This window comes from Labrus mixtus, chromosome 4, assembly GCF_963584025.1.
Source record: "Labrus mixtus chromosome 4, fLabMix1.1, whole genome shotgun sequence".
NCBI lineage: Eukaryota > Metazoa > Chordata > Actinopteri > Labriformes > Labridae > Labrus > Labrus mixtus.
In genome coordinates this window covers 3,746,558-3,868,453 of record NC_083615.1, presented here as the reverse complement: position 1 = coordinate 3,868,453, position 121,896 = coordinate 3,746,558, and the positions used below count along the sequence as shown (strand labels likewise).

The 121,896-nt window shown below is 40.8% G+C and overlaps 5 protein-coding genes across 9 annotated transcripts in view; 2 read left to right on the top strand and 3 right to left on the bottom strand.

Annotated features, from left to right (window-relative positions):
• Nucleotides 1-384: 384 nt before the first annotated feature.
• Nucleotides 385-44,170, bottom strand: sema4ba (sema domain, immunoglobulin domain (Ig), transmembrane domain (TM) and short cytoplasmic domain, (semaphorin) 4Ba). The gene is made up of 15 exons (XM_061035216.1): nt 43,960-44,170; nt 26,883-27,280; nt 12,475-12,635; nt 12,215-12,277; nt 10,819-10,917; nt 10,179-10,290; nt 9,855-9,971; nt 9,505-9,662; nt 5,899-6,080; nt 4,523-4,673; nt 4,113-4,323; nt 3,889-4,004; nt 3,311-3,468; nt 3,099-3,190; nt 385-2,687 (listed from the first exon to the last, which is right to left on the bottom strand). The coding sequence occupies exons 2-15, from the start codon at nt 26,998-27,000 to the stop codon at nt 1,912-1,914; spliced, it is 2,514 nt and encodes an 837-aa protein (XP_060891199.1). The 5' UTR covers nt 27,001-27,280; nt 43,960-44,170; the 3' UTR covers nt 385-1,911.
• A 43,818-nt stretch (nt 44,171-87,988) lies between these two features.
• znf710a (zinc finger protein 710a) lies at nt 87,989-94,577 on the top strand. 2 transcript variants are annotated; one of them, XM_061035208.1, is made up of 5 exons: nt 87,989-88,108; nt 90,085-91,569; nt 92,354-92,545; nt 92,640-92,814; nt 93,251-94,577. In XM_061035208.1, exons 1-5 carry the CDS (start codon nt 88,064-88,066, stop codon nt 93,418-93,420), a joined length of 2,067 nt encoding a protein of 688 aa, XP_060891191.1. In that variant the 5' UTR covers nt 87,989-88,063; the 3' UTR covers nt 93,421-94,577. The 2 variants fall into 2 exon arrangements, with proteins under 2 accessions (XP_060891191.1, XP_060891190.1); XM_061035207.1 differs by having other exon boundaries at nt 90,085-91,599.
• A 526-nt stretch (nt 94,578-95,103) lies between these two features.
• The window catches only part of LOC132972409 (isocitrate dehydrogenase [NADP], mitochondrial), a 375,783-nt gene continuing 348,990 nt past the window's right edge, over nt 95,104-121,896 (bottom strand). For 2 of the 3 annotated variants that reach the window (XM_061035212.1, XM_061035213.1), the window contains exons 2-12: nt 107,340-107,460; nt 102,106-102,197; nt 101,304-101,469; nt 100,862-101,022; nt 100,635-100,778; nt 98,880-99,016; nt 98,516-98,667; nt 98,248-98,360; nt 97,889-97,986; nt 97,712-97,804; nt 95,104-95,522 (exon numbers count right to left, since the gene is read on the bottom strand). In XM_061035212.1, coding sequence (XP_060891195.1) covers nt 95,438-95,522; nt 97,712-97,804; nt 97,889-97,986; nt 98,248-98,360; nt 98,516-98,667; nt 98,880-99,016; nt 100,635-100,778; nt 100,862-101,022; nt 101,304-101,469; nt 102,106-102,197; nt 107,340-107,454 — 1,356 coding nt within the window. In that variant the 5' untranslated portion in view covers nt 107,455-107,460 and the 3' untranslated portion in view covers nt 95,104-95,437. Of the gene's footprint in view, nt 95,523-97,711; nt 97,805-97,888; nt 97,987-98,247; nt 98,361-98,515; nt 98,668-98,879; nt 99,017-100,634; nt 100,779-100,861; nt 101,023-101,303; nt 101,470-102,105; nt 102,198-107,339; nt 107,489-121,896 lie in introns of all 3 variants that reach the window. The other variant, XM_061035211.1, reaches the window with a different exon arrangement.
• Nucleotides 109,827-118,851, top strand: LOC132972410 (retinol dehydrogenase 13-like). 2 transcript variants are annotated; one of them, XM_061035215.1, is made up of 7 exons: nt 109,827-109,910; nt 114,405-114,545; nt 115,145-115,336; nt 115,454-115,615; nt 115,746-115,862; nt 116,013-116,217; nt 118,348-118,851. In XM_061035215.1, the coding sequence occupies exons 2-7, from the start codon at nt 114,434-114,436 to the stop codon at nt 118,448-118,450; spliced, it is 891 nt and encodes a 296-aa protein (XP_060891198.1). In that variant the 5' UTR covers nt 109,827-109,910; nt 114,405-114,433; the 3' UTR covers nt 118,451-118,851. The 2 variants fall into 2 exon arrangements, with proteins under 2 accessions (XP_060891198.1, XP_060891197.1); XM_061035214.1 differs by lacking the exon at nt 109,827-109,910 and adding an exon at nt 112,279-112,785.
• The window catches only part of ankrd34c (ankyrin repeat domain 34C), a 2,834-nt gene continuing 429 nt past the window's right edge, over nt 119,492-121,896 (bottom strand). The window contains exon 2 of the mRNA XM_061035209.1: nt 119,492-121,329. Within this exon, the coding sequence (XP_060891192.1) occupies nt 119,677-121,281 (1,605 nt within the window). The 5' untranslated portion in view covers nt 121,282-121,329 and the 3' untranslated portion in view covers nt 119,492-119,676. The remainder of the gene's footprint in view (nt 121,330-121,896) is intronic.

Genomic DNA, 121,896 nt, shown 5'->3' with positions numbered 1-121,896 from the left:
AATCTCATCCCTGACAGATGTTGAAGCCACCGTAACAAAAGATCAAATAAAACCCCCTCATGAAGCCATACAGTACAATCTTGACAGTATTCAACGACGTGTGTTCCACGTTTTCACTCTCGTGTCTGAGCGCGAGCCGTCCTCCTGTCTCACCTGAAGTGTAGTGTTCGACTCCACAGCACGACTACCTGGTGGGTTTAACAATCCCAAGAGGCACATCTCTTGATTATTATTATTATTATTGTTTCAGAAGGCATTATTCATTTACCTCAAGGCAGATTTGTTATCAAACCCAGAACCTGCATTATACTAAGGCTTTTCAGCATCATGTGCAAATCGAATGCATTCTGAGTCAAAGCGAGTACTCCTTCCTGCTTTTTGTTGTTGTGAGATTTGAATTTTGAAGGCTGCACAGCCAAACTGAAATAAGACTTCCATAGTAATGACAAAATGCTTTAAAGTTACTCTTAACATCTGACTCATGAATCGCTTGGATTTGATGGTTTTATTATTTCTGGAACATGAGATGGTTAATCAAGATGATGTTTAATAATGGGGATGACAGTGATTATTATTGCCTTTTACAGTTGCCTTTAAGATCATTTAAGTAAGCAGAGGGCATTTCTGCCATACTTTAGCTCTCACCAGTTCATGTGTTTATCAAAGTTGATGCTATATAGATGTTTGTTAGGCTATTTATGTCAAATAATGAGTAGGTGCAGTGTTCAAATGTTGATTATACTTTCCTCTGAAAATGTTGCAATGAAAAATGTCTTTGTATCGTTCTCGCTAAAACACCAGGAAATGGCTAGAACCTCTTGCATACTTAGAGTTAGTGCGATGAAAACAAAGAGTGTGTGTGTGTGTTTATGTGTGTGTTTATGTGTGTGTAAGCTAACTCAGTCTCGAGGAGAGGATGTCTTGGTGTTTGCCTCCACTTCACATTGTTTGCTTTGCATAGACTGCCTATCTCAAGATAATACCTGGAATGAGATTTTTTCCTTTATAACATTTATAACAGAAAACCTTGCAGAAAGTCAAGTCTTTCTACCAGCTCATAATACCAATACTAAAAAAAAAAACTGTTTTCATATCTAACTACATAGGTTTTTTTTTGGTGTGTGTAGTGATTTAAGTGGTAAGAGTTTCTACAACATGTCCACTGAGGTGATTACTTATATGTGTGTTCTTCACCTAATGCTCTTTTGCTCTGTATTATTTCTCGGTTGAAGTGTTATATTTAACAATAAGTATATCTGTGAATGCACACAGGCTCTCTAAAAATCTATGTCATGACATTTTTTTTTCCCCCCGTCCTTCCTGCCACTGGATTGTTTTGTATATTTTGGTGTGAGTGTTTACTTTGCTACAGAACAAGTACATAGTGCATAGCCTCAGCGATAGGGTAGGGCTCTTACCATATGATAGAAGGGGAATAACACGGCAAACACTGCATCAGCTGTTAGTTAGAAACAAGCTTGAATCTCACTCTGGGCTTTCAAAGCAACTGCCAGTAGATTTTATTTGATGGACGGACTTGGTTGGCAAATGCTTTGAAATCCCATCACTGAATCATGGTCAGGCCACCTACAACCCTACGCTTGATACATTCCTGTGAGCTGTGTGGAAAAAAAAAAGTTTGAAGGCAAACTGGAACTTCTTCAGTGTGCGTTCGAATGCACTCAGTAAGAGGGAGTGAGAGGACAAGTAATAAGAAATGTACATGGACCACAGGGATAGAACAAAAAAAAAAAGTGCAAAATCTGTGTAATGAAATATCTCTCCACAAAGAGCCTGGTGCTCCTCAGGGTGCTCCTCAGGGTCCCCTCGTTTTTTGTGTCTTTCTCATCAAGTGCACCCTTTCCTTTCAGTTTTGAAAATGAGTCGCTCCACATTACATGAAGTCATGTCTCAAACTATCGAGTCTTTAATCTCAGAGCCCAGTCTGACTCGTGGCCGCGGGCACGTGGGAGAGATCTCCACGCGGCTCTCTTTCAAGTTCAGAGGCCTCTTCTCCGATTCCGAGAAGCTCTTGCTGTTTTCCGGCGACGAGCACTCGTGCGGCGGCGTGCTGCAGATGTAGTTGTCGTTAAGGGTCTGGTACCCTTTGTGGTCCGAGGCCGACGTTGTGACCGCGCTGCCGTTCAGCGGCAAGTTCTCGGCGGGTTTCCCCACGACTATCCTGGGCTTCTTCTGCTGCATGTTCGGGCACTCTCCCTCCTTGAGTATGGACTTCATGTGGTCGCGGTGCCTGTAGACCACGAACAGCGAGAAGACGAGCAGGGAGAACGCCAAGAGGGCGCACACCACTATCAGCTCGTTCCAGTAGGTCTTTGTGTTGATCTGCGGTGAGCGCGCCTTCCCCGGCAGGATGATGAACTCCTCCTGGGAGACGTGCGGCGCGTGCGAGCGGCCCGTCAGGGTGGTGCTCTCCTGCTTGGCCTCGCCCCTCACGCAGTAGTTTGCCAGCAGCTGCTTGAAGCCTTCCTCCACCGACCAGCACTCGTAGCTCTCTTGCCTGTCAGCCTGAGCCACGACCACTAGCCCCCCCTCTGGGCTGGGGTAGTGGAAGTGACCTGCGCTCTCGCTGAACTGCCACTTCCTCTCGGCCAGATTAGAGCGCAGCTTGCAAGGCAGCACTTTGAACGTGTTGGCCGGGATGATAATCACCTGGCATGAAGACGGTCCTGTGAGAAGGCAGAGCAGAGGCATAGATGCATGTCAGGTTTCTGCATTTAATAATCTGTAGCACCATCTCAAGTTCAGTATTCAGAATAATAATACATTTTTTTAAAGATTTTTTGGGGGGGCTTTTTGTGCCTTTATTGGAGAGATAGGACAGTGGACAGAGATGGGAGAGAGAGTAGGGATTGACATGCGACAAAAGGAACCACAGGTCGGATTCAAACCCGGGCTGACCGCGTTGAGGACTATAGCCTCCATATATGGGATGCGTGCACTAACCACTGCGCCACCAGCGCCCCACAAGAATATATTTCTGATCAAGATTTGAACTGGGATGCAAAGCATGCTTAAACCAAACACAGAGCTGCTTTGGAAATCTACCACAGCCAACAGAAGAGGAGGAGGTCACTTACGTGTAGGTGGAGGTTTAGCAAACCGTGGGCTTGGCACTGTCTTGTTGCAAATAGCCGATGTGTCTGCCTCGTCAACATCCTGCTGCCAGGCACTGAAACACAATTTTGAAATGCTCTTACCATCTGTGGTTTACATCTTTTAGGAATGTTTTTTTTTTTTTTTTTTTTTTACTTAAACTGTGTGTAGATGAATCGACAAGAGGGATGCATACTTGCTAGAAGCAGCCTGTCTGACATCCACACACTGCCTCCCATTCCAGGCACAGTACGGATCCCTGGAGAGGACGCACTCCCCGCAGCTCTGATAGTTGGTGCAGTTAGCTACTGGGACATCAACCAGCTCAGAGAAAGAGGAAACATAAAGCCGGCCCTGTGGAGGAGAGATGGCAGAAGCGGGGGGGGGGGGGGACAGGAAGACAATTCCCCAAATACAGTTAGAGTTACATGATTCACCGGGAATATTGTCTGTCTGATCCTGATCTAAAAACTGCAAACTTAGCCTTTCTGATAACTGTTATTAGTATTTATTCTGGCCCAAAAGTACAACAGAAAAAAGCTACAGTCCCAACTGTTTAAACCCAGCTGTTTGCAGATCCCCTGAGAGAGACAGTTGGATGTAATTATCTCATTGAACATGAGCTCTGCTTTAGGCTCTGACTCTTCACGGCTCATGGAATCTCTAAACTGCCAATAAATGAGTTTACTCAGCTTGTCATTAGATCACATCATGAGAGTAGACTCTGTAAAACAAGTTGGGCATGTTTCCTCGCTCTGTACACTCCGCCCGTACCTTTTCAGTGTCCAGCTCGATGTGCTGCACCGGTTGGGAATTGCTGAAGAGAACCATCTCCTCGATGATGTGCATCTTGTTCTTCACGTTTATCGCTTTATGAATCCTGCCATCGTCTACAAGACAGAAAATATGACCTGAATTAGATCAAACTAAAAACACAGGATGATTGAAAAGGGTTTTTTGATGCAGGCGTCCATGATTGATTGTTAGAGTAGATGTACCTGTGCCGATGAAGAGCACGTGGTATGCCTTCTTTGCAGCCTTGACTCGATGGACGGCTATCTGCGTGTATCGGACGTTACGTTTCAGCAGGAGAGGCTGGCTGCGGATGACGCTGTCCATCAGGAAGTGGTCTTTGACAAAGTTCAGCACCTTGTCGGGCATGTGCAGCGAGGACGAGATGCCCTGTTCCCTCAGTGCGTTTGTGATGCACTGTGGAGGGGGATATGTTTCCTCACATTAGATGATGACATCAACTGTTGCAGCAAAGCACTTTTAATATTTCATGTCTTTGATTATTATTTTTTTTCCCCAGAATAAGATATCTGAATCTCCTGCATGCATCGATGACATGACAGACATGCAGAGTACTGACATCTCCAGCAGAGGGCAGCAGGAGGGTACTACTCACCACTCCAGGTCGAGGCTCTGGCACCGGGTGGTTGTAGGTATACCACTGTTGAGTCTCTCTGTTGACCTCACGGTATCGCCCGCTGAATGCCTTTTCCACCTGGTCCATAGTAAAGGAACAAACTGCAGAGCTTCCTGAAGCACCTTTATACCTGATGAGACAAAAATGAAGCTTCCTCTCAATACTAATGAATCATCTTTTTCATCATGATCTTAGAGCCTTTCAAGAGAGGAGAACACTTTCTACTCAAAGTTTAAAAAACACTGTATGGAGAGTGGCTTCTTTTTTTAAATGACTGCTCATATTGAACAGCACAATAGAAGCAGCTTCAATACAACATACTCCTCATTTCTCCCATTCATGATCAATGTGTTTGGATATGGTCCCTGTGAATGAACATAATAAAATGAAATATCAGATGAGCTAGAATCCCCTCCTAAAAGAACCCCTCTTTCTTCATGACCCTTTAAAGTCTTTATATGTGATTTTTCACACTTAAATATAATAGAAATCAAGTATCTCCTCTGAAAATAACTCTGTGAGTCATGACTGTCTACAATGGGTGTAACACCCGAGTCCCACTGTCTGTGATGTTTTCAGAGTTTTCAGAGTCCTATCTTCAGTTTGTTTACATCGCCCGGACGGCCGGCTGACTCCTCCCCTCGCGTATAAAAGTTGTTTAATTGAGGGACTAGAGAAAAGAAGAATAACATACTGTACTCACTGCTTAACTGTGTTTCTAGATCACGCTCATTTCAGGTAAATTTACATGCAGTGTGAAGATAGCTAGCATTAGCATGCTAACACAACAATGCGCCGCGAGTTGTTTTGGTTTCATGCTGGTGCTCAAGGGCGACATCTGCTGGATCCAAAAAATATCATTTATATCGCATATAAAGCCTTTAAGTATTGAGAGAAAACTTTTTTTTTATTCAAATGAAACTTTTTTATAATATAGATCCCAAATCTTGGTTTAAATAATGATTTAAAACATTCACTAACATGGCTAGGTTTGTATTTTTGGTGGAGAACACTGATTTCCTTTTGTTTTATTCTATTTTATAGCCAGAAGTAGTCCACTTTAATGATATATAGAAAATAAATTCTAATCACCCGTTCAAAAACACATCAAGTATGTAACTGCACATGTGTAACTGCTGATCAACCTTCATTCATTAACTAAAAATGACCACAATACTAAAAGGACCGTGGTGTCCTTGAAGGCAGCTTCTGTAGAGCCTCACATGCATTTTGTATAAAATAACAAAGAGACACTTCTAATACTCGTGTTCTCCATTTACTCAACACATGTGAAGGTCTCACTATACAAGATGAGTTGATGTGCAAATCAAAGCAGAGGGAAGTCTTGTCCTCACCACTGAGACGTGAAGACTCCATAAAACACGGTGTGTTCCCACCCCTCTGGGCTGGGTGTCAGCACGAACATGTCCTGGATTATGTTAAAAGGGAAGCCATCGTCAGGCAGAGAGCACAAGAGTTGAGCCTTTAGGAAGGTCGTAAATTTCTTCTGCAGAACCCTCTCTCCTCCGACGTCGCCCTGCAACACAAGACATTGTAGGGGTTTAGAGCGGTGGTTCCGTGTGCGGCCAGTAGAGGGTGCAAGAATATCAGTCTGACACCTGTGAGAGGGGAGGATGTTGAAAATGCATCTGGGCAAAAAAAAAAAGATTTGATGGGATCTGACAGGCTTGTAAAAAGCATGAAATAATGATGTACATCACGTGGTATGTTGCCATAGCATAGATACATAGAGTAGAATACAGTAACATACTGTATGATTAAGTGTTATTGGGAAAATAATGCCGAGTAGGCATTTATCAATACTGAAATATATAAGATATATCAACAGTTTACCATGAGGCAGCAGATTTTATGCTGTGAAAACAACATCGATCACCTCAGCTGGCTTGAACTACAAAACACTTTGAAGCTTTATGAAGTGAAATATTTTTAAATGAAACAGAAAAAAAGAGTTTAACGATTAATTGGGCGGCAGTAGCTCAGTCTGTAGGGACCTGGGTTGGGGAATCGGAGGGTCTCTGGTTCAAGTCCCAGCACGGACCAAGTCCGGAAATTGGCCTGGTAGCTGGAGAGGTGCCAGTCCACTTCCTGAGCACTGCCGAGGTGCTCCCCTCACTCTGAGACCTCTCCATTAATGCATGTCCATAGGATCCTGTTTGTGCATGTTTGTGTATTTCAGCCTATGTTTGTGTAGCATGTTCATTAAACAGAGTGTAAAAACTGAATTTCCCCTCGCGGGATTAATAAAGTATAAATTATATTATTATTAATTGTGCTGTGATGTGTCTCCTTTGGAACAAGCCTTGAAAATGATAACTGACAACGGGCCTCCTTGACAATGGAGAGACTAATTTGGCTTAAAAGATTGTACTAAAGGATATATCTGTGGTAAATGGAGAGAAACAACATCTTTAATGCAAGTCACAATTTGTGATGAATGCAAAACAGTCCAAAGAGAGTTCAGAAAGGTGACTGCAGATGATTTCCATGACACAAACTAAGAAACCAGAATATTCAAAGGGAGGATGATATGCTGAACCACCTACAGTGTCTCACAGTGTACAGCCTCAGGTCATGGTTACATTTTCTACTATTACCCCTCACTGGTATAGATCTACCAAGATGAAAGTTGCCTCTTAGAGGAATAAGTCGTTTTCAAAACGTAAAATGCAGAAAAGAGAAAGACTAACTGATGTGAACTACCCGATACCCCCAGCTTCATCAATCTTCAATTGAGTCCACTTTAGTGTTCACATTAATCAAAAGAAAATGGCAGCACTCGATGGAAAGGGAAATGACACATGACCAACGCCGAGCTTCTGAAGCAATTACTTATTGTACTAACAATGAGCAACATGCAGCGTGTTCTCCAGTCCCTCCGAGCTAAACCTACTTTTATAATTTAATGCCACTCTGTGCTTAAACTGCCTTCTGAATAATTGAAGCAAATGCACACTGTTCATTAATCTTTTGTAAAAAGCCTCTCTTGTTAAAAAAAAAACAAAACATGGCAGGAAGGCAATGGTGGCTTCTTTCCGGGAAACGGAGCAGTTCTGCAAAATGGAAACATGCGTTTGTTTTGCTCTGCTTGTTTTCCTGCAAAACGTTTGTTTATCATTCCGTAGTTAGCCTTGTGTACTAAACACCTGAATAAACAAACAACAGCGCTAACGCTAACATTACAAGTCAAACAAGGGACAAGAGAGAGAGAGAGAGAGAGAGAGAGGGAGGATTGAAACTAAGAACGTATTTGAACAGGGATCACTGTATTGTGTTATCTAAACAAACTGACACCATATATCCTCTGAGCATTTAAATAACGTTTTAAAGCTTCATCGTGTTCACTGTGGGTGGGAGGCACACTCCCATAAAGTGACACATTATTACTCATTTCCTTAATGGGTCATCTGTCTGAGGATATTTTGAACTCGGTGCATATTTCAACCCAATGTGTGAAAACCCTCTGAGTCAGGTCTTTCATAACTCTCTGTTCACTTGACTGATTTTTTCCTCAGCTGGATCTGTGGAAAAAAAAACTGAGTGGATCATTTCATGACACTTCGGCCGATATAAACCCTGTGGGCAGTGTCTGACTTCTGCATGCCTGTGATTCACAGCTGGAACACTGTAGGTGGAGTCCTGCCTGTGTGTGACAGCGGGAGGACTGTCAGACAAACACCTGAGGCCTCATGTGGAAAAGGCTGCAGCTTCTCACAAAATTGGGAAAGTACTTACTGACTTACTGTCTCCTCCCACTGGAAAACTATGCAAATTACATAAATATGCCACATGCTGGGCCAAAAAATGCTGGAAAAGGAACGAAAAAAGAGGAATTTCACTGACTGCGAATTCTGAGCTGCTTGTTACTGATGTGGAGGCCAGAAAACACATTTTATTAGGTGTTCCTTTCTCGGGGATTGGACGCTGGAGGATCTGAGGGTAACGTCTCCAAAGCAGCTGATTGTGGCGCATCTGGCGAGTTTCAGAACTTTGTGATTTGGCAATGTCAAATGACAAGAGTTTGCCGGGAAGGCCCCGCACATTTTCACATCAGGCTGATTTTTTTATACATCCTGACACAGCGTTTAATGGAGAAGAAAATAAAGAACATAAAGGCTCTCCATGTATACCTGTGACGTTGTGATCAAAATACTAAATAAAATAAAAAAAGTTAAACTCACCAAGACAAACAAAGTCTAAGCAGTCATCAAATGGCAGCAATTGATTTGTGTGTAATGTTGCAATGTCTGTTCGTCTGTCCTTACTGTGCTGTTCTTTCTGTTTTTTAACAACTCATACAGTGTCTTTGAGTTTTTGAAAAGCGCTTACAAATAAAATGTATTATTATTATTATTATTATTAATAACTCTACATATTGTTTAACGTGTGCCAGTAAGTGTTTTGTTATGAACACAATTGTTTTCACTCATAAAGCAGCTGTTTGATCAGTAGCACAGGTTTGTGATGTACTGACATTTTAGGAACTAATAAAACCCCTGATGTATGGTATGTAGAAAATAAACTGCATTTGAGTTTAAAGCCTTGAGTTTAAGAATGTCAGCAGGTGATGGATACAAAGTTTCTCTGCGTGGATGTTTTGCCAAAGTCCTACAGGCCACTGAGTTCTGTCTGAACAAAAATATTTGGTGAAACGTGATAAGAATTGAGGGAGGAGAGAATCTGGAGGAAAAAGAATCAAACAGAGGGAAACATGCAAGAGGAATGTTTTTCTGTAACAAGAGAAGAACCTGCGTCACGGCACGGAAAGACTGAGCTCTTCATGTCTTATTAGAGCTGTGAGGAGCTGAAGACTGCAGATACTGAATGTCCACAATAACACAGAAACAGAGCGTTTGATAGATTTCTGTAGTAAAAATAAGAGAGTGTCAGGGATGGTTGCTGAAGTGGGGGAAAAAGAACTGCCTTCAAGCATCACTCACCTTACACACGCGAGCAATGCGTGACACAATGGTGTTGTCGAAGAAATCAAACTCCTTTCCTGCTTCACTGAAGAAGAAGTAAATCTTATCGTCGTCGCCCACGAGGTTGCCCTTGGGCAGGCTCTCCTGTATGTAGGCAGAGCCAACAAAGGCCGGGTCTGAGAGGAGGACAACGAGAACAAAACAGGTTATAAAACTCAGTCATCCAGGAACAAAGATGTCCCTTTTACTGCCAACATCTACACGCTTAACTCTGACAGACTGCAGGTCAACACTTTGCATCAACATCATCTCTGATCATCTCAAATGATGGACTTCAAAACACTGATTTCTGGTCAAGCTTGCTGTACCTTGGAGCCAGTTGAGTGAGTTTTCTGTTTTCAGAGCAGTCCCTTGGCTGAGACTCTTGTAGATGATTGGTTCATTTCCTTGGAAATTACTGACTGTACCAGCATACAGCTCTCCATCTGCAATACAATGAAGACCAGTTTAATCACAGAGGTAACCAAGAGGGGGAAAAAGCAACTTCTGTGTCCTCCAGTCTAATGAAATCCAGATGTTATGTCTTCATTTTGTCTCCACATCCACCACATTTTACCTTTACTCAAATCACCAGTAAGGATTCAAACAAAGCTTCAATTTATGGGCCGCTATAGGGTGTTCTGCGACCTTACCAGCCATGATGGCGGTCGACTTATACTCGGGGTTGAACGGGCAGCGGCTTCGTCCGTCCTCTGTTACAATCTCGCCGGAGTCGCTCTTGACGAGGGAGAAGTCGGCAGTGTTCTGGAGGGGGGAGACACAAACACACATCAACATGTCGCCGTCGAGACACACACAGATGTAACCTGCTCTGACAGTGGCCGCTGTCTGTGTGTCCCACAGTGAGAAGGTGGTCAGTGAGTGTCTGGGTGAAGTTGAAGCGCAGGTCAGCCCTGTGTGTTTGTAATGGTTCTAAAAGGCTGTAAAAAAGATTTGTAGGGGGAAGAATTGAAAAGTGGGTCGATTCTTATGTAATCTTATAACATGCATTAAATATTTTGGATCCATTTCCCTGAGGCACGGGAGGTAATAAAATAATGCAACATTCAGTATATTGTATCTAGCTCGGCCTGGGCCTCAGCCAGCCGTACATGTTGAGCTGAGAGGCAGGAAGCAGCAGCAGATTGGAGATGCTCTCCCACTAGAATCTAAAAAAAGTGCATATGGAGCCTAGAGTTCTGCATCAGGGGTAATCAACTTCATTTAGATAAAAGCAATAAATGAATTGAACATGTGTCACAGCAGATGTGACTGCTTTATGTAAACACTCACTATGTAAGCACAGGTGGGGCTGAAGGCGTATGTTCCACAAACATACAGATGAGTGCTGTTCAGCGGCAGTAAAATCTTTATGTAATTGAAGCAGTCCGTCTGTCAGAGAAACAGAAGAAATTTGGTTTAGAAAGGTAGTCAAATCAGTAGATCTACAAACAAACAGAAACATATCCAATTTGTACTAAACAATTCTCAGATTTTTTCCCACATATTTGTTTTGTTTCCTGTGTCAAGATCAAGAACCAAACCTCCAGTGTTGTAAAATGAAGCCAATGCAGAAGGGCAGAAAACTGCAGTTCCTCAAATGTCCACTTGAGGCTGGATCCAAAAGCCCCATATAAACCCCATATTAAAACATCATCTTAGACAGCAGAAATTAATATGTCTACAGCTGGCTACAAAAAAGATTTATGTATCATTAGTTAATGTCTTTATCTGCACAAACTGTACAGGGGATTTATGTTTTTATTACTTTGATTTTATGAAGGATGAGTTATGCATTGTTAAGGATGTAACTGATCTGACAACAATCGGCTTAAGGCCGCCTCAGCTCGAGCTCTTTACCTGTCGTTAGGTTGACCGAAAGTTTGATAGAGTCAGCATTTCCAATATGGCGACCGCCATGAATGGGATTCCAGTGTTTCCCCTACTATTTCCCCCCCACAACAGCCCCCCACCCCCCTTGAAGGTCAAGTAAAGTTTAGTTATATATTTTTTGTGCCTTTATTGTCGGGATATGATAGTGGATACAGTCAGAAATCAGGGAAAGAAGTCATTTAAGGATACCTTTCCGATAGAAAAGGACAGCTGTCATTAAAAGTAACACATGAACACCAAGATTCCTTCAAGTGTTTGTGTCGGTGTGTGTGTGTGTCCACCCCCCCAAAGCTGTAAACCTAGGGGAAACACTGGATTCCAAACATCCCTTCAAGAACCAATGGAGGATTTGTCTGTCTTTATAGAAAGTGCAAGGTCAAGATAAAGAACTTTTCATGAGTTTAAAACATTTTTTACAGAACAGATTTTCAGCCATCTTTTCACCCTCAGCATTTCTGGAATCTTTTTAAATGTTTAAAACAAACAGATCCTCATTGTCAGGTGTTCCTCTTGACCTCTCGATAATCATAACGTCACTTTGTTCTTGGCCTAAGTTTACCCTTTAAAAGTGAAAGAGAGCATTGACAAAAGAAAGAGTGTCACTGATTAAGTTTGTTTGAAAGGAATGGAAAAACCCACTGATGGAATGGAAAGTTACAGCTTGAGAGGGTTTTGCTTTTGGTTTGTGTTTGTGCAACGATATGACTAAACAGGGAAACCTGCAGTAATAAAGTAAATAAAGTTTGAGCCATTTGGATTAAAGCTATCTGAGCTTTTACACCAGCGGTTCACTCGCCTGCAGGTCTTTGCCTTTGAAACTGCACTCGTCTCTCTTCATCTTTGGAGTTTCCCATGTGAGCTGCAGGAGAGAAACACTGTCAGACTGATACTAGAGGAGTAGCACAGGGAGAATGGTTATTTTCAATATTGGACTTTTGGGATTGTATTAAACGTATAGTCATATTCTTATTGCACCTCTGGGGTGCAGTTTGAACTACATGAATACTGACACAGTGTACTGTTAATGAAACTGCAGTTTACACACTCAGCTCTTACATTTCTTTGTAGCTTGACTGCACTGATATCGCTCAGGTTGAGAGCAAAGAGAATCTCCCGAGCGCCGATGTAAAGCATGTTGTCTTCTTTACTGAGGAGGAGGGACGTATAGTTCAAGACCCCGCTGACTGAGAAACTTCTGGTGGTCCTCTCCTTTGCATCTAGACAGAAACAGACAGAAGAGAGGAGATAATTCATGACTCAATATCAAGAGGACATCATAAAGTACACTGTGATGGCTAAAAGCTCAGGCACTTTAATATGCAAATGGAAGCATTTTGAAGAGGCTTTAGCTCAGGTAATCAAACTTGATGCACACCACACATATTCTGTACATTTTCTGTCTTAATTAAACACATTAGCATAATGTGTCATTCCAGGAAAGCCTCGCGGAGTCAGCTTGTTTCTCATGACAACTGCACAGCCCAGAAACATTTTTCTGTTTTTTAAATTAGATTTCATCAAAAGAAATACAGAGAAAAACAACCTCACGTAGTCTTAAATAATATTTCAATTACTGCCGAACCACCACACAGGAGAGAGCTGACAGAAGTCTGGGAAAATGAGGTCGATAACATGTAACACAAGTCTCTGCCAGACTCAAAGTTGGGAACTTCATTTTCAGCATTTTAGGGCATTTTCCCACCTACATATTGTTTTGCTCTGGTCAGAATCATGGACCAATTTATTACATGGTTATTATCTGTTTACACATGGGACATTTACAAGCGGACCAAAATATGTGATACGCAAGGAAATGCTCTCTAATTGGTTGGAATTCCCTTGAGGTAAAATTCCAGGAATTAGAGCCACAGCATATCCACATGGTAAGAATGACATTAGCTACAAGCTATGTCAGTCGTTGACACAGTCAGGTGGAATTGGCCCAGGTATACATACACCAGAATAGGCAGGCACCTTTTCTCTACTCATGCTCTCATTGGCTAATACAGTCTGGAAGGTTGTAACTGGCCAAACAAGGTGTCGTCCAAAGGTCAGAGTCCATTAAGATACAACAAAAAATGTAGCTGCCTTTTGGTTGGATCTTAATCGAATAATTGTATTCAAGAACATGACACATTAAAAAAAAAAAAACAGTGGGATATTGGGAACGGTGGCAAATATAATTAAATCTGTGGATATATGGATGTGATGTGTTTGGATTAAATCTTTCAATGGATTTGGATTGTAGGGACCATTGCCAAAGCAGCTGGAGCGTTGTTTGGTGGGCTGACAGATGAGTAGATTGTGGCTACTGAAGTGGTTGGATCTTGGAATACTTTACATGGTTGGAATCACAGGAATCATAGCTTTCTAGGGATGTCACGCATGAGCAATATTTAGAGTTACGGGTACGGTTGTTTGGTCTGCACCGAGGTTTGATAAGCAGCTTTCATGCCAGCACAAACGAACTTGGCAAACGGACTGGAGTTCGTTTTGAGGTTTGGTGCGGAAGAGCCCTTAGTACACTTGGTATTTATAACCAAGATCAGAACAATTTATCTGACTACCAATGCTGCAATTGGACATCAGCTTTGAAGGACAACATACAGTAGCTACAGGAGTGTACAACTGCACCTTTTTTAATTCTGCAAGCTCGTCATACCGTAAGTGACAGGAAGAGAAAAAGCCCTCATATTCCCCCACCTCCTGACTGTAAACAAGGGTTAAGTCATCAGCTCTCCTAATCACTGCTTTGAAGGCCCTCATGTGTATCTCAGACCTGCAGCATGCTGAAGTCTTTCACCACTCTCCCCGGTTTAAAAAAAAAAAAACGTTCCTTAATTGCACGCCAGCATAAACAGAAGCAGGGAGCTGATGGAAACCTGACGTGACTAAAAGCTCTCAAACAGGACCTTTGCTCCCTGTGATGTGATGAGTGAGGGAAACAATAACAGACCAAGGAACTACAGTCATTTTGATTGAGGGAGGTCCTCCATAATGAGAATTAAGAGAAATGTTGGCTAAATGTTTGGACTCTGACGACGGTATGAAAATGAGTGGAGAGCAGACTGAACAAGCTTCAAGGCCCTGCCTAGAGTTCATATTTTCCCCCGGACTCTCCTCTTGGATCAACATCCTCCCTCTGAAAAAATTTGAAATAACATAACATACTGGATTCGTTCCACTGTGATCATAATCTTTTAATTGAAGAATACATTTCAGATAACAACTAATAAAACAAATTCAATCAGGGCTAGGTTTTTTTACTTGAATTATAAATCACTTTCTGGGACAGAGGACTTTAATGGTGAAAACATTTAACCTCATTAAGTAATCGACAAAGTGTGACTGGTCTGTATATTATTATTAAAGTATTCTTTCTTTCATTTTCACATAAATATGTGTTAGTGCCACTGAAATATGTGATCTAGGTCAGCTTGCTTTTGAAGGGGGGGGAGTGGCTGTTGGTAGAAAATATAGTAATTCAATTAAATCAATGAAGAAATAAATTCCAAAATGTAGGGTGGGAAACCTGGGGCGTATTCATAAAGCTTGTACCATGAGCTGTGTTCTCAAAGAATCATAAGAAAATTCTTAGAATCATGACGAGAGAAAAAAAACCCTCCTCCATCACCCGCTAACAATGCAAAATAACTTTCCCTTTTGTAAGAGAGGTTCCACTTTCTAGACCTCACAGGCCTTTGTTTCATACTGGATTAAAACCACTGTTGCTGGTGGTAATAATTACACTTGAGGCACATCCTGGGTATAAAAAAACAACTCCAAGCCAGAAACGGTGAGGTGTCACTGTGCACACTGTGTGGTACATGCCCTGTAGTACGTGTGACCTGGTATAACCTCACCTCAGTGGGAAGGGACAGAAGGGCGAACGACATCCTCTCCCTCAGGAAAAACAACACGTTAATAGCAGTCCGTCACCGTGGCAACACAGAGCCGTATTGTAGTTAAATCTGTCTGTAAAACCACAAGAGGCTCTGCTCTACGTACTGTACGTGGACCCATGGGGATGCTCTCTCTTTCCTAGTCACCGTGATTTCAGCATAAAACACAGTGCTGCTACAGTTACCCCGAACCCCCCCCCCCCACCCCCCCAACCCTCAATTTCCTCCCCACAGAGCCTTTAGGCAAGTTTAACAGCGATCTACAGAGAGGGAAAGAGAAAGGCCAAACCTGGAATCAAAACAAAAGCTTGGAGGGATTTTCACAGAGGAGTATATCTACTCAGTTATTCTCTGGAGTCAGATCACCACTGTCATTGTCAGCGACCACAGCTGACAAAGAAAAACAAAAGTAAGTGCCTCTATAATTGAGTATCATTAAAGAGATCCAGGAGGGATTGTGACCGCACAAAGAATTCCATTCACAATTTTTAGGAAAACATTGATCAACTTTCAGCATAATCCCTTTTGGTTAACATGCCATACTCCAGGGCGCCGATAGCCTAGCGGTTATGACGCCATCCCCATGTACAGAGGCAACAGTCCTCAGAGCAGCTGAGCCGTGGGTTCGACTTAATTCAACCTCTGACGCATGGCATCCTCCACTCTCTACTCGCAGCACTTCCTGTCTCTCGTCAGCTGTTCTATCTAATAATAATTTAAAATAAAAAAAGGTTAAAACATGCCATATTCTTCTGAGGTGTTGGTCATTGTGTGACAATGTATGTAACATTGAGTTTTCCCATTCAATCTCTAAATAAGAGCATCAAAGAATAAATACAATAGTCTTAAAATGACAGGTTCAAAATGTCTCTGCACTGCTCAAATATCATTTCTATGTATGAGTTTTTTGGCATCTTGTGTAATTTTATTTTTCTTTAAAGCCTGAAATTTTCACTTAAAAGAACAAGGGAGATTTTGACCAAAGCAGAGTTCATTTCATTCTCAAGTTGGAATGAAGATATTTGTTGAAACACTCCCTTATGGTATCACAAAGAAATGGCTGACACAAGAACGGGACAAGAAATATGTCCAGAAAACACCAGGATGTCAAACTGTTGAAGTTGAAATGGTGACAGGATTAGTGTACTCTAGTGATATGTTGGATTGAACCAATTACCAAATTCTTACCAGTTGACCATTGACCCTCAGTGGGTCATTTATCCCTCTTCCAGGTGTTCTTTAAGATAAGCAGCACAACAGTCCTGGAGCCACAAAAACCCAGATAGAAAAAACTGATGGAGGTCAAACATCGTGCAGCCGTGCTTAAATGCCATCACAGGCTATTGGGTGTACCTTACTTGAACTTTTCTGACACCACAGTCTCTTAGAAAATCCCCTCGATTGTTGTCTGTCTGTCTGAGGTTGACTCCTGAGGGGGCCGTTTAATGACAATGCAGCCCCAGAAATGTTGTGGTGCACATCAGGAGGGAAACAGTCAGGGGGGAAAGTTAAGAACTCGGACCTGCTCCAGAAACTGATACAAGGTAGTCCAACTGCCAGCAGAATTTTACATTAAAGCGACACTATGCAGCTTAAACTTCTTAAAATAGAAGTTTCAAAGGTTCATTTAATAGCACAATAACTTTGAGCATGGAGAGTGGCGTCGCTACCGTGTCAACACTGCGGCCCGATTGCCTTGTTTACTGCAGTATGTGACTTTGGCAGCGGGCTGAGGTCATCTTGTGAGAAAGTGCCGACGGCTTTATGGCACCAGTTCGTACACCACCTGTAGTTATAAAAAAATAAGCCAGTTACTGTATTACTGTTTGATACAATGGCTGAGGCTAAGAGCAGGAAGATGGTGACGGATGATGCTAGATAGATAGAAACTTTATTGATCCCAAGAGAAATGACTGAAGAGAGAGTGACCGAACAAGAAGCAGAGAGTGTACTGCAGATATTATTCAGAGCAGACTTTGACATAACGTTAGGCTGTGTACTGTTGTCTGATGTTTTGCAGCTTTACCAGAAGTTGTCTCTTTCCTTGTCGATCTTCAAGTTAGCTTTCTACTATTGGAACCTTTAAAAACCCTAATCTAGCATTACCCTCTCCAATGTAGCCAAATTAAGCCACCGCACATGGTTACCATGGCAACAGTCGAATATGCAAACACATACTCCACATGCATAAACCGTTTGCAAACAATGGCCTGAAGACGCTTGCAGAGTCGTATTTGCGCAAAATCCAGTAATATTACTGAACCTCGTCAGTCAGTCAACATGGTTGTTTGGCTGCTCACGAGGTCATCGCACAATCTGCTTGTAAACAAACGCATGTCGTCTAAGTGGGGTTAGGCGTAACAGCTTCATGTGTCTCACGGCAGTTGCAGTTGCACTCAGACACCTTAGGAGGGCGCCAAAGCCCACCAAACCAAATTCCTACATATTGTTGCTTTAAGCAAAAAAAAAACCCATAAAAAACATCTTGCCTTTCATGTGAGCCGAACCATCAGTAAGCTTTGTATCGGAGAACAGATGGTCACTTCTTTTAAGGTTATGATTAGGGTACCACATGAGCCTTGTGACCGTACAGACTGTGAGTTCTGTTTCTTTTCTTTCAAGATTTCTACTCGTGAACTTAAAAATAATTTTCCAAACAAGTAACCCCTTTAGTAAAATTTAGAGTAACAACCATCCAAATGATCAAATGACATCAGGACAAAAGACAAATTGAAGGGAAAACCTAATAAGTAAATGAGATCAGACATCACCTGAACTCAACGCTCAAATCATCTGTAATCATCTTCAGTTTGTGAGTTTTGTTCAGTGATGGGCAGCAGTGATGCTTCAAGTTGCAGTTACCTGTTCTGCTACACCTCTCCCTAGCCGGGTGGTCGTCTTGTTGTTTTTTTTATAGCTTTTCAGTATTTTATTCCTTTTACTAATCAACAAGTTCTGTAGTGAACACAAAAAGCCACATTTTCCAAAACATTTCTGAAAACTCAGGCACAGCAGACATTTCTCGTTCAAATGTATCTCAGTTAAGGATCAGTATATGTGACGTTATCTAAATGGACCTGCATGTTTTGGGGACTACTAAATCTTTGGCTGATGATGGTGGCAGCTCTCCTTAAAAAAAAAAATACAATAACCTACGTTGCTTTGGATAAAAGCGTCTGAGAAAGTGAAATATAAGAATTGTAGAATTGTGTATGATTGAGTTTACTTTGGGAAAGAGAGGAACTGATCTCGGAACCGAAGAGGCCAACCTCAACAAGTTTAAGGTTTCAAGTGAATCAAAAAAAAGAAACGTTTTAAGGGGCAAACTTCTCAACCCCAAGAAGTTGTCTGAAGACATCCAACATCATTTTGAGACCGAACATTCATGTGATTCCGGACTCAAGAATTACATCGCACCCAGAAGGCTAACCAAAAGAAAAGCAGGTTGAAGGCCCTTCTGGTGAAGACCTCTTCTTTTAAACAGTTTATGGCACAGAGCACAAACAAGCTTCTCCTTCTCCACTTTGCTGTCTCTGCTTGACTAACAATTAAATCAGGTTAGAGGTCAAACAGGCAGCATGACCCTTCAAAACACTACACAAAGAGGGTACCAGCAGGCAGTATAGGGGATGACTTTACATCTCCATGTGTCACCACAACCAGACCTCTGATCCAGAGAGAGAGAGCACTGCTCTTCCATGACCCTTTCCAGGAGTCTCACACAACAGCACACACAGACGTTCTGACTCTGGCAGCTGTAAGCAATACAAGATCATTGCCATTATTATGTAATTAAAAGTAATTTCTGCAAATGACACTGCTAATGGATCGAAACACCCGCCCCAGACTGCCATGCTAATCCATTTAGAAATTAATTATATTGGGCTTAAAGGAATCCTACATTTTTACAGCTGATTTCCTGATGGTTGAAAAAGTGGAGGGATAATTAAAAGCTGAGAACTCTCCCTCTAGAGAGGAACTGCAGAGTAATTTGTCCTTTGGTGACAGAGATCTAAGAACTTTCTTTTGTAGGGCAGCTATAACAGGCTGATTCAATCAGTGCCCTCCCCCTATGAGGGGGGGGGGCTGCCTTTTTCTGCTCTTACAGCTGTTTCTTTCAGGAGATCACAGAATTGCACACCTCATTTAAAGCATGCGTTCTTGTTAAACCTCTAAAGAACTACATGAAAACATTGACGCAAACATACACGTTGCACATCAATGGCTACTACAACTACTTTACATCGAATTCCTCATTCAACTAGATCAGAGTCTGTTTTTGAAGTGATCTGTCCATGCAAACATGAAGCATAGAAACATGTCTGCATAAGACACACCTTCCAACTTTAATGTCAAGATGACAGATCTTAAAGTTGTATCTGTATCAGTGCAAGTTCATCAGTATAAGACCAGGAAAAACTTGCTGTATCTCTGTATTGAGATCAGGAGAAAATCACACACTCATAATGGGTCGATCTAAAGGTCCGTCAGATGCCCCATTTCAAATCATGTGACCAAAAACATTACAGCAGGGATGATATGCCTTTATCCTGATTCGATTGTATCTCGATTCTTGGGTTCTTTTTCTTACTGGCTATTGTAACGGCAACACTGTCCCTGATAGGTTGTAATGCATGGCTGTAAAGCTTGAGAGGGGGCGGGCCTTCCTGCCTGGTCGTATACGGCCAAAGCCCTGGACGAGCTATAGTCCCGGGGTTTGTGTTTGCCCGTGACGCTATCAAGCACTCAGCTGCAAACATCCAGGCGATGTGCTCCCACAAATTGACTTTCACTGTGATAATCATCTGACAAGCATCTGTTTTCTTTGTTACCTAGGCGATGAGTCACACCCCGTATGATTGGTCGCCTGGAGCAGCACCATTCTGCACCTTGCTTAACAGCAAAGCGCAGCTGAGATGTTGGAGTATTAGCACCCAGAGGGGGGGTAAATAAAAACAAAGCAAACGCTGTATTTATTCACGTTCAGCCACCAAACAACACTTTTCAAAAGGAGAATTATCTGAGAATACATAAAGATGTATCTGTTGTGTTTTCTCAATCAGTGCTCGGAATTCACTGATGCAGACCTAACCAAATGTTTTAGAAATGCCCATATGGTCAACGTCCATAACTTACGTCAAGCTGTAAAATGTAAAGTGACAACAATGCCCCAATAACTTAAAAAACAAAAACTAGAGGACATATTCAAATGAAAAAAAAAGAAACATTTTCTCTGAAGTACTTTAGGTTTCCAGACAAGAAAAATAATGAAAAAAACAGGGAAAGTTAATATATTGAATGAATCTAAAGCTAAGAATAATACATTTACAACTAAAATTAAAATAGTCGTTCTAGTTTAAAGTCTTTATCTGTGATTTTTCACACTTAAATGTAATAGAAATCAAGTATATCCTCTGAAAATAACTCTGTGAGTCATGACTGTCTACAATGGGTGTAACACCCGAGTCCCACTGTCTGTGATGTTTTCAGAGTTTTCAGAGTCCTATCTTCAGTTTGTTTACATCGCCGGGACGGCCAGCTGACTCCTCCCCTCGTGTATAAAAGTTGTTTAATTGAGGGACTAGAGAAAAGAAGAATAACATACTGTACTCACTGCTTAACTGTGTTTCTAGATCACGCTCATTTCAGGTAAATTTACATGCAGTGTGAAGATACGAGCACAATAAAGATCGCTAGCATTAGCATGCTAACACAACAATGCGCCGCGAGTTGTTTTGGTTTCATGCTGGTGCTCAAGGGCGACATCTGCTGGATCAAAAAAAAAATCACATTTTAAGGGGAAAATAAATTTAAAAAAAATCAATGAATACATATAAACTTAAGGATGTGTATTAATCTTTTCATACATCTGAAAACAAGTTTGATTTCTGTTCCCAGCTCATAAAAGTCGACAGTTTTGAGATAAACTGTGCTAGGAAAACACGTTTCATTTAGGAGTAGTATCTATGAGTCACTGTCATAACAGTATAAGTGGGATTTCTATCATCTGAATTAAAAGAAACGCCTTAGTCCGGTGTTTTGCACAAGCACAGACAAAAGGTAATTTTTTTTACATCCAGACAGAATGTATCAAATGAGACAACAGAGAGGGGAAAGGTAACATCAATCCCAGATGTCAGAGGTGGGGAACTGTGATTCAACTGTTGGAAGAAGAGGGAGGACGAGAGACAACACTCTTTAAATTAAAGGCCAAAGACAGAAATAATGAAGAACTTCAGGCAGGCAGGCAGCAGGGAAAACGTCTTTTTCTTTTTGTCTCTTCATCAGCACACTTTACTTGTTCAAGGGTTCAAACAGACGAAAGCTTGTTAATCCAATTGCTTACAGAAGAGTGATTAGGAAGGACCCTCTGCCTACATTGAGGCCCCCGGCCGCTGTGTGACAGGAGGCTGGATCGCCAACGTGAATCCCACTGGGTCAGAGCCAGAGCGAGCACCCACTGTTTGTCACATTGTGCGTTGACATCAGGACAGAAAACAGACCACCCTGGCGAGCTGACTGAATTATCCCCCCCAAGTCATTTTAAACCACCTATTAAGAGCTGCTGCTGCTGAACGGGTAATTGTTTGCGAGAGCAGACGTGGAAAGCTGAAGGACAAGAGACCCGAAAGCATCTGGACTGCATTAAAACAACAGGGGAACAGGGTCAATTCACCGGGACATTCATTAGGCAAGCTGTGAACCTGCTGTTTGCATTGGTAACGTGCGGGGCTGCATCTTGTTAGCAGGATATTGTCCCCGCAGCACCACGCCGATGCTGAGATTAGTGGCAATCTTGAGCACAGTTTTCAGGAAGCAGAGGCTGGAAAGTCTTATTGTTAATGCTTCAGATGCTCTCAATGCCGGGGATGGAAGCGCCTCACGTCTTTCACACAGCGGGGACGGAGCAATAAAAAAGGCTTTGGTGGTGCAATTCATTTGGAGACAGGAGCTAATGCATCTGTTAACATTTAAATAAAACAACCCTATTTGAAATCTATTAAAACTGCAGTTTGTAAGCTCTGAGGAATTCTTTTCCCATGACTAAAAAAAAAAAAAGGGGTTGACAGGGCGATCTGTTTGGTCAGGGAGCAAGAAAAAAAGCTGACCCCAGATTAACCACAATAATGTAAAGCAGCTGCTGGTTCATCAGGAACCCACCATGACCTCTTCCTCTGAACAGTGCTGGAGCATCAAGAACACAGAGCGTATACGGGGTCGTGACAAGTTTCTGATTGTACAGCAGAACTCTGACCTGAGCAGCCTGACTGCATGCTGAGTGTTTTCTCTACGAGCAGAGACGATATATATATAGAGTAAGATGAGGTTGATTTAGAATCTGCTCTGTGATTGATTCGACAAAGTAGGTGTCATAAACATCAGTTTAAATCATGATCGATGATCTGTCCTCCGGCTTGAAAACAGTCTGAGAGATGGACACTGGTCAGTCGCACACGTGATGCCCAACTGAGAACACAACCCAAAATATAGATTAAAAACACAACAACCTGTTGGATTCATTTGATGTCGGTTGAGTAACAATTACAGGAGATGCTAACAGGCTAACACAGCTTTGTGGATCATTTGTATTCTACATAATAACAGTCTAGAACTGAAGTGGTTAATGATAAAACAAGTATGTTATGAAAATGCAAATGTAAAAAAAAAAACAACGTTATTTATAAAGCAGTCTTGGCTGATGCATTCATAAGCAATTCAAAGCATCTGTTAAGTAATAGATTTAATATAGTGTGTGTGTGTGACTGGTTGATTTGTATTTTGCTGTTGCCATCTGCCCAGGGACAACAGATGGAAATTAGCTAGCTAGGTAAATCTGGTACAAAGCATCTCTTCACTTCTGAGACTGTTTTTTTTTTTTTTGTACACTGTCCCTGATTCAAATAAACGATTAAATTAAATTATATTAAATAAGTATAGAAAGGCAGCTAAATAAGATCCAGAGATTTTTTTTGGTATGTTTCGTTAAAAAAGGATTTCAACTATTCATCAAGGTTCACGATTGTTATTATAATACATCAGGCTTTTCCATTATTATTTATTGAGTCAGGGTCACTGATATTTTTAATCCTTTAGAATTAATTAAATAATCAAAACAAAAAAGTCATAAATAGAATTCTTGTCACTGTAACTTTCCACATTGTTGTAGAATCAAAGCCGTAAACCGGTGATCTGCTGCTGTGTATTTAGGCGTCCATGCTGCTATGATATGCTGTTCAGCTATGTGGCAACCAGCACTAATGCAAAGCTGTTATCTCACTTGACAATGCTGTCATTTTGAATCCCTTCAGAGTGCTTGATTGGACTTCCAGACATGACAGCTTATGAATAATTAAAAAGGGTTTGCTCTGAGTGTGGCTCGGCCCCTTAGCAAAAAAATGAAAGCATGACTTTTCCCCTCCGTGTGATTTCTAACAGGGCTGAACAGGCAAGGCCAGGCAACATAAACAGCTTATAGGTGTGCCTTTAAAAAGTGTTCCAGGCACACGAAGCCATCCAGTATGGTTTGTGTTAAAGCCGGGGAACAAAAGCAGAGAGAGAAAAGCAGATGCAGGCTCGACTCCCTGAACCCATGATCCGCCTTGATAGGCGCATAATGAGAACCAGAAGAGAGTTCACACTATAACACATACAAATCCCCATTCATTATTCATGGTAGATAAGCCTCTTCATGAAGTCATAGGCGGGGACCAGGGGACAGAGAGGGCATGAAAAAGGAGGGGGAGCATGCCAAGTTATATGTAGCTCTGGACTGCCTACCCTACTGAAGTCGAGGCATGCAAACTGTCAAGCTAGTCGACATCCAGTTAGGACAGAGGTGACCAGAAACCATGACCAGACCAGGCAGTGTCTGCTGTATAAAGTTCAGGCCCGCAGCTCTGCCTTCTGTTTTGATACTGTAAACACAATGTGACAAAGCCCCTTCTGCAGGAGGCTGGAAAATGTCAGTGTAGCAGAACCAGAAAACACCACAGCAAGACAAACTCTATTAGCGCGCCCTGCTAACCCTCATCAGGCACAAGACGTTTGTTTTTTGGGCTTATATTAAAAACTAAAACGCAAAAAAATGGGTCTGTTACAGACTGATTTTGTGCTAAGTGTGTCAGGGAGTACAGTCTAACCTTCTGCAAAGCCGATTTCAAAGTCAAGAGGATCACACCTTAACTGTGTCAAGTAATGACTCCTTGTTGAGTTTTTATGGCGGATCATAACTACCTGTGTTGTAAAAAGCTGTGATACGTCCTGCATGACCCTGATAGAGAAAGGTCAGAGACGGAGAAGACAACCTTCTTTGTTTTGGCTTTGGGAAACTGAATCCACATCACATGCATACAGTCTCTCTCTCTTTTTATTTTATTCTTTTATTTTTTCTGCTCACTCTTCTTTTCTGTCGTAGAAAACAGAAATATTTATCCATGCCTGTATGATGCACTTATATGTAGATCTTCTACACAAACCATATACAAATGTATATATGCTCATTCTGACAGTTTATGTTGTTTTCCTTCAAAACTATCAAATAAAAAGTATATAAAACAAACATACATACAGTCTGGTCTTCTAGGTGTTTGTAACTTTGCATGTCTTATGACGTTTAACATTGGCAGCATGCCCTGGAAGTAAATCCTACCATCCAACTGGGAGAAGTGAGAACGTGAGACATGTTTTCAGCGAGTGACTGATGATGTGTGCCGAAGCCGTCAGGGTCGAGCTGTGAGCTTTGTTGGTGCTGACAGGTGAGAGAGATTACCTGTCGGTAGAGGTCCGACATCGGGGCGAGGTACACGCTCAGACAGGAAAGATGGCTGACCCTACTTGAAAGCTCTCGCCTGGCTCAAAAGTTAGCCCCAAACTTGGAAGTTGTCTCCATTGTCTGACAGGGATTTGTCAATAAAATGTTCTCCGACATTAAGACGTTAATGATGCCTGAACGTGAGTCACTAACCGCGGTTTAGTCATTAAACGCCTGCATTGATCTCGCAATTCATCATTTTGTTTAATTTCCCATGGCACTGCAACATCGGCTATATCTAGCGTGTCATCCCAAGTGCACCCTTTAAAAACTCCATGTATGGAGGCTGTGGTCCCCCAAGCGGGCGGCCCAGGTTCAAATCTGACCTGTGGCTTCTTTCCCGCATGTCATTCCCTACTCTCTCTCTCTCCCTTATTTCCGACTTTATCCACTGTCCTATCGCTCTCCAATAAAGGCATAAAATGCCCAAAAACAAATCTTTAAAACGATATCAGATAAAATAGTAGTGGCCATGGCACAGATAAGGAGGGAAACATTGTAAAATCCTGATGCACACAGACACCGTGTGAAAAGGCAAGCACAATGTCAACATCGTGTTAAACGTATTATAAGAGTGAGATATGGCGAGTGCAAGCTGACTGAAAAACACATTATATAACAGTAATAACTGTCAGTGCAGTGAGACGGTGTAAGTCGCAGCACAATAGGCTTGTTCATTTTGTAATTATGTCTGACCTGTAGGTACTCGACAGAGCCACCCTTCATGGAGCTGCCATTCACCGCGTGGATTTACATGGATTTGAAATCATTATGCTGTCGACAAACACCATTTCACCCCGTCCAAATCCCTTTAGCTCTCACAAAAGGACACACACATGAAGTGTATTGATATTCACTTAACATGCAGAGTTAATAAACAGGGAGACAACTGGAGTTTGCTAAACCAGTCAGGCAGGATAGAGAGATGGAAAAGTCTTGTAAACTCTTGTTGTTATATTTGAGCACAACTAAGCAGTTTGACAAATCACAGTTCCTGTTTATGTTTACCGTCTGTAATAAATAAGTTCTCTGATTAGACGGTTGTACTCTGAACAGCTGTTCGCTTGCAACAGAGATACAACACATCAGGAGGAATTCAAAGTCCAGCTTTATTTTTTTACCCTTCCAACCTCCAACCTGTACAGCATGGGTTAACTGGAAGGAGCTTTTTTTCTAAATTGGCACATCTGCCAATAGCAGGCAACACATACTGAGAACCATCAGTACAAAGATGTTTTATGTGCTTCAAGTTGTGAAAAAGGTCACAGTGTGCTATGTTTAAAGCACTTAAACAACATGATTATCAAGGGTTAAAGACAGTAGTTTGGATAATATTAAGCTCAGTTTATTATATTTTGTATTTGAAGTTATGCTGTGTATTTTATTACTTAGCAACCGTCACTTAGGGATCATCGCCTAATAATAAACCTTGAAATAGTTGCTTGTGACCTCGTGCATAATATACATATAAGGTTGTGTTTTTAGTGAGGACAGTATCGAGTATTGATAGTTTACAAAGAACAGCTGTTAATATATAATACATCCAACAAAGCCCAAAAGGGGAGCACCAAAGTGGACACCATCTTTTCTTTTCAAACAAAGACCAGCCCAATAAGTCTACTACCTTGCACTTAAGCATCCTGGTGATGTAATCATGTGATCAAGTGATGAGCTCCATGTGACATCATTTCAGAGAAATATCACAAAAAAATACTTTTGCTGGTAATTTAAAAAAAATTGGTCAAACTTACTGTAGGGGAATGAGAGGCGTGGAGTGACATCGTTTTCCGTGAAGGCCGTATGAAGGCAGCAGACGAGCAGGATAACGTAGGCCGGGAGATGGAGCCAAGCCATACTCATTGTCCACATGCCTCCCCTAGGGACCGCCAGCCCAACTTGCAGTATTTGCCTTTCAGGATTTAAGGGAATTCATGTAGGGCGCCTCTTTTTAAAGCCTTTGTTTATTTTTTCCTTCTTGTCCATGCAGTTCCAGGCTCGTCGGATGGCAGGGCCTTTTTGCTCTCCTTCAGGCCTGCAGAAGACCACGCTGGTTGGAAATGACGGCTGAGTGACCTCAGCAGCACAGGACAGGAAGCCTCCACCAGTCAGCCTCCATGCATACACGACAGCGCAGGGCTTCAACTGTGATCTGCAAAGATGAAGGATCAACATTTAGTTTGGTGCTTTTTCAAACAATGCAAAATATATTCTGTATGCTGATTATAGTTTAACACTGTTCAATGGTACAATTTCAGACGTGTAAATTGATAGAACGTATTTAAGAGCTTATTTTTTTTTTATGATGTCCTTCATTGTTTGTACATATTACTTTCTTTTCTTCAGATTCAGATTTTTTATTGTCCCACAAGGGGAAATCTGCGTTGCAACAGGAGCACACAGAAGACAAGAAACACAAGGACACAGCAAAATACACAACAAAATATAAAACCAAATAAAAACAGCGCAATAAAATCAAGAAATTTCTTCTCTTTTTTTCTTTTCACATGTCCGAAATAAACTTCAAACTCACAATATAAGCAGCATCTTTTACAGCTGCAAGGCTTACACAAAATGTATACAACATGTATTTTCTTGTCATTGACAGTCTGCTGACAGATTTAACTTGACAAAATAAAAAATATGCACGAGACCCAAATGATGAAATCAAGTTCTACAAACTAAAGTTGACCTTTGCCCTCAACACTACATAACTGAGATTGCACAATACTGTTCATAGCTTTCGTTTTCATTCAGAGGTGTTGGGAGTCACACATATGCAGTGACGATTAGCAGGATACTACACAAATGAGCTTTACACAAAGCTCAGGTCAGGTGAATTTGATAGTATCAAATACTGACGAACAACCTTGTGCTTCAAAAGCCTTTATCTCCACATCTGAACAGCTCGTACCTGCTCTACTGTGCTCGGCGCAGGGGAAGAAAAAAGAAGGGAGAGACTTCTTGGAAGGCTTTGTTGGTGACACCCAGTTAACTGCTCATATTACAGGAATGACAGGACTTTCTGCCCCACTGTTTTTCCCTCGGTTGAACCCTGCTTTAATTACTGAGTGTTGAGAAACAGTGTTTATACATTTCAACCACTGATCATTTCAAATGTTTTGATTCCCACAGGTTGCAGAACGATTTTGGTTTTGCCTACTCTTAGTTATGAGAAGGATGTTTTTTTTTTAGGTAAAAGTGTATGAAGCCAAAGGAGATTGGTTACATTTTTGCATACAAGGAGGCCTGCTGTTTCCTCCTCTCATCAAAACTGATCCCTGCAATGCCAGGTGTTGACACTTGTTGCTAACTCTTTATCCACAACGCCTCAAAAACCCCTGAAAAAAACATCCATACAAATAATGAATTAACTTCTGAATAAAGATATTTTAAAAAAGGACTGGTACTGAGAGAGATTATTAAATTACATGATTATTATTATTCAACAGGAGAGCGTATGGATCAAAATCTTTCAGTTCATTCACCTCTTGCAGTTTGTCCAGAATTGTAAAAGTTGAAAAGGAAGTATAATCAATGATGTCTGGACATTAAAAAAATCTAACATACAGGCATCATTACAAAAGCAGATGAGGTTTTGAGAAACATCTGCTTTCAAAAGCTGCAGGCTGGGTCTCTATCTGACTCTTTTTTTTTTCTTTCTTGGGTGGTGCCCCCTTGCCAGCAGCTTCCCCCGATGTCAGTGGACTGTAACATGTAACGGACATCATTAGTGTCCTTTGTGTGGAACGGTTTCAAAAGTGAGACACCACTTGACCGAGAACCAGCGAAAGCTATAACATTAATTCTGGGGGTTTGTGTGACAAGTCAGAAAAAAAAAAAGGAGGCCCACATGCATCGAGATGAATCCGACTGAGGTGCGTGGAGAGAGCTCGACTCAGTGTGAGTGAGAGAACAAGGACTCCTCTGACAGCGCAGACATCTATATGCAGCCCTGCACTTCACTGCTCCTCTCTGCATGATGCATAAACTGAATCATCCCTTTCACTCCCTACACAGACGTGACAGTGTGCTCTGGCTGTGGATGATACTCTCCCGTCTCTCTCGTCTGTGATCTTCCTCTTAAATCTTCCCCCGATACACTCCCTCCAGCCACATATCTAGTTTGACACAATCATTGCACACGTCAAACTCTTAACACAAATTATGAGACACTGATGGTCAAAAGCATACATTTGGTTTTATTGTGTAGGCTTAAGCCTTCAACAGGACTTAGTCATCACTTTGAAGTTATTATAAATGCATTTATTTCTCTGTTGAATAGTTCACAACTTAACAGTTAAACATCGTCATGATGTGAAATATGACTCTACACATTTATTTATGAGTTCAACAGTTGTCTCCAACCAGAGAGCTTGATTGGACAAGAGGCATTAAACGAGCGCTGATAAAGCGTTTAATAGTGGTGGGGCTATGACGCCTATAGAAGAACAGGTGTATGAAAGTAACATCACACTGCAGGACTTGCTGTTACTCTGAATTTAAGGACGACATAAAAACTACAAATCCCACTGTTGCATCCACCAAAGTGCTCTGTGGATGGAAAGTATAGCAGCAACTTGAGTTTTACGAGAACGTCAAATGGACTGAAGAGACAGCACACAATGTGTACGACGAGTCTGAATAGCAGTCTGAGTTTCCGCTGGTCCTGGGTCAGAAAACAGTCCTAAAGCAACATTTTTTTTTTAAACAGACAAAGCATGTTTATTTCAAACTAAAACAATAGGTACTCAACATAAGCATATCCCTCTGTTGATTTTCTTTTTTCCCCCCTGGCATGTCATTTTCTGTTCATGTTTACTGTATAATTGGAAACAAATTACAGATATTTATTTTGTGAGCACGGTTTTCTCCAAATAATGAGCGATTGATAGCTGTGCTGATATTCAGTATAACACTGATTATGCTTGATACTGCAAAAGTATGTTTTCCACCCAGAAATTGTGTAGTGTGCGCCGAGTAGTTTTCTGAGTCCATGAGCATAACAGTCTGTGTCGAACAGCATCACCCCCCCATCAGTCAGAGGATTAGGTGAGCCTTCACGTGGCCCGAGAGGGACCCGCTTACAACCCTTAAAACAGCTGTTAGAACAACAGGCATGTAACCGAGGGCAACCCAGAAGAATGAAATCTGAGTGTCTCTTACCTGGATTCCAACTACGGGACAGTAAGTGAGGATGACAAATTAGGATTTCCAAAATGAAGAGGGAATGATTTGAAACTTCAAAATCGTGTGCTTCTGGGTAAAAAGTCGAGTTGTCACTATCTGACTGACAGTACAGAGAGGTATTTATCCACTAGAGCGACTAGCCCATCATTCATATAAGTAATTAGCAACAAAATTGAAAGCCATTTAAAGTGCATAAAAGGTGTGAGAGGAAATTGAATAAAGCTCTCCTGGGAGTAGGGAGGAACTTCCACACCACAAAAGATCTAATTCATTCACACACACATTATGGTGTGGAGATTAACGCTCCCATAAAAAAAAAGGCACCTCCTTCGAAATAAAAGTGATAAGTCCAACTAAGTTATACTGACTACGTAAAGCTTTCTTGTAATTCTCTCCACAGTAAAATCTTTCAGAGCACAGTCAGTGTCTTTAAAAGGAGAAAACAAGTTTTATATTTAACCAAACAGGAAATTCCCAGCCAGAAATTCCAGGCCAGTCATTTCCAGTAATATAAATCATGGTGAACACTATAACTATCTCTATATATCACTGAATGGGGCAAAGACCATCCAATGACAGCACTGCTTGTAAGATAGTGAGTATTATAAATAGCAGCAGCGCATATACTGCTGAAACAGGTGGCACCAACATTAGCATTGACATCTGAGAAGAATGGGAGGGGTCAAGGCTTCCTGGATTTCACACACAGCCTGTTGACTGGAAAGGTGTTGATGGATAAATACGACCTCTTGGCATGCCTGTCACCTCCTGTGGCCACCTGTATACACACACACACACACACACACACACACACACACACACACAGGCCAACTACATCCCAACAATCGGACAACCCATGTCACATGCTCCCAGATGTGGCCTTCAACCTGTGACCAACCTTCCTCCCCCCACACACACCTCCACATCGCTAAAGGACTCTCAGATGTGTGAAGGAGCAAGCACATATGTTCAAAGTGGCTGTTCATCAGGAGAGTGGTGGTGTGGGAGTGCAGCGTCGACAAAGCTCTGCACCCGTCTTTCTGCCTCCCGTTCTTATCTCTTGACCACTCATCACATTTTGAGATTTCTATCTCATGTGTAAGACTTTACAGGAACTGTAGTAGAGGTCAGGTACGAGTGACAAATCCAAATTACAGGAAACTGCTTTGTTCACACGTCATTTTCCCATTACAGGAGTGGAAGCTAATCACACACACTTTAGACAGCAGCACCTTTTTTAACCTTTGGCATCACACGCTGGATTGGAGGCTCAATTGCTGATAAAATTACGAAATGCTGTGATCAAGGTTGAATGTCATAAAAATGAAGGAAATGTCACAAATGATCATTATCCTTTATGGATGCATAAATGCCCTTTTTTAAAGTGTTATTCAATACAAGAGTGAAAGTTTTAATGGACATAATTTTGTATGATAACCCATTGTTAGCATGAAACCACTTTGTCAACTAATCTACTGTCTACTAATGTCTTTTCAGTTGCTTATCAATCAGGATGTGTTGACATCATTACTGATTGACAGAGTCCTTGAGTTTTTTTATTTTTTTACTTACAACCTGAAAAACAACCCTTGAACAACATTGGAGTTTACCACCATGAGTGTGATGTCAGAGGAAAATGGCAACTGTGAATATGGTGAAACACTGGACGCACCAATCCCTCTGTATTCTGTAGCCAAGTCATTGCAAATGCTAAAGCGAAAGATGGTTGCATCATCAATTACTGCACAATTACCCCAAATGTGGCAACAATGTGTTTTGGCTCTAATGCTTCTCTTTTTCATCTGTCACATGGTTTCATTTCTAATAATAATAATAATTGATCCGATTCCTTTATTAATCCCGCGAGGGGAAATTCAGTTTTACAGTTACAGTTTTTGTTTAATGAACATGCTACACAAACATACGTCGAAATACACACACACATGCACAAACAGGATCCCATGGACATGCATTAATATAGCAGTTTTTGGGGATCGGTGCCTTGCTCAAGGGCACCTCGGCAGTGCACAGGAAGTGGACCTCTCCAGCTACCAGACCAATTTCCAGACTTGGTCCCTACAGACTGAGCTACTGCCGCCCCAGTTTGAAGTTAGGTTCAGTAAATCTTCCCTTCTACATACAGTACTTAACTGCTAGATCATATGGGCAACTTATGTTTCCTATAGCAACCCATCTACTGACTAAAAAAGTCCACAGCATTCAAACATTTCTAACCTCCTGTCGTCGTCCCCCCTGCAGGACCAACCATCGGTCCTGGGGGGACAGGGCCTTTTCCATTGCCACTCACTCCCAAAAAACCACAAGAGACTCCCCCTCACTCACCACCTTAATGAAATCCCTAAAAACTCACCTCTTCAACCTCGCCTATAACCATTTTCAAACTCAATTCTCATCCTTCTTTTACATGATTTCTTTGTTGTATTGTTTTCCCTGTTTTGTTGTTATTCTTTGTTAAGCGTCTTTCAGTACTTAGAAAAGCGCTATAAAAAAATCAAATGCATTATTATTTTTGTTATTATGTAATGACGCACACAGTTTTGTGATTAGAAAAAACCCCCCACTGATTTAGTAGCTCGTAGCAGGGACTTCAGAAAAGTACAAATTGATTCACAAATAGCTAAGCTGAGGCAACCCGATAGTGTTCCCCATTCAATAGAAATTCAGAAGTCTGTATTTCTAATGAGGTGACTCAAGCCAGAGCAGAAATTCCCTCTCTTTCCTGCCCGACCCATTTTTAAACCCAATCCTTAGACCCAGCTAAGAATAATTAATGGCTCATTTCTCCCTGAGTGAACCATACAGCAGTAATTATGACCATATGCTGTTCCAAAGACTTTTAATTGCCTTATTAAAATGGTATTTAACTTTTGAACAGAGATAGGGGACGTTTTGAACTTCAGGTTCAGGGGAGTTGTATTCATCAGGCCTGCTTCTCCTCTGGAGATTGTGACACATGGTCAGAGGTTGAGAATTTTATCACAACAGCTGACTCCTTCGAACATCCCCAATTTGAAGCCGAGAATGTATTGATAGATAACGGTAATATATGGCTGTGAAAGTGGATGAGCATATTTCATCATCTCTGTCTTTGAAACCCATACAAGGGCCTAAATCAACCCCCGTTTCAGGAGTGAAAATATTTGAAATGATATTCCATTTCATTCCATTTCCCCTCTGCGCAAATTTCCATAGCAGATGTGGAAGCCAGCAGAAGCAGCTTGCTGATGAAATGTTAAGTAGCGGAGCCGGGTCTGATGATAGGGCCTGCTTTAACTATCAAGGCCAAAGTGGGTAAAAGAAGAGCAGAAAGGTCTATGTGGCAATACACAAAAGTAAGTTCACGCAAAAGGGCATAGGACCTAAAGTAGAAGCAGAGACATTTTTATTTGATTTCTGAAGGTGTAATAAGAATTTCTAGCCAACTCATGACATTCTCGTATGAAGATAGAAATGACCTAACTAATCTTACCTGAGCTTAAAGTTTTAAATCTCCCTGCCAAATCCTTACAACAATTCTTGTGCTGTCATTAAAGGGATACTTCACCCATTTGCATTAATCTTTGTATCATTAGAAACCTGGTAGTATTTTTTAATGGTCGTTCATCCCGCCCTCATTTTCCCCTGAGATGGGAAATCTTTGTATTTTTAAGTCTGAAAAGGAGCTTCCAGTGACGCAAAATGGCGATTTTTGCGTCACTGGAAGCTGTTACGGTTAGCGTGGTGAAACTACAACGCTAGTTCCTCAAATTTTCGACCACTGAAGCTACAGACCAATCACAGATCAGTGGGTGGGAACTCACTCCCAGAATCTAAACTTAGCGTCCGCCATATTGCTTGGAAGCTATGCTAACAGGCTCTATGGAGAAAGCTGATGATGGCGAAAAAATATAAATATAGCGGCGAGATGGCTGCTGCCGACAGGCCGGTCTTGTGTTTTGGTGCTGGCCGCCGGGCGCTGGCCGCCGCAAGCCCTGCTGCCCCCGGGAGCATGTTAAGTATTCAAGGATGAGGAAATAGTTGTGTCTTCTCCCACTGCATTCGTTTCAGTTTTCAACAATCGAGTGTTTGCTGAGCTACTGGCCTTTTTCTTTTCTCTAGATTCAACAGTTTGGCAGATGTCACATTTCTGGCTTAGGATATTAGGATCACCTACATACTGTATTTGAAGGTGTCCGTGTACTGTAAGTATCGAAAGTTCAATCATTTCATACACCTTCTACGCCTCAGTGCTATGATGGAAACATATTTAACAATGAGTAGGTGGAATTCTTTAAAAAAAAAAAAAAAAGAGTTCAATACAATCTCTGGTAAATTTAACAACGCTCCAGTCTAACGTCCACATTCTGGTCTACAAATACTTCTAAGCACAGTGTATGCATTCTTTATAAAGCCTGGCTGTCCTTCTACTGTAAGCATTAGTCATAACAAAGCAATGGCTTGTAGAGTCATACACAGTAGTCCACTTGATAGTAAATTGTGTAACAGTTTGGAGTGGACCAGCCAAAAAGAAATGTGACCATATGCAGTCCAGTCTACTAAAAGCAGCTAATTCATCAAGCACTTTTTTTTTTATGAGCGATATAAAAACACAGTATGAGATTTGTTCACTCCACTCCACTGTTTTTTTAAGATATGGAGGCCTGTGTTTTTTTAAGAGGGGTCCTGGCAGCTAACAGACACAGGTGAGAAGCTGTTTGAGCCTTGGCTGCTGTAAGTAGGTCAGGCATGCTGAAGCACTCACTTCTATACTCAATATCGTCTCCTTGTTTGCCACATAATCATGTCAGCATTTTAGTGGAGAGTTAAATAGGCCCCTATAGAGCGGGCGGCTGAACGGCATCCACCAGAGACCTTTACTTAGCCTACTAGATTTGTCATAATAGATAATACACAGTCACAGTGTGTGTTCCTGTTTGATTTCTCTTTAAACTCAAATGATAAGATAGTTATAAGAGAATGTACTATAAAGGATATTACCTCTCTTGTAGGTATGAAATGATCAGAGCACAGAATTCAAGAGCAGACGATGTGAAGATCCAGCTCTGTCTTGAGGGTAATTAATCTACAACGTAAATTACTGCCTTAACGTTTGCCGAGCATGTAAATTCATGGACTATTTAAACATCAACCAAGCATTGAAATATCTATCCCCATTTGAAATTGATTAGGCTGGTGTGGAATCCATGAAAGGCTGTAAACAAAGCAGCATGGCTCTTCTCCCTTGATGTCCGCAGCAAGAAGCTGCACGCATTCCAGTAGCTTAGAAGCTTAAGACAGAAGCTCAGGCTACAGGCCAATGGGCAAAGAGCTGAGCACATCCATCACTGTGTGAGGCCGATAAAAGGCTCAGAACGTCCGCTCGTCCACATGTCCATCAAAATCACAATCCACTGACCCGCCCTGAACACAACTCAAAGGGTTTCATCGGTCTACGGAGCACTCTGACTACAACCCACTAGATCAAACTTTTAGGTTTGTGTTTTTAACAAGTCTAGCAAGAGAACACCGGTGCCTTAAAAATATATGGATCAATCCTTGATATCGAAATGTCTAGCTCTTGAATAGTTCAAACTTGCACCTACCAACATCCATATTAACTAGCAAGTAGTTGACTTCTTTACAGCTGACTCATTGCTCCTTAAATCTTTGGACATCACAACAAGTTCAGGACAGGTACTCAACCTTTGACCCAGGTAAAAGTCAGACAACCTTGTCAAGGATTACAATCTTGCCTTGATTGATCTCATCCACAGTGACTGATGCTGCTTCCGCTTAGAGAGTTATTTAAAAATGTCTGATTTCACAGCTGTAAAAACGTTTCCTATTGGGACTGATAAATCCTAAAAACAAGGAAAAAAGCAGAAGGTACTTTTCAAAGTTACAGCCTGCTCTGATCGTCCTTATAGTGTATTAAAAGGACCAAACAGACTGTTTCTGTGAGGACACACTCAACAACAGAACGCACAGGGTGCCACTCTCTCTCGCTCTCTCTCTTTCTCTGTCTCTCTCGCTCCCGTTAGCTCACCCACAGACAGTCTGGCTAACTCCCTCTGTTATAAATATACACCATTAATAATCCATACAAATAATCAAAAAGAGAGGACGTTCTTAAACAGAATAATCATCTCTGTGTTGTGAACACTGACGCATTGGTCAACACCATCCATAGAGTTCTTGCAATCTCAAAGCAGCGTGCTTTACGCAAGTGTGTCAATGAAGATATTAAAAGTCAGCGAGGGAATAAAAGCTGTGTCAGTATCGTAAATGCTCAAGTATTTGGTGCCTTTCGACAGTGTGATGTAAAGTAGTCTGGAAGCCTTATTTTAGAAATGGAGGTGCTTGACTGATTCAAGGAATCGTTTCAGCCCTATGAAGCACAAGTCAAACTTTAATTTGACCTTTTTATTCTGCAAATAGACCACATTAGAATATATTTGTGGGGGGGAGGCTCCCCCTTTTATGTGGGGTCTGAGAGTGGGGCAGCTGCCCCCCACATGCGATGACCTCACTTAGCAAAGATCAATAGAGAGCTGCACATTCCTCGCTCCAAGTCCACGGGAGTAACTTAGGCCTTGGTATCTCAGTCATCCGAGCCATCTTGTGAGTCCTTTAGCGTCCTGATATTTGGAGTAAATTCCAATCATTGACATTCAACATCCAAGACGACCAGATTTGACCTTCAAGGGCAACACATGTGGTAAACAATACATGAGGAGATGAACTCCTGTCACTCAAGAGTATCACGCTTTAGGCCATGCTAATTCAGGCACTCGAGGGCAAATTTGTCAAGTCAGCATTTTTCAGTATTTCAGGTCTTATTTGTAAAATATTTAAACTTTACATTTCCCCCCCCCCCGTGCCCTTTTCCACTTTCCCCATCAACAGCACTGTACACAGCCGAGCATGCAGCAAAAATTTTGGGGCCCACATTGAACTCCAGGCTGGATGATTAAATGGCTGACTGACTCTTCAATTTAACCAGACAAGCATAATAAGGGGATTAGCAACCTATCAGATGACAGAGTTCAGTGTGCTTGGCTGCAGGTATACAGGCAGATATCCTATTTCACGTGATTTGCTAATGACTGTGCAGTTTAAATTAATGAGTCCTTTCTATTTTAGTTATTAGTCATATGTTTGGAAATAAATAAAAAAAGACTTGAAAGGTAGAAAAATGAAACAAAGTTCAGGACTTTCTTTGTAAGAGGTTGCTCCTTAAACGAGGGTTATAATGTTTAAGGCTTCAAAAGGAGCCTTGAACTTCTTGCCCCTTTGTTGGCAGTGAAAAAAAAGAAAAAAAACTACGTAGATTGCGTGTGAGATGCAATCAGAGCCTTGACACGTCTGCACAGCACCCAGACCCCCATGGCTGGATACGTGTAGGTGGAAGCTGATGTCATGGAGAGATGGAGTTGAAATGATCTCTTACTAGAAAGCTGAGCCTCTTCATTCAGCGACATCAAGAGCACATAGCACGCCCGCAGAAAACTTCACCTACTTTCACAAACGCAAGAGAAAAGACCAATCAAGGATGTTGCAAGAACTGTTTGACTCTCATTTTCTACAGAACAGTTTACTGAGAAAAAGTGAGCAAGTGGTTAGGGGGAAGCAACTGAGTCACGCTAACAAACATCGATGTTCTTACAGTGAGGTGGAGCAGGATGTGATTAACATATTATTTATAAACTATAAGATGTAAGGTCAGTGACATGACACTTGAGCTGGGACAGAATCGATGGACTTGCTTTGCTTGTAACACAAACAAACATGGAAGATTACAAGGAGTCACACTGTCGACTGTTTATCGCTACAAACAGGAGATCTCAATACATCTCTGTTTCACAAGGACGGCTTGTTGCAGAAGATAATAAACTAATACATTGTCCTTATTGAGAGTGTCTAAATAAAGAGATTTCTGGGTATTTCTTCAAAGGATCAGTAAAATGACTCTTCAACTGTTTAGTTGTGTATTCAGAAATGTCAAAAAGACAGATTCTCTTTGCTATTGAATTGCTTGTATTCCCCCCTCTGTTACCTAAACCCAGTACCATTCACTGACCACAGCAGAAGTCATTAGGGGAGGGGAGGGGGGGACGGGGGACGAGGGGGGAAGCAGGAAAAGTCACAGTTCTGTGAGCTTAAACTGCACCTGCATTCTGAACATTTTCATCCTCTCCAGATGTCTAGAGGCCTCGCTATAGACCCAGCGCCAGCACATCTATTACTGTCTCCTCGACTGGCCCCGACTCCAGTGGATAACTGCCAGAAAGAAAGCAGAGATTCAGAGGGGATCGGAGCCCTGCAGCCACTCGCGCTGCGCAAGAAAAAGTGCTGAAGGAGGGCCAAGAAGACGGCTTGTGTGCTGTGTCTTAATATATCACATCTTCACTCCGTTCTGATGAATTATTCACACGGCGCTTTCTACAGTGCCTCTTCACCTAAAAACATCTGCCCTGCCAACCCGTCTGCCAGCTCTCCGGCTTTCTCTCCGTCTCTTGCCACAGGAAGCTTTTAGTCTGCTGCTGTCCTGCGGGTCTCGGTTTACGTTTAACCCCCTTCCTCGATCTCTGTTTCCATCTCTTGGACTGGAGGAATACGATTCTGTTACCATGTCAAAGATCTGTCTGTAGATGATTCTAAAAAAGAAAAACAGGATCTTTTTTTGCTACTGTGCAAATGTCGGTGTTATCGTAGCTGGTCTGATCTCTATAGGAGTAGAAATAACAACTTCCTGTCTCATGAAGACCACTAGAAAAGTCAGCAATCTTTAATGCAATCAAGGGCTTTTTTCTTTCTGCATTCACACCACCAACAGGAACTCTGATGAGGCATTAAACTTGCAGGCGGTTGGTATAGCAACGCAACATACAACAGCATGATAGAGGACGGCTTTGAGAGCGAGCCAGCACTATTTGCATCAAAGTTTACATAGGAATAACTGTGCGACAGAGGAGTTCAAACTGTCTTTTCAACCAGTATAGGCCTCAAATATGTTATAATTGTAGTGTACAGTAAAAAATATTACAACAACTTGTTTACAGTGGGGCAATTAAACGCCTGTGATCAGAGTAACGGCAGGAATGTCTGAAGGGTCAGTGGCACCATTAGCAGAGTAAAGGGCACAACCTGGAATGCTCAGAGATATCAAATCACAGCAGTGTGGGGGTGGGGGGGGGAGGGACAGGCTGCTAAACAGGGCTCAGTTAGAGGCTGATTCACATTAATCAGGACTCGTCTCGAAGTCATGTCAAGGAAACACACGGTACATGTCCGACCGCTAACAAACAACCTGATGCATGTTTCTCTGTACGTGACACCCATGTGGTCGTCCTTCAGGTCCGAGGTCAAACGTACACATAGCCCGAGAGGATTCAAATAGAACTGTATTATTAAACATCCAAGAGGAACAGGTGTCTGTTGGAGGGCGACGATGATCAGAACACACCCTGAAAAGATTACGATTCTCACACAAGCCCATGAAAAGCTGTAACACATGTAAAACCTAATCGACATGTTTTCCTGAGAACTCTTTTACATGCGTGAGTAGAGTTAATATAAGATACTAAAAAAAGACAAGCTCAAGCCCAAGAGGTCTTCATGTTTGTGATTTGTTTTCTGCATATTTGTTATGGGTTAAAAGTCAGATCTAAGTTTTTTTTTTTTTTGTTCCTGACAGACAGGACCAAACACAGCGTCCTGGCCGTGTTCCATGTCTTCAGTCATTTCCCACATCGTGGCACAGTGCTGGACTGGGAATAAACAGAGGAGCCCGCTGTGCTCCCAGAATGCATGTTTGCAGAGTTCCCATCAGTGAGTACACAGTAATAGGACTCCCTGAAGGCCTGTATTTAACCTTTAGGTTACAAGTGGCTGGCCACTCCACAGGCCGACCCCTTCCCCTAAACTCAGCGATTAACCCTTTCTCGCTCATTTTTAGTTCAGCACAAATAGAAACAAGAGATAAAAGTCGGATAGAAATCGAAACATTTTAACATCATGCGACGCAAATTAAAGATTGACGAAGTCATCTGCTCATTCCAACGTTTAAAATGAACTTTGAATCATTTTAGACCAAGAAAACATTGACAAAAAAAATCTGAAATTTCAAGAAAACTGGCCAAACTGCTGATGAAGACCACGTGATCGGATCAAAAGCTCCAAGACAAGACCTCATGTCAGATACGTTTAACTGACATGACTCAGTCCGACAAGCAAAACAAAGAGAAATAAAGCAGAAGCCACGATAAACGACCTTCTCCAAACCACATACTAGAGAGAGAGATTTCTTATCTGAATCCCACAAATTAACTTAAAGGCAACTAAACAAGATTTCCTTAAAAAAACTAGAATACTTGAAATGCAAACCCTCTGAGTCTGTATCGTTTAGCCGTGCTGCAGAGTAATCAGAAGAGACACTGCTGGAAGCATGGCTCTCGTCTCGAAAAGGAAACGCGATTGTTGGCTCGGGTTTAAAAACATACCTCGAGTTCTGTTAGAAATATTAATCTGGGCTAAAAACGTTTGATCCAAATCAGAGCCTGTGATATCAAACAGACTTTGTTTTAAGAATACTGTGTTTGTTTAATTGGACTGAAATCTAAAGGATTTAGAACCATATAGAGAAAAAATAACAGAAAATGAAAATGTTCTCTCACTCACACGAAACCCAAATGACAGTGAGAGAGTCAACCTGTCTATATAAACAGATGAAGGAGGAGGATCAGAGTTGGCCTAATGCTGGGAAAATGCCCTTTGGATATGCTGACAGAACGGAAACATGTGCATTGGGGCCGGCATGGGGGATTAAGCTGTGATAAAAAAAAAAAGTACAATTTCTTTTTTCATTGTCTCTTCTCTTGTAAAGTGCAACAGGTTGTTCACAGAGCAGCTTCATTTTATCCTTCTGCTTATTTTCCTTTCAGTATATGCAGAGCTTTAGCAAATGACTGCACCAGCGACACTGCGCAGCCCTGATGATCACCACACAAACTATATTTGAGTCTAAAAGTCTGGATTGGGAGGGATTGATGGTACAGGCACCGCGCTTTACCAACACGCCAAAGCTTTTCTGACAGCGTCATACAGACACTTCATTGTGAGGGCCGCCGGCATCCAGAATGCAACTGCCAGCTGTTTTCTTTGTGGATCAACCCCGAAAGAAAACAGCAGGCCAAGGTCAGCTCAGACTGGCTCCCCCCCCCCGCAGCAGACCGATGAACATCCAAATGCGAGGCCAGAAAACAAAAAGCATCTCAACTGAGGTGGATAATATTCCGCCTACTGGATAGTTGTGGAATAACTCAACCATCTTCAAAACGTTGGGTGATTGTTCATGAGGGTCTGTGTCTGCAGGCGGGGTTTCCATCCACTGGCTGTTATGCACATTTTCACTATACGTCGATTAAGTTGTTTTTACCCTTGAACAAGTGAATCAATTAAAGCAAAATGCAAAAAAAAAAAAAAGTGGAATGGAAAAGTCATGACGCATATGAGCTAAACAACAGCGTCATAAGAAACCCTCCGATTAATGCAGAGCAATAAGGAACACTTTAACATTCCTGAATTCAGACAATGTATGAAAGCATGAGTTTTACTCTTTGATGTTCTTATTTTAATTACACTATGATGATGTCCCCTGAAGCAGGTTTAATGGGACCTGACTGTAGAAATGTAGCACCAGGGGCTGTGAGCACATTAACTCCTAAAAGTTGCATAACAGAAGGAGCAGATGGAAACCTGCTTTTTTCTGACATTCTGCTCTGGTAGACCGAGCTGTTGTGAAGGAACCCTTAACTTAAGGGACAGCTTGGTGTTGGTTGTTGGTCTCTCTCATGTCCAGCTGAACTGTTTGATGGACTGACTTCTACGAGGCATGCAAAGCTTCTCTTGATGACATCCTGTACGGTGACAATGACGCTGATTTTCCACTTAGGAAACTAAGAGTAACAACTTCCTTTTCCAAAATAAGGGACTACACACAGTACAAGCAGGATTTCATGATTCCACCTGCAATATGCTGGTAAAGTTATGAAAGTGGCCGGTCAACTTTAGTTAGACACAACAGATGACTTCATATTCATGATTTGTGTGATTTTGGGAGTCCAAACACTTCTGTGTCAGTGTTCTGACAGATGTTGACATTTTGGAGAAGTTTGTGTCCTGCCAAGTGGTAGGGCTGTGTGTCAAAACATACAATTATACGCTGGTTATGATTCAATATAAAACAATACAAGCTTTTTTTTACATTAAATGTTAGAAAAACTGTTAAAGTGGAAAGAGCGCCACCACGCGTTATATATTTTCCCATCCCATTACAACACTGCCTATGACGTCGAAAATCAAAGCTCTACGTCCACTTGCTATATCAGTGAACAGATTGACATGTAAACTAATCAAAAAAATGAACACTGTGATCAAATTTTCATTTTATTTTTAACGAGAGAGGATGAGATATTATGTCACCAAGCAAAAAAATGTCAGTCCTCAAATGTGTCTGAGAGTGACTTTATAGGGATATTAACACCAAACCTTCCACTGGTGTAAAATAAAGTGAATTGTTTCGGTTTCAGTCTGTTTCATAGCCAGATTCCAAAAACTCTATCGACACAGTGTAAGGCAGCTTGAGAGCTTTTCGAGTAAGAGATGCTTGACTGTGCACCTTCAAACATAAGCAAAAACCTCACATTAACCCCTGATTAACTTTTGACAGACTTTTTGAATTCCACTACATTATGTATCACCCACACTGCTAACACTCACTCGCATTGTGCTTCCAGCAGCGTGTGGGCGGGAGATTTAACTTTCACACAGTTAACACCTGATGCTTCTCTGTGCTGAAGCTCAAGCATCTCATCATGAACCTCAAAGTAGCATCACAACAAAAAACAGTCCCTCAAACATCCACATGCGGCAGAATCAGTGTTAATACTGAAGTTACTGCTCTCACTAATAAACTTCCAGATGATGTGTGTGTGTGTGTGTGTGTGTGTGTGTGTGTGCACTGGCTGCCACATTCACTTATCTGGGGGAAAGAGGCCCCCACTCACACTCCCACTCCCAGTCACAGGATCAGATGAGCCTATAAGCTTAAAGAGTCCGAGCTGTCTTTTTTTCTCTTCTGCATTACTACAAACACACAAGCCAGCAAGTCTATAAATAGAACTAAAATAATTCAAATATGACCACACACACACACACAGGTAAAAAGCTGTGTTTTCAAAGGAAATCTGCCAAGACCAACATCTCTTAATTGAAGGGTTCTGACACAAACACCCACAAATACACGCACACACACACACAGAGAAGTTCAGACTGGGTTTTAAATGACCCCCTTGCCCTGCTATCACCTTGCGATAAAGACCTACTGGAGAGGGAGGAGGGCTGCTGAGTCTCGGCTCACACCCACTTATCCTTTTAAAGACAGAAACTAACAAGGAACCCCACGCAGACTTAAAGCCATAAAACGCTTTATAACCCTCTAACAGGGGAATGACAGGTTATACTGGCATCATTTCAATAGGTAACCAGACCTGCAAGCGTACTCACATCAATGATTCATGAAGCCACGGCGCCACACAGTTAATGAACAGAAGGATGGTCTCTAATAACAGCACTACTTACACACTCTCTGTCCCAGGAAATGAAAAGCTTCCGTTAAATGAGATGGAAAAGCTCCCCCCTAGGTGGGAAAAGATAAGAGTGATTCCCTCCTCCAGGAAGTGTCAGAAAGAAAGATCCAAAAGAAAACGACGGTTTAAAAAGTTGTAGCACAAGACGACAGGTTTGAGCCGGCAGGTCCACACTCTCCCTCTCCCTGACACAGTGTCGTACTACAGGCTGCCTACAACCACTCAGCAAGCGGAGCTCCTCCTATCACACGCTGTCAGAGGGGGAGAGAGAGGGAGGGAGGGAGGGAGGGAGGGAGAGGGAGTGGGAGGGAGTTAGAGAGGGAGAGCGGCATACAGCACGATCTTGACTTTTTTCTGACTTTTACCAAGTTTTTTTAGCAGCAAAACTGCAACATGATAAACAGTCCAATGATGGATTTTTTTGTTGTTGCAGTGAACACAAGATGATCAGGGCTTTTGAATCTATGTTTCTATATGTTTTTATTATTATTATTATTTAGGTTGTTCTACTCAATAAGGAGATTATTTTGTCCTTCCCTCACACTTCAATGAGAATTGGTTGGTTTAAATGTCTGAAAACAAATTTAAAAAAAAGCTCATATTTTCCAGGTCACATGACCTCTGACTTTCTTCGTTCAGCCAACTCATGCCAAAAGAAGAAGCAAAAACTCATGCTAAAGTGATAAAAGTTCAAATAGTCAATCAATATGCTATATGACATGGCTGAATATTTGCGGGGACCAAATGATACAACTTTCTTATCAAACAGGCTCTGAGCTCCCCTGGGAGTTAAGTTTTCCTTGCTCTACACTGCAGATGTTTGACTCTCTGCCAGCTGCTCGCTACCATATAAAGACTGACTTTAATGATCGTAATTACCAGTAACTACTGTACTTCAGGCTACAGCAAATCAACCACATCTCTGTGCCCTACATCATGTTAATCTAAGAAATGTGTGTGTGTGTTTTGCTCAAGGAAGAAGTTTACAACTCGTTCATTTGTGCCACTTTAAACTCTACATTTCTTTGTAAACAGCTTAAAATCTGCAATAAAAGGTAGCAAATGTTACAGTTTGTATTTTGTATGTCCTGCTAATTTTACCTTGTAAACTACAATTATGCACAGTACAGAGCAGATTTCAGCTATACTCCAAAAATGTTTCTGAAAGCTGTTTTTATTTGTAAGTTTCTTCTTTATGTTTTTTCTTTATTTTGAACTGAATCCATAAAATCATAGACACAATAACCTGCAGTATCTACTGTAACAGTTTCTTTACTTCAGGCTCCACAAAGGCCACATAAAGAAAACACTCATGAGTAGAGATGTGAAGGCAAGCCACAAAGTAGTTCTAATTCTAAAAAAGAAAACTCCCAACCCGGACAAGGACGCAGTTTTCAGGCCATGACACTGAAAATACAACAGGAGTGATGCAACAGTGTCTCCAAGGAGCTGCTTCATGGTATGTAAAGAGGACACGCTGCTTGAATGAACCACAGGCTAACTCTTGATTTTTGAGCATAGCTTTGACTTCCAAGAACCCGAATAATAAACTCTCCAGCTTGTTCTGTGTTACATGTTGATTTCATTAAAGAGAGGGAAGTAGATGTGCATGTAGATTATTTTATGCTAAGTTATTGTGTGTTTGCGGAAACAGATTTGTAAAAAAAAAAAAAAAAAAAGTCAAGTGTTGCCGAATAACTTCACAAGGCTTTTCCAAAAATATTTCCAGTGTAAATAGCGAGAGGTGGAAGACAGCGGGGTGCTGAGACAGGGACGCCGGTTTCCAAAATAGCAGATGCTAATTATACACTATAGGGCAACTGCTAAGGAGGGAGACGGGTTGCCAAGTTTGAGGTGTTGGGATTCTGAAAGCCGGCTCGGTGTGTAGCTGTGCAGAGTCAAGATTCCAGGCGGTCACCTGAGACGTATTTAGGCCACAGCAAGGATACACTGGATGTCTCATTTACAGCTTGTGTCAGTTTGAAATGCTGCTCTCATTGGACCAGGAACACACCTCTTGTTGAGTGGGACCACCTGTCACTGCCATGCAGACAACCTTATGTAAACAACCACAGAACATAAAGAACCCTTGAGCAGACACACGTGCCCCAGAGCAGTCAAACACACGGTGGATTCTCAACGATTGTAACCCTGTTTTTCTTCTTTTTTTTTTAAATGTTACTTTTGGGCTTTAGCTGTCTATGTTTGAGAGAACATGACAGGTGACAGAGTAAGAAATCAAAAAGAGAGAATGGGGAATGACATGCAGGACAACCCGGGCCGTCCGCTTCAATACTACATCCTCCGTACATGGGGCGCCCGACCTGACCGCTAGGCCAACCGGCACTCTGATTGTAACCCTGTTTGTGTGGCTGCTCTCAAATGTTGCTTTTTATTGCCTCCATTATCTGTGTTTTTAAAAAAGTCATGCAGCACCAAATAAAAATTCAATAACTGATATTTTGTAAGTGTTGGTTGGACAGTAAGAGCTATTCAAAGATGGAGGGTTTTGAATCATTAAATAAAAAACAGATTCATCACAAATTTACTTGGTTGGGTCCTAAATTAGTACTAGTAACTAAATGAGTTACTGCTCGCATCAAATTTAAAACTCTGCTGCTCGCTTACAAAACAGCGACAGAAACGTCTCCTCCTTACTTTAACTCTCTGATCCAGGTCTACACTCCCTCCCGCCCACTACGCTCTGCCAATGAAAGGCGTCTGATCCAACCTTCACAACAGGGTCCTAAGACGCTGACTAGACTCTTCTCCTCTGTCGCCCCCCGGTGGTGGAAAGAACTTCCAAACTCCATGTGATCTGCAGAGTCCCTCTGCACCTTTAAGAAAAAGCTAAAGACCCAGCTCTTTCATGAATACCTACTAACTTAATGATGATGGTCTCCATATTATTGATGATGATGATGGTAATGACGATGGTTTTTGTTTGATAATGACGACTTATAAGATGGTTTCTATACTGATTAGAGCTCTCAAGAACTGCCCTCAATGTTGTGCTTTGCCTCTGGTCACTTCCTGTCAGCACCTGTGTGTCCAATCAGACTCAAAGCTGATCGTTTGCTCTTACTGACATTGTTCCCTTTTTTCTAGATCCTTGCTTGTGTTGTACTCACTCTCTGATGTCACTTTGGATAAAGGCTAAATTAATTGTAGAATTGCAGAATAAATGTTAGATGCAAGGCTACTTTCGAAATCAGAGTTCTCAACAAATAACAAAGAAGATTAGAAGTTTCCTTTTACTAAAAAGGTTTGTAGAAAGGTTGCTTTGTCTGATTACATCAAGTGTTTCACCAATTGAAGGGTTAAATTGAAATTGAAAAAACAGTTGCAGAAGCTAATGTTAATTTTTTTTTGAATGAAAATATTTTTTAAAGCTATATTACGTTATTTTATAAAAAAGTATTGGGCATTTTTTGTTTGATAGCTAGATGAAGGCAATTCAGAAATATTTTTGAAAAATGATTAAATATTAAATAAATACTATGCTGTGGAGGTGTGTACTACATTTTACAACAATTATATTTAAACAATGTCACATAAAAAAACCGAACGCTATTCCATCGTCTTCTCCGCATGTTTCCCACACAGCTGGCAGAAGTGCTGACTCATCATTCTATATAAACGAGTTAGGGTCCAGGAATTAGAGTGCAGAGATAAGCCCTCATGTTTCACATATTAGCTTAATGGAAATACACAAGATAGCAGCTTCAGGGCTACTTAAAGAGTCACTGAGGCCACCAGAGGCATTACAGACGACGAGCGACTCTTCAGCACTGCTCAAAGTGTTCAATCACGGTCATTTTGTGCTTCATGCACCGCATACAACTTTGATCAGGTCCTCTTTGGTTTGCTTTTATCCCCACTGTATGCTTCATGTATTTATCTTAGCAGCTGTACATCACAAGAGTAATGTGCAAGAGCCGTACATATGGAGAATGGAGTGCCAACTGTTTTTTTTTCAGTCAGAGAAAAAGCACAACAACATAAAGACTGCAGCGTGTTTTCAGTGCTTAAATAACTGTGAACATTTAAGAGAAAAACATTCAAACTAAAAGCAATGTCATGCAACTTATGCTGTCAGTAGTTGCATGGTAACAGCAGGCCAACACTTAACTTCAAGCATCTGTTTAGTGCGAGCAGCTAAGATGAAAATCCCAGTAAATAAAGTAAGCTAAACATTCTTGCAGAGTTTCTCCGTCAAAGCGTCACCTTGTTTTCACACCGCTTACGTGTGTCCCCGGCCTGATTTTTCTGTGCCTCAGAGTCTTTATGTGAAAATCCAGGTCACTGCAAAAACACTGACGATGATGAGTCATGATTTGTGCATATAGTTCGGTGGTTTAACGCCATATTTACAGTTTACAACATCTAAGCCTGCACTGTACAAGCTTGTTCCAACTATTTGTTAAATCTATATGATTGTTTGTTCTGAGTGAAATACATGAACTCATACTTTACACAGTGCCACTTGATCCTTCTTTGAAAAGGGATTTTTGCACTTCAGCAACCACTTCCTCCATCTGACACACAGTTTTTTTTCAAGCCCAACCCTCCAAGTTTATTTTTTTAAATAAAAGTGCAGTCAAGCTCTAGTCACCTCTTAATATTTTTATTTTAAATTAAATGAAATGTATTTATTTATTTTACTTTAAATGCATTTTTTTTTTTTAAAAATGACCAATGTGTTTGCAGAAGTTGTTAGTCAATCAAGCAAAAAGGATTGAAAAAAATATATGAAGGCTGCCATATGTGTGGTTATATGCATGCAAGTTTGTCTATCTAATGTAGGTATGAAGGAAAGGGTGTGTGTATACATGTATTGATGTGTAGTTGTTTGGTAAAATGGACAAGTGTAACTGAAAAGCATCTCCTGAAGTTGTATGTTTTATCTGTGTACTCAATAAAGAATAAGTTAAAAAATAAAAATAAATAAAAGTGCAGTCAAAAGGACGGACTCTACCTGTTTTGTGTATCGTTAAAAATACAATAAATTCCCCCAAAAGGTTTGGAATCTACACTAAATTTAAAAAAAGTATTGGAGGATTGAAACGTGATGACCTGCACAGTATTCATTTGTAAAGAATAACCCACAAGCCTATCACTGCCTGTTATAAAAGGCTTTAAGATATATGACAAATATTAAACATTCTCTGTACTTAAATGTACGTTTTTGCTGATTTCCTGTCTGTCTTTCTCTAACACAGGTGAATGAGCTGTTGGGAAAAGTACCAGCTGAGGTGGCTCAGTGTGACCCACAAATGAGGGCGAGTGACTCATTTTGGCATTGAGTGCGACTGGTTCAGCATGTTGGGTGAATAACGTAAAAATATACCTAGAGTATGATTAATCATACCCAGATCGTGTTTCATTCTCTGCTTTTTTCTGTGTTGGTGGAAAAATGAGGCTTTTGATTTCTCTGCATGACACAAGCTAAGGCATTACCCCACCACACCTGACTCTGAACGTTTCCATCAGAGAGGGTTTGTGGGATAGGTGCCCTCTGGCAGCACGGTTGTGCCAATAAACAATCCCGGAAGTGTGTGTGTGTGTGTGTGTGTGTGTGTGTGTGTTAGTGCTTTCACACAGAGCTGAGCTTTCAGAGCTTTGTGACTAACCCCATGTCCTTTCATTACACTGTTTCATACATGCTCATTTCGTCTATGTCACCATCCTATCTATTACTCAGTAGTCTGAAACCAGTACTGGAGTTCCCAGCATTACCAGTCACATGACATCATCATCATATTGTATGTGTGACTAATCACACCATGCTCACTCTCAGGTGCTTGTTTTGCAAGCGGCTTTTCCGCCCCCGTTCCTTTATCTAATCTGTCTTTGTCTTTACAAACAGAAAATACGGTTGTTGTATAGCTCTGACGGCCAAACTATTTATTGGATTATCACTTTGTGAAAGCAGAGCCAGTGGCACAGCTCCAAAGCGAGCAGGTCTGCTTGAAATTCAGCAGACAAGAGCAAGTGGAACAGCTCGGACGCTCCTCAGGTGGCCCCTTCATGTCCATGTGGCAGCAGCTCAACTTTCCTGTGTTTTCTACCTTTAAGGTTCCCCCTCCCCCCACACCTACCATCACAGGCTGTAACAACCATGTCCTTCTCCTTCCCCCCAACAGAGGAGGGGGATTTAATCAAGAGTGTGGTGTCCTCTTATTGTGATCAATACATCCGAGAATGTCTGCATGATTTCTCAGATCTCATGCCAGAGTAAAAGGGAAGGGACATCACTGACCATTTCCAAAGGATAGACGTTCCTGTCTGGTTGTCCCATCCACCAATATACTCAATATTCTGTGTCTTTTGTTGATATCCTATAAAAACCATATAAAGGTCAATATTTTATTAGCAAACTTCCCCTTTGTAGCTTCTTGGCGATTCATTTTTCAGAAATTCCAAACGTTTTTTTTAAATATTTTGTGGTATAAAAAATCATATCTTTCAAACCCAGGAATGCTTAATACACAATTTGATCTTAAAACTTTGTTATTTAAAAACAGGACTGGACAGTGGTGTTGTAGTTTTAATGAAAATGATTTAACCCCAGATTTTCAAGCGACAAGGATCCGTCGATTAATTGCTCAGTTAGACAAAGTAACAAAGGCAGCAACTACTCCGATATTTAGATATGAATCACTCAAAGAAGAAACATTCTTTTGAGCTTTCAAATGTGAGTTTGCTGTTTTTAGTTCTCTCAAATGAATCAGATTCAATATCTGTGAGTTCTTGACAAATCAATGATGTCTTTGTCTTAGGGAATTTTTGATCATAATCTGATGCTTTGTAATTAAGGGTAATTCAATGAAAAAATGGGAGTAATGGAAAATACAAGCCTAGCACAACCCAGAGTATAAACGTATGATACCACTTGCAAATGGAACGGGAAAAAAGTTGATTGAAGGACAGATTTTACGCTTATTATATGTCAAATATCCCATCCATTATTGTTATTGGATTTCACAAAATCCAATAATATATTCATGTAAACCATCCAAGAGAACAAGAAGTTATCATTATCTCTCTCTGACAGCACTTTTTAAATCATTTTGTTCCAAGGCAGGAAGACCTTCATGCTATAACTAATTGACTTTTTCAGTGCATTGTTAAACTCTACTCTCTTGATGAAGTCACCTTGAATGTCAGGTGAAAATGAAGAAAGTAAAATGTTGGACGTGTGCGTTTAATTTCCAGCTGTCCATTAATTACATACATGCTGTCTTTGGATGGACTCCTCATTAAATGCTGAAGAAAAAATGACCTGAAGGATAATGACTCCTTTGTGTCTCAGAGATCAATTACACTCCCAGTAAACATGACCCATTCCCCCAATGGGACATCATAAAATGACCCCTGAAGTAAGAACATCACATGCTTCCTCTTGGTCCGGGACACTATAGCACTAGATTTTACCCTGACACCTTGGGTCTAGTTGAAGTGTTATTTAGAGATGTGTCGGTTAAAAAAGCTGACAAAGAAATCGTATGAGAAAAGAAGAGTGATGACTCAAATGCAGGGAAAATCCTGAGGATAAATTAGTTATAAGGCTATCTACATGTGGGGCAGACGAGACATGAAATATTAAATTAGCATCTGAGAGTTAAGGTTAAACAACTCCTGAAAAAAAAGAAAAATAAATCCCCCTCTGTACATTTATAACTAATGCACTATGGTCCTGTGCCAGAACATCACATCCTGTTAAAGGCAATGGAGAAGATGAAGATAAAGTAAAGCATCTACAAAAAGTAACATCAATCACAGATAAATGCAGAAGAGGTCAAAAATCTGCATGCAGATAACTCCTGGCATATCATTCATCTAAGCTTTATGACTGTCATAGTGTCATAGCACACGCCCAGTTTTTTGTAGAGCAGGCAACTCAAAGTGATGCATATGCTCCAAAGAAGTGAGACAAATAATAATCTGATGACAGTTTATCTTCTCTTATCAAAAAGTAAAATAAAGCAAAAAAAAATACCCAATAGAAGTGAAACAATGTCACTGTGATCTCCCTTATTAATAATGCAGAAGAGATGTGAAATCACTTTACACCAAAGACAATTTTAGCTTTCCATGACACATGCTGAATTAGCCCTGAGCCAGCACGGAGATCCGTCTCATCTTTACCATGGAAACCAACACCATACTATACAGTACATGCACACACACTGTCGGGGGGGGGGGAGAAATTGCCATGGCATCCAGCATAGTGTGGCGACAAGAGGCTTTCTGCGACCAGACCGGTTTACTCAGCAGCTAAGTGGACACTCAGTCAACCTTCTGTCTGTCTATCACTCTTCTATTTAACTCTTTCTTCTCCTCTCTGCCCCCCCCCCACCACCCCCTCTTCACTCTCTTTTTACAATGAAATTTCTTTTGTCATAAGCTTAAAGAATTACCTTTTTTATCAGCAGAAGGACGAGGTCTTGCAGTGCTCAGTAGGAGCGGCTCTCAGTTGAGTGGTGACAGGAGAAGAGAGGAAAAAAAAAAAAAAAAAAAAGAAGCTCTGCAGGGATCCCGAGAGATGCTTAGAGATGCAGCTGAACCGGCGCCGCACGCACGCACGCATCCACCACCACCGCCACTATCGCCAGTGAGAGCAGCCGCGGCAGTAGCAAAATCGGAAAGGGGAGGGGAATAATTGTGAAAAAAAAAAAAAAGCAGGAGAGGGGGGTTGCTCTATCAGCAGCAGAAACATTACATCATTGACTAGGAGAGGAGTGGACGGAGAAAGGGAGGTGCGCCTTGTAGCAGCACTCTCTCTGTCACTGCTGAGCTCTTTCCCAGAGCATGCACAAGCCCAAATGTAATATTAATGATTTAGCATCTTTAAAATACCCTCAGTGGTTTGAAATAATCCAATCAAGTGCTCTTAATTGTGTACATTCAGTGAGGCTTGTTGTCAGGGTGGATATAATATGATGGACAATATAATGTGGCATATTCCTTTGGGGCAAAGGCTCTGCATGTGTGTGTGTGTGTGTGTGTGTGTGTGTGTGTGTGTGTGTGTGTGTGTGTGTGTGTGTGTGTGTGTGTGTGTGTGTGTCTGCCTAAGGCAATGCAAGCAGGACACAAAGTCTTTTCTGTGTGGTGATTCGATTGCGTGACCGGTGCTTTCTCAAAGAGCATGACGATATTCAACCTCTGATAAAGGTCGTCTGAGATTCCTTTGCAGGAGCTTCGAGAGGACGTAGGTACAAATGTTTGGACTCGACATTCTGCACACAATGAGTTTATTTCAACTGCGGCGTCACAAACAGATGTGTCAAAAAGTGCTGTGTGTGAATGTGCCGATTTGACGACATCTGGCAGGCAGAATGGGCCGGATGTACTGGTCCCCTAATCCTAAATGGTCATCTTTTAACCACCTATACACCCATGGTGCGCCGCAGACCACAGCCACCACCGTCACTGGGCAACAACACGGTTAGTTTAGAAACCACAGGGTCTCGAATGCTTCCTGACAAATACAAACACACGCCCACGTGTGTGTTCATGCTGTCAAGCGGACGAGCATTACTGAAACCAGGTTGAACAAAATATTGCCAAACAGAAGAAAATGAAAGGCTTGTCTGCCAGCTATGACCGGTTGTTGTGAGCACATTGAAAACATCCCAGTGCACCACTCTTATTTTGTGAAGTATTGAAGAGAAAATTGACAATTCAATTTCCCAGCGCTTGCAGGTCACATGGTTTGTTTAACAGCCCCCCACCCCCCACCCCCCCTCTATCACAGAACATAGCTGGAACCAGTCATTTGATCTCTTCTTGCCTTGAGAATTTTCTAATTTTCTCAAAATATAAAAAGTTTTTGCTTTTTTTTCATATATGTCAATCAACTTAACCGTAATTCTTTAAAGCAGAAAGTAGGAGCGCGAAAACCACAGACTGTATATAAGACATAATGGGCTTAGCCAGTGTGACATCACCCATTTGTTATTGACTGACTTTTTCAAAGCCTCCAGTTTGGCAACTCTGAAGACGTTAAATAGCCAGGTTTGATGTGCCCACTGTATACCTGTCAGAAGTGCTGACAAATGTTTTAAATAATACTACAATTTTCACTCAGCATAAAGCCGGAGCACAGACTTCTATGAGAGACAAATAAAGCGCAGTCCAGACCAAATTACAGATCTGAGTCGGAGTGGTCAAATTCAGTGACTATAACCTTGAGTGACACCGAGCAGACACCTAGCATCTGTCACTCAGAGCTACAATGCCATGTGTCATGCTTGGTTTTTATTTTATTTTTTAGCACACAGAAGTTAAAGCTTCCCCTGAATTAGCCAAAATTGGAAAGTGTCAGCCATTTCTGCAGTTTTAAGATTTAAATTTTTTTTTTTTTAATTCTTTTTTTTTTTAATTTTTAAAATTTTTTGGATTGTGCATTTTTTTGTATTTGCATTTTTTTGTGTTTGGAGCAGTTCATTGATGAAGTAAACACAGACTGCAATGCTGTGTGTAAATGGGCTGCAGCTCTCTCATTCAGTGATAAATGTGACTACCCAACCAATTTACACCAGCTATTAGAAAAATGGGATACACAAAAATATAAGTTGTTCATAGCAAGCAGGCTTTTTTTTTTTTTAATTGATAAAGAATGAAACTACCAAAAATGAAATAAATAATCTCAACAGCACGATTTTTGAATGATGAAACTGTTCTCTTAAAAGCTTTTAATGAGCAATAACTACCAAGTTTCTCTAAAGTTTATATTGTTCATACAGCAGACTACTGAACAGCAATCACTGACAAACACCAAAATGACAGTTTTATCGTTTCTGTCCTGCAGGGCACTTTAGTGCAGCTTCACAGACACAAGTTATAACAAACTGGACTAAAGCTGACGGATCATCTGCTGAAACAGACAGAGTACTACTTTGTTAGAGACAGTGAGCAAGTCCACACACGGAAAGTCTCCTCCTCGTTTTATACATCATTATACAACAGTTTGTTCTGACTGAGAATTCTGACTTGAAAAGAGGCTATGATAGAAAAAATAGACTCTTATTTAACTTGCTAAATGATGAACTTACAAGTAGAAAAAGGTAAATGTCAGTAAATATGTGAACCTTGGAACAATTCTACAATTCACTTAGCAGACGCAAGACAGAAGTGGTTTGACTGTTTATTCAATATACTGGACGTAGAACTATTTTTTCACACCTGAATATTTAGTACAGTATCATTCCCTCTCGTGAAACTGTTTAAATTAGGTACTCTATAAACAAGAAAAAAACACTTAAGAGGTTGAAAGATGGTCAAGCTCATATAAAGGTTTGGAGTTTTCACTGCAGCACAGATGACACAGCTCGCCCTGAGACACAGCAATGACCGACCCTCAGTGACCTTTCATTTAAGGCCACACGGTCTGATAAAGACTAAAGCGTGGCATTTGTGATATCCAAGGAACAACTGTATTTACAATGATGTTCTCTAAGAAGTAAAAAAAAAAACTAGTAAAAGGGAAAATGAGTGATAAGTTATAAATAAGACCCAACGTGTTGTTTTTCTCTATCACACACAAATCAACTATTACAACTCGCAGATTTGACCTTCAAAAGAAACAGTAACAATATCATTACAGTCACAACGCATCCAAAATGAGGGTGGTGGGGAGGGGGGGGGGGGGGGACACAAAGGAGCATTGAGCATTGCGGCAATACGAAGTGTGACAGTGAAAAGCACTGTGACACTTTTTACAACGGAGCGGACGAAATTCCTCACATGCCAAGTAGTGTAGGTTGGCTGGAATGGACACTGTACTCAGACAAGGCTGTGGGATTTCCAGTGTGTGTGTGTGACACTGTTCAGTGAATGACGCCTCAGGAATAAGGGGTACCTCTGAATGTAAACAGCACTCCACACGGACCTGACCTTTGCTAACATAAATTGGTTGAACCTCTCATGACCGCAGGGGGACAACAGCCAGGAAATATTATTGCTGAAGCACACAGACGGTCATTCTACGCTGTCAATGAAAAGCCTCTTCACCCGCCGCCCCCCCCTCCCAGACGAGCTGATCCCTCTCTCACTGTTGCAAATAGATTCAAGCACTTCTTTCAAAAAGAAAAAAGAAATACAATGGCAGTATTGAGAGACAAGTGAGTGACCTTGACATGAGACCATCATGCTCTCAAGGAACACAAAAAGCTATTTTTTTGCGGTTTCAAATAAAACCGTGTAGATTTGCTGAGAGTAAGCATTACAACACCGGAGGATATAAAACTTTGTCAAACAAATCATTCAAATTAGATAAAGGAGAAAAGACTTGGAAATACTTTGAGTGATGATTCTTAGGCAGCTTTTTTTTTATTATGGCTGAAAGAGAAGAAACTCTAGAGTGAAATAATGTTACACATCTATAACTCAACCTCTATGTGAGTTAGGAGACTAAAAATTGTCTTGTGTAAAAATTTAGATTCTTATATTCTGAGATGTTTAATTGATTCATAACGTCCAAAACTTTTTTTTATTTTGGCTAATCAGTCACTCCCTGCTAAGTGCTATGGCTAGCTCTTTAACTCAGTCGATTGCCAAATGGAGGAGCAAGAAATCCAGCCAGTCTCACAGATGACTGGAGTAGATCCTGAAGTTTGTACTAATTGAAAAATAGACTTTAAAATCCATGGATCAATGAATTCAGGGTCGTTTTGAATTGAAAATAGATTCTGAATCAAATCGTGACCCCAAGAATGGCAATCGAAATCGAATCGTGAGACACCAAAGATTCCCAGCCCTATAGTTAGAGCTTCTTAAACGAAAGGATTTGCAGATTGATTTTGTCAATTTTGAGGGTAGTGAAGTGAAGATCATTTTTAACTGCACAACTCTTACCATTGCTAGAATTAATATTAGCAACTAACATTCTCCATCGATAATAAAAATGGCAAATTATAGAAAATCCATTGCCACATGATTAACCAAGCATATTTTTCAACACTTTCAAAAAAAAACTTGAATAAATATAATCAGGCATTTACTTGTTAACATATTGTGATTTATTTTATTAATCAAATCAAATCAACCGTCCCCTGAAGGGTGAGGCGCCAATGAATTATTCAAAACTCCCAGATGCAAAGTTGTTTGGTAAACTGTGAAAGTTGACATGGTGTTGATTGATCACACTTAGCAGCAGCATCCTCAGTCCAACCCCCCCTCACCCCTCACCCAGGCCCTGGAGACTACTCCAAAGGTCAAAGGCGATTGCTGTCCCCTTCTGTAACCACTGCCGCAGGAGTCATTAACCATCCTGAATTACACTCTCATTGAACCGTTGTGTCAGACGCAGTGTGGAATGTTCCAGTAACATTAGCGTGGTCGAGTCAAGCCTTCACACAGCTATTACTCGTGCAGGAAAATACAGTGCCATTTATGATGACATGATGAATGCCATTCAAAACACACAAATCCAATTCTGTTTCTAATATTAATCATATTTCTTTAAACTTGGTGAGATGAAATTAGAACTTCGGAAATGTTAAATATCAATCTGAAGCATGTTTTTGTTAGATATGCAAAAAAATAAAAAATTCAACAAAGTATGACGTTCTGAGCTTGTTACGGCTTTATGTTGTTCACTGTGATTGTACAACGAAGCACACCTGACCTCAGAGCTTAAAAGCTCAGTGCTGGCTTCAGGAGGTGAGAGGCTTTTTGGAGTTGGGGCTGCTTTGCCTCTCAGCCACTGGTTGTGTGTTGTTGTGTTTACTGTGGCTCAGTTGGTAGAGTCGTCACCTCTCAACCGGTAGGTCGAGGGTTTGATCCCCAGATGGGCAACATGTCCAATATGTCCTTGGGCAAGACACTTTATCCCGCATTGCTCCCTCTGCTTTGGTGTTGGTGTATGAATGGATTATTGTTGTACCTACTCTCTGATGTATTGCTTTGGATAAAAGCGTCTGCTAAGTGAATTTTAACATTGTACCTTAAATTAGTATTGGTTTTGATCTTCATTTAATGACTCAGTTTGTCAGTTAATAATAAATCCCTTAGGGGCGCTGGTGGCGCAATGGTTAGTGCGCGCGGCCCATGTATGGAGGCCATAGTCTTCCAAGCGGGCGGCCCAGGTTCAAATCCAGCTCCCTTCCCGCATGTCATTGCCCACTCTCTCTCTCCCTGATTTCCAACTCTATCCACTGTCCTATCTCTCCATTAAAGGCACAAAAATCCCCCAAAAAATCAATCCCTTAGTTTTGACTTTGGTAGGTTTACGACGTGTTCTATTGGCTCAATTTGTGGGTTTGTTGTTAGCTCCGTAGGGCGGCCTTATGGTGGGGCGTCGATTATTTTAAGTGGTCCACACGCTAGCTGCTAGAGAAAACACTCACTCTAATCAGGCATCAACAACATTTAATAAGATAGCTTCAGACCTCATCGTGGGCTCTTGTTCTACTAACCAGTGGTCATAAATGTTAGCTGTCTAAACAGTTGATTTCAGTCCAAATTGAACTCTGGCTTTTGTCAGCTAAAGACATAATCACATGTCCAACTGTAAGTTAAACTACATAAACAGAGCACACTATGAGCAGATGGGTTCAACATTTGTTTTAAGAAGGAGCTACTTCAGTGGCCTCTGTGATAAACAACCTGATATGAACGTCTTGTATTCCATGTAAACCATGACCACTTCCCAAAGCATCCTCACCAACATCTTAGCTAAAGACCGTAGATAACACGTAGGCAAAAGCCACTGCCTTGTAACCAATCAGTTTGTGTCGTTTTGAAGCCTCCGTTTTAGAGCATTTCCTCCACTGCCCTGTAGGTTGTGGGTATTATTTTAGTCTTAAGTGCAGTTGCATCTTAATTCTGTGTCTTGGAATAGTGATCTTAATCCCCAGCCTACAGCGCTCTCATCTGAAAGATAACAGAGCCCCGCTGTTGGTACCCTTCTTCAGGGTCTTACAAGCTCTCGAGTCCAGCTGCTGTGATAAAGCTCTCGCTATGTCAGACATTTATAAAATCCTTTCATAACACTATTCGGTATTAGAGTAAGGCTAACTAAAGACAGCGATATGTAACATAAACATTCTTCCTGAACCAAAAGGGGGTCTGGAGATAATAATGAATGACACTGGTAGTCACATTTCCTAATAAGATTTGCTTTGGTGGAAACATCTGTACACTGAGATTAACATTAACATCAGAATGTAGTACAAAATAAGGAGTATTTCCGCCATCCATAAATGTATTAAAGAAACTTAACAAGGCAATGACACTGCTCTGGAAATCCCTGCTAATCATGAAATGCTAACGTGATCATAGCTGACTGATCTAAAGAGACTACAGGTAACCACGTCAGGCTCTCCTGTTACAGCACCGCCTAACCAGTCACCTTGTTTTCTGACTCTCACTGCAGTATCATGTTCCGGGTTACCACGGCAACGCAGGGTTTATGTTCACCTCTCCATTCACGTCCCACTCTCGTCCCCCCAAGAAACACTCTCCTTGTCACCACACGGAGTTGACAAAGGAGCCATGTTACAATAAGCATTGTTAAGAGGGATCTAAAGGAAGCCTCGGGGGCCCCTTTGGCGAGGTGAAACATCAAACACATCGCAGCATTACGGCTTCAATGAGTTTAGATAGAAGATAGGGAAACATCTGTTTAACCATGTGCTTCGACTGGAGTCTCAGGTCCTCACATTTTGTACAAAACTGAAAATAACTTGACTAACTTGTATTGCAGCAGGTGAAAATTAAAATATGCAACAAAAAAAAAATGCAACAAAATAAAACATGAGTGGTTACTTTCATATTTAATAAAATGCAAAGTCAGAAGATTTCATCCATGTCACATGATTTGACAGAATCAAAAACTCTCACAAAATAACTCAAATCTTCTTATAAGTAGGGATGGGTATTCGAGTACTCGCCGTTGACCTCATTATTCGAGTAACATTTCGTTACCTGTGCAAGCGCTGCTTTTGGCTACAAAACTTGAACTCATACAGCGTTACATGTGTGACCCAGCTTTTTGTTTTCGCCTAAATGAATATACTAGGTAGGAAAATAATTAACGGGATACAAACGTATGACTTCTCCGGCCACGGCTTCAGCTTTAGTACACACCGAGCCAGATTTCAGCAAAAAAAACTGTTTTACGGCAGCTACGGCAACTCTCTAGGAACATATTATTACACCGAAAGCAAAAGCACAACAAACACAGAACCGTCTGCTACACCTGCGACATGTCAGTCAAGAAAAGTGATGTCTGGAAATACTTCGACAAAAACGATGAAGTTAATGTGCAGTGCAAGATATGTGGCGTTAAACTTGCATACCATAGGAATACTAGTTCGATGCTTAACCACGAGCTTAAAGCACAAGGAGGACAGAAAACAGGCAGTCTCGCATCACGTCATTTGCTAGCCCTGTTAGCACACGTCGTTGTTAGCGACGTCGTTGAAATTGAAAACGCCTTCTGTTGTTGGTTATTTATTCATATTTATGTTTAAATATTGGATGTTTATGTAATTTTACAGGCATAAAGTCTCCAATTCCGGTCTGGGAGGTCCAGGACCCTTTTTTTTGTTTACGGTTTAAAAAACTCAAATTAATCTGCGGGTACTCGAGTACTCGTTATTTAGGTAATTCGAGTAATCGAGTACAGGGATTACTGTAAATTCCCACCCCTACTTATAAGTAGTAATTAAGACAACTTATCATGATGATACATGTTGAGACCTACAGCGCACTTTCCGAACATTGCAAGTCTGTTTCGTTGCTGGAAGCATCTCTCTGAGACACTTCTAATGACAGGGTGTATTTCTGAGTCTAAAATGGAGGCGGGAAACTTCTCATAATTCACCTGAGAGTTTTCCTATCTGGGATTTCTTGGCCAGTTTAGGGCTTGTGCGGGAGTCACTATGAGGTAACTCAGACAAGGGAGGAGGCAGAGGTGAGTCTGTTCACATCTCATGGCTTGCAAAGACCAGCCACACAAAGAGCAAAGCAATGTAAGGTCAGGTCAGGTCTGTACAGTATAAGGAAATGCAATAAACTTTTGACTTGGCTTGACTTGGCTTGACTTGGCTGAAGGAATATTTGCTTTCCACTATGCCTTTGAATGCGCATTATGGGTGCTCTGCATACCCTAAATCTGTTTGGAGCATCAGCTGTGCACTACCTGCTGAAGACACACTATGCAAATGAACACTAGAGACAGTGTAGAGGCAGAGGGGATGTGGCTTGGTCAACACAGCTGCAGTTACAACCTTTTTGAAGACAAGCTGATAGATCAAGTCTGCCATTAGCCTCATCTGTACAATGTGTCGTTTCCACTGCACTATACAGCTGCTTGTGTGACAAACACAAAGTTAAAAAGAAAGTTTATCTCTGGCCTGTGGAGGAGGAGCGTAGCTTCCCATCCTTATTCCCATCCTGCTTAGAGTGGAGGTGTGAACTTTCTTATGTAGGCACAACTTTCTATCTTTATCATATGCCCTTTAAATAGAAAGAAAATAACCCATTGTATTAACAGCAGAAAGCTGTAGGACTGTGCAGAGAGTTTTTCTAAGCCTTGAAGTGGCTTCATTGTAAGTCTTACATGAGTCATTTCATGAAATATTAAGGGTATGATGCATGCAGGCCGTGGTGCAGGCACTAGTACATGCTTTAGTCACATTAGGCAGCTTTGGTGAGAGATTTGCAAAGAAATGGGTTGTGTGTTTTTACTTAAATTATTTAAGATAATTTGATCCCTGTTTAACCTACAAAGTGAAAAAAAATCAGAATATGCCATATAAAAGGTATTTTTTATTGTATATTATCAATTAATTTAATAGAATTGGCTCTCACTGGAAATTTAAAAAATGACATGTTTTGGTTAAATGTTACATTGATCCAAAGTTACACTGTATGTTGTCTACAAAAACAGTTAAAATTAGTTTTCTAACCACAGTGCAATGAGCTCGGAGGAAGTAAGATTGAAGGGAAAAAACATGTCGAGGTTCCAAATAAGATCTCTGTTTCAGACAGTATATTCTCACCTCAAGATAAAAGAGGAACACTAAGAATAAAGTGTGAGATTTTCCTCAGCCTTTGTACTGACGATAATAATGACTTTGGCATTAATGTGGGTTTTTTTTATGATGGGATAACAATCCAGTTCAGAATTTGTCATTTTACTGTTACCATGCATCATTTATGAATTCATATGTTTAGTTTTTTATACCTTTGTAAGTTATACAAATATTTGTGCAAATGGTTTTTAAAAAGACAAGTGATTGAACCATTTCAGGAACGACTTAAACAGTAGGTTTACGTACAGTTAGAGAAAGTCAAATTATTGAGTTAGTCCGGCTAAAACTGGACTTTTAAAATGCCTGTAAATGAAATGGTACTGAATCGACTTTCTCAAAGTCACATCCATAATGCGGTTGGAGATAGATTAACTCTTTATACACCTCAACCAGTCTCAAACTGGAGAAGTTGCTTTGTCATCCGCCCTCAGATATAAGCCAAATGCTAGAAGGATATATGCATCACATTTGACGATAAAGCTTAGAGCATTACAAATGTACAGAGCTGTAAAATGATCCATGTTTTCACTGTTTGACATAAAACCACAACTTTGCCGTTTGCTAACTTATAAGCAAGATTAACTGGAAGAAGGTCCAATAGTAACTAGCTAAGAGGAGGGATATCACCACCTACCACAGCAGAATGTGACATTTTTCCATCAATGAATGGATTCTCCCTTAGGTGCAAGTATACTAAACAAGGACATTATTTAAATTCAATAGACTTTACTGTGCATATAAACATATTGAGTAAGTATAACTTCCATAGTTTTTACTGTCTCCTCCACATGAGTAATATTTAGTTGGATTTTGAGGCATCAGGGGAAAAAAACAGCTGTAGAGATATTATCTAACCCTTGTCCATGACTCTTAAAACCATCAAACCACATGACAAGAACAGAAGCCCAAGGGTGAAAATAGCTCCATGTAGTACATGACTGTCATTCTTAAGGGAAACAGATTTAGAAACTATTGTCCTATGACTACTACTGCCCTATTCCAGAATCTCATTCATTCATTTAGCTCAAGGCCTAAAAAAAAGGAAGCAGGGCCACTAAATAACCACAAAATATCTACTGAAAGGCAATAGTTAAAAATGTCACAGATTCCTTACGGGATTTCATAAACTCTTATGTTTGAAACTATTTCCTTTTTAGGCACATAAAACCAACATTTGGTCCTCAGTTAAGCCAACACAGAGTTATGCAGGTTATGCTAACTCCCAGAGCTGACCAGAGCATGCAGGCCACGGTCGATAAAGCCGGCCTCCTGTTTTTGTGCCTCGCCCAGAAAATCCTTTCAGGTCACACTCCTCTCTCTGCAGGCCTCTAAAGTTAGCTCAACCCAGAAACAGACGGGATCAGATCAGAGGATATCTGCCGGTTGCTGGGTCGCGTGGCAATCCCTCAAAGGGTGCACTGATATGCGACAACTGCTGGTTAACACCACGGAGAGCGTGGAACCACAACAATTTAAAATCTCTGCGAGGAGGAGAAGCGGCCAAGAACTGCCGACAACAGAAAGGCAAGGAGAAATCACTTTGCTGTGACAATGTGTGGTTTATAAATGGCATAATAATCAACCATTTAACTGTAACACCATTTCTTAGACAGAGAAATCTTTCAAATCTAAATTCTAATCAGTCAAATTATCTTTTGGGCCTACAACAGTGGTAATGGTGTTGACTTCCCTTTTTTTCAACATCATACAATTGAATTCTTTGTCATAGTTGTGGATCCTTGCCCTCGAGTAATTGGTCTCTCTTGGTCAAAAAAAATGTTTCCAATTATCTCTTGTCATCTTAAAATAATTCAACTCGCTCAGTTTGTTGATCGCTGTGAAACAAACATCAGCCAAAGCTCCGATTACACAGGTCCATCCTTGGCAGCCAGGTCACCATCCTCCACCAGTCTTATAAGCGTCATTCTGTTTAGTCAGATGAAGAACCACATCACACTCACAACCTCCAGGCCAGCACGGCCTACGTGGTCAACAGGCATGTACTGATAACAAATGATGAATAGGCTCTCTGCATACTCATGACTGGTGCTTGACATTGATCGTGCCATTCCAATCATGCTCCCAGCTACAGGGATTTCTATTGGTAGAATGGGATTGATGACCCAGATGTAGAGCAGACAGGTTTTTGGCACATGATAGCGGACATGCTGACATGGGCACTGCAGACAAATGTGCTGGAATATCAGTGTTGTTAACCCCAGTCATTAGCATCTGGTTGTGCCAAGAATCAATTAGTATGTTGCTCCAAAATGGGACTGACAAGGACTATAATAACCGTGTGAAGACTAGCTATCAGTTAATGCACTTGTTTTCATCACAGTGATGGAGAAGTATAGGGATTTGTAATTTATCATGTAGCAGCTGCCAGTGACAAAAAAATCTGAATTTAAGATTGGTAACGTTTTCTCACAGCCTGCTGTAGCCAAACAAAGTGTTATAGAGCGCACTGTTTGGTCCAAAAAGTGTAGATATAGTCCCTAAACATGCGCCCTCTGTCTGTTGTGTCGCCTTACTCAGACAACACACACTGCAAGAGAAGCCTGTGCAACGATAAACACACATCCACTGAATGAAAGGTGTGTGTTTGTTATAGGGCTGGGAAAATATATCGATATATTTTCAAACAAGATATAGGGTAAGACAATATCGTTAATATGGATATAGTTTATGTTGCATTAAAATAACGTCACAGAGGTGCCAGGTCGCCTTTTCCTCATCTCACTGATGATGCCTGACTGTCTGTCCCTCTTAACCCTGCTCCTCCTCTCTCTCTCTTTTATTGTATTTAAGGAACGTTTTTATTTTATACTATTGCTTTTTAAATTCACAAACAGGTAGTTTATTTTTCCATGTGTTTTCACTGTTAATAATATCAATATATATCGAGTATCGCCATTCAGCTAATCAATATTAAGATATGAGTTTTGGTCCCTATCGGCCAGCCCTAGTTTGTTATGTGTGCAACGTAGTCAAAGCTCATATATGAGAAAAGGATTTAATAGTAGATTACTTGTGTGCAAAAGGCCAGCAGGTAAGCTCTTGAAAAGATGCATGTTTATATATTTCAGACTCAGGTTTATCTGTTCAGCTATGGCAGAATTTATTTTATTTTTCTCTTTATTCTTGATTTAACCAAGAAGTCAATTGAGGGGTAACCAGAAAAAAAAAGACTGTACATTTCCCTTTGCCATCATGCTATCATGGAACTGCAAAAAACACTGCATGGCCCGAGTCTGACCTCTTGGTGGGTTTTAAAATAGTTGCACGCACTCACAGAGAACTTTTTGACGACTAATGGGGGTGTTTTTTTTTATCCTACAACAGGGTTGAGAGGTTACAGAGAGGGTAAGCAACATTTTCTGACTCTTATACAACCAAGCACACGGAGATACAGAATCCTTTACAACATTTACAGCAAGAAAAAAAAAGAAACTGACTCAGTTAAGTTTTCATGCTCAGGTCTGGAGTGAGTTTTCACATCGGAGCAAATACAAAAGTAATACGTAAAAAGAAACCAATAAATCACAGACAGAAACACAAAGCAGGATGGTAAAGAATCTAACTTGTTATTTTAAACAAATAATTCAGTCTGTTGGAGCAGGATGCTTTCACTGATTTATTTTAGAAAAAGGAACCGATGTGTATTTCTGTTACACACACTGTGGTCCCTTGGCTCATTTTGTACCATCAACACGCTTCTTGCATCCATACTGACACTTTCTGTCTCACCTAATTCTTATTATCAGTGTCATCTCTACTTAAATTTCCGTGTATATGTTTTTGGGGCACATCTCAATGTGCTTGCAGGAAATGTTTGGTGAATGTTGAAATCAAAAAACCTGACATACGGGCTAGAAATAGCCTTTGCTTTAGGTTGGGAAACGCCACATCAGATCAATTCTACAGTATTAGACAGAGGGACAGTGGAGGCCTCTAGCTGCTGCATGCTGGGATGAAGCCTGCTCAGTCCAGTTTCTGCCCATCTGTCCATGTTGACAACCCTTACCTCGAGTGTTTTTTAAAAGACCCACTGTAACAGGACTTAACCTGAAAGGATTCCTTATGATCACTTTCAGGAGATGATTCCAGGGGATCTATTTTAGAAAAACAATGAACGCACTCACCCCTCCATTGATGCCTCTGACAATTCTCTACAATACAAATCCATACATGCTACTAATCCATCCATCCATCCATCCATAGGCCAATTCTCCTTCCCTAAATTCAAATATGTATTACACCTTAAAATAGAACGCAATCTCACACCGCACACCACAAAGCTGACCCTCATTTCTTCGGATCAAAACTCTGTCAAGCCTCAGGTTTTTGAGATTTAGGTACAGTATGTGTAAGAGGAGAGACAACAGTGTATGGGATAATCTATTTCCAAATGCTAAAAAAAAAAAATACGTATCTCACGAGTTTCTCTCTATTTTATTAAGGAGCCAGCTCCTGCAACCGAGATTTTCTATTAGGTTATATCGACATTTTGTGCATCCTGGTTCTGTTCTGTTTATTATTTGTGTCAGCTAAAGTACGCACGATGTTCCATTTTGTGGCTATTTATGGATCAACAAGGCGTGTCTGCTCAGCTTTCTGCCTTCAAGTCTCAAGTGAGATTTTCATGTGTGTGTGTTTTTACCAAACCGCTGAACAAAATACTAAGGAGTCTAATAAGGATCTGACATGTTTGCAACATGTCAGATCCTTATTATCAACAACATAATATCTCCTCACAAACAGTTATTGATCTCTATTCCAGTCGGTAAGTCTGTCACCGGCCTTTAATTTCATTAAAATTAGTGTAGAGAGGTTGCAAAGAGTTGAATACTCGGGCAAATTGAACTCTGTGTTTCTAGTGTCAGATCATAACTGGGTTCCTCAAATTTGCCCTCTGAGCAAACTTATGCAACTTTGTCCAAATAATTCTGTGAGAAGTTTGAGTCCTGTGCATGAACTGTACAGCAAAGGCCTTACACATATCCAGGTGTTATCCAATGGGAGTTAGAATGTCAACTGTTGCCTTTACAAGAACGTCTGAGACAGCCACAAAAACATACATCGCTTTAGATTCAGGCTTTTCTCTTTTAGTCCAGAAATAAATAAGAGGTGATGAAAATCAAAGTATAGCTGCTAAAGTAATCCCTTTAACCTTTTCATACTCAGATGTTGCCCGACTCGGTGGATGTAAAAATAAGCTACAACATTTACTTTGGGGTTTCATGGTACGAGGTCAGCGTCCGGTTTGTTCCATCGATTAAAGGTCACGGCTCGGTACAACAGGAAAATAAAGCAACAAAGGCTCCTCAATGCAGAATTCTAAAAAGAGTGCAAAACAAGAAAATGATGAAAAATAAAGAGCAATACAGAAATGAATCATATCCTCCTGATTTGAAAATACAAAATAAATACAATTTAAAAACCTAGGACAAAAATGAATGTATGTCTTTAGGAAGAATGTCTCATATTTATGATGCACTTGTTAGTCTGGTTGACAGGACTACATGGACTACATGGACTACATGGACTTTCATCCTTTTAGTGCATTAGCGGGTACAGTTATTTGTGCTGATTTACTGCTAGTGAATGTCAGTAAAAGGCCACAGACTGGTTTATGTAGGCACAGAACAGCAGACAGAATCAGCGAGTTAAAGGAAAGCTAGTATGCAATATTTGTTTACATGTTTGCACAATGTTAATGCACATTGCATGTTTTTCTCATATCCTGCAGGCCTATATGTAAATACTTTTATTGAAGTTACAGACGCTTAAAATGAATTAAACTTTCAACCTGAGTTAACAATAAAAAAAAGAGAGAGAACTGCTCAGCTAGTCGGTCTCATGAGTAGGTCAAAGGTGAATTACAAGTTCAGAGGACCTTTGTTTAAAACTCTGAATGTTGCTGTATCATGAAATTCATCTAATGCTCTTTTATTCTTGTGTCTTAAGGCATAGAATAAAAACTGATGTTTCACAGTTATAGCTAACAACTCAGAAAAGCATCCTATTAACCTTTGTTTAATTTCACTCGTAACAAATGACAACAGTTACATTTGCAAAGAAAACAAAGACTATAAAGCCACGAGGAAGATGTTACTGAGGATCTGAACGTGACACAAACTGAAAGAGATATACTGAGTAGTAACAGAATCCCTTATCAAAGCCCAGAATTAGGCCTGCAGCACAACATCACACTTAGCACAGAGGCCTATTGACTATCAGTAGCCTGAAGGGGCCTTGTGCTGGAGTTTCAGTCAGACTCAGAGTACAAAGTAGCACCAAAGTACACTGGGAGATACAAGCCTTCATCTCCGGCTGGGGGATTTTGGATACAGCACATATCCACTTACAGGGCCGTGTTGAGTTCAAACTAAACGGTATCTGTTAGACCTGACTTCTGGCCCAGTCAAACTACTACAAAAGAAACATCCTCACACAGACAGGTTACATACATATAGCTTGCTAAAGTTAGTTAAAATTTGCATCCTGAAATTCAGTCCAATATCAAATTATACCACAAAGTCCTTCTGTCAATCTGACGGACCGGGGCATTTAACATTTCTATCAAAGTTTGTAATGAAACCATCATTTTAATTTGCATGTTTCTATGATAATAAGATGCAGTCCATGGTTATTAATGGATCAGTTTCTCAACAAGAAAAACAATTAAATCACATTTCCTGTTCAGTCGTTTTAGTCAGAATTTAACTTCCAGACTTATTTAACAAATTTCCTAATCAATTTAGTCATTTGCTTAGTTAAAAAATCAGTTAATTGATGGATGAAGCTCTTAGGAGACCTTACACCCAATTAAAGTTTGTGTTAACAGTGTTGTTTGTTTAACCATACCAAACGCGGAGCATTGTAAGGAAGATTTGTAACAAACCTGTAGATTTAAAGCTTGCAGTAGCTCTTTGATTTATTATTTATTCCTTTCAGGTCACAGTCTGACTAACAAACAGCTGGACGAGACTATAGTGTGTTAGCCAGTTTGGAATTACCCATCCACCTTCTATCCGAAGAAATCTACAAAGTCCACAAATTAATTCACTGGTAGCCTCACTTGGAGCACAGATTTGAGGGAACATATAAGGGAGTCTAGGGAGAGCATCAGATTCTGCACCAGGGTGTTAGACACTCTCACACACATGCATGCACACACACACATCTATATCAAAGAGCCCTTCTTGAGGCTCTGCATAGCAAACAGGTGCTAGATTAAATCAAAAGGGGAGACAAAAGCTCTGTGTCTGTTACTTGGCTTGTCACCACAGAAGGCAAGTCATAGCCCGAAACGATAAAACCCAGTCTGAGGTTTAAAGTAAAAGGAGTTAAAAGACAAACGTAAATGTCAATAAACACAAAATAAATCAAATCAAATGTCGATTTACCGAAGATACTGTAACAAAGGGAATCATCTGCAATCAATTATGAACACTGACATCAACTTCAGATCAGGCAAACACCATGAACTCACTAAGTAATGAGCGTGATTTGCAAACTGCTTTCACACAATTGTGAGACAAAAGCTGATTAAATAACAGAATCAATATCAGATTAACATTTCTATTTCAAATTATACACCTTGTGTTATTTTGTATTTTTGAATATTGTCGACACATCTCATTAAAAACAACAACGTGTGTCCATACTTTGCAGCACACTAAAGATGTCAACGTTTGGCAGCTGTACTGTATGTGGGATTGTTTTCAAAATAAAACTGTACTGCCTGCTCAGGCACATATTATTGTAGGCAGTCACAGGTAGGAACACTTTAATGAATTCACTTTTTGTAACAACAATAGGACCAGTCTTATCCTTATCTGCAAAATCAATGTATGCTAGCTAGATGAGATCCTACCAGAGCATAATATTATTTTTGGTTTGGTAAATCCTTGTGTTGTCGCAATCTTTCCAAAGACCAGTTTCAGGTTTTAACTGTTTGTTATATTCTTATTTATTTCACTTAGTCAGATCTGATCAGAGGTTATAAGGCTGCTGTCCAAATTGAGTTTTTAGCTGTTAAGCATCTATGAACAACATGAGAGTATAGCCTCTGCTTCTGTCATTAACTCCACTGTGTTCTATATGAACATGGGCTTCACCCAGCCAAGATTCAAACGACACATCCCCTTAATGACAGCAAATCACAAAACAAAAGAGTTTATAGTTTGTCACTTATCTATATGCACAATCTTCATTTCAGATATATTTGAGAGTGTTTTGCATTTTAACTGTCATCTATCATGCACACTTCCTTTTACCTTGCTCATATAAAAATGCATTTCTAAATTATTGTTAAGAATGTCATTCAGTAAAGTTCTTTCATTCTCCTTGTTGGGGGTGGCTGGACGGTGCCTTGGAGCCTTCTACTGACCAGCCACACCGGCACACTCAGTACTGTTTAAATCAGGCTCTGACAACAGTTGAAGCTCATTTTGGCATTTGTAGCCCACACTAAAAAAATAACCTAAGAATTTGATCAATTTATTGTGTATAAAATTAAAATTTCAAGGCTCCTAGGGCACATCCTCTATCTTTGATTTATTTTGTCAGAATTACAAAACCAAAAGACATGCAGTGTAATATTTGACAAAGAAACATAAACTCACATCTTTGCTTTGTAGCACTCTGCAGTTTAAGTGGTTAGAGTGGATATGGCCGGACTCCTAACAGTTTTTTTTTTGCAGGCAGGTTCACTAGCCTTAATACCCCCATGTGTGCAGTTGGAACAAAGTTCCTGGCACAGTGATCATAAATAATGCATTACGCTTTAAGGCACTGGCTGTTCTAAGAACAAAAGAAGTAAATCAACAACAAAGTCAGGGGCAGGACGGGTCTGCACCTGTACAGCTCGCTGCTGAAGGCCATGACATCATGCACAGTAACATTACCCCCAGACTCCTCTGTTGCTGTGACTTGTGATTAACACTTAGAGGGGCTTGTTCTAAACCAGCAACAGTGAATAAGATTCACCAATTTTAATACAAAACAGCTTTTCAGCTGACGAAATTTAAAAATGTTAACTTTTCCAAAAAAAAACCAAATTGAATGTATCTGTACAAAATGTCTGCGGTTTCCCAATGTCCAGAGCTTTTCTATGAAGGTCAAGTGACACTTGCATGCAGGCGGCATCTTAAGAGCAGGGCCAAGTCTCCATGTATTCTGCCTCATCTGTTCATTGTCAGTCTCAGCAGCGTCTCATGTATACCAAAGCCTTCCTAAAACACATCAATCATGAAAAGCACACAGATGTTATCTATGACTATCTGAGTTTGTAGATGCAGCAGCTCTAGAATATTTGAATTTGTTACCCTGGTTTCTGGAAAGATATATTACAGTTTTTCAAGATAAATGCAAGCCATGACTTTGACAAGGCACCTTGAATCTAATTTCAGCTGTGGTTGATAAAGTTTAATGGCTGCATTGATCAAATAACAAACTCAGAAGGATAAATAATAACGACTCCATTTTCAATTCAGACAATTTGGTTTAACAAAATGAAGGACTTGTAGGATTACCCTTAATTATGTCAGAGGCAGGAAACTGGCCTTCTGAGAACTAAGATAATATCATTTATTTAAGTGGCAAGCCAAATGCGGAAGTGAAGAAAAAAAAACAACATTGCAGTTCCTTGAGTGTCTGCTTGAGGCTGGCTACAAAAGACCAGAAAATCACTTTTAAAGCCTGTTACAAAAATGTTTTTGGTCTGATTAAACAGATTATATCTTTATCAACACACACTATACAGGGGATGAATATTTCTATAACTGACCAGTTTTGATTTTATGAAGGATACGAGTTATGCATTATTAGGGGCGTGACTGATCTTAAATCACTTAAAGTGCACCACAGCTCCAGCACTTTGTTGTTTGCTTGACCGGGTGAGATCCTCAGAAACCAATGGGTGAAGTTACTCAGGCTCTGTCCATGTTTTTTTTTTACAGTCTATGAATTGAATCTAAAGTGCTGTTTTCCTAACCTAACACTGAGTTTAAAAGTAAGGTCATAATTTGTGTCAGAAATAGATTCCAGAAATCTAAAATTAAAATGGGCCTAATATTTTTAACAAAGGGGGACTCAACCAGGGTAACATTATAATACAGCTGAATTAATCTGAACACAAATGTAAAGATCAGCCTTCACAAAGGTCGTAAAATTTCAGTTTGATTATTTTACATTGTACCGTGGTTGCTTTTATTGTGCGAACCCCTGCAAGATACAGTCTCACCATTTTTAACTGAGCCCTCATCTTCATGGAGACTGCAGTGAATTATGCTGTATGAAGATGGATTAGGTTCCCCCTAGTGGACTAATAAGAAATTACCTCAGTCAGCATACTGGATTTTCGTTTCATTTATTTAGGGATGGACGTGGTATTCTCTTTCACAGCACAATAATGAGGGGAAAAGTCAGTGTCTAAAGCTATGTTGTCAGTATATCAACAAATGTATTAATACCCTCCATGAAGATTGCAAAAGAGAAAAGGATAACATTTAGATATTAAATAATACAGCTGAAAGTGTGCCCAGAACAGAAAAGATTTGCATACTGAATTTGTTGGCTGATGAATAGTTAATCACAGCACTCGCTGTCAAACCCACATACAAATAAATAAATAAAAAAGCATTAGAAGATCATTTTTACCACTGACTTTTTATTTTTAGTTAATTATCGTGTTAAAATGTTTGTGAGCAGGGGGAGATCAAGAATTTTAGCCTATGTATCCCTTCATTCTAGTATTGGTGAATGGGTAAAGTGGACTGTTGCAATTCTAAATTGTAATCGCTTAGAAACTCACGTTATGCAAAGTATAGTGGATTTTAGACCTAAGATTACAAGTGAATGATTGATAGACCATTCAAAATGTTTAACAATGGACTATTTCCAGTCCACATCAAGGACAAACAAACATGTAAAATTATGATTCAGAAGATACAGTCTGAAGATGTTACTGTGTAGAAAATTGTAATAGACATTTTTCACTATTTTCTTAATGGTTTGTTAACAAATTAATTTATAACAAAGTATCTGCAGAGCTGTTTATAATGGAAGAATTCAGTTGTGGTTATAAAAAATTATGTTAATGTATAAATGTGGCAACCAAGTTCATCAAAAAGGTTTTCAGTAAAGTTGAAGACTGTCAAGCGCTCCAATTTAATACAAGACGTTTTGAAAACAATTTTCTTATCAATATCTGGTTTCAAATGATTCATTTTACAAGTAAGTAGTCGAAGTATGTATTAAATAGATCAGGGAGTTAACACTCACCTTGGTTTTGAAGACATTTTTTCTTGTAGACTTGTCTGCCTCGCTGTTGCCGGGGAAAAAAATCCTCAGGTGAAAAAGCAGGAAAAAAGTTACAATAATTGTTTGTTACGTGACTCCGACAAAACAAAGATGGACGCCGGAAGTGACAATGATTGAAATGAGTATCATAAAACTTTTTTTTTTATATATGAAACCTTCATAGTTACAGTCAATGATGAAAGCAATTAAATATTTTTCTTTTTTATTGCACTTAGTCTAATATTTTCTTTTTTTTTAAATTGTAATATCTATCTATCTATCTATCTATCTATCTATCTATCTATAAAAATGATTTATTTATTTTCAACTTCATCTCATCCAGGGTTTTGGGGGGTTGTTATTAATGCAATAATATAGCGTAGCCTAAACATGTGTTGGTCTTGAGTTCACTTTGTCAGTCCATTTTTCCTAACTGAGCACCAGTGCCATCTACTGGAATATTTCTGAAAACACATGCTCACAAAGACCCCTAAACAAACAATAATCCACATAAAAAGAAACAAATTTTATTTTCTTATTTCATGAATTTCCTGCTCAATACTTTAAATTGTACCAATAAGTCATTCAACATTTAATGTAATATTTGTATTTTGGGGGCTTTATAGGAATACAACTGACACATTTTTCTTACTGACAAAGACAAATATCCAGTCAATCATATTCAGGAAAATGTACTTACACAGGTTTAGAATGAAAACATATTTATTACTAAATATAAACTATAAAGTCGTGTGTTCAGATGTTAGTCCAAGGCTTGGTTAAAAAAATCCTTCAGTTGTTGCTTGATATGGATATTGTTGCATTCCCAAATACAAGACCTGTGTATACAGTATAGTGGAGGGACAGTTAAGATGCTCATTTAAATTAAACCCAGATATTTGTGTTGAATTTAAACAATCCACTCTAGTAAAAGCATGCAAGATGCTCAGGATGTGAGATGTATCGGGATGATAATTCTTACCCTTATAACATTAAAAAATACAGTCTCGCTTTCTAAAGGCATTTTACACCTCTTAATATATCTCTATCAGACCGAATATAACCGTCCCAAGCTACAAACAACATTTTAGACCCAGTACGTTTTATCTTGAGGGAGAAGCATGTCTCTAGCCCTTCAAAGAACAAATCCCCCTCCTCCCTTCATCATTACTTTACAGGGAAAGACAGCACCCTGTAAGAAAATGGCTAAAGATGCACATGACCCTCTTGGAAACAGTAATAATGCATACTGTGCCTCGCTTTGAAGAAGTGTGTGTCTAATCTTATTTCTTTGTTAACAAAATACAAAAATCTATAGATTGCTATTGCTTTTTTTCACTGAGCATGTGCCTTATATTTGCTTAATCAAATGGAGAACAAAATTAATACATTGCTATGAAAAGGACTAAACCAAATAATCGTTTTTTATTCATGGAGAACTTTCTTATATTAAAGCTTCATATAAAATACTGCAGCCCCCCATATTTTGCAATTCTCTGCATGTGCAAGAGGCAAAGAGCAAGAGTGGGGGATCTAAGCCATTTTGGTGTATCTCACACTCAGTGGGTGAGAGTTGGCAGCCCTGTCATGTTCAACCAGCAGAAAACTTTTTACTTTCTTCCTTTCTTTCTCTTTGTGTGAATCCGAGGGGAACAGCACCTCTCAGAGGAAGCACTGGCAAAGCAGTGTTACACATGAGGGCATTCTCAGCATATAGGATGCACAGCCAGCGCTAAATGACCAAATGACCAATGTGAATTTCCTGCAGTTTATTACTCATTCAATTATCTAAATGATGTGTATGAGAAAAAACGTACAGTAGTGCCAAGATCAAAAAGTGGACTGTGGCATACCATGACATTTACTGCCATAAATGTGTGCATTCTTTGTCTTTATTGACAGTATGAGTGCAGCATAGTGTTGTTGAATATATGTTTATACTCATCTTTTTTTCAGGTACTCTGAACTTTTTTGTTTGCATATCCGTGATGACAGTTAAGTAGATTAATCTATCAATGCCGATCGTACCTGTAAGAACCAAGCAAAGATAATCCCAGCTAACAGGGATAGCCTAGCCAACACAGCCAGCCAAAATAATGGATAGCGGAAAGAGTGTGATCAATTGTACTCATCATAAAAGCATTGGACACTTTACACTAATGTCACTTTATAATTCATACTTACCGTTGACTGACTTATAGAAGCCTCGGTCTTGGGGAAATAATTTTAATCGCCAATCAGTTCATATCACCACAGCATTAACTGTTTCATGAGCAAGACCAATGGCATTTATTTACATATGCGTCATGGTGGTGGAAGATGGGGCAATACTGGTGTGAGAGATTAGTGGCACATGGCACTGGCCCCTCTGTGGCATGCCATCAGCCACAGCAGATGCAGCAGAACTTGACGTGCACATGAAGCTCAAAAACTTGAGGTCAATTTTCTGTGACAAAGCCCCTGCAGAACCATGTAAAGCTTGCTCTCCTGGCCATGGGACAGTGGACCAACTCTTTACCCTCACAGGGCTTCTGGGGTGAGCATGGGAGTTTGCTCATCCAGTGTTTTGTAGACATGGAGAAGGTGTATTACTGTGTCTCTCGGGGGGGGGGGGGGGGGGGGGGGGGGGGGGGGGGGTCATGTGGGGAGTACTGCAGGAAAACTGGGTCCTGGGGATGTTGCTATAAGTCATGTGGCCCCCTGTATGAAGGTGATGAGCTTGGAGTGGAGCTGCTACTCTTTCACGACGAAAGGAGCCAGTTGAGGTAGTTCGGGCATCTGACTAGAATGCCTCCTGGCCGCCTCCTTTTGGAGGTTTGGAGACCCTGAGGTAGACCCAGTGCTCGCTGGAGGTATTATATAAATCTGGCCTCGGAATGCCTCAGAATCCTCCAGTAGGTGTTGGAAAATTTTGCTGGGGAGAGGGAAGTCTGGGATGTTTTGCTTAACCTGTTGCCACCCGAAAAGAGGCAAATGATTCCTTCCAAAAGATGGACAGAAAACCTAATTAAGATTTTATACCAGTTACTGATTAATCATCTCAATTTAACTTCTCATATTAAATAAAATGGTGGGAATATTCAAGATTGACAAAAGTATACTTGTGATTTTTTTATCTAGACATTTACGTTGGATATACTTTATAAAACAAATACAATCAGGACATGATCAAAACAGTTTTTGTTATTAATAGCTAAATAGAATACTGTAAGATTAATATTTCACTGGTGTGAAATTGACTGGACTCAGGAAAATAACATTTAGAGTCAAAATATAATGCTTAATATCTGTTGGGATGTTAATCTTAAAAAGTAAACAGGAATGGATGGCTCAAGCATTATCCTATAGTAGTTTTTGTACTCTACTGTATTGGTGAAGGCTGCAGTGTTTCCAGTTTTCAGAGGTCACAGTATGCTTAGATTTTTAAAAAATGACATTGGTTTGAGACAGTAAGCATCAGAGTAAAAACAGAAACAATGTCAAAACGATTCTGTGATGAAATTTAGAAAGTGCACAACAGTAATCCCAACATCAACGCAACATTAATATGATGAACTGTAGAAGCGTGTATGTCACATAGCCCTTAGACTCAGCACCAGTCTCTTTCCAATTTCCTCAGTTCACAGTGATATAACTTTAAGATAGTAGATGTTTTATTATTATTTTATTTTTTACAAGGGGGCATGATCAGTATTTTAATTTATTTACACAGTAAAAAAAATACACAGTTCATCTGGAAGGATTCAGGGAAAGGGAGCAGAGGATACACAGCACAAGACAGTTTTAACAGGACTCAATCCTCTTCCAGCAAGGGGCTATAATACCAACAGCTAACCATCATATTCTCTCTCCTCTTCTGCATGCAGGTCACCATATGTATTTCTGGGTTGTGCATACTAAGCCTGGCCATATTGCCAAAAGAAAATATTAAAATAATTAAAATATCTTAATTTGCAGTTACGTCTAAGTTCGCCCTCCACTTGCTTCTTCAGTTGGTACTTTTCTCAAATGTATGTATCTTTGGGCATTAACCCTCCCTAGGTGCACAACAACATATCTCCTCCTCATAGTAAAACGTGGAAAGATAACAGCATATGAGGAGGAGAGAGATTGGGGAAAACATTCCCAATAACCTCTGCTTGAGGCTAACACTGCAAGGGTACATTAGCTGCTAGTTTGTCTTTCTTGCACTTTAAATTGCATTGTTGTAGCAGGTCTAATACATCCTAAACTATGTACTGGAGGTATTTTATCAACCAATTTGTTGATGGTGTTGTATTCAAAAACGGCAACACAGAAATCACATGAGGGGGGGCTAAAATACAGCCCTGAGGTGTCAAAAATGAGGGGAGTAAAAGAAAGCATCCATCCACCCCCAACACCTTGGGTCTTTGCATCATTCAAGGATCCACAGGAACACTGATGTGTTCGCTGAGCTTTTTGACAAGCATTGTGGGAACTAATACTGAACTGTTGTCAATAACTGAAATCTTAAATAGACCACTTAATATAATTTCTGTATAACTTTTTTGCCTGATTTTCTCAAATACCCATAAGACATTTAATTCCTACTTGGTTATCTCTGATAACTATCACTAGAAGTTCTGTAAGACTCACTATACTTTATTATGGCTACAAAAATACATACCAACAAGTTCCTAATGAGTCCTGTTTTTAAGACACCCATCACTCTTAATTCCTCTGGTGAATTTCCTTCCAAATCCATGGAATATAAAATATGCTTTCAAAGCCAACAGCCCACATCCGTGTTCTTTCTGCCTTCAGGTCTTCATGGTCTTGTTATGGTATCCAGTAGGTTTGAAGACATTGTGCAGATGTATACGGAAATCAAGCATGGAACCATGTTACAGTTTTCTGCCTAGATGAGAACAAATTAATGTTATTTGAACTTACTGAACACTCCCATGTGCGCATGGTCTTCTGCAAATCTCATGTTTTTTTAGTTGTTGCAGAAAAGGTTGTACAACTGATGTAGCTCAGCGTCATTCTGATTCCTCTCCCCGGCAGCCTCATATGGTTGAAAAGACATCAGGCAGGTCTTACATTTGTTGTTGTCTTAAAAGTAGGTAGCTGGTTCTCATGGAGTGGGGCCCAACATTATTCCACACAGTACTTTGTGGATTATTTGGTGATTTTTTTTTTCCCAATCAAGCGCCAGTCACATAATTTCTTCTTTTCCCGCTAGTGACTTTGACCGCCTTTCCTTATTAGCCTACTTTTTTTTATCAGCAGATCACCCTGGCTTGTACTTGTGAAGAACACAAAAGCAAAATTGCAAAATCAACCAGCACCAGCATACAACTAACATTTTTGTAACAGAAATAGCACATATATTTTACCTCATTATTTAAAGTTTGAACCACATGACAGTTGTTTCTTTGGTGTGCCTCTTTTATGTTAGAATTAAGAATCAAACAAATTAACTTACTGCTAGAATGATTAAAAAAAACATATTCAAGTATTTTTAAGAGCACTTAAATAACCGAGTTCAGTCAGGTGTACTATGCAGTTCCTCCTTTCCTCCTTAAAGAAAGCATTACTCCATTGTGACTAATTGAAATGTGATGGGTTTGAACTAAACAGTTTTTCGGCTTTAGGTGAGATATATTACTCCAGAGAAGAAATGTCTATATTCCCAAAATGAAAGTAAACTCTGACTTCAGCCCTCATACATGTAGGATTTTGACTAAAATGGAGATTATACCTTCATTGTGTGGAAGGTGCACAAAGCTTTAGCCACTCATTACATGATATTTCATATAGGCCAACAAAATGATTATTGTTTTTCAAGAGCATCTAGAAGGTCAGCGTTTTCAATTACAGATTGTATTTCTGATACCTAGTATCAGATTCTTGATCATGACATCACCGATGCCAGTGGACAAAGTTAACCTCCTGCAGGCCACAATGAACAGAGAACCAATAACGGTTTGTCTATGTCAGATTGAGGTGTCTACAGACTCGTACACTAAGTAGACCAGGAAACAAGACAGATGTCTGTCGGCTTACTGTTAACTAACTATACATTTTATTTCATAAGCGAGAATAATGCATAATGCACACATCTATCGATCTATATATCCACCTATCTACCACTTTCTATCTATACAAACAAACATTCATATTAAATATATGTCATATTTCTATTCATACTGGTAATAAAAAAACACACACACACATTCTGACATTAAGATTGAATTTGAAATATCAATAAAGCGATAACTTAGAAAATTGGAGTAGTTCCTTTTCTTTTTTTACTTACCTTCTAAACTTTTTTGCTAGAATTTAAACAATAAACCCCTGTGTCAATAAAATACAAGTGAAGCAGCTAAGAAAAGCTACTAGGTCATCTAAAGATCTCTAATCATCATTTTGTGTATACATTTATGAGTTTTTCAGCAGTCATTTTCTTATACTTGTTGTCATCGTGAGGTTTTAGGGCAACCACTAGGCGAGGCAAGTTTATTTATTTAGCACATTTCAGCAAAAAGGCGAATTCAAAGTGCTTCAAACAAGTCATCAAAAGCCTCTTTTTAATTTCTTGAACGGTAAAGACATAGATATTTTTTTTACCATAAAACTGCTAAGTCCCATGCACTTCAGTTTTTGAACAGATTGAACATTCAACATGTTAAAAACAAGAGCTTCAAAGGTGCTTCTGGGCTGTTTCAGTTACCTTGGCTAGTTTCCCTGTTCTCAGTGTTAAAACTAAACTAACCAGCTGCTGGCTGAGGCTTCATATTTACTGTCAAAATGTTGGTATATTTACACCTAAGCAAAGTATGGAAATAATGCATTTACCCAAATGTTGCCTTTATTTTCAATTTTTTATAAATCAAGCTAAAAAAAAAGAATAAATGGCTAATCGATGGAACACATGTAAGTTTCTGATCAATAACCTGTAACTGAGGAGAACAAATAGAACTAATAATAAAAGTGTTCTGACACACAACGATGATGATGATGATGAGGTCAAATTACATCAAGATCCAATCTGTTTGGTATGCTGTGTGACACATTATTACTGAACACCTACGTTTTTAATCTGGCTTTTAATTAAGAGTTATTTTACAGCCTTTTTCAGTGTGTTTTTTTTCTATATATATATTTTTTTCATTTGTTTTATCTCTGGTTTTCATTTTGTCTTAGTCAACTTTTTACCATCTGTTATTAATTTTGGGTTTTGTCTATTGTATTGCTTTTATTCATTTATTGATTTTATTGCATTTTTATCTGATTAAATGCATTTCATCCGTTTTAATTGTTTTTTTACCTTCTTCCTCATTTTAATCTCTTTCTTCAATTTATGTTCTTTTCCGTCTGTTCTTTTGTGAAGCACTTTGTGTTGCATGTTTTCATGTATTAAAAAGGGGCTTTATGAATTAAGCTGAGAGAGTACTTATAATGTTTACACCTTCAAATATTCAAAGCTTTTCTCTTGATGGTTTATCTGCTCACTGTCTTTTCTTGGTATGATTGAAAACAAGGCATTCAGCCGGTCTTAATAGCTGTGACTGTTTACTAAATGCAAATAAAAGTAGCATAGCCTTTAATATTTGCACAAGCTCTACTGTGATTAACAATTTGCAAGCCCATTTTGGCCCTTTCCAAAAAAAATAACCCCTTTCCTTTCCAATATGCTGCTTCCCTCATTTTCTTCTTAGAATTTATTTCCACTGAAATGTTCCTGTCTTTCAGAGCTTTCAGTGTTTTTTTCTTTTTTCCTGTTTTGTTTTTTTTCATTGCTATGCTTTTCTCTGCCTGCTTTATGCTCCTTACGCTCTGTATCTTTTTCTGTCTCCGCTCCCTCCCTCCCTTCCTCCCTCCCTGTCCTTCTTTCTCTCCTTCTTTTTTTTTTCTCTCTTTGGCTGCTTTTCATTCTGTTTTCTTTCATTGTTTTTCTTTTCTTTCTCGCCTAGGGACCCCATTTTTTTCCCTCTTCTTCTATTCAGGTTTTCTTTATTCTCTTTTCTGAATAGTTGTGGTACTTTAAGGGGAAGGGAAAGGCGAGGGAGAGAGAGAGAGGGGAGGGAGGTTAGTTTCAGTCAAAGCTGCAGAACAAAACTTCCTCCCACACCACATGCAGTGTCTCTTGGAATGAGTTTGTCACTGACTTGAAGACACACACTCCCCCTCCTGTGTATACCACCACGGATGACAACCTAACAGTGACTTGGTGTTAGGCCAACACACACACACACACACACACACACACACACACACACACATTTTAGGGCGTTGATTGTCCTCTTAATGGGGGCATGTTGTGAAACGTCTCTGTGTCCCATCTCTGTTTGTGGTTAGGCAGTGTTTAGTTGTATGTTCAGTATCATGATGACACATGATGTGGTGGTGCTTTAAAGCAACCACAGCTGTGTGTGAATACGATTATCTCCCAACTGAGGTGCATAGAGGGAAGCTTCACAAGAACATCTTCATCACTGCAGAGAAATGACAGGCTACCTTACAGGAGGCAGCCCCACATCCAGGAGCTCTGCCTCCTCGTTGCCTTCGGTCTCAGTGGGACTCCACTTAGATAAGCACGAGACGGTCCACTGGTAAATCAAAAATAATAAAATCATAAGTGCCAGTTTTCTAAATTTGTTGATGTAAACTGGCTGTGGATGTCTATGGAAATGGGAAAGTAACATGTGTGGGGGGGGAGAAAAAAATCCATTACTGCACTCCTGAAAGCCAAAACCTCAGCAGCCAGTTAATCTCAGGATATCATGACAGACATCATTCCTTTTCCTTTATGATGGTAAAAGACTACAGCCTCCTGCACCTATGCTTTCCACCTCACACACACGCTCGCACACACACACACACACATTCAGCTCAAGACAATTTAATGCATGACTCAATGGCATTGAAAGTGGGTTGGATAAATTGGAAATGATTAAAAATGCAGAATTGACAGAGAGAACGATAAAACTTTCTCTCTATAAGTAAGAACCAAAAAAAAAAAAAAAAAAAAAAAGGCAGCATGATGGAATGGCAGGCTTGAAGGGGAGAGAAAGGTGAAAGACAGATGAAAGTGAAGAGAGATAAAAGCCGGAGTGAGGAGGGTGTGGGATAAAGCAGGAGGAAGGGAGGCAGAGATGAAAGCAAAATGAGAAAGATAAGAACAGAGTGAGAGAGACAGAGAGGGAAACGGAGGAAGAGATAGATAGTGTACAGAGCAGAGAGAGAGGTAACCATGGAAACAGGAGGAAGGTACAAAAGAAGAGATAGACAAAGGGGGTTTGATTTAAAAGAATGAAACTTGGACGGAAGAAAAGTAATTCCGACTGAAATTTGTTACCGGGAGCTGGAAGGAATAATACAAAAGGAGTGACGGCCATAGAGGGACAGTGGCTGCGTCCTCACTTGTCTCTTATGGCCAGTTTGAATGTGGTCGCCTCCAACCAGCATATAAGGCACTCCAGAGACCTCTAGTGTTAATAGGCTTCCGTGGTTCATTGTGGGCCTCACCTTGAGTAAATCTAGGGCCATTTCACTATGTAGGACACTCACACGTTTTGTGAGAATTGTTCTTCTTCTTCTTTATGTCCGTCTTGTCTTTTTTTTCCCGCGCCGACAAAGAGAGAGAGAATATGCAGAGAGTGTACAGTATATATTTTATAAGCATACTTTTTTCCCATGAATCACATAGCAGGGAGAGAGACTTCAGAGCGACTAAAATAGGATGAAGCACCTTGGTGAAATTCCTCTCCCACCTTACTGCAATAAAAAAAAAAAAAAAAAAAAAAAAAATGCGTTCCTGATAAGAAGATATGAGTTCTCCATAGTCCGACATTGTGTTTGCCGACTTATTGAATGAACTTGAAATCTGTGCTGTCGACTATCCATCCCCCCCCCCACCGTTAAAAGAAATGCAATGTGCCCATATATTAGGATTCATATTTGTATATCTATATAGAGTTACAGACAGACAGAGGGTTTTTTTTTTATTCTGTGGTTTTTAAGTCTCTTGTGGCTATCCCTCTTTCTCCCTTCCCCCTCTCTGTTTTTCTCTCCTCTCTGTCTTTCTCTTTCGTCCTCTGTCTCTGTTTCTCTCACTCACTACCCCTCCCTCTTTCTCTTGATCTCTCTCTCCTCCTCTCTCTCTTGCTCTCCCATGCCCCCCCTCCCTCTTTTTTCTCGTTCCTCTTATGCTCTCTCTCCCTTCTCTTTCTCTCTTTCCTTCCATAGCTCTCTCTCTCTCTCTCTGTCTCACTCCCTCGCCCCCCTCTCTGTTCCTTTTATATCCTCCTTGCTGAATGCTCTTCTCCTCTCCTCCCTCAACTCTGTCTTTTCTCCTTTATATTCAGTCTTCTTTTTTTTTTTTTTTTTTTCAAGCTCTCCCCACACTCCTTTCTCCAGTGTTGTCTCCAAGCAGAGCTATTTCATTGCTAATATTCTGTCTTTCCATTTAGTAGCCCCCACTACAAAAAAACGGGCAGAGTAATCTTTTATTTAGGGTTTTTTTTTTTTTGGTTGTTGTTGTTGTTGTTGCACTGGCCATCTCTGCATCCTGTGTGTTTGCGTAAAAAAATACATTTTTGAACATACAGTTGAAAAAAAAAGGGGGCAAGAAGATTTCTACATGTATGTTTGCTTAAAGTTGTAAGTGATTCACCTATATAGTCTGTTTTAATTGACTCACATGAGCCTCAAATTAAAAGTGTTAAAGTTGCTCTCCTTCACAGCACTGAGTGAAGCAATACTGAAAAAAAAAAAAAAAGACTGCTGCTTTTTCCTATTATTACTTTCAGTTCTCTTGTCTGTGTCCACTCTGTTCCTATTGACCTTAATGGAAGAAGCTGGAGGCGTGCAACAAGGGTGTGGCTGCTTCTTTTATACACTTCTTTTACAATATTCCATCTGCATTGATTTCGATTCGAGCCCCTTCGATTGTCGCTCGTGTTGTTTTGTTCTTAGAGCTTAATTACAGCAGCTAATCATGCCTTTAGACTTATGATTTTTATCAGAATGTAAAGGTGAGACTGATCTGAAACTGGCAATAACAGAAGGTGTGTGGGCTAGATGCCTTAGTCTGAGAGGAGAATAACATCAGTCCAATACCTCAAAGTTCAAAACACGGAGCAAGCCGATTCCTCTCTTCTCTTTTCTGACCATAAGAATAAAAATCTCACCTGAACACTGTCGCTATAACGACCCCTATGTACACAAACCTACACAGCTCCCAGTTTGCCTGACAGTGAAAAAGGGTGTCGAATTTTTATCCATCACCTAGCACAGTCGTCTCACACGCAGTCAGCCTGTCAGTGGAGCTGGATGAAGAAATAACATGGACGATGTCGGGCTCATTAACTTACAGCAAGCAGGAGTGTGTGGACTGTGCACGAACAGAGACGCTATAACCTGTGGCTGATGGGAGTTCCTCTTGTAAAAAAAAAAATTATTTTGCAGAATGTTTGCTCGCTTTTGCTTTAACTCACACACACAAACAAAAAAAAGAAAGAAAGAAAGAGGAAGAACGAAAAAGGGAGTTGTCATCAATGAGTCCTCTGCAGTTTTATGATTCATTGAGCTTTTCTCAGGGGTAAAACAAGACAGCTGATATCTGAATCTGCCCCCCTCTCTCTATCTCTCCCCTCTCTCTCTCTATCTCTCTGGCTTGTTCTCTTCCTCTTGCCTTGAAAAAAAAAAAAAAAGTTATAACTTTGACCTATATCACAGAGAGGATGTGACACTGCACTGCATGGTTTGTCCTCCTATAGTTTTAAAGGGGAGACCAGAAAACGAGGCCGGAGGAGGGGGGTGGGGGGGGGCTGTTTAGGAAATGGACAAGAAGAAGTCACTGGTAGAAACATGGACACCCCGTATCAGGAGTGTGTTGTTTCGGTGCTGTTGGGGAACTGAAAGCGTGCTGGTGTCAAATGTGTGTGTGTGTGTGTCCCTGATCTCAGACATCAGACAAATGCACACACAAAAAAAAAAAAAAAACTCCCAGATGAGGGTTAGTACTCTGGAGAGCAGGGCAACAGCTTACTTCCCTCTCCTCTTCTTTGCCTCATATGCACATAGAAAACCTGTTTAATCTAAGGAGTGAATTAAATTTGACGCTTATTATCCACTGTATGCTTTCTCCACTATTAGTTTTCCCATTGCCCTATGCACAAATGTACCCAAAGCAAATGGACAGGCGGGCAAAGGTTTTGCTGTTTTTTTTTTTTTTTTACGAAGACTCAGGCCCCTGGAAAGGAGCCAAGTGCATTTCTTCCCCAAAACTTTTGTTGTCTGTGTCTTTTTCGTTTTCCCCATAGGCTAGTTCTGTGTTGTTTTATGTACGTGTCCCTTGTTGTTTCTTCCATGTGGTTTCTTTGTCTTTCAGCCTCTTATCTCTTTGTTTCTTCCCTTGCTCTCCTTCTATTTTCTCTCTCCCATTCTCTCTCTCTCTCTCTCTCTCTCTCCCTCGACTTCCTGCTATCTCTCCCCCTCACTCACACCCTCACTCAATCTCTTTCTCTTTCTCTACCCCCCCTCCCCTCCCCTCACCTCCCCTCCCCTCCCTCACGCTCACTCTCATTCCCTATCTCTCCCTCCTCCTCCTCCAACCCCCCCCCCGCTCCCCTTTCTCTGTATCTTTCTCATTCTCGCAGCACTCCCAGCCGCTGATGATTGATCAAGGTTTTCAAGGTTTGCCCTTTCCTGTTATTTAGTAGGAAATGTTTATGCACAGTCCTCAGCCCTACAGTCACAATTGGCATGTGTCCACTGAGTGTGAGTCGCTCTCGCCTGCATCTTCACACACACACACACAAGTCTCAGATGTACTTTTAGATTTGTATGTTTAAAAAAAACAAACAGTTTAAAGGTGAGGTAGTCTCTGATATATTAGATTACCTGTCTAATTATCAAGGACCAATCTTCAGTGCCGACTACCTAAGCACACAACCTGTGCTTAGCCCCGCAGGTACTCTGCCGCACTGTTTCTCAACACAGCCTGAAAAGAAAATCTGGAAGTTCAATAGTTAATGTCTTCCCTTGCTGTTTTTCCTTTTCTTCACTCTCTCCGTCTCTCTATCTCCTTTCCTCTCTTCATTCCCTTTGCTCTCACCCCCCCCCCACCCCACCACCACCACCACCACCACCACAAATCTCCCTCCACCTCCTCTCCTTCATTCTACGCCCCCCCTTTCCTTTTCTCTTTTCTCTTGCTGATGGACTCTTCTTTTTTTTTATTTTCACACTCCACCATCCCCCCTTTTTATTTCTTCTCTCTTTTTCTTCTCTCTCCTTCTTTCCTTTACCACCCCCCCTCCTCCTCCTCCTCCCTCCCTCCCTCCCCCCTCCCTCCCCCCACGCTCTTCTCTTTCACTGCGTTTTCTTTCAAACCTCCTTCTATCTCTCTTCCCATCCCCGTGCCCCCCTCCTCCTCCTCCTCCTCCACTCCCCCTCTTTCTTTTCTCTCTCTTTCATTCTTTCTTTTTCTTTTGCCACATCCTTTCTTATGCCTGCTTCCCCCTCCTCCCCTCCCCTCCCGTCTCTCCTTTCCCTTCTTCCTCCTTTTTTTTGCTGCATTCTCTTTTTCCCTCCCCCCACCCCCGCTCTCTTTCCTCTTTCCCTTTTTCTTTCTGTCTCTCTCACCCCCCCTCCCTGCGCCCCCTCCCATCCTCCTCTTCCTCCACTCAGCTTCACTCCCCCTCCCTATACTTCTTTCTTCCTTATTCTTTCTCCCCCACGTCTGTCTCTCTCCCTCTCTCTCTCCTAACTGCTTTTCTCTCCTTTCTTTCTCCTTCTCTTTTCTTTTGTCACTCATTTTTTTTTTCTTCTCGTGAATTTCTCAGACAGTATACTTCAGGCTGTCTCAATAGTTAATTAGTTTGAATCAAGAAATAATAGCAGCAAACTACACAGTCTCTGGAAAGTTAAAATTGTACCATTTGTCAGACATTATCATTCTGATGTTTTGCTAGTGACAGAAGAACCTCCACCCCTAGTGTCTCTGAGTGTTTGTGCATGTTGTGAAAGTATACATATGCCTGAGTGTGCATGCATACATACACATGTATACATGTATATATACACATATACATACACACATGTATACATATACACTTATATATGCATACGTACATATATATACATAGATATACACATATATGAATGCACATTTATAGATATACTATATCTGTAAATGTGTTTGTGTGCGTAAATTTACAATACATTCACATATATCTGCCACACAGAGAAAAACTACGGATGAGATTTTTTATAATTGTTTGTGCATTTGAGCACACGCTCATAAGAAAAAAAGGAAATGCAAAGTATAAAGTGTGATCAAGAAACGATAGAGCTTGTTTCTCTCTGTGCCTTAAAGAGAAATGTGTGTTGAAGGGTCATGCTGAATTGTATGTAGTGAGAAAGGGAGATAAGATGTGTGTGTGTGTGTGTGTGTTTTTGTGTGTGTGTGTGTGTTTGTAAGAGAAAAGAGGAGAGAAAGAGAAGTGAGATGGGAAGGAGGAGAGGGTGGGAGGAAGAGAAAGAAATGGGGTGATGCTGTGTGTGTGTGTGTGTGTGTGTGTGTGTGTGTGTGTGTATGGGGGGGGGGGGGGTGCTGGTGGAGAGGGAGGCGGGGAGGGGGGGGGCAGGCACAGTCAGTTCTGATAACAGCAACAGTAGGAGGAGGATGAGCCGTGGGACCGCCCCACTCTCCCACAGATATAAATAGGAGGTGGATTTTTTTACTCCACTCATTTCTCCTGAAGGATGAGATCCCTGAAACACCTCAAACATCACTCCAGGAACAATGTGGTGAGTTTGTAAACGGAAAGATGGAGAACGATTGTCTTGCTGCTAAGAAACCATTGGGGAGGTGATTGTGGTTACTTGTTTGCAGTTTGTTAGTGAGCTGTTTACACTCTTGTTTGTGTGAAGGGGGGGGGGGGGGGGGAGCATGATTACTTTTCACATTCATATGAGTGCTGCAGTGGGGGGGGGGGGGGGGGGGGGGGGGGGGGGCGTCTTTTCAGAAAAAGATAAGAGTTGTGTTTCTATCTTTGCTGCACTTTTTTGTTTTGGCTTGTGCTCTTAATTGATTGTCCTTTAGGTGTCTTTCAGATGCAACTTTGTGTGTGAAAGTACGGACTCTTTACCTTCTCTGTCTCCTTGTCATTTGTCTTTTTTCTCTCTTTCATTTTGTCAGCCTTTCATTTTGCTGTGCTTTTTTCTTCTCTCTCCAGCTCCCCCCCTCCCTCCCTCCCTCCCTCCTTCCCCTCTTTCACTCACTCACTCTGTCTTTCTGTCTCTCTTCAACCCCCCCCACACACACCCTCCCTCTCCTTTTCCTTTCTCTCTTCCCTCCTCTCACATGCTCACTCAATCTCTCCTTCCCCTTTCCTCCCCTCCCTCCCCTCCCCTCTTTCTTTATCTTTCAGCCCCTCCATCTCATTTCTGTCTCCGTCTCCCTCCCTCCCTCCACTCCTCCCCCGCCCACAGCTCTTTCTCCTTCTCTCCATACCTCCCTCCCTCCCTCTCTTTTCTCTCACTTGCACACACACACACACACACACTTTCAAATACACACCCAGTCTCTTTCCTTTTCTTTCTCACAAACACACAGTCTGTCTCTGTCTGACTACTTTAAAAGCAGTAATTATAAATGACGTGGTTATCAGGGCATCCAGGTCTACTCCCCTCTCCCTACACACTCACAAAAACACACACACACACACACACCTTTATTCTTGCTCTATCTCCTCTTCCATTTTCTCCATCCATTCTTTTCTTTTCTTTCAGTATTGTGTCAGGAGAGGAAGCAGCCCTTGCTGCCTCTTATGTGTGGCACAGAGTGGAGACTAAAAGTGTGACAGGAAAGTAGGGGTCAGAGCTCTTCTCTATACATTTTCCTTCCAGTCAGATGCTTGCTGAGAAATAACCCTGAAACCAGCAGCACAGCAATTCAGGGTTGTCCCTTTACCAGAAAGGCAGTTTTGTTGAACCATAGTTTATTCCTCATAGTTTTTTTTTGTGTATCACTTTCACAGGTGAGGGAGGTAAACATGTGCATGTGGGGTCTGTATCACTTCTGAACTGTGCGATTACATTTGTGAGTCTTATGCATCAGGCTGGAATACAGAATGAGCTCAAAGCTCAATCGAATGTCTGTTATGGATATGAGTCTGCCTGGCGGCATACATCATCTTGTTAAGGAAGCCGGTGTGGCAGGCGTTATGAAGTCGGTTAAGTCGGAGCGAAGAGCTGAGGCGCTCTGCTCTTCATGAATGGGACAGATAGAGAAACCAGTGATGAGCTGACTTTTCTGGTCAGTCAGGCTGCCCCGGGACCCCAAAGGAAGTGCTGAGGACAGTCGGCGGAAGTCAACATCCTGGCTGGACCTGCATCCCCTTGTTGTGTTTTTCTTTATTATTCTAAAGCCTGTCAAGGAAGGAAGCCGGTTGCTAACACAGATCTGCCTTATCTTCTTCCTTATCGACTGTTCTTTTGGATTCAGAGAAATAAAAGGAATGCAGCTTTCAGAGTAATCCTGAAAAAACATTAACTTCTCCTTGTTGGGTTACTTTCATTTATCTGCTTTTGAGCTAATTTCATAGCACTGGAACCTCAAATTTGAGTTAGCGGTAATGTCAATACCAAACCTTTTGTTATTAGTTAATAGGAAGGACACCAGTATCAGGGTTATATGAAGATACATCTGGGTTTGTTAAAACAGAGACACAAGATCCAATTTTTTAAAAACTGGTGTTTTTTGTTTGTGTGTTTTCTTCAAGGAGGAGGAGAGTAGCCGCTTGGTGCGGACGTACAAGATGACTGAGGGCCAAATGGATGTGGGTACACAGACGGAGCCTGTGGTGGTGCTATCTTTGGCTCAGGCTGCCGTTCTTGGACTCATCTCCCAGAATGAAATCTTCGGGGCGACCATAGCTCCTAATGGCTTCTACACAGGGGAGCCCAGAGAGTGCCCGCCTCCTCCAACGGAGGCGACGGAGTACGAGTACGCCGACCAGCTAATCGGGGCGAACGGAGACTACCTGGCCGAGCCCGCCGGGGAGCCCGAGCCGCAACCCCACTGCAGCGAGAGAAGGCGGCCGGGACCCCGCGGGAGAACCAAGAGGCCCAGGAGCGAAGGGGAATCGGAGGGTCTCCCGCACAAAGTGCCCAGTCCACAGGCTCAGGTCAAAGGTGAACGGCTCGAGTCCGACACCCCTCCTTCTTGCATTCACACGAACAGCAGGCGAACCGCCGGCAAGTCGGAGGATCCGGTCGCCCAAAAGTCTTGTCTGAAAGAGGAGCAGGCCTGCGGAAGCTGCCCCTCGTGTGAGCGAGATACATCCAGGCCACAAACAGATGGACAGCAGAAACAGGAAGTAAACACTGGCAAAGAAAAAGAGAGGAAGGAAGAAGAGCTGGTGGTGGAGGAGGAGGAGGAGGAGGAGGCACTGAACCTCAAGACAAATAACGAGAGTGGCAGTCCCCTGGAGAGCCGTTATTATGAGTCCAATGAGGTGGCCTACGAGTCCCCTGACATGGCCCTGCCGGGAGAGTACGAGGACAACAACCAGGCCATGCTGTGGTCGGATCCAGAGGGCCTGGCCAGACGAATGCAGATCGACCGGCTGGACATCAACGTACAGATCGACGAGTCGTACTGCGTAGACGTGGGGGAGGGCCTGAAACGCTGGAAGTGCCGCATGTGTGAAAAGTCCTACACGTCCAAGTACAACCTGGTCACTCATATTCTGGGCCACAATGGAATTAAGCCCCACGAATGTCTACACTGCGGAAAGCTCTTCAAGCAGCCGAGCCACCTCCAGACTCACCTGCTCACCCACCAGGGGACCCGGCCTCACAAGTGCACCGTGTGCGAGAAGGCCTTCACGCAGACCAGCCACCTGAAGAGGCACATGCTGCAGCACTCGGACGTCAAGCCCTACAGCTGCCGTTTCTGCGGCAGGGGGTTCGCCTACCCCAGCGAGCTCAGGACCCACGAGAACAAGCACGAGAACGGCCAGTGCCACGTCTGCACCCAGTGCGGCCTTGAGTTCCCGACCTACGCGCACCTGAAGCGCCACTTGACCAGCCACCAGGGCCCCACCACCTACCAGTGCACGCAGTGCCACAAGTCCTTCGCGTACCGCAGCCAGCTGCAGAACCACCTGATGAAGCACCAGAATGTGCGGCCCTACGTTTGCCCCGAGTGCGGCATGGAGTTCGTCCAGATCCACCACCTCCGACAGCACGCTCTAACTCACAAGGTACTGGCAGCGCGCACCCTCCCACTTAAGGTACCGAACACCAAAGATGTCCCTTTTGTCTAGCAGTTTTGATATGTTGGAAAAGCTCGCCTTATGCAACCACACGTTACTAAACCTCGATTTAAAATAGAAAAATGTCATTATCCAGATGTGAAAAAAAATAAGGGATTTAGGGATTTACAGGAAGACATTTTAGCTTCACTCACTCCAAGAGTCCACTGTATTATTATTCCTCATAAAATGGGGATATATTGCACACTTACATCACAGCCTTTCCACCAAACCAGTTGCTTTGTAAACATAGCCTTCAAAGGCCTTGAATTTTTTTTTGTGTGTGTGGCTCAACCCCCCTCTTGCATGCGCTTTGTGTTGTGTGTCGTTTGCAGAGCTACTTCCCTTTGTGTCTGATGAATCACTCTTGCCTCTCCACTTCATTTTGTAGTCTGTTTCATACTATAGGAGAGAAACATCTTAGTCATTGGACGTGCCTCTGCCTAATTATTGAAATAAAAGTCAAGGAAATGTTTAGTTATTTTCACTAGACTTTTTCCCACTCTGTCTTTTAACACTATGGGAGGTGATAGAGATAGTGGTGGTGGTGGTGGTGTGTGTGTGTGTGTGGGGGGGGGTTGCTAGTGTAATCTAATGAGCTGAAACCAAAGCCAGGGTGCATATGATCCCATGCAAGGTCCTTGTGTGCCTGACTCATTATTAATATTTCTCTAAACTGTATACTTGTGCCAAATGAATTAAAAGGGACCAAATACTTTTCTTGTTCCTTCAGGGTATGAAAGAATTCAAGTGTGACGTCTGCGCCAGAGAGTTCACCCTGTCTGCCAACCTCAAGAGACACATGCTGATCCACGCCAGTGTGAGGCCCTTCCAGTGCCACGTCTGCTTCAAGACCTTTGTCCAGAAGCAGACCCTCAAAACGCACATGATTGTCCACCTCCCCGTCAAGCCTTTTAAATGCAAGGTGAGTGGGGCATGTGGAGTTTTCTGTTCAGGACAAAGTCGTCCGAAAAGGGAAGGGGTTACTGACTTTTTTTTTGTTGCCTCTTGTCCCTCAGGTGTGCGGAAAGTCGTTCAACAGAATGTACAACCTCCTCGGTCACATGCATCTCCATGCCGGTAGCAAGCCCTTTAAGTGCCCTTACTGCTCCAGCAAGTTCAACTTGAAGGGCAACCTCAGCCGACACATGAAGGTCAAACACGGCATCATGGACACCTCGACGGAAGGACAAGGTGAAGAGCTCCTCCGTCAACTATCCCCAATTATTCTCTGCTTTTAAATAGATAACATCCCTTTAAGAAATCTGAATTCACATATGATGCATGTGTGGCAAATTTCCCGCTTGGACTGATTGGTTGGCTTCATGATGCATTATTATCAAGCAGGCTGTTTCTAATGCACTTTGACTCAGCATGTACTGTAATACAGTGGCCAAGTGTTTTGGTGTTTCTCTGTCATCCCCCCCCCCCCTGTGAGTTAGTAAATATAGCAGTGCCTGGATTAGACATGCCTGTCTCTATCAGTAAAGTCTGATACCGAGGCAGTGGAGGAAGGGAAATCTATTGGTCGTCCTCAATGGGGGCCCTGTGTCTTAAGTAAATGTTCTGTATGTTTGTTTTACTGAGAGACAGATTGGATCAAATGTGTTTTCTTTGATTTCTCATTCAGAACCACCACCAGACCCGGAAGGCCAAGAGGACTTCGAAGAGGAGAGCTTTGAGTTCAGCGAGCGAGAGAACCGGGCTAACAACAACAACACTCCGGACATTGCTAAACTCTCTCAAATGGAGTATTACAGCACCTACGGAAAGGGCTCAGGGCGCTTCAACACAGCATGAATCATCAAAAAAAAAAAAAAAAAAGGACCCCGAACTGAATATAAGTGTGAAATAATGATAAGGGGATTGTTTTTTTTTTTTGGTCATTGACATGGGGCTCGGGGTTTTTCTTGAAATGTTAAAGAACCCGGCAAACTGCACATTCATATGCACTGGAATCACTCGTATCGCTACACATTTTTTTGGAAATGTTTACTTTTTTTTATCATTATCATGTTCTTTTCATCTCTAAAAAAAAAACAGCAAATCTACTTATGAAATATATATTATATTCAAAAAAAAGTGGACTGTCTTAAACACAAGCATTAAAAAGGTAAAACAAATATATATGTAAATGTGTTTATGTTGTCATTTGCTTGACTACAGACACATCATCTGAGCCTAATTTTTAAAGCACATTTTTTTTTGCTTCCATGCTTAAAAGCATACGGCGATGGATTACTGCACTTATTTATCAGACAATCCCAGTCTCTCTCTCTCGGTCGTTTGGGTCAATTAATGTGAAAGGTTGAAGAAGGGAACAAGTGTTACTGTTCATCTCACTTGCCAAAGCTTTGATTTATACTGTGATAAATCAAATTTGATGTCTGCAAAAATGAGTTCTGTTCCAATGGATTTACAATCTGTTTTTTTTATTGTATATTATTGTACAGAATGCATCAGTCTTCTTGTATGTTGGCTGGTATTCTAATCAGTGCGTTGCACTGGAGGACCACAGTGTCTACATTTGAAGGTTTCTGCATTAACAAGCAGCATCCCGTATTGATCTCTCGTCCATGAATGTAATTGTTTCAGGGGAATGTTTTTAAAATGCTAATGAAAAGAAAATCAAAACACCAATTTCAGTAGTAGGAGCCCTTCACCAAAGAATCAGATCAAATCTTGCAGAGTAAATTTGGGACATTGGATTTCTTGGGGTCCAATCGCAGACCTCATGAAATTACATTTAGGTTTCCCTCCCACCCATATAGATCACTTCAAAAGATTACCACAGAGAATAGACTCTAGTACAGCACACCTCTTACAGCAAGTCTCCCTTTTTTTTTTCTCCCTCCGAGCCAGGCCTTGAGACTCCAGACGAGACTGCAGCATTTCTCAAAAGCAATGCAAACCCGGTTTCCATACTGCAGTTGTTTTTTTTTTTTTTGTGTATGGATGAATCCAAACAAGAAATGTCCCAAAAAATCTTGGACAGAAATATTAAGTGCCCCAGTGTGTCTGCGAGAGCATGCCATCCATCATGCTGTACACTGCTCTGAAGTGATGAACGACAACCTCCCAACATGTGACAGGGCCACGGACCTTGTGGAAAATGATTTGGGAAATGCTCAATATATTCAGTTTCCGAGTGCTTAGCTTTTCAAACTTGTAACCTGCAAACAAGGTATCCCATTTGCAATGTTTAAAATAGTGCATTTAAAATAAAAACGCTCAATTTTGTGAGTTTTTTTTAAGAAGCTTCTGTGTTCCATCACTTCCATTGCGTCACTTTTTTTTTAGTGATGATACAAAGGGGGATGTGTTCAGCTTAAATGGCTTTCTGTATTAGACTTTAGTGTGGAGATAATGTGGATAGAAATGTACGTACAATGTTGTGTACCAAGACAAAACTGTAAAATAATAAATTTATTTACCTTTAAAAATGCATTACGTTTCTTTTTAAAAATCAACAATGACAAAAGGTTAAAGGTGAGTCAAACAAGGGATTTATTGGCAAACATGTTTGACAAAGACTTCAGTCCTGCCTGAGGCATTACACAGTAATCGAATACAGTACTTCACATTACAAAAATAAAACCTTGCAAATAATGGGACAGGTAGTTAGGGAGGCATTGGGTGGAAGTACAGCTGTCGACCATTTAATAACCTAATAGAATACTACATATTCTAAACACAGTACTTTGTTAACTTCAGTAATACGTGGGTTTATTGACCTTTTTAAGTTAAAAATGAGGTACAGAAACAGATGAGTGAAATTGCAATCTCCAGGCTAACTACGTTTTTTTTTTCAAGTTCTTCAGTTGCCGAGGGCTTTGTCCAGATTTGTCTTGATGGCGTCGAGGAAGTCTGTGGTATTGACGTAGTGCTCGTTCAGCTTGACACTGAGAAGGCAAGACGAGATCAGAACATTCAATATGATACTTAAGGACAAACACCGTTATAACTGTGAGGGTATAACTTTTTATAATATCGCTGGTTCAAAATCAACAGCTTTGTCATTATCAATATATTATTATTTGGTATGCAGAGCGAGATTCATGCTAATGTCACATTTAGAAAATCTATCCTGCCGATCATAGCTGAACATTTCAAGCAATAATCTGTATGCTTTGCCGTATGTCATGGATGTGTTCATTAGCAGGTGAGCTAATAGCTTAACAGCTCATCTTGTACATGTACCAGTGATGTGCGGAAACAAGTTAGTGAACAAGACAGCACATACCTCTGCTGGGGTAACCCAACCCTTGAGTTAGGGTTCAATCAAATGTTTAAAATAAATCTTTCACCTGTACTTGGATCTAAACGGGAAATCATGCAATTCTCCTTTCAGTTTTCTTGTGCATTTCTTCACGAGAAATCAGCACAATGCAACCTTAATTAATTATTCAGAATACAAGGAAACCTTTGCAGTCCCTTAGATCTAAATTTTAACTTGGATAACGGCCCACTAAACCACAGAAAACCATTTTGCAGTTTTACTGCTGACAAACAAGAAATCAAAAGGTTATCTTGAGATGTTAAAAAACTAACATCCTACTGGCTGCAGAAGATCATGCCCACTGACACTATCAGCTTGTTTGGGGTCACACTTTTAAGTTGTAGAAGGTCAGAATCGGGATGAATAACTCCCGGTCTATCGCGGTGCTTCAGACTGATAAAGATGGCTTTGTAGTAGGAAACATTTCTTAAAGAATTTAAGGACATCTGACAGCTAAAGTAACTAGTAAGATTTGATTTATTGAGTGAATGATTAATCCTGAGATTATTTTCTTCAAACTGTTTTTCAATATGGTCGACAGTGATCACAGCTACAGACCAGCAGAAGTGGCAGTCCAACATGAGTCTGATGCTGGAACTGAGGTTTGTTTGCAAAGGGGAAAACAAATACTTCAATGTTTTAATGATTATTAAAAGGTTGGCAGATACATTTTTCTGTCTGTTGACTGATTTGTCTCCTCGATTCCCTTCTCTCTATACTTTGAATGAAAACAACCGTCCCTTCTTTGTAGATTTACATGAAGCACTGTGTAATGGAAAAATTATGTTTACTGTCAAGGACACATTTTACTTACAGCTCGCTTGAGAAATGCTACAATAAGTTAAGACGTAATATTCTTGTTTTGTCTTTACCCGAGGATGAACGTTTCTCACAGATAGCTATCAAAGACACTCAGACTTGAAGTTTCCTTGACATACGACGTGTTGAAATGTATGACAAAATGTATTTGATATTTGCCTGAGCCTGTATCTGCAATCCTCATATAGGCATGAAGGTTTTTCTGTGAAGCATGTGTATATAACCCCGAGCATATTGTGATTACTTGGAGCTTTCCATCAGACTGTATTGACACTCTCAATCTTTGTTCCTTCTACTTGCAAGAAGAATTAAACTAAACAAAGACACTGATTGACTCATAATCCTTTCTTTTGCATTGTTAATAGAAATTTCCAGCACAATTGGACATACACACCTTAGATACAAATGTTACGTCTTTCACTCGCGCCTTTCATTCTACAGATTTACGGTGTGATGTCTCGTGGAGAAGAATAGCTTTCTGTTCCTTATTTAACCCTTCAGAAATCTCCCAGAGATGTGATTGTGTTATCTTGCAGTACCTCTAAGATATTTAAATAGTTATTTTAATAGATGGTGGTAATGACGATGGTTTTTGTTTGATAAACGACGACTTATAAGATGGTTTCTATACTGATTAGAGCTCTCAAGAACTGCCCTCAATGTTGTGCTTTGCCTCTGGTCACTTCCTGTCAGCACCTGTGTGTCCAGTCAGACTCAAAGCTGATCGTTTGCTCTTACTGACATTGTTCCCTTTTTTCTAGATCCTTGCTTGTGTTGTTCTTACTCTCGGATGTACGTCGCTTTGGATGAAAGTGTCTGCTAGGTGAATTGTAGAATTGTATAAATAGTTCAGGCCATTATATCTGATTCACTAATGAATATGCTGCATTCCAGAGAGAGAGAGAGAACAGAGATCCCCTGTCACACATCTTACATTTGGTATTTCAACAACTCCTGTACTAAATGTAAGAAGTAACACAGATGTGAGCTTACTTGGGCAGGCCGTGGATGCAGCCTGCAAGGTCCTTGGTCATCGTCCCGCTCTCGACAGTCTCGACACACACCCTCTCCAGAGTCTGAGAGAACCTGCGGATGATACAAGATATTTAGGGAAAAGCATCTTGTATTTGTGAGGCATTACATTTTCTTCAAATTCAAAACAACTCTCACTTAATAAGGTCAGGGTTGCCATCAAGTTTGCCACGGTGCTCCAGGCCTCTGGTCCAGGCGAAAATGCTGGCGATGGGGTTGGTGCTAGTCGGCCTTCCCTGAAAATCAAGTCGAGGATCATTTTTAAATATTCTGCAAACAGTGCTTCAATATTTTCTAGTATAATCATTCATGTAGTGCAATCATGCAGTCATCATATTTCTCATTCTCATGGATCACCACATGGTGGCAGTATAACTCAACAGATTACAGTTTGTTTTTTGCAAGCTCACTATGTGGGACATTCTGTTTCATTGCCCACTTGAAATGTTTTTCCAATACCGAGCCCTGAGATTTATGAAGATGGGTTACTGACTGACCTTTTGGTGTTCGCGATAGTGCCTGGTCACAGTGCCGTGGGCAGCCTCGGCCTCGATTGTCTTCCCATCAGGGCACACCAGAACTGAAGTCATCAGTCCCAGAGAGCCATAACCTAACAAAGGAAAGACAACATGAAATAAAAATCTGCAACCCACACATCTGCTAAAAAAAAAAAATAAATAAATAAAAATTGGCATGTGCTTAAAGGTATCAGTATTTCAAAACAAAAAAAAAAGCTATACTGGTGTTGCTTTTTAAATATCCCACCCTGTGCGATGATGTCAGACTGGACATCTCCGTCGTAGTTCTTGCAAGCCCACACAAAGGCTCCAGAAGACTTCAGCACTTGAGCGACCATATCATCAATAAGCCTGTGCTCATACCAGATCTTCAGTTTGTCAAACTCGGGCTTGTAGTGCCTGTAGGAAGAATGAAAAAAAAAACACATCAGAAACTACAGCTACTTTTACTTTGGAGAGTGTTTTTATTCCGTACATAAGAATGAATAAAATCTGATCATTTAGTTTAATATTTTCTGGCTTGTCGATAAGAAAACAAAGTGAAGTGGATCATGCACAAATGGTCACTTGTAACAACTGAAACACTTCATACAAAGAGAGAGGACACTCACTTCTGGAAGATATCCTCAAAGATGTCTTTGAATCGGCCATCATAGGCTTTGAGAATGGTGTTCTTTGTGCTCATGTACAGTGGCCACTTTTTGCCGATAGCGTACTGGAAGCAGCTGTGTGCAAAGCCTGTGATAGACTGTGAAGGGAGAGAAAAACACACACAGTTCACTTACTGCAGCAGCATTTTTATCAGTAGCAACAGAGGTTAACAACCTTCAACTTAACAAGTTGAAAGTCATCTACCGTGACCTCTGATGTTGTTAAATCAAACAGACCTGTGTTGATGAATGCAAACAAAACAGTAGATTAGCGGGTTGAGAGGAGGTTAGTCTGCTCTTAAAATTTGAAAAAAAAAAAAAGACTTCCGTGTCGATTCTGCAAATAGCCTCGGGGCTGATTTTATACAGAATTGTCTGGTTTTCAGCAAGCATGTAAAAAAAACGTGTAAAAGTTCTTGATTTATAAGTACTTTAATCCCACAGTAATTTGAGCGATAACTGCTTGAAATGACTAAAAATCAGTGAGTCTAAAAGGGTGTTAATCGGTGTGGAAACTGGAAACTACCAGCAAGAATGAAGCCTTTATTACTTTGGATTCATTTTAGTGATCATGAAGTATTTTCAAAGCTCTTAAAGCCATATACAAAAACAGTCCCACACTTCCTTTCAGTACCATGAATATCAATTAGCAGAGTCTAATTTAATCTGAGTCTAATTTTATTCCTACCACAAACAAGATGACTTTGAAATACTTGACAAGACTTGAATCTAACGCCCCCCCCCCCCCCAGCATCTAAAAAAACAAAATATACGTTCTTGGAAAAACAGGGTATCCTCTAGGGTCACTGTTTACAAGACAACAACAACAATCCTGTTTAGATGAATTCTCTTGTGTCACGTGCCTGGTGGTAATTAATTAACAAGGAGATACAATATTAAACTGAACATGTTGCTATCCTTCTCACAGGGATTTGCTTTAAGGACACATCCATCAATTCTTTAGTTAAGCACAGATTGAGTCCTATGCATATTTTTTTTGTTATGCATACATGTTAAAAAAATCAATGTGTGTTGTTAAACCAACCATATGTTGATCCCACTAAGATGTAGTGTTCACGTTGACATATCCCCGTTTAGTGATATTCCTCATTTGTAGGGTGACATGTGACTTCATTACTAACATGGAAACTTAAGTTAATTCTGAGTTGAATTTCACCTAAACGCTCATGCAGTCATACATTTTCAACAAATGTACCATATACTGTACTTCTATTATTTACATTTCCTTAAAGATTATTTTGCGGTAAGCACCAGTTATTTAACCTAAAACCATTTTTCTAATTATTATCTGGTTTCTTTTTTTAAATTTATTATTTTTTACATTTTATATTTTACATTTTATATATTGTAATATTTTCTTATACTGTATTATTTAAGTTGTTGCTAGTTCTGCTTTATTTCCTTGTTAATTGTTTAGCACCTATACAGAAGTCAAATTCCTTGTATGACTAAATGTACTTGGCAATAAAACCTGATTCTGATTCTACAATTCACTTAGCAGACGCTTTTATTGATTCTGATTCTAAATGAGTTTCTTCGCTTTGAGACAGGTGCTACCATTCTCTGATTTAGAGAGTATTGAGAGAGAGACGAACATGTTCTGTTTTTTGTTTTTGTTTTTAGAGGGGGTCAGATTTCTTGAGAACAAGCCAGCTTTTTTTTTTTTTTTTTTTTTAAATTACAGGTCACACTCACCTCGTCTGTGTTGTACATGCCCATTCCACAGCCACCAGCGGGGAAGTCATAGACCTCCCATTCCTTGCCCGCACTGCCGTCAGCAGGAGAGAAGATCATTTTGAATTTGCCAGGCTGGTCGACAACAAAGTCTGTTGCTCTGTACTGTAAGAAAAACAAACAAAAAAGAGCCATCAGACGAGTCCTTGAAGTTCCCCAGTTCATCGTTACGTAGGTAGGAGAATTACCTGATCACCAAACGCGTGTCTGCCGATGGTGATTGGCTGCGTCCAGCCTGGAACAAGCCTGGGAATGTTCTTGCAGATGATTGGCTCACGGAAGACGGTGCCGCCGAGGATGTTCCTGATGGTACCGTTGGGGCTCTTCCACATCTTTTTCAGACTGAACTCTAAAAATAAAAACACAGTAAACTATATTAAGACAGAAAATACAGATGACCTACAAAAAGCAGAATCAAAAGAAAGACAGCATGCTTGTTTCAGGTATTGCTGCTGCAAGGAATTTGAATAGAATAGATTTGCATTATAAACAATTTAAATTGAGTGTTTGCCAACAGGTAGAGTGACTACAAAGCTTTCCCTTTACATAAGACAAAAATACAGTGTGTGCAGTTCTTTGTTTCTCTTTAACTGGAACTGCATAGGAGGCTATCAAAGTCCTGCTCCATACCTTCCACTCTGGCTTCGTCGGGTGTGATTGTGGCACACTTAACCGCCACGTGGTACTTCTGAGTCGCCAGGGCGGAGTCGATGGTGACCTGGTCATTAGTCTGGTCGCGGTACGGCAGACCCAGGTCATAATACTTCAGCTCGACGTCAACATTGTTCAAGATGAGCTAAAACGACGACAAAGAACGCACAAGATAATGATCAGCATCCTGTCAACCTATCTGATCCACACTAAGGCGTTCATAAAGTCATTTATCTATCGTGCTATCTTTCTAGAACAGACTTTAATGTAAAGAAAACTTCAGTCACAGGAGGAAACTTTTTTATTTTTGGGATCACTGGGACTGTAAACACAAGGTACTTCCTCTCAGTAGAAGCCCAATAATATACAATAATCAGCTTCTGCAGTCTAATTTCTTACATAGCAAGTGTTTTTTATTTACATGTTTAAATGTGTTAACAGGTTCTATTTTTTGAAGCATCAGTTGTAAGAAAAAAAAAAAGATGACTGTGTTTTATCTCATGCTTCGCCACGTTCTCCTCCTGAGCCAACACACCATCTGTTCTCTCGGGATGAAAATCAGCCACTGACTGAATGAAACATCACACAGGCTCCTCCCCCACATCATACATACATAATCTCCCTGTAACCCTCCCCTCACGTCCACGTGTCAGTCTGTGATGTAAAAATAGGAGTGAGACAGACACAGCGTGGGTACCCTTGTCCTTTGGGACTCACAGCGGTGTTTAGTGCGTTTAACCCTTCACCACCCCCTCCCCCCCCCCCCCCCCCCGACCCTCACCTTCTCTTTGATGAACTCCCAGATGATCCTGGTCATCTCGTCTCCGTCCATCTCCACCACTGGCTGGGCCACCTTGATGCGTTTGTCGGCATCTGTCAGTAACACACATGGAAAGGGTTTAAATTAAACTTTTTTTTCCATTCACTAAAAATGCATTTGAGTTTCACTGAGTGCTGAGCAACAGGCAAACACAGGAAGCTACGAATGGAAAAAAATAGATTCTGTTTATAGGCCGTCTGCAGAGTGAAGCCAGCAGCATTTTCCCCTTTTCCTGCACACACGACGGATCAAATCTGTGCCACAGGCTGCAATTTCTACACGATTATGGATTGGTCTGTCTGTCTTTTAATTTCTGTTTCATTCACACTCAGAATGTCTTTTCCAACTGGCTCCAGCACTGGATGATGTAAAATGTTCTATCAAATAGGATGAAGAAAAACAAAATCACAAACTGGAACCAAAGAATGATTTAGCAGTTTTACATGAAAAGTGAATAAATAGACACACTGATAGTAAATTGACTTCAGATTAATTTGGTTGATTCACTTTTCGTTTGACTCAAATCAATCTAATCAAAGCTTTTTATTATAACAACAATTTACTTCTTACAAAGATTATAAGTCGATAAGATGATAAAAGGAAACCGTTGAATTATGATAATTTTTATAATGAATGAATCTTTCTAGTGAAACACCAAATTGTTTGCTCTGAGTTAGACATGCTGCCATTGCACCTTTTGTTTAGTTTAAGTTTATGTTGTTGTTGCTGGTCCAAAAAAAAAGGAACAATACCAGGGTAGAGTTACATGTGATGAACATTTGACTTATTTGCCTTAAAAGATTCAATATGTGGAATTTTTACATTCAAATATCTAAATTATAATTTAAAAACTGACTAAACATCTCTAATATTTTTTTGTTGTTGTTGATTTATTAGATAACCTCAAATATTTCCAACAGTTATCAAAGCCAGAGAAATCAAACATTTAATAGTAGTTGTTACGGGACGTGTCTTGTTGCAGCGGTCGCCACGACAGGCACAAAATGTTTGTTGTTGTCGTGGAAACACCGGATGTTATGTGAAAGGCCGCTACATAAACCAAGCGGGAAACTGCTACTGAAAAGCTGCCGTAATGCATTAGCTCGTCAGTAAACATGTTCCCTTCCTCGGGTCTGTTTCGGCCGTTCGTCTTGATTACAGTCAACTCAGAGTTATCTGGGGCGGGGGGTGGAGTAGCAGAGAGAATCACTCCCATGATTCCCCGCCAGCCTCGCCGTTGTCTTTTCGTTATTCGGGCGGCGGAAATTACATACCGTGCATTTAAGAGACTAACATAAACATTAAGAACTAAAAATAGTCAAACTTTAGAGACTTCCTCCAAACTTTATCTTGACATGTGATTCATCTCATCTCAGCCACGGACATTTGATCGGTGGAATGCCCTGAATATGGCTTCATCAAAGTATTTTTTGCGCAGGGACGGTGTGTGGTAAATGAATCAAGGCCAATGTACAATAACACTGCCCTTTACAGCCATTGGTTGACAAAACCTCAGAGAACTTTGTTGCAACCATACTTAAGAACTGAAACTTTGCCAATTAGAAAAAAGGATCAAAATTGCATCACTGCTAAAGGGGGCTTTCTTGATTGTTTGTTAATTTAGGAGTCATCAGTTACTCTACTTATAAAAGACATTAGTTATGAGGTTTAAACTTTCTTGGAATCCTGAATGCAACCTTCTCAAAATACTTTTTGTTTAAAACTACAAAGAAATTTGACAAAAAAAGTTTGATCTGTAACAACATGAAGTATTCTTTATTTTCATTCCCTAACAAACTCTTAAGACCTCGGTCTCTTGCATGCTTTGCTTCCCAGGTGGATCAGCACAGCTAAGAACATTTAATCATCTCATTCTGGCGTATGTGTGAGAGCGCTGCCAGCAGGACTTGTTCAGTGAATAGAAAGTACAGGGGGAGGAGCGAAGGGATCGAGTGACCCCTCTGCTTTCCCAGCCAAATGAATGTTCCCTCATACTACTAGAGCCTTTCTCAGAATAATGCGAGTAAACAGAAGAGGTTTGGTGGAAATCATTGCACAACAAGCTGTACTCATACAAAACTAAATGCATTTCATAAAAATACATATTTAAAAAAAAAAAAAAAAAAACAACCGACGTGGGTTTGTGAAGACTTTTGACCGGGTTGCGGTCACGCCTCGGCAACACCTGTCAAAACAGCCTCTGCTCTGCCGAGTACAGATACATGGTGAACACGAGGCTCTGAAAATAACCTCATAGAGACAGTCGTGACCTTCAATCTAAAACTATGTTACTCACTAGCATATAGGAGACACGAGAGAGTTAAGAAAAGCAGATGTAACCCCAGCATGGGATGAGCTTGTTGACCCCTATAAAACAATAAACGGAACATTTTTTTGAGTTCTGTAAAAACAAAATAGCCATTTTCATTCTGTAGACTTATCAAATAGTGAAATAATCAAGACAATAAGTGATAAATCTGCATGGAAGTAACTGTTAGTAGCAGTCCTTCTACATTTTAATGCGAGCAGTATATGGAGATATAGTGTATAGAACATAAGAATACAGATTTTCAGAGAACCTGAAACTGTCAGCCAATAAATCTTTGTAATCAATTGATGAAATAGTCATCAGTCCAGCAAAAAGAAAGTCTGTAAAGATATCATTAATCATGTTAAGATATTATTCTCATTAATAAGAAGTAGTGTAAGCTGCAGGAAAGAATACCATGAATCTTCCCACACAGTATCTGTCAAACTGTAAAAAGCTGTTCAGGACGTAAAAGCCTGAAAAAACTAAGCACACACTATGAGCAGGCTAATTCATCTGGATTTTCATACATTGAATATCCGGGTCAGACACACTCTGCAGCAGTGCATCATGGGTACGTCATTAACAGCCTACTGTTTGGCATCATTTCAGACTCGTCCAACCTAAATCTGCTCAAATAGGGCTCTACTATCACAGCGGTGGGGGAGGGGGGGAGGGGCGTGCAGGAGGGAGCCGAGTATGTTACATAACAGCTGAATGTATCAACAAAAGCTGGACGCCGAAGGGCGAGCTGAAACTAACGTCATGCGGGGCTGCCTGTCTGCCCACATCTTCCGCACATGCTCGGTATATATTGGGTCTGCAGAAAGAAGCCGGCCAGACCAGCAGAGATATATTTACTTACAACCAATAATGAAATCGTGCAGACGCACCAGACCGTCTCTGATTCATAGCTTATCTGTAAATAACGTCTGTGTGCATTTTGAATCAAAATAAAAATCGAAGTGAAAGCAAAACTGACATTTAAACAAACAGCCGTTACTTTCTTTTTAGGAAGCTTTGAAAAATGATGCCACCATTCACAATGCTACCAATGCAACACCGTGGTTTCAGCACCTTGGATAAGTCGACAACAAAACAACACTTTGAATTGAGTATTGTATTCATGACCATGACTCATAAGCCTCAGTTTAGTGTCTCATCGACTAAACATTCAAAAGCTTTAAAATCAAGAACAGTAAACTGGGATTTAAAAATCTGAATTTATCTAATAAAAGAACAGAATATGCAAACAAGAACAGTGCTATCACCTAGCATGAAGTGCAACCTTGCATTTTGTAGTCCTATTAACCATGTCTGCAGAAAATTCCATTTAAAACAAACACGAGGACTTAAGTGTTTTCTGTTGCTGCGAGTTCAACTCTACTGGTTCTGTGTGCATTAATGGCGAGCAGCCAAATAAGTGTCTCCAATGACCGGTATAACCTCTGTCAATATGTCTCCTCCATGGTTACCTTTCAACAAATAGAGGCAAGCCCTCAGGCTCTCCCTTAATGTAGACAAATTGACTACAACCAGGACTTGAGGCGGTGGTGTGAGGAGGTCGCTTTAACTGTCAAATATACTGACACAAAAGAGGAAGCTGTGGCAAATGCATGACTTTTAAAGTTTACAGCGTGAAGTTTGCACTTGAGCAGCAGACCGTCTCTCTCTATATATATAAAATCCACAGCCAGGATGGAAATGCACCGGCAAAGCAAAAGAAAGTGCAACTTGTCATTAAACTATAGAAGTGGGTGAAAGATCATCGGGCTTAATCTTACCGTCACCTCGCTGTAAACACTAATAACTTCAGATTGGATAAAAGGCAGTGACAATGCGTCTATAGGTATATGTTTGCCAAGTTGTCTGTGAGACTGCTTGTTTTGTGTGGAGATGTTTTGTGTACCTAAGACATTCTTGTGTGCACACTATCATTCACCATTGACAGCACTTTAGTTTAAATGACCAAAGTGCCCTTCAACTGACCCACACTGCTTTCTAAACACTAACTGGTGCTGGTGTGTGTTGCATAGAAGACAAGGCATAAACACCTATAACAGAGCAGAGATCCTGCTGTGTGAAATTTGGGATGACTGCAGAGAAACCACGTGATATACATCTTGATCCCCTTGCTGCTCCAAATAACACAACAAATATTCAGATTTTGGCTGCAACCCTAGCACTGGTTTTAAAAAAAAATGTCTGATTGAGCTATTTAAAGCTCGTTATGTAAAGGTCAGAAGTGGTAGACTGTGAAGGTATTTGCAAAAACCAGATGGGAAAAAAATGAAAACATGATTTAGGACTAAGGGAGCTGTTGCAGCGGCAGCCATTGCTCTATATAGCGGAGACTCGTATGCACGGTGTCGGGCTGACCTGAGGAAAACTTTTTCCCCAAGTCAGTTTTGCATTATTATCAAAAATGACGGCAGGGTCATTTTAGACACTTAACTTTCACATGGGTTATAACAATGAGTGTGCACTTATCACCGGTTCTGCACAGACATGACGCCATAAAAGGGGGAAGATTTGATTCATCTGCTGCCTCCTTCATGGTGCACTGCTTTTTTTTTATTTTTCGGGGGAAATCTCGAGGAGTCTCGTTTTGCATTTGCAGTGCAGGGTTTCTATCAATGTTTTACAATGTCATCAACTGCTTTCTAACTTTGGATGGGGGAAGACAAAGACATCTCTCCCCCTCCGGCGCATGGCAGCGAAAAGCTCGGCGCAACCCGGCTTCTAACGGATGTCCTAATTTTGTGACTTTCTCGGCTACCATTTGTAATTAATCTGAGTTTACATTAAACAATTAGATAGCTTAACGCAGAAGCTGCAGTCAAGCGTCAACATAATGATGCTGAGGATGACCCTTCTCGACACTCACAGTTTCTTTGTGACAAAGTCTGGCATCCTGCAGCCGGAGCGAGCACCGCGGGGTTTCTGGAAACAGCGGCGGCAGACCTCGACAGAGAGCTGAGGACTTTCAGATATCCAGCCATTGTCTCCCAATTTTGAGGTTGACACTCGACGAAAACTCAAAAGCAAAAAGAAAAGAGGGGAAAGGGCGCTCCGAGGCTCTGTGCAATATAGAGAGCAGGCAGTGGCAGCGCCGCCCTTGTTCCCTCCCCGGCGGGACACGCTGAGACCTACGTCACGTCACTGAGACTCAAAGAGGAGGGACCGAAACAAACTAACTGCGCAGGCGCAACCTACACTCAAAGTTCAAGCCGGTTCAAATCAGGGTGAACTTTCTCCTCTTATTTATATATACTATAACAGTCCTGGTCCACGTTTCATGTGCCCTTTTGAAAAAAAAAAATACTATATATTATCCTATACCGGTAATTAACCCCCTCGATTTGTTCCGTAAGCACGCTGTAAAAAAAAAAAAAAAAAAAAAAGAAATTTGAGACATTGGTTCCCTCTTACTTTTTTTTTAATCTTTGATACGGAGCCCTCGAAGGCTCAAGTTTAATAAATTAAAATTAAAAAGCGTTTGTAAATCCGTTCAGTCTACAGTCTGTTATTTAATGTCTGTTTTTGATAACTCTGCACTGTCTGCTTTTTTAAACATTGCTGTACATATATAAACAACACAACTTCAGAAGGTCAACACTTTTTTTTTTTTTTTATATTCAGGTCTAATTACAGATTTTTTTTTCCATCAACTGTTTATAGGTTCTTGCTTTAAATCTCACATATATTTTTATCCCTGCATACCCCCGGTTTTGTGGTTTAATTTGTAACAAATTTTTCACCTGTTACTGGATGCTTTGAATTTCCCTCGGGATCAATAAAGTATCTATCTATCTATCTATCTATCTATCTATCTATCTATCTATCTATCTATCTTTCTATCTACTAAAAGGGGAATCAATTTCCAAAAAGGCTGTTTATTTTTGTTAATTGAATCTTCAGGGCCTCCGTAGTTTTAGACAAAGTTAAAAGGTTGTACACTTTATGTTGGTTAGTTAGCTTAAAGGGGCACTCAAAATTTTTAATTAGGCCTTTGTCTTCCTTTATTTCACTCATGTAGAGTTGAGTCTCACACAGGAGACAAAGAATGGGCAAAACAATCAACAAATCAAAATCAATCTATCAATCAAACTTTATTTATATAGCACCTTTCAGACAAATTAAATTGCAGTTCAAAGTGCTTTACAAGAATGCAGAAAAGTTATTGACAAAAAAAGTAGTTTATAAAATCATTGAGAGACTAATGCACACCAATAAGAATGAAAAAATAAAATACGACACATAAAAGCAACAAGACTGATTTGCTCCTGCAGATGCGTCTGGGACCCTCATGTTCAGACAGATTTTTATCAGACCATGTTCTGGTGGAGCCTATAGAAAACATTTGTCTCGTATGGTGCATTTCTGTAACCAACCAAGATTTCTGCTGCTGATGTGGAATGTTAAGAATCCATCAGGTTTGTACAAAACGACCTTGATGGTGGTTTGCATTATGACAAAATCATGTGAAATGTTTGTATAATATGGTGACCTAGTGGTCATGTGAATTGGACATTGCATCTGGCTATCCCTACATCATGTAGTCTACATGTGGTAAACTTTAATAAGGTCAGGGGGGCATTAATAACACCACTCAGCAATGCTTGGAGATATTTTGGACTGATTGTTCTAACAGTTCTGGTGAGCAGTTTTTATAGATCAATCACCTGGAACAGTGGATCATACATTTCCAAACAGGGCTCAGGGTAATATTTTTTTGTTGACTTTCACATCCCCCTTCAACAAAGGCCGTCATTCTCATGGGCTGAGTTGTCGTTGTGTAAAAAGGATAACCCAAAAAAATCTCTGTTAACATGTTGGCAACACATTTCCATGGGACATTTTCTGATTGCATAACTGCACTTAAAAAAAAACATTACATTTTTTTCAACGATTCACCTTGGGTTTTATTATTTACACTCTGACAATTTACTGAATATAGGGCGTAATGTCTTAACAAGATGAACATTTTAAGTATTCATAATGACACACTTTGACCAGGTTTAAAGTGACGAGTGCAGAAAGTTGCACAAGTTTCATGTTACACAAAAAAAAAAAAAAATTTAAATGCCTATGACACATTTACAGAACATGTTTGGTTCCAGCCATAATCTACAAATGAAGCTTAGTCATTCTATTTTATTAAGGGTTCTTGCAGTGGCGAAGGAGTTAACTCGGGGAATGTTTTTTCTACATTTATATTACATTTATTGTGATCCCAATGTCATTTGCAGCACAGCGTGTACTGGGTAGTCAGATTCCAAAATGTCTCGACAGAGGGCCCTCTAATTTTAGCAGGGGGGAAGGTAACCATACTGGGAGAAAGCATGGGAAGTGAGCAGAGCAGTCACATGACAGGTTTGGTGGTGAGCCAGCATAGAGACACTCAGGTCACCTCTAAGTGCTCTTTCATTTTAGAATATAGGGCCTGCATATACAAGTTAGTCAAATAAAGTCATTTATAAGCACACGTCACAAGTTGAATGAAAACTATTGGTCCTCGACTTGTTTGTAAACTTTGTAGAGAAGGTCAGTGAAGGTCAGCTGTTTTTGTCCCTGCATGTAGTTTGTACTTTATATATTAGACCCTGTCCTGCAAAAATGTGGTTATTGCATATTATTACAGTGGACAGAGGAAATTACATAATCCTCTGACTTTCTGCAGCGACATTTGAACTTCTGGTATGTAGAAATTCCACTTGTTGCCAACCTCCAGAGACACAAGGAAACCCTCCTTGTTAACAGACACTCTCACATGACACCTTGTAAACCCCAAGGTCAAAGCTCTAAATTGAGTCCTTGTCCAGACTCATGCTGTTTGGCTGCTCCGTTATATTTGAACCCTATGATAAAGCGGATGACTTAATGATCTCACATTATGTTTATACTCTTCACAGTAATCAACAGATTTAATGATTCAGGCTGATCTGATGAGGCTTTGATTCACATCTGAGGGTGTGATGCTGTTATAACTTGGTGCTGCTGGTTTTCATCTTCAAACAGCAGCAGAAACAGCTCGTAGGAGTTCAGGATATCATTTGTACCATATAAAGTAATTTCCCAGTGTTTTCATGAACTTGCCTGGCAGCAGCAGCACAGCAGCAGAGATAAAACATAAAATCTCCAACTTCATATGAAGCTCCTGCACCATCTGCTGGACTCCTTCAGAAGGCAGCCAGACTGTGTTGGTGAACCTACAGGGACCTCTGCTGGAGGCTTTGTAAGAATCAATAGCAAACTATGGATTTGTGCGTCACAAAGAACATTATAATGAATCTAACCTGGAACTTGATGAAAGTTGTAACTGATGGAAGCAGTAGTTTTAGATTTAATTTGTATTATTTATCATTATTTTTTTCTTATAACTGAATTATAGACTTTTTTTTTTTTTACAACAAAAAGGTGAATCATGCTCCTCCCTTGGAACAAGCTCAACCGGTTTGATCTTTCTATGGAAATGTCAAAGCTCACTTACAAGAGGAACGTATAGGATCCCTTTATATAGGTGATGATAAGGAATCTGTTATTCCAGAGAGAGGGAAGCTGGCCTTATATTATGGGGTCAAAGTAAGAACAAATAAACCAGACTTTCTAACCAAATGTCATATAGAGCAACACTGCAGGAAATACAAAAGGGAAAACCCAAAAGCTTAGCTTTGTGAACTCCATGAAGGAAAAAGTAAATGAGATTGGAATTTTGATTAGGAAAGTGGGGCCAACTATCTGCTGGTCTCCCACTCCTCAGAGGCTGTGACCCAAGCCTGACATATACTCAAACTTCCTTAATATGATCAAAGGACAAACAGCAGGAAATAATACATTTTTATTTATTTATTATTTATTTAAATCTAGTTAATACAGTCATGGAACGTCAGTGTGGGGAAACAGCATGCAAATTTCTACTGATGGCTCCAGAGACCCCAATGGAGAGCTATAGCCTTCAGAGTGTTTGTAGGGAACTCACAAAAGGGAATGGGTGGAAGCTTCCTGGTGTCCTGGTGTTTACAGTAGAACTGTTTGTCATCCTCTGTGCCCTCATGTGGGTTGAAAAGAAAAGACCTCAGTCTACAGAAATCTGCAGCACTATAAGACACCGTAAATCAAAGGCCAGGCCAGACATAATGACAGAAGTGACGTTGGCAATATCCAGCATTCATTCATTCATTAATTGGGTTGCAGTGTTGGATTTATGTGGGTACTAACTCATGTTAGAATTTCAGGGGAATGAAGCAGCAGATAAAGCAAAAAGCATGGCAAAAAGCCTGGAGACAGGGAACACAAAGACAGACATTTATACACTGAAAAAAATAAAACATTGGATGAACCTTAAGAGTGTTTTTCAGTGTATGATATTCACCTCTGTAGCACACTGAGTTCCTAACAGCTGCTCGAAAAAAGAAAAGAAAAGACAACGTTAAGCTGCTGAGACTGAGATTAGGACACTGTGTGTGCTGGCCCTGGACAGTTCTAGGCAGGGGCCAACAGGGGCCAGTGCCCATGTAACACTGAGCTTGGTCCCCCTTGTGGCCACCCCCCCCCCCCCCCCCCCCAAAAAAAAGGGAAGAGCCCCCCTAATAACACAGTATTTGACTCAACAACTTTGACTCCAGTATTAAATACTGTTACTGAAACAAATATAAATCGTGGTATTTAATGATGTGCGCTATTATTTGGCATGATATATATTTTTAAAGAGATCATCTTTGTCTATTTTTCCTGGGTTTAATGTTCCCCTCTTACAAAACAACTGGCCCCAGTTTGGCCCCCTCGGTAAAAGTGGTCTAGAAGCGCCACTGGTGCTGGCCCTGATCAAAACACATCTTGATTGGAAGTGTCGGTGTGGACTTTAATATTTACAGTCTGTGGTGAGTGCAGCCTCTACTCAGAAGAAATAAAGAAACTGTGCAGAGGCCTCGTGAACCTGGGGGGAAAAAAAAATATTCAACCTATGCCTCAAAGAGTCCAGGAGAAAAACAACAACAACAAAACGGCTGTAATTTCTGCATTCAACAGACCTGCAGCCTCCCACTGAATATGAGGAGTAAATAATTGATGAGTTCAGACTGTGGGGGGCAGCAATACACCAAATGCTGCGTCTAGTCTGCCAGGCCAACACGCAGAAGAAGAATCTGTTATGAGTTCATTTATTTTTTTTCCAGCAGGGATTCAGCAAACAGACCCTCACTTCGGACGCTGTGTTTGGAGTTGAACAGAGATCACAGTTTGAAGGAGTGACTGGATGATGCAGACCTTCACAGCCATAAGATCCTTTGTTTTCCACTATCCTAAAACTATTGCTCTGGTCACAGTTACAGGTAAGGAAATACAATGTTTGAAGGGTTGAGTGGTGAGCACAACGTTTGCAAGAATAACTTTTTCGGGATCACTCACTGAACGCCGGTGATCAATATGCTGCCACTTAACAGCATTATCTTTCCGGAAGTGCGCTGGCAGCACTCAGCCTTAATGTAAAAATTCAGTTTAGTCCTTTTAAATTCAAGCATACACTCAGGGCTTATTGATAATGACGTGATACTCTTTGTTGTTGTTTTTCTTTAACATCAGAATTACAAAACAGCTTTGACATCAGAAAACCAAAATCTAAGAAATCTCGCGAGGTTTCATTGTATTTACACAGATTATTATTGTTGTATAAGATTACTGTGATTGTTTTTCTACATGCCATTTCGACTGCTCTATGCAATGTATGTTAACAACCCAGTTAGTTTACAAACACTGATGGATTGACAGATGTAGATTAGATATAGCTGACAAAAATAAAGATGAATCCAGGTCTGCAGTGTTGTCCTGATTTGACCTTCAGTTAAACTGACGAGGATAAAATCACATCTGAAAGGGAATAGTTGTACTGAGGATCCTTAAGTTGTTCAAACGTATGACAGCAGAAAAAGGAAATAGGTAATAACAATAATAATAGCTATTATCATTATACACTAGTGGAATTTGCCACATTTCGTACTGAACAGTTTACAGTTATAATAATATAACTGTAAACTGTATATATCTATATATATGTCTATGTAATGTAAATATAACTGTATATATAATATAAATGTAAATATAATGCTAAGTTAAATACTGGTTGTATATATTCCCATTCTTAGTTTTGATATTTTAGTGCTTATTTACTTTAATTACTTTAAAACTATTTAATATTATATTGTGTTTTTTGCTCATATTGTGTGTTTGGACAACCTGCTGCTGTAACACAATTTCCCAGTTTCGGATCAATAGTAAAATTAATTCTATTCTATTATAATGGTTTCAAAATGAAATAAAAAAACAATTCAGAATAAATGAAAACTATATGATTAACTTGCCTACATTTTCTAAGACTTCAAAAATCAAAGTTCTTTGTAAAATCAAGGCTCAAAGTCATTCAAAACAACATCATCATGATAAACAACTACATGTTGTCTTATCACATCCAGAACTACAGAAAGTATTTGGGTAGCAGTTATTTAACACATTACTGAAAACACAAGTCGATTATGAAAACAGTAAGACAGAAGTTGATATTTTTAATATTTGAAGTGATGGGCAGGTAGATTTATGAAGACGTATTAAATGACATGAGGACATGATTTTGTTGTAACAGTGGGGATGTAAACTCTTTGAATTCAGGGCGCAGGTACAGAAAGCCCAGGATGAGGACTAAAAGAGGCATTACATCCTTTGTACCGCGCAGTATTCAGCTGCTTAATAAGAACTGATTATACAGGACGAACTCGGCACTCTGCACTTTATTTAACTTGCTGAAATCCCTCATTGAATCATGTGATGCTTTAGTGTGTTCTTATGTGTTCTTATGTGCTCTCTTGTAAATGTTTGTTTGTATTGTGTTTTTTATGCTCTCTGTGCAAGGCAAATTCCCCTAGGGGCAATAAAGGTTTCATTCATTCATTCATTACAGGAGTGGGGCTTTTTGGAGCAAAGAAATGGATGGCAGGTGGAGTTTGTCACAGCAAAGCCCGATTGGACGGAAAAACCGTCTTGATCACCGGAGGAAACACAGGGATTGGCAAAGAAACGGCCGTTGACATGGCTCGAAGAGGTTAGTGACCTGTCTTTTATTTCTATTTAGATTTGTTGTTAAAGGCTTTATATGTGATGTTTTGATCCAGCAGATGTCGCCCTTGAGCACCAGCATGAAACCAAAACAACTCGCGGTGCATTGTTGTGTTAGCATGCTAATGCTAGCGATCTTTATTATGCTCGTATCTTCACACTGCATGTAAATTTACCTGAAATGAGCGTGATCTAGAAACACAGTTAAGCAGTGAGTACAGTATGTTATTCTTCTTTTCTCTAGTCCCTCAATTAAACAACTTTTATACACGAGGGGAGGAGTCAGCCGGCCGTCCGGGCGATGTAAACAAACTGAAGATAGGACTCTGAAAACTCTGAAAACATCACAGACAGTGGGACTCGGGTATTACACCCATTGTAGACAGTCATGACTCACAGAGTTATTTTCAGAGGATATACTTGATTTCTATTACATTTAAGTGTGAAAAATCACATATTAAGCCTTTAACTCGAGATAACCCTTGTTATGAATTTGCACTATAAAAATAATGATTGATTGATATTACAGTCTTTAATTATCTCATTTCGTCCTAATGGTTTAAGATTTGCTGCTTGTGTTTCTAGGCGCCCGGGTCATTCTGGCCTGCAGAGACATGGACCGAGCTAATAACGCCGCAGAAGACGTGAAGAAGAGGAGTGGCAGTGTCAATGTCGTTGTTAAAAAGTTGGACTTGGCGTCTCTCCAATCAGTGCGGCAGTTAGCTGAAGACGTTCTAGCGAGTGAAGAGAGGCTGGACGTTCTCATCAATAACGCAGGTCGACATATCGATCTCATCTGAGCCCTGGTTGTGTTACAGATCATATATTCCAGCAGCTCTGGGGCAGGTGGAAGGTGATGAATGAATTGAATTAATTTTTTTTTTTTGCTTTCAGGTGTTATGAGGTGTCCAAAATGGCAAACCGAAGATGGCTTTGAAATGCAGCTCGGTGTGAACCACCTGGGCCACTTCCTATTAACGCACTGCCTGTTGGATCTCCTGAAGAAGTCAGCCCCGAGCCGCATTGTCAACGTCTCCAGTCTAGCTCATGAAAGAGGTCCGACTTCTCTCTTTTTTCCTGCTTTCATTAAAGAGTAGAAGGAGATTTTTTTTTTTTTGTCCTTTCACTTTCATTTAGTATTAAAGACTGACTCTTTGAATAAGAACACACTGCTGTGACTCAACAGGTCAAATCTATTTTGATGACATACACCAGGAGAAAGATTACCGCCCTTGGAAAAGCTATTCACAAAGTAAACTGGCCAATGTTCTCTTCACAAAGGAGCTGTCCAACAGGCTACAAGGTATTTAAACCTTCGATACTCTCACCAGATATTATGCTGCATTGGAAAAAATAAATAATGGGTGTACTGTGTTTGAAATAACCCCTTCATGTTGTGCTCCTGTGAATAGATTAAAAAACATCTTGTCCTCTGCCCTGTCTTTTTTTGCAGGCACAGGGGTTAATACTTACAGCCTTCACCCTGGAGTGATCCGGACTGAGCTGGGGCGACACTTCTGGCCCGCGATGCCCCTGTGGAAGAGAGTTGTGTACACACCGCTCATGTTCTTCATCAAGTCCCCAGCAGAGGGGGCTCAAACCACCATTTACTGTGCCGTGGAGGAGAGCCTGCAGAATCAAAGTGGACTCTACTACAGGTCAGTGAATAGTAGCTTCATTATTAGAGCTGCAACTAATTAAGCAGTATAATATCAGACTTGACTTGTTGTACTGGACATCAGCGCGGCTTTGATTCATGCACAGACCGAATGCTAAAGAATCAAAGCAGAGCCGATATCAAGCACAACATCACTTTTCACATCGCTTTTAGACAATAGATCTACAGGCAGCATGTAGATTAAAACAATGATCAGTTACAACAGGTTATTTTTTGGGCTATTTAATGATTTATGTGGCTCAACACAACCAGTTTCACAGTTTCAGCTTCTATATGCGTGTCTACATGTTGCAGCAAACCAGCTACTTTGTCTGACCTATAATTATCTGTTTAATTTATTCATCATGCAAGCTGTAAAATAACAGCGCTGATTGTATGATTGTTACAAAAATCTTGGCTTTTTGCTGTTCTGTTGATTTTGTAATGTTAATTAATGGTATTCAGAACACCTAAAGAGGGCACGTCTTTGAGTGACAAACACTCTGTCTGACCCTGGACTATCTCAGCCTGGAAAAAAACAAAACAAAACAGCAAAAAAACTGAAAACTGTAACCTCCACCATAACTCATTATTTATTAAAACTGCAATATAATAATAATGAATAATATGTCTATGATAACAAAGTGCAATAATGAAACAAACAGTGCAATAATCTTGATAATGTGTGTTTATATTCCATCTGACTCTTATCCGTGTAAATATTTATTGTACCTATTATTGATATCTTACTTATATTCCTATTCTATTTGATTCATATTTTTATTACTATATTTCTTTATTGTATATTTTGGAGCAACTGTAATGACCGAATTTCCCTCTGGGATTAATGAAGTATTTCTGATTCTGATTCTGATTATACTGTATTTAGTGAAAAGTCCGAGTATAGTAGTACTGTATATCATTGGTTCCCAATCAGTGGACTGGGTGCCAAGAGGGGAGCTAATACCAGTAAAGAGGCGGCAATGATCAATGGTAAAGATTCTAATGGAAACAATTCATGTTCAAATTCAAATTAATTTTTGGCGGTGGTCAGTGCACGCGCCCAATGTACGGATGCTACAGTCCTCCAAGCGGGCGGCCCGGGTTCTAATCCAACCTGTGGCTCATTTCCCGCATGTCTTTCCCCACTCTCTCTCTCTCTGATTTCTGACTCTATCCACTGTCCTTTCTCAAATAAAGGCAGAAAAAGTCCCCCCCCCCCAAAGAAAAAACAGTGATCTATCATTTTTGGAGCTGTATGTATCACTTTTTTTGTGCGGGTCCTGGAGGAGCTAAGCTTTTGTTAGATACTAACTGGGTGGGCTACAATAAAAAATAAATTTAAAAAAAAGTTGGGAACCACTGCTCTTCATCGGTGCTTGTGTTTCCTCTTGTCCAATCAAATCAGTTGGTCTGAACTACCTGTTGTGTCATTTTGAATATCTTGAAATATATTGTGATCCTTCGATACATGGGTACTGATAAACGGTGTCCTTTTGCCATCATGGCAGGTTTAGCCTGTCTGGGATCTAAGACATGAAAATAGATGTGCTGCCCCTGCTAACCTCTGTAACTCCCCCTGTACAGTATGCTTCTGTTGTAGTAGTATATCTTTTTTTTCCACTTGGGGGCAGCAGAGTAAGCAGAGTTTTTCTACATTTTATCAACTTATGGTACCAATGTGTTAGCAGATAAATGTCTTTTTCTTCAGCCAAGATGAAAAACTGGGCTCAGCTAGAGGCCCTTATTTATCTATTCACTGGATTATATGCTCAGCTTGTTCATGTTCCCAAACAATCAAACAATCTATACAATTACCTCAAACTGAGGGCCACATGTCATGAACCCCTGGAGTCATCATGGACTGAATAAATACAACATTTTCCTTATTGCACTTTAACAGAAAACAATTGTGTATTATCCTGCTGATGCAAGAAAAAAAAACACTAAATATTTTGTGGAATTATCAGAATACTAATCATTATCTTTGACTGATTCTGTTTATTTTTAAGCGACCCCGTCATTCCTAATTTATCCGCCATTCTATTCTGAACTTCCTTCTGAGGCCAAATCAGCACAGTGGGGAGTAATCACGTCATGTGTTCAACTCTGAATTCTGCTCTGATTACAGCGACTGCGCCCCTAAAACAGCGGCCCCTCAGGGTCGGGATGACGAAGCTGCCAAGAAGCTGTGGGATCTGAGTGCCTCCATGGTTGGTCTGACAAAATCATAGTGACATCAGCGACGATGGTTTTGATGATGATGATAAATGTCATCATCGCAACGGACTGCCAAGTGGCCCGAGGAACGAACTGCTGCTTTTGTCTAATGAGCATCTGCGTGGTGACTGTCAGATGAGTGACTCGAGTAAACAAACAGAAATTCACAAGTGATAGACATTTATTCAGAGTAAACAACGAACGACTTTCAAAAATACTATGGATTCTATAATGTCTTTCCTTAAACAGAAGCAATGCTTCACAGGTAAGTTACATGGAAGCTGTGTGATCTTTCCTTTTGATTGCCATTAGCGTGAAATGACATTTTTTTTTAAATGGACAAGTTTCACCAATGTCTGTGCTGACTGAAGTTTTCAAATGTCACTCAATGGTAATTAAATTCATTGTGTAAGAATTGTGTGCTTTTGAAAGTTTCTGTAACACTGTAAATAGCAACAAAGCTTTTCCCCCACCTCCTGGGCAGAAAAGTGCTGTTATACATGGCCCATCTCTGTACCTGTTTCATAAGGCAGTATTTTCTCACCCATTCACATCTGGTGGATTCAATTTTTGCTCCATGTGAGACCCACAAGTATTGAAATAAAAACACATTTTGGTTACATCATCATAAATGACAAATGCTCCTAATACATTAAATGTATCTGTCCACTCTTTTTTTTTTTTTTTTTTTCTTTTTCTTGAAGGCACTTTGTACAAATTTGCTACAAACAGTCAAAATTTCATTTTTTTTTTTTACTCAAAGCTACATCTCAGACAAGTGCATCACATCTTTTTTCTTTTTTGTGTCCAAAAGAAAAAAAATCCATTAACGGTGCTAATTACACACGCACACAAAAGTGCACCCTGGTGACCTGCTGGCTACAAATGGACCCTGTTTGTTCCCTATGCATTACATTATCGTGTAAGGAGAGCTATAGTTCTGACTGAGGAGGAGTAGTACCATGTCTTGGCATTTACATTCAAAACTGTAATACAAAAAAAAAACAGCAAATGTGGAGTTAAATGATTTAAATCCTTAAGGTTGGGTGAGACACATAGTGGAAATCTATCTATATTGCTCAGTTTCAATACATATATATATATATATCTATATTTTTTATAAACACATTATTCAACATCTAGATGGCCATGAGTCTACACAGCTGGACCTATGGATCTATTTATTTATGGTGTTAACCTCTCCACTCCCACACACTATGTGCTTCACAAACATCACTGACTAATGAGCCAGCTCTTCAAAATCAGAGAGCTGCTTCATCTGCTCCACTTGCATAGAGTGCCTTCTCACGAGTTTCTTTTTGGACTTCAGGCCGCCTCTCTTTGGTGTGTTCGGTGCTACAGGAGCTATCGATCTAATACCCGAGGCCATGGGCGAGGAGGGCTTGCTATTCGCCCCTATGTCCGGAATTGGGGGGTTGGGGTTGACGTTGAGTGGGGGCAGGTGGCCGGGCCTGGTGTGGGAGATGTGGTCCAGCAGCAGCGTGCCCGAGCCCCTCCTCTCCAGGAGGCCCGGCGCCCGCCTGTGCGCCATGCTCGGAGAGGACGGGCTGGCGTTGCTGTCCAGAGACTCTCTGGAGCTGTTCAGCAACGCCAGCGGAGAGGTGTTCAGTTTCCTGCGCTCCAATGGCACCTTAGGTGAGTCCGACATGGCAGAGTCCGAGTAGAGCTGCGAGTCTGAGTCGTAGTGATCGTTCCCGAGGCGTCTCCTGTGCATCGTGTCTCTGAGAGTGACGAGGCCGCTGCTGCAGCAGGTGCTGAGGCCCTCCTGCTCCGTTGGCACAGTGCTGCGCCGTGCCAGCGGTTGGTGCTGGCACAGGGATCTCTCATATGATGCTTTGGACGTCAGAGGAACAGACAGTGAGGTTTTCATTTTGCAGGCTTGCTCGCCCACCAGTGGGAAGAAGCTCTCCTTCCCGTCCACGCTGCTCTGCCGAGACAACGCTGACCTTTTGCTCAGGTGGAGTCCGTTAACCCCTGCTACAACATCCTCATCCGAGCTGGCTTTCCTGCTCTCCTCATGGGCGGCCGCAGCAGCAGCAGCAGCGGCAGCCAGGACAGACGGAGCGATCAGCCCCCAAGGCTCCGACTGCAACCTCTTCAGCTGAGGCAGGCGGGCCCGCTTCGGGTTCGCCGGCTTGCGCGTTGGAGACGTGGGCCCGTTGGAGAGTTTGGAGGCCGAGGTGGAGGTTTTCAGCTTCGTCTGGAAACTGAAGACTGTGTTGGTTTGCGCAGGAGAGGCGGTGACATCGATGTCCGACGGAGAGGTGCAGTACGCCGGGGAGGACTTCTCGTCCAGCTCCGGCGATGGGGGGACATTCAGGTACTGTTTGGTGGTTTTGGTGCCGGACGCCGACTTGTCCGTGGTGATGATGATGACCTCCTTGCCTTTTGCTTTGCACGCGTCCAGGAGCCGCTTTAGTGTCTCCTTGTCGTCCGCGTTGATGGCGTAGACTAAGGCGGAGGCCCCGCTCCTGTCCTCCAGACTGGGATCCGCCCCATTGCTCAGCAGGTGATCCACCACCTCGCGGCCCGCCTTGTGGATGCAGGCGTGCATCAGGGACGTCCTGCCCGCTTTGTCCTGTATGTTCGGGTCGGCTTGGTTCTCCAGCAGATACTTCACGAGCTTGGACTTGCTCACGCTCTGCTGGTCGCTGTGCGTGGACATGCAGGCCACCATGAGGGGCGTCTCCCCGCGCTCGTTGCTCTCGTTGATGTACGCGCCCCCTTCCAACAGGAGCCGGGTGAGTCTCAGGCGCCTGAGCCACACTGCCTTCAGGAGTGAGTTTCCATCTGTCCGCAGCTCCAGTATGTCCGCCATCATCATCCCAGCCAATCACAGGTCTCCTCAGTGTTGAACTTACAGCTCCCTGCCCTTTTGGACAAAAACCACCAAGTATATAAGCTTACATCACAAAATATGAATAACTTCAGAGTCATATTGTGTGTCCCTGTTGTGTTTTACTAAATCATCATGTCCAGCAGGGGGCAGCCTATCACAACTCTTAAGGTTATAAATACAATTTAAGCCTCATAGTACAGGTTTCCCACATAGGAAATATAGTCTGTACATGACAAATCAGATGAAAAGGAAAAGTGTAAATAAATGCAGTTTTTCCGGAAGTGGAAACTGATCATGTCCATATAGGACGAATGTCTATCCAGGAGACACCTGTTAGATTCCCAAACAAATACTTGCAGATGACGAGGGAGGCCATTAGTCAAATATCAAAATAAGAGTGTGTCTCCCTTATTAAATCTGTCGATGCAGCTGCTGTTTTGTTTTCTGTTTTCCCATCTTATTAATAGAAAAAAAAAAGACGAAAGCATTCCGCAAATGTGTGCGCAAAACACCACGTCTCGTTCATCTCTTGTGATAAAAAAAAATACGCCCGAAAAGACTAATCGTCACCCTGTTTTATGAGAACTTCTAATGTGATAA

Bases quoted from the DNA above. Each gene is read 5' to 3' on its own strand.
- sema4ba (XM_061035216.1), bottom strand. From the start codon at position 27,000: ATGTGGACAATGAGTATGGCTTGGCTCCATCTCCCGGCCTACGTTATC. The intron at 12,278-12,474 runs GTAAGAGCTGAG...TCTCTCCTGCAG, and splicing joins CAGTCAAGCTACAAAGAAAT to CTCACATGGGAAACTCCAAA. The intron at 4,674-5,898 runs GTGAGGACAAGA...TTGTCTCATCAG, and splicing joins GGAGTCTTCACGTCTCAGTG to GTATAAAGGTGCTTCAGGAA.
- znf710a (XM_061035207.1), top strand. From the start codon at position 88,064: ATGAGATCCCTGAAACACCTCAAACATCACTCCAGGAACAATGTG. The intron at 88,109-90,084 runs GTGAGTTTGTAA...GTTTTCTTCAAG, and splicing joins ATCACTCCAGGAACAATGTG to GAGGAGGAGAGTAGCCGCTT. The intron at 91,600-92,353 runs GTACCGAACACC...TTGTTCCTTCAG, and splicing joins CGCGCACCCTCCCACTTAAG to GGTATGAAAGAATTCAAGTG.
- LOC132972410 (XM_061035214.1), top strand. From the start codon at position 112,710: ATGATGCAGACCTTCACAGCCATAAGATCCTTTGTTTTCCACTATCCT. The intron at 115,616-115,745 runs GTCCGACTTCTC...GTGACTCAACAG, and splicing joins CAGTCTAGCTCATGAAAGAG to GTCAAATCTATTTTGATGAC. The intron at 115,863-116,012 runs GTATTTAAACCT...CTTTTTTTGCAG, and splicing joins GCTGTCCAACAGGCTACAAG to GCACAGGGGTTAATACTTAC.